Raw genomic sequence first — 144,179 nt, 5'->3', positions numbered from 1 at the left:
CAAGCCTTCCAAGGCTCCAGAGTGTTTGTCCAACCAATGCTCCAGTACTAGTAACTCAACCCAGAGCTTTTACTGGGCTCGAGAGCATTTGTCCAACCAAGGCTCCAGGACTAGTAACTCAAACCACCAAGGGCTTTAGAGTGTTTTTCCAACCAAGGCTCCAAGACTAGTAACTCAACACAAGTTGTTCTAGGGCTCCAGAGCATTTATCCAACCAAGGCTCCAGGACTAGTAACTAAACCCAAGCTAAGGAAACATGAGAACCAACCAAAAAAAACAAAATGAAAATAAACCCACAATCACCATGGCTATCCAAGAAATGGCAAGGCTAGGTAATCCATTGTCAATCCCATCCATCCTCCATGCCAATGACATATCACAACCAATAAACCACATGCATATGCCATGCATGCTAAAACTAGTGAAGGAAACATACATGCAACACGGTACCTATAAGAAAATATAAAGTAGTTGTTGATCCTGATGCCCTCTTACACTTTCCTAATCTTCCTTTTCCTTATTTCTCCAAAAATCTAAGTATGCCACACCCACCAAGACTGTTCCAAGAAGACTCTAAGTCTCCAAGAGTATGAGAGAGAGAGAGAGAGAGAGAGAGAGAGAGAATAATGAGAGAGATCCAAAACTGAACTGACCAAGTCCTACCCACTAATCCTTAGAATCCTTTATATTAATGAGGTCTCTATTTTCTTCGTTTTCCATTATTTCCCTTCTTTTTCCTCCTCACATGCAACCTATGACCTTTCACCTTCCTTTTCTCCTAATTTCCATTATTTTCATAAATAAATGTGCCAAAATGCATTTTTGCCTTTCCAAAGCCTTATCCATTGCCTTTTCCAATTTCCTTAGCCACAATAAACTAAATCAACACCCATTAGGATGTTTCTCCCTCCATTCATCTTGGAATACGTGCCACATCGACCGTAGCCTTATATATTTTTTACATGGAATTTTCACCAGGGCTATTAAAGAACCCTCCCCCTTGGGGGAACACCATCCTTGGTGTTCAATGACACCTATAACCAAAGACTTTTGAAATCAAAACATACTACTCATGGAGCTTTAGAACACAACTCATTGTAGTGTTTACAATGAACATTGCTGAAACATGACAATCATACCATTTATTGGAGCTTTATAACATAACTTATTATGGTATTTACAATAACCACATATACACATACACATTTTCTTCAACCAGAAAATAACCATACTGTCTATGGAGCTTTATAAATTCAACTCGATACAGTATTTACAATAATACACACATATACACATATGCACATTTTCTTAACCAGGAAATAAAAGGATATGATATATGCATCAGAAACAAGGGAATCCATACACTCACATCTCCACCCTCAAAGTAATACCAGGATTCACCTCCTTCCCAGGAATTCTAGAATCCACTGCAAAGTCAATTCTGCATCCAATGTCCAGCACTACAATCCCGCACCACTTTTCCTCTCAGTGAACAATTATCATCTCATTGTTCCAGGGTGCACTCCCAATGTGCATCTAATTCCATCTCGCAAATGTTAATGACCAAAACAAGTCCATCTGTGACCCTCCCTTCTCTGTTATACAATCCCTCGGGAAATCAGTCATCCCCTTCCATGCAGTCACTCACCTTCCAAGTTCCACTGGCACCCCCATCTCAGGCAGTCCATCCCTCGGTAAGGCTTCCTCACATCAAAGATACAAAACCAAGGCATATACCCACCTTAAACCATCATACTTGTCATAGCGTGCTGATGGAAATCAATGGACACTATTGGGTACCAGTGTCCCACTATGGCCCTAGTCCTGAAGTGCTCTACCAACATACTGCTGCATTTTCCAATTCATTTTGTTGTTGCTACGAATTCTTGTAGTCAATTTCAACCACTCAACTGGGCATGTTCATTGGTAGCTGGTCAATAAGGTACATTTGTAATTCTATTCACTTCCTGTCACAACAAGTCAAACTAACATCCTTTACCAAATCATCATGTATAACATATCACATCAGGTTAGCTCAAAACACAACCATCATAGATCAAAATCATAAATCACATGTAACCATCATAAAGAATCATAGATCACATGTAATCACCATAGACCAGAATCATAAATCACATGCATAATAAAACTAAAATAAAATATTGATACTTATCCTTTAGTCAATCCTTGGCTTCCACCTTTGTCCTTATTTCATACACACTCTGGATTGGTTATCGCACTCGACAAACACCCAGTGCCTTCTCCTCAACCGTGTGCACACACAACTAGTGTACATCCCACACATACAACCACACATGGCATACCATACCATGCAATACATGCATCTACACCTGACATACAACACATACACCTACACCCAGTGTACAATAAAACACAATACATATTCCTGCACCTATTGTACAAAACAACACAACACGTATACGTACACAATGTACATCACAAGATATGGATATGCACACAATGTGCGACACCACAAATGCATACACATACACCTAATATACAACACAACTCATACATCTATACCTGATGTACAATGCCACACAATACATGTACCTACACCTAGCATACAACACAACAAAATACATGTACTACACAAAGTACAACATAAGGAATACACATGTCACGATACCACGACTACACAATGCACATACATAGTATCACATGCCCGCAACACATCATGTATGACATGCACATAATACCACATGTACACCAGTACCATATGTACAACATGTACACAGTACCACCTGTACACTGCACCACCTGTACAATGTGTGCATAGCATCACATGTACATGACACCACCTACACAACATGTACACAACGCCACATGTACATTGCACCACCTATACAATGTGTACACAGTACCACATGCATGAAATGTACACGAAACTATATGTACACAACGCCACATGCACAACATTTACACAACACTACCTACACACAATGCCACTTGTACAACATGTACACAACACTACATGCACACAAAACCACTTGTACAATCATGCACACAACACCATATCTACCTAGCACCATATGTACAACATGCACACAATGACATATGTATATAGCACTACATATACAACATGTACATAGCACCATACACAACACTTCATATCCAACATGCCCAGAGCACCATATGCACACAACACCGCGTATCCATCACGTACATAGCACCGCCTATACCCAACATTGCTTATGCAACATTCACATAACACTATATGTACCACCTTGTACATAACATTGCATAAATAACATGTACACACACTATATATACACAACATCTCATGCGCACAACATCTCAGATGCAACATGTACAACATATACAACATATTCACAACCATAGTACCACACGTCCAAAACCATATCGTCTTTACCAAGCAACTTTGCTTCCAATGTCTTATCCATGCTTGTCCCGGCATGTCACCAGCCACACTGCTTTCATTTCGATGATGTATCCCTTGAGTTACCTGTCCATAGAATAGACATAATATAATCACATAATACCAACTCATAACCACATGATACTGACCTCATAAATCTGTCATGACTACTTCTCCCACTTGATTCGCATAAGACTAGGAACCTCGTAATTCCATTCACTTGCATAAGAAATCCTTCCCGCACAATAATGATTCCTAATGACCCTTTCAAACAATGACATAGATACATGGATACATACATACATATACATAACCATTAGCATAAAAAAATCATGGTCATATCAGACAACGATATGCACACATACATACATGTATACATATAAACATCAGCATAATCATGATCATAACATAATTTCCAGATAACATAAGGTCCAGGTTAATAGAACTTCCTTATTTGTGCACAACATGCACAACATTAAGAATTACAGTTCCCAATTTATCCAAGACATTTGATAGCTCAGATCCATTTACGCTACCTTTTATGGTTACCCTTCTCATGTTTGTACTGCCACCATCCATTTACCACAATGGACCGAACTAGTCCTACCAAATGTTATATTCTTACCTTCCATTGTGCTTACTCATGCACTGAGCTTCATATGAATCTTACATTACCTGTCGGGTAACACACATCTCTCCTGAGCTCCATCAACTTTCCTCTTTCCCAACCAATTCCCAAGACTCAAAACATAAAAGGAAAGCCAAGAAACAAACAAGAAGAAAATGATGAAAAACATTAACAACAATATGACATCGCAACCAAAGTGGCAAGGCCTTGCACCAGAGATAACAAAACCACAATGCACAACAAATCACAAAAATACCAAAAGCACAAGACTAACAATAGACACCATGACTCAATCCCCATGGTTCCCAGGGAAAACTCAACCTGAGCCTTCTTCAAGATTTCATGGAAGTCTCTTTTCCATGCAATCCCCAACATCATACCACCATAAACACATAATTGTCACTACATAAATAAATATAACCATACACCAGATACCTTATCTTGTTGTGCCAAGAATGTTGCCTTGTAGCTAAACACGTCCATGCCATCTCTCAAGGGACTCCAACTCCCTTGACAAATCCACATGTAACTAGAGATTAGCTAATATACCTGTCAATTACATGTCCTAGAATATAGCATATGTCCTCATAATGTCAGACTAATTCAAGGTTAAGAAGACTCCCTGCATGAAAAGTACTCATTCGTTTAAAATTAGGGTTTCCAGACATATCCAAATGAATTCTTTGCCAATTCCTTTCTTCTACCTTTTTACTTTGTTACAATTGAGTCTTATTATGTGCCATCACATCACCCAACTGTTATTTATATAAATACATCAACTATTACCTTGTCATGCTAATACCACACATGTTTCCTACAACTGTTTACACATGTCAACCACTTGTTCCAAATATCAAGACAATCATATCTATCACTTTGAAATCAACTTTTACAAACAATCATGTCATCACCCATAGTCAACTCATAGTCATTAGACATAATGCTACAACTATCACCTACTTACACTCAAGTACATATCAACTGTCTCAACACATATGTGTTAGTACAATCATCTTAAACGGGATCATTTGAACACCTACTTATATTATACAATTCATCAAATATTCAATCAACTTGCAAACATACCATGTTAAATAAATCAACTAGATGATGTAATAGACACCAAACAGTCAAACACCAAATAGATGACATAATCAGACAATCAAGCACCAAGTATACAACATAAGCGAACTCGTACCTTAATGTATCTCAGGGGAGGCTATCTTGTCTGCATGATCAATCTAGTTAGCATGATATAACTTTACAACACATCAACTCAACCCCAAATAAGATCATGATATCCATAATAGTCACTATCTAACATGTTCACATCATAAGCTCATAAACATTTTTCGTTCATGAATAGAAATCACATATGTACAATTAGTCTAGATTAGTACAACACAATGTCACAATAAGTTGACTCCTACCTAAATTTCATAACCCTAGCCATCTGCATAGGCCAATCCAACTTAGTGTGATACATATAACATCAAGGTATAAATGCTATAACCCTAATCATCAAGTTAACTATCAGTTAACAACAACAAGTTAACCTATAAGATACTTCATCAATAACATATAACATAATAATCAATTTATCTAATATAAAACAACAATAACAATGCATATGATCACATGATACTATAATTAATGACTATCTAACACATGTGCTTATGACTATACTAATCAACTATCATCTATCATGTATATAACCATAACATTAAAATACATGCAAATAAGCCTAATGTATATAAACATAATGCATACAACAATCCTTAACTTACATACCTGCATGCCAAACATACGATACCTATATGATGATATTCTCTTACCCCAAAGTCTAATGCTACAACTTCATTATGATGATTTGCATCTCCTGCTCTCTCAACCAACACATTCGCATAATAACAACCAATAGCATCATGATAACCTAAATTGCATACCATGACTTCAAAAGGCATGTTTGACCCACATTTCATGCATAACTATAACCAAGACCATACATGCATAACCACTACATATAAACATATAACACATGAGTAAAAAACCATATACATATCATTCTAGCTAGATTCTAGTCATCAATGCATGACAATATCAACTACACAAACCATGACCTCATGCATGACAACAACAACCACATCACATGCACTTAATAATATGTGAACACTAACGTCCATTACAAGTGCATATATAACCATACACTCATGACGACGCATCCTAACAACAACATCATCAACTTTCACATGGAAAAATCACTACAACCATGATCAACATCATGCAAATGCAACAAGCACATGGAATACAAATGTTGGCTTGTTGGGGCCTGACCTAGGTTTAGAGGTGATTTAGCCAAACAAATCCTGGTACTTCTAGCCCTTTTGGCAATAGTCCACGGAGCGCAGACTGAGGTCTCACTCGAAGTAGTATGGGACGGTGCTAGAACCAGGTTTCCGCAACCTGAAGATGTCTGATGATTTCAAGTGGTCCGCGGTTTGACCCTGCGCGCACGTTGCTACGCGCACTTACCCGTACCTTCCAGCCTGAGATGCTGCCTTCACGCAGCCCTACTCGGGGCCGAACACTGTTATTACCCAAGTCTTTACTAGTATCCCACTGTTAGTTGATTAACTTAGCTTATCTATATGCGTTAAGTTATACTTTGCAATATAAACCCTTCATACATGTGCGCACAGTAAATAAACAGTATATTTGTGATTTACATTAACCATGCATTAATCCAAGAACAGATACACGAATTGGTAACGAAACCTTTCTTTATTAATCTCTTCTTCGGTTATAGATTCAACTCCGCCCTGCGCACTCAGTTGCAAGGGACTACGCACTCAGCTGCGGACTACTAGGCCTCTACGCACTCAGCTACAGAGCCTTCTCCTACTCTACGACCCAAGAGACACTTAGACACTTAGACTCTTGTTCTTCGCTTCTACTTCCTTCATTCGTTTTTTCTTACACTTAGAGCCTCGCTCTATTTATACAATCCCATGGTCCGTGGACCATGGGTAGGCCGACATTACATTACAAGACTAGGGTGAACAACCCTGTGACTCTATCATACATTTCGCGCTCCGCGCCCGTAATTCGTGGAGTCTTTACAACAATATTGGGTCAAAACTTGGGCTTTGAGCCCCAAAACATGCCTCAGGGGGATTCCATGCCCAACAGGCCCCCAACACAAACATCGTGACTCATCCTCAAGTCACTCGGTCGACACGGCGATCTGGGCGTGGAGTCCCTCCAGCTGTTCTCGAATTGTGCTGAGATCCGCAGTGCACTGAGCTGCTTCTTGTTGTATCTATTGGATCCGTTGTTCTGAGACCTCCGTGTCTGAATTGTTTCCGTACATGTGTACCGGTATTTGCTGCATATGTTTATAGTCCCACGCCTTTTTTCAACTCCTCGGAGCGCAAAGACTATGCCTCTGTCAGCTAGTCAGATAGCTGGCCCACCCGTGTAGGGCTTCAAGCAGCTGCCATTCACTTTACCTGGGAAGGGTTCTCCGTTTAGTTTGACTAGTTGGACCGCGCCTCCATATGTGACCTCCTTAACCATGTATGGTCCCAGCCAATGCATTATGAATTTTCCCAGAAATTTTTCAAACTTACTGTCGTACAGAAGCACTAAGTCATTTACCTTGAAGGTGTGCAACTTGATATGGCGGTCATGCCAGGCCTTTTCACACTGCTTTTGTACATGCTGATGAAATCCATCCAAGAACCATTCCTCCTCATGTTCTTCCAATTGCGCGAGCCTTTCCTGTAGAGCTTCGCGGTTTGTCATCCCTGTGAGTGCTTCTATGTGCAGACTAGGTACGATATATTCCATCGGCATGACAACTTCCATGCCATAAACTAACCGGAAATGTGTTTGTCCCATCAGTTTCTTGCACGTTGTCCTGTAAGCCCATAACACTGCAGGTATGCACAGGTCCCAGTCAGCGCGTCTCACATGGTGGACCATGTTCAGTGCTTCACATACTTTGTCAAAGGCTTCCACGTAGATAATCTTTAGCATGCTTGGTATTCTCATACTTTGTTGTTCGCGCCATTGTCTTGCCCACTCTGGCTTGTCGGTTCTGTTTTCTATTGTGAGGACGGTGTGCTTTCATGCAGGTTTCTTAACATACGCTTGCACCCATCTGGAGAGATGGGCACGCAGGGTGTTTTGTCCATCATACCCAGCTTTTATCCGCATCTAAGGCTTTCCAAACCGAATGAACATCATCCTTCTACATCCCCACCAGTCCTCAAAATTCTATGGTGCGTACCCCACCACCTTGCAGGCGTAGCGCACAGTACCCATTTCAAAGCATCGAACTACTGTTGTTCTGACACCTCTCTTTCAAATTTGTTCAGGAAATCATCCACCGTTGTCAACCCGTCATACATAGGTAGATCCCTTACTTCCATGGTCACGCAGCGTAGTGATCTTACCATCATGTTACAATTGAGTGTGGTTACCTCGTGTAACCATTTCTGCCATCGTTCTATTTGCTCATTCGAATCTGATGTGCAGGAGCTTTTGCTCCCATGAAATCCTGCCATCGACATAGGATTCACCCAATCCTGTTCCCGAGCGGTTATCTTGTAGATACAGTCTAGATCATTGTCGCACACTAGCTCTGTGTAGCACGATCCTTCCGCAGGGTCTAAAGGTACCACTATGCATAGTGACTTTTTCTCAAAAATCATTTTGCGCTTCTTTAGATTTATCACTCCATTCATATCAGTGGCCCAATCTATTTGCAATAGCGCGAGATAGGGATTGATGTCATCAACAATCTCTATCACTTCGAAATCTAGAAGCGCACTCACACCTTCGATATCTACCGTTATTCGCTACAATCTTCCCATCGGTAGGATCTTTTGCTAGTTCTCCATTCTCAATTGAATAGGAGACCATTGCAACGCAGGCTTGCCCAGGCACTCCCATGTCTGCTTTGGTAGGAAGTTCGCATCCAATCCTAGATCCAAAATCACTTGATCCATTTCATATTCTCCGATTTGCGCAGTCAATATCATCTCCCTTCCTGTTCACGTTGTGTGTTTCCCGAGCTTCCAGACTACACGTGGTTCCCCTAATCCAGCACATCTAGTGATGAGTTCTTGCAACCCTTTCACTGCTTTTTTGTCACGCAGCAGCTTCATGCATGTCTCCAGAAAGGTAGTGAGCATTGATGGGTCCATCTTCGGTTCTAGTTTGTCTTTACTACCTGAAGTGGAGGCCTCCATGAAGCTCTTCTTAGCTTCCATGAATGTCTCCTTTGCACGCTCCAAATCGAACTTTGGTTCCTTTGTTGGAGCCTTGCGAACCCAAGCACTTTCTTCAGGCTACTTGCCCTTGTCATCTCCTATCATGATACCGCTTTGGAGCACGATGTTTACATTCGGGTCCTCCTTTCACAGCTCAGACCTCATTATTTGCAAGTTATGAGTCAGGGAAGGCTGGAGTGTTCCTTTATCACACAACCTGGAGGTACAATATAAACATGATGCTCTCATCAGATTTATACAATCGCGGGTGTAATGCCCTGTCCCTCCGCAATTGTAACAAATCAGTTGTTCGCAACCCCTTCCTGATCCCATTCCGCCTCGACCTCGTCCATGCCCCTGAAATCCAGTGCACGCCATCCTTGCATTTTTATCGAGGGCTTGTGTTTCAGTCTGAACTTTGTAGGTAGGAGTCTGATCCATCATCAGTTAGTAACTTCTATAGGTGTGCTCATCATGGCCTACTAACCTGTAAAAATTACAGAACAACTGCTTGGACATCTGCGTATACTTCTGTAATAGGTGACAGTTATCTGTAGAATGATTCCCTCCTATCTAACAAATCACGCACCATAATGCAGGCACCGCGCTCGGTCCTGCTTATGCCTCTGGTCTCAATGGCATCGGCCCTCCTCCCGTCAGGTAGTTCACGAAGACTGGACAATGGTCCTTGTCATGTCCCTAGCCTTTGCACTTTATGCACCATACCTCCTCGCGCGCCTCTGGGTGAGTTTTCTTATCGTGTTTCAAACTCTACATCTCCAGACACAGGTTTTTCAACTGCACATGGATCTGTTGGACTCCCAGGCTAGCATCTTGTATTGGGGTCTCATGCAGTCTCATTGCAATCTCCAAAGCTTCAGCCTGAGTGGATAGCTTATGTTGTGACAGTGCGGCCCTTAGATGCGGCATTAGTGATGTTACAAACCATGCGTAGTGCTGCCCATCCATTAAGGTCATATTGGCTTCACGAATCATATCCTTCAGTCTCTAATCCAGCTCCTAGGGGGTCTTGCCTGGAAGCATCACGATTTCCTTAAACCCCATAATCGACTGTGTCTCTGATTTTGGTCTGCTAAATTCCCTGTTCAGCGTAGCTTGGATATCTACAATCCCTGCATTTGGATTGTCATTAGAATGCTTGATGTACCACGTCAGTGCACGGTCCTGCAAGGTGCTAACCATTGTTTCCTTCTTGATATTATCATCTGTGACTCCTTATGCTTCCCATACAGCCTTTACCACAAACCAAAATTGGTCTGAATCTTTGTTACCTACTCCTTTGAATATCGGCAACTTTATTGCGCTCACCATATTGAACTATGGTGGCGGCGGAGGTGGTGTGGGCGGAGATGGGGGTGAAGATGGTGAAACTAGTGGTGGTGTAGGTGGGGGTGGTATGCGTGGAATTCGCTGCCTTATCAGACTAATCGCACTTCTTCATGAAACTTTCGCGAGCTCTTCCTCGCTTTCTCGTCGAGGTGAAATCAAGGGGCTCGTTTCTATCTCTACGCTACCTTCGTTTCTATAGATCCTCCCACTTTGCATAGCCCCAAACATTAATTGATTCACATAACCCGCTTTTCACACAGTAGCATCTTAATCCAAGTGTTAAAATATTTAACTTACTTACCTCGCGGTCCTTTCAGGAAGCGTCATTCCGCCTCGTTGTAGCTGACTGAAGTGTCTATTGCGAACTCGGTGATAAACCCTCCTATAATTTGGTCAAGCCAATGGTCCGCAATGAGTGTGATCTTATCTTTTGATGCTTCTAGTCTGTGCACCAACTCTGGAGTCCACACAATAGGTTTGTCGAGCCTACACCTTCCTTGACTATCTGCTAACTTCGCAATCCACTCATACAACTCATAGGGGAAGGATGCAAAGAAATTTTTGTGTATTTCTGTATATAAGTATCACTCTAACCACTCTTCCTTTGATACTCACAGATTCCTGTTTTCCTGAGCCGCGAACTCGTGAATTTTTCTGTCCAGCCACTCTTCAATTTCTTTCTTTGTCAGATTCCAGTGACACAACATCAGACATCTCTTATGCAGATCTCGATCCCAGCAACGGAACCATTTGTTTGCTTGTTGGGTCCTGACCCAAGTTCAGAGGTGATTTAGCCAAACAAATCTCAATACTACTAGCCCTTTCGGCAACAGTCCGTGAAGCGCGGACTGAGGTCTCACCCGAAGTAGTATGGGAGGGTGCTAGAACCAGGTTTCTGCACCCTAGAGATGTCTGATGATTTCAAGTGGTTTGCGGTTCGACCTTGCACGCACATTGCTACGCGCACTTACCCGTACCTTGCAACCTGAGATGTTGCCTTCGTGCAGCCCTACTCGGGGGCCGAACACTGTTATTACCCAAGTCTTTACTAGTATCCCACTATTAATTGATTAACTTAGCTTATATGTATGTGTTAAGTTATACTTAGCAATATAAACCATTCGAACATGTGTGTGCAGTAAATAAACAGTATATTTGTGAATTAAATTAACCATGCATTAATCCAAGAACAGATACACGAATTGGTAACAAAACCTTTCTTTATTAATCTCTTCTTCGGTTATGAATTCGACTCCACCCTGCGCACTCAGCTGCGGACTACTAGGCCTCTACGCACTCAGCTGCAGAGCCTTCTCCTACTCTACAACCTAAGACACACTTAGACACTTAGACTCTTGCTCTTCGCTTCTACTTCCTTTGTTCATTTTTTCTTACACTTAGAGCCTCGCTCTATTTATACAATCCCATGGTCAGCGAACCATGGGTAGGTCAACATTACATTACAATACTAGGGAAAACAACCCTGTGACTCTATCATACATTTCACGCTCCATGCTCGTAATTTGTGGAGTCTTTACAACAATATTGGGTCAAAACTTGGGCTTTGAGCCCCAAAAAATGCCTCGGGGGGATTCCATGCCCAACAACAAACATAAGAAACACATATGCAACCGACATGAATGCATGACCAACACATTGCCCATATAGTCTAAGGTGTGAACTATGCTTTGATACCACTCTGTAACACCCTCCTCCCACAACTACCCAAGTAACCATATAGTCGGGGTAAACATGCAATGAGAGGCCACTATGATATGATTCAACCTCCTAAGTGACGTTAAGGAAGTGGAACTGATAGAAACACACCATACAGACATTCAACATCAGCTATAGGACCCTCGAGAATTAATCCAATACTTTAGACAGCTTGCCCTTGCGTCCCACTCAACTTTTGGATAGCTTAAGCCTTAATCGCTCTCATGTTATAAACATGAAAATGTCGAGAAACCCAAATTCGCTCTCATAGGCTTGCCTATGAATGACTAGAGACTAAATTTTTCAGTGCTATGCCAACGTCCCCGAGATTTGAGCCACTTTTTCAAGCCATCGCTGAGGTCACTGCCCATAATTTCATGACACTTCCAGAATAATAAAATAACATGGGAATGATATTATTAAAACAAATACTTGTTTAAGACCTTGAATGGATCCCTACTAGCCATGACAGGCATTTCCTCAAACATATCACGAATATGTAAACTACAGGTGTAAATAACAGTTCTGAGCATAGGGGTATCATACTTAGCTGAGAATCGCTAAGAACCATTGATATATCAACACATCAATTTCCATTCCATCCATGAGGTCATAGATACATTGATAATTTGATTACAAGTAAAAACATGATGAAATCCATACATGGATGTTGTCATAAAACACATAAAAAACCAGCATAATAGAAGCAGAAATACTCATGAATGTACAACCATATGGACCACATATAATCCATAAAAATGCTCATATAAATACAAGGAGAAATAACCTTTCATTAATGATGCAAAGTCCAAACCCGGGATAGGACTTCCACGTTCCACTCGACTGTAGAATGGTTAAGCCAAATCTCTCTTCATCCATTAACCCCTGTACCATATTCCAAGCTTGAATGTGGGATCTCATAGAACACGTCAATCAAAACTCATCCAAAGCTTCCAGAGGCCATCCACCTCAAACCTTCAAACAATGATTCCACCTCACGGTTGAACATCACAAAACCATCATTAGATCGGTCTCTATCCAAGCCTTCCAGGGCTCCAAAACGTTTGTCCAACCAAGGCTCTAGGACTAGTAACTCAACCCACATATTTTAACAAGATCCGGAGCATTTGTCCAACCAAGGCTCCAAGACTATTAACTGAACCCACCAAGGGCTCTAGAGCATTTTTCCAACCAAGGCTCTAGGACTAGTAACTCAACCCAAGTTTTTCTAGGGCTCTAGAGCATTTTTCCAACCAAGGCTCTAGGACTAGTAACTCAACCCAAGCTAAGGAAACATGAGAACAAACCAAAAAAACAACAATGAAAATAAACCCACAATCACCATGGATATCCACTAAATGACAAGGCTAGGCAATCCACTATCAATATTGACCATCCTCCATGCTAATGACATATCACAATCAATAAACCACATGCATATGCCATGCATGGAAAAACTAATGAAGGAAACATACATGCAACTCCGTACCTGCAAGCAAATCTCATGTAGTTTTTGATCCTAATTCCCTCTTGCACTTTCCTACTCTTCCTTTGCCTTCTTGCTCCAAAAATCCAAGTATGCGACACCCACCAAGAGTGCTCCAAGAAGACTCTAAGTATCCAAGAGTATGAGAAAGAGAGAGAGAATAATGAGAGAGTTCCAAAACTAAACTGACCAAGTCCTACACATTGATCCTCAAAAGCCTTCTTATTAATGATGCCTCTATTTTCTTCATTTTCCATTATTTTCCTTAATATTCCTCCTCACATGCAACCTGTGACCTTTCACCTTCCTTTTCTCCTAAATTCCATTATTTTCATTAATAAATGTGCCAAAATGCCTTTTTTCCTTTCCAAAGCCTTAGTCATTTCCTTTTCCAATCTCCTTAGCCATAATAAACTGAATCAACACACATTAGGATGTTTCTCCCACCATTCATCTTGGAATATGTGTCCCATCGACTATGGCGTTATGTATTTTTTACATGGAATTTTCATCTGGGATATTATAGTACGTGACTACCCCGAGACAAACTTGCATACAGATTGAAAACTTTGACTGTAAACCTAATATTCACACTCTACAAACCTTACTGTCAGAATTACATACTTTATAATACTTCATTTATATCATAGCATTATTACAACCATAGATCTATCATTGTTAGACATTTTCAATAAGTAAACCAAACAAGTACATATGTCAACATACTTCAGATCTTTTGGATCTGAGTCTTCTCCTTGCTCCTTGGTGCACACTTGTTTTAGATCAAATCATTCATAAACAATCCATCACTTACACACATAACACTTTGATCTCCATCTTCTTATATAGCATTAGCCTTAGCCAATACCTTAGGCTAATCCCTTAGTATTGTCATTGGTATTCTTTGATGGGATCAAATAATCATTGCCACACTCATTACATTGGGCCAATACCATGGTAAAGTTCCTTAATATTCAAATTAACATGGTGCGGATTCTATACGTGATTTCGCTTCACAATACCTATGTATGTACGTGACCCTTCCAAATAGGATCCGCGTATACTTTCCCAAACATCACCTTTATTATTCATCTATCTCTGAACTGATATTCCTTTGACCATTACTTCTATCACATTTTTACCAGTCTTCATAATCATCCAGTTACCATAATGTTGTCATATTTATCAAGTAGGTTTCCATCAAGGACAACACATTAGCCATAGTGCCAAAAATCTCCCCCGTTGGACTTGTTAGCAACCACTTTGGTGTTTGGTCACCATATGACCATCTGCAAGTGTCTGCAAACACACCTACAAATACCAAATCTTCTTACCAAGTGTTCTTCTCCAAACACCAAGATTCTCTCCCCTTTTGACATCAAGGGAAAAGGGTTGACCAATGTCGAATGAAGAGTTCTTTCCCCCTTTGTAGAGAGGAGCATTGTAGGGTTGATTTGATGAATATGAGAACTATGTGCTGACCATGTTCCCCCTGAGAATATGCTAAAAACCTCTAAAGATATGTAATAAAATCTCAAGTCTCTATGACTCAACCAAATAGGACCTTTCCTATCACCAATTACTCATACTTACATCAATCACCAAACACAGTGGGGTTACATATTTGACCCAACATTAAATCGATGTCCCAACATAATGGGATCACATACATGAATGACTTGAACCTAATAGCCAATGATATAATTTTACATTGATTTACAACATGGTACTTTATATGACCTTTACATTAAGAGACAGATATGCCATTTATAAATACAGAAGAACCCCAACAATGATAGTCATCAACAACCATCATACATAGGAACCTGCAATCTGATCACAACAACATAGATGCAGGACGAACATCCTCATCACCAAGAAGTTATGTAAGATAAGACGATGTAGCATCAATTTTCAATTTCATCAATATTGACCAAATATGAAATTCTTCCAAGCATCACCAAACACTGAAGTAGAAATATAATAGATCAATAAAGTCGTGTCATCAACTCGCCCCCTTAACCTTATATAATCAAGGTCAACGTGATTTTTCCATATATATGAAGAGATATAATCCATAGGAAGCAATATCAATTCTTTGAATCATAATGTCATCATATTATCTTCATGTATCCATCAAAGACTAGGAGAAAATCAATAATGATCATCAAGTGCATAAACATTTTCGCCAAAATGCAACTCAATTAATCATCCATAAGATCACTATAAGCCATGACATAGTGACAATAATTTTTACATGTCTTCTCATCAATCAACAGTGATTAAATCATGAAATCATCATCATCAACCAATTGTAGCATAATATTTTCCTATCAAGCTTTGTTATTAACTCATCTCCTTGATCTCTTAACAATATCTCTTTACACATAAGAAGAGCCATAATCCACAACTAGCATATATAACATCATATGCATTAATAACATGTGTGCAAACAAAGAGATCCTTTAGTCATCACAAGTCTAATTAGAAACATCACATCTTCAGTATAAACAATAACTTTACCAAACTTGAGCAATATATAGGCATCATCTATAACATCATATCAATGTCAACAAGAAGTGAGTGAATCATAAACTTATCATCATCAACCAATGCCAACAATAACCATAGCCTACACATCCCTTTTATGAAGTGAATTAAGCAGTATTAACAACTTCTCTAAGTGCAACTCAAGCATCATCCATCACAATAGTATATGTATCTTCAATAATAACAACAACAATCACCAAATGATATGTACTCATCATAACCAACCTACAACAAAAAATTCTCAAGAACTCATACTGCCAACAATGCACTATAAGAAGCATAGAAAATTCTCCCCCTGAACCTATGCCAACTATTCACTGTCAAATCTGATTATATCCACTTCGTCAATCAATAAATTCGTCAAAGAACTAAAGAAACAGTGACACTTGGCAACAACTCATGAACCATCATATACCAACATCATTTCTATGTAACATATGAGCATCATCAACATACTGTAACCGATCAATGTCAGAACCAAAAACGAATAATAACTTATTGAAGCATATTAGAAACTCCCTCTAAGTCTATCCCACTATTTCTTCATCTCATACAAATGTATGCAACTATCTAGATCAAAACTTGCGTATACACGTGATTTTCCTTCATAATATCCACGTACAAAAAGTAAAATGTTGAACATTTTATGACATAATCTCCCCATGAACATACCATCCCTGTTCATGTTCAATGTTACTTCATCAATGAAATGTTAGCAGTATAAGCATCACCAAATGAATGTGAAACAAAACTAGAGAACTATCACTAGGATACTTATCCATAGATCCCCCTGAGATCATACATCAATGAGCATGTGGACCTGATGATCATCACCTTCTCTCACATCACTTCTATAGTCATAATTAGAAAAATAGATTGCAGTGGGAACTATTTTCTTTTATTCTGAATCTGAAGAAGAAGAGTAACTATACCTCTTATTTCTGACTAAATTATTTTCTACTAACACATAATTTGTTTGGATTTCCATATCCTCTTGCTATAACCTTTCCATTTCTTCATCTATAACTTTTCATTTAGTTGATGTAAATACAATTATATGCCCTTTGTCATCCATTTGAACTACACTTAGAATATTTTTCTTTAGCCCTTGAACTAATAATACATCAACTACTATTACATACTTCTCAAGTTTGATTCTACCTTTTCCCATAACTTTTATTGGAGCACTATTTCCAAGAATCACCTTACCATCTTTGTTTTTCTTGAAAAATTCATACTTGTCCTTATCTCCATTCATATGATGAGAGCATCCACTATTTATGTACCATTATTCTTCATCTTCAAATGAGAAAAGAGCAATACCACACCTTTTTTTTCTTCATCTTTCTGCTTATTATGAGAAGTGTTGGTGGATTCATGTTTCTCAAGTCTTTTGTAAACAATATTATTATCTTATTGTTTTCCAAGTCATCTGTGGAGATCCATTGACTTGTTCCTGCATTCATTTTCTACATGCCCAAACTTGTTACAATCATAACATCTTATATGACTAGATAATGGAGCTAACAAATTATTATATGTTTGTTTCATATGCCTTATATTTCAATAAATACCTTTGTGACCAAATATGTTGCAAGAAAAATAATATCCCTCGAAGAAACCTGAGTACTTGGGAGTTGATGACCTTCCTGTCAAGTGGCTATTTTCTTGAGATCGAAACAATCTTCTTCTGTATTTGGCTACTTTCTATAATTATGGCATATAAATCATTCAACATTATTGATCAGAGGAGCAAATAGATTAATGTTTCTATTATTAGGAGCAAATGGTTTCTTTTGAAAATTCATCTTTATTGGATGTTGATATGGTTGACTTATTATCTCTTTAACAAAAATTTCAGATTTCGTATTGTTATTCTTCAAGATCCTTGAACAAGCCTATGAACTAGATTCTCCTTTTACAGTTTCATGAAAACCAAGACTAGATTTAATGGAAGGAGGCATTTTCCTACTAAGAATGTTATCCAAAATCTTAGTACTACCTTGAAATCTCAAGTGTTTATCCTTTTCTTCTAATTTAGCTTTTAGAATGTTTATCTCAACTTCCATCCTTTGGAGTTGTTCTTCCTTTTCTAAGCACTTCTTCTTCATTCCTTCTTCAACCTTTCTTCCTTGTTCCAATTGCTCCTTTAATTTTATAATCTCTTCCTTCATCCCACTCTCTTTCTCTTCAAATATTTGATGTAGCTTTTCATTTCATTTTCTTGATTTTTCAAGATCTGCTATTAGAGAGACGATCTCAACTTCAAGTCCTTCACAATATTGTTTTGATTCTACTGCAACACTCACTGATTTAACATGATCCCTGACATCATATGCCTGCAACTTATCCTTAAGATTGTTAATCATTTTTAAGGAAAAGCAAGAATTTTTCTAAGATTAAGAACTTACTCTAACATGTCTTCTTCTGAATCAATAACTCCATCTGACATAACAAAGGTTGATTTATGATCATACTCATATTTTAATACATCTTTAGAAATAAGATTACCTAATGATTATCTTGATGAATATTGTTCCTTTTATTTTCCTTCATGAATGACCTGTAGATTATCCTATACTTCTTTTTTAGTTTCATAGTGCATAACTTCTCCTAATAATGAATCAGGTATGTTATCGATGATTTCATTTAATGCTATATTATTATTTTTCAATTCTTCACTTGATGGATGAATTTTAGTGCAACCATTACATACTAAATTCCAAACATCAGATCCGAGGTTTCTTAATTTAGACTTTGTCTTTTCTTTCCATTCCTGATAGTTATCATCACTTGGCATAAACATATCTTTATTTTCCATGGTTTCTGACTTGCCTTGTCCTTCTACTGCAGATTGTTCTTGACCCACAAATGTAGATATTTCTATAGCATCAGATGCATCACTGTTATTGTTCTCCTAAATTGACTTCTTCCTTTGAGTTTCATTCTTCTTTACCTTCTTTCCCATTATCCCAGATCCACTCCAAGCAATTAAGCTTTAACTAAAGTGACCTGCTCTGATACTAATTATTGGGAAAAATACTGGGTGGGGGGGGGGTGGGGTGGGGGGCTGAATCAATATTTTAAACTCAATTTAAAATTTTCATTTCATATTCTGATTTCCATATGCTATTGTCATTCATGAAACCAACATATGTACATGAATTTAGTAAAGGCAAACAATGTATATCCAGTTAACTAACTCTTCATGTATTTCATCATCTTTTCATATTTAACTAGTGCATCATTATTTCATTATTCATTAATTAAATAGTAACCATAAGTAGTAAGAAGCAGATATATCATCAACACACAAGAAACATATCAACACACATGAACACCAAGATTTTAGGTGGAAACCGAATTTGGGAGAAAACCACCATAGTCATTTTCTGTGTCTTCTTCTTTTATTATAAAGGAAAACTTCTTACCATATTTTATTTTCATGGAATCTTACCAGTACCCAGGCACCCACTTGTAGAAGCCTACAACCTTCTCTCATTCTATAGCACCCACTGGAAGGGAGCTTCAACCACCTGATCTCGTTTACCGACTCCTACTAGGAGCACCTATCCCCTGCAAAATTCACTAGCTACTATTGGAAGGAAGCTTTGACTTCCTCACTGAAGGCTCCAACCCTTAACACCTCTTGTGTACCACATTTCATAATGTTTCATACTGGATCCACCTTACTCAAAACATCAAACCTGTAGGCCACCTTTCATCATATTTTCATATTAGACCCACTTCCATCATTAAGCCAAACCAAGTAATAACTCAACACTATAACATCATCAAACCAATCATAACCAGCTCATACCAATGCATAACCATTCATCAATATACCAAGTTGAATACTATTATTTATCACATAAACCAATAGTTGTTACCGCAAACCCTGATCAAATATATTTCAAAAACTACACGTTACTTCTATGTAGCACATCCACGTATGTACATGCTTCCTCTATAGAAGACCTGCATACAGATCTCAAATCAATGACTACTGAGATCTTTGTCAAATTGAATCATTGGGTCAATCACTAAATATTGAATCACAATAGATACATCAATACTAACTTACTGAAAACCCAATCATAATGCAACACCATCACTGATCAATATACCAAGTCTTATTCAACCCAATCAACACTTTCAAACATAGATTATCATGATAGAGACATCATCGACATACAACAGCAATCATAACAAAATTTATCAAATGTCATCAACAGGCCATATTGTAAAAACCTTAGTATATGTATGTGGCTTTCATAAAGCATATCAGTGTATGTACGCACTTTACATCCACAACACCCGCGTATAGTTCTGTACAAACTGAAAACACTTCATAGAATGTATACGTGACTACCCAACAACCGATCTATGTATGCACGTGACTAACCTGAGACAACTACATCTTGTTACCATAAGTTTGACATCTTTATCATGTAAGTTTCCATCAAGGATAATACATTAGCTATAATGCCAACATATGATCTAACATCTCATTTTCTCCACCACACAAGTGAGTTTCTTCTTCATCTTTCTAAGGTCTCTTAGACAAATACATGTGTGATAAAACAAGGAAGAGTTGATTGTTTGACCAATTTGTTTCTCTCTTTGTTTGAACATGTTTGACCTGATCTAAGTGAACTATTTCAGGATAAGTTTGATCACATTTGACTAAGCACCAAGAAATTCGCATGTGTGCTATAAGTTGAACATAGTTGACCATAGGAGTCGTGGAGCTGAAATTTGATTGCAGGTTGATTGTTTGACCAACACTGAGTTATAAGTATTTTGGTTGGTTTGACTTGAGTTGACTCACTACTAATTTGACCAGGTTTTGACTAGTATTTGTATTTACACTTGGCACAAATTTCTAGACAATTATATTTGTAAACCTTGTTGAAGAGAAATTTCTCCTAAAGAAAAGTTATTGGGTTTTCTCCCAAGGTTTGGTTTCCCATGGAAAAAATATCGTCTCTATTGTGCATGGTTGTCTTTCTTTGATCTTTACTATTTTTGTTGCATTTATTCTTGATATTTTATATGTATAATTACTCAATTATATTAGTGGCATGAGATAAATTGATTGAAGATCATTAGGTAGAAATTATCATATGAAAAAAGTGTTTTCAACTACTCACCTTGTAGAAAATTAAATATGGTATCAAATCCTTGTTGAAAAAGAATCCAATAAAGACAACTTAAGAGAGAAGCATCTAACGACCTGAATGGATTTTTAGCTATCTTATCAAAATGGCACCAAGTCTTAGAGTTTAAAATGGGTTAGATGGTGTCATAAACTTCAGATTTGGGAAGACCAAAATTATCCTTATCTTGGAAGAGAATGAGATTCAATATCATGTGGAGAAAATTGTTCTAGAGAGAGGGAGTTGAAGAACAAGCCAAGTATAAAAAGAATGAATCTAAGTACAAGAGAAACTTGATAGATTCCATAAAGGACCACTTGATTCCTCATGTTGTTACATTAAAGACTACAAAGGAAGTATATGATGCTCTAGTAGGGTTGTATGAGAGCAACAATACTAGCAAAAAGTTAACCTTGAGAAATTGTCTTTGTAGTGTCATGACAATTAGATTAGATTTTGTTATCTCGTATCTTATGAGAGTATCCCAAATCAAAGATAATATTGTAGCCATTGGAGATACCATTGATGATACAGAGCTTCTTATAGTGACTCTCAATGGATTCCTTCCTCATAGGAGCGATTTATTCAGGGAATTTGTGTACAAAACTTCCTGGTTTTGATAAACTATGGATTTATTATATCCAAGAGGAGGCTAGATTGTTATCAAAGAACAACTTGTAGAATCAAAAGAATGAAGAAACCTAAGCCCTCATGGCTCATAAAAGGAAAGAAAAATGAAGATGAAACTTTGGAAATTTCGATAAGAATAATACAAGTATAATACTCACTCAAGATTAGAAGAAGAAGGATATGACCAAGTGCTTCATTTTTCTTGGATTTTGACACTATGCCTCCTTGTATCCTGAGAAGAAGAGGAAGGAAAAGTAGCATACGTCAACAACCAATGATGATGACGATGATGACGATGAGAATCCACCTTAGAATAAGTTAAATGAATTGTTCCTTTAGGATCTACTACTGGTAATGTTTTTGGACAATTGTGCCTCTAGGCACATGACATGTTTCTGAGTTTTTGTTACAGGTTTGTCAAAAAGGGAGTTGGAAATCCTCAACAATTTCTTCCTTAATTAAGCGATAAGTACTTCATATATTTTTTCTTGATTATTATTATTACTTGGTCAATCTCTTGTCCTTGTATGATTCTTGGTTATAATTTTTCTTTCATGGCATCCTGAGTGGAGTTTTATACAAAACAAAAATTGTGGAGACTGCCAATATAATTATTCATGCAATTAAGGTAGCATTGAGAAGTAAAAATATTTTTTTGTGGAAAAAGGGTTCTCCCAGAAAGAGGGGGTGGACTGTGAGGTGATTTTTGCTCTAGTCGCTAGATGGTTAGGTTTTTGTATTCCCTAAGAACTCAATCATAGACTTAGCAGGAGTGATTGAAGTTTTAGAGCAAGGATTGTATAGATTGTTTGGACATCCAAGGCCATGCCAGATGACTAGAAGAGATTCTAGTTCAGAGGAAGAAGAAATACAAGCATAATGAAAGGAGCATGATTCTAAGAGGATGTCATGGGTTGAGATTATTATACTAGATGCTCAAAGACAAGAGGTCTCTCGAAGTAGTATGCCTTTTATGAGTGCATTGTGCTAGAAAGAAGGATACACTTCAATGATAGAGGGAGAAATAATGGTAGAGGGGCATCCAAGATTTCCACAGAAGGATCTACTTCAGTGTCAGAGGGATCTCTATTCAGGGTAACCAAAAATAAGTTGTGGTGATGGATCCAGTGAAGGAAGATAACCAGTATATGGTTGAGCCAAGTTATGAAACAAAGCATGTGCTGAGGTATTTGTGTGGTACAATTGGATATGGTTTGAGATATGTCTCAAGTGGTGCAGTGAGGTTGTGGGGATATATTGATTTAGATTGTGTCAAGAATGTAGAGGAAAAAAAGTGCACCTCAGGGTGTTACTTCAACTTGGGATCGATTATGATTTCCTAGTTTAGTAGGACGAAAACTTTTATCACACTCATTACAATAGAGGAATAATATATAGTATATAGTTTCATAACTCATGAATCAATGTAGCTTAGGAAGATTCTTGTAGGACTCTTTGATACGGTCTCTTTTTACAAGACATGGTGTAGAGTGAAGCAATGAAGCTCTAGTACATATCCATAGAAGAGAAGATTATGGAAATTCTCACCAAGCCTTTATCTACAACAATGTAAACTTTGAAAAGGGAACTGATACTGTTACCCGTTTCGTAGAGATAGCAAAAGAATGACCTGATTTTGAAAAGGGGTGATGCAGAACACACATGTTTTTTTTAGAGCATAGTTTTTGGAACTTTAATTTTTTTCATGTGCATTACATTTTAGAATGGTAGTGATTTTCATGCTGATTTAAAAAAGTGAGTATTCTGCATCACACCCTTTTTTTAAAAGACCTATTTTTTGACTTTAAATTTTCTAGTGTATGAAATGTAAATAATTATTTTCTAAATTTGATAGTTTTTGAAGTGATTGTTTTCTTCATATTTTCTTGTTTTCTATTTTAATTTTAATTTTTTTTGTAGTGGGGTTTTTATTGTTTTGCATTTTTAAATTATAAAGTCGATAGTTTGAATTTTAGATAATCTACATATTTATACATCTTTAATTAATTTTTCAATCCACATGAAATAATTGTTTCTAAAAAACAATATTTTTTAACAATGAACATAAAAATAACCATTTTTAACATAAAAATAACCATTTTTAACATAAAAATAACAAAAAAACTACACGTTTTGATAATTTTTTGCTAGAATTAACATGTCAAAATCACAATTTTTATACAAAATTTTTAACTAAAAATGGTCAAATAATAGTTTTTTTAATGAATTTCATGTCAAAAAAATAACAATAATCACTTTTTTTTCAAAAAATAATAAATAACTTAAAAATCAATGCAAAAATCACAAATTACAAATATTGAACACATAACAACTTTAATTGATTGATTATTCTTTTCATAAAATGTCAGAGTCAAAACATTGCAAAACTTGATTTCCAAGAATAACTTAAATTTAATCAACAATGTCACGTAATCCAAACTCTTCGTCCTCTAGAGTTTCATCATTGTCTTCTTCCATAATATTTTCTGCTTCATTTTGCGCATTTTCCTCTTCTAATGGGTCTTTGATGTCTGCGAATCTCCCAATGTATGTCTTTCCAAACATACCATGTAATGGTGGTTGGGGTTCCTTTGCCTTTTTGCCACACGTGATTCACTAAAGTCCCCTTTATTCAACCCAATTTCTTGCATTGCATCTGGAAGAAATTGAAGAGCATTAATTCTTTGCTGAATGAAATTGCATTGTAATGGATCTTTCTCAATTGCAATGCAATTTCTTCCTTTTTGAAGGCAGCATGCTAGTGTTGTACCTAATTATCAAGCACAAAAAAATAATGAAGTAAATTAGTACAGTGACATATTAATTAAAAAAAGAACATATTGAAATTCAATTCCATATAGCAAAACCTACCTGAGCCAGAAAATAAATCCAGAACCCAATCTCCTTCATTTGAACATATGTCTATAAGATAGTTAATCAATAATTGTGGTTTTTGATAAATGTTAACTATCTCTCCTTTCGTTTCTTTGTCTTCATATGTTAGTTTTCTCACAACAGCATCATAAGTCAGTATTTGGCTATGACTCTTTCCGTCCACCCGATTAAAAATCATAGACATATGGCTATCATCTTTTGCCCAACTATCAATATGAATGAACTCACAGTCATTTATAAATTGTTGATCTTCATTGTTAAGAAGATTTGACTTTTGCCTGTAACATGAAATAGTAAAAGTTCAGTTAACTTGTACATAAATGAATTTTTCAACATTAATCAAATATACCTATTAAACGTCTTACCATGTAAGCTGCATCCTTGAATTTGTTTTCCCCTTGAAGCTTGACAATATCAATGCCAATTGTGTGTCTGAATGAAATGTCACAAATATCCATAATGGTGATAACGTCACTTCTACAAATCCCGCAACCACTTTATTAAAAGCTTGATAAGTATAAGGGTCACTATCATAGTAAATGTTTGGAATATTGAAACCATGGGGAATATCTGCAATAACTAGGGCATAATCCCTTTTTGGTATGAGTTTAGCAATGTCTTCACAGACGCCTTGTATTACTTGATATTGAATAGTGTCTAGCCCATTCCAAATGAAATGATTAAGAGTTGGATCAAGTTCAAAATTCTTAATACGTTGCTTCCTCAGTCTTTCAATCTTTATTTTTTCAATAAAAGTCTTGAAATTGTCTGGTGCTCCATTATCTTCCTTCCTCATCTTTTATCAAATAAACAAATATATGTGTAAGTTTTAAATTAAAAATAGTACACAGATGAATAAAACTGAATGTATAAATCAAGATACCTTTTAAAATGCAAGATAAAAAGCTTTTAATGTTGATGTAGAACTTGAATCTGGATAGTTGCGTACAACATCATCCCAACTATCTTCATTCAACAATCTAACCATTTGTTCCTGAATTTTCATGTAAACTTTGTGACTGCATAGATAAAGTAACAAAAAGTTAATATAATGATATGTATAACAAATAGTACCAAGAACAACATGTTTTATTTAAAAGATAACTATAATCCTAGAAATAAATAAAAATAATTCAGCAAACTTACTTTTGAAATTCTTCAGACATTTCTTCCAATGATAATTCCCCTAACCTCACACGAGATAATATTGTTTTGACAATTTTTTCATCTTTCACTCCTTGCATCGCCCTCCGAGGCGTGATGGTCATATCGTCTGGAAGTTGCTTCAGTTCAGGAGTTGATTTACTGTTGCTACATATCAATGGCTTAGATTTTTTGACCCTCTGGTTTTTAATGCCAATGTCTTCCCACATGCTAAAAATCTCATCAATCAACTTCCAAACATCTCCAATTCTAAATGCCAATTGGAAAATGTTATCAACACCTCTGAATAAATCACTATATCTGTTGTCTTTTCCACCTTTTGAATTGGTTTTCTCTTCAATTTGATAGCCTATTTCCATACAACATTCCTTTCGGAAATCTGCAGTAACATGTATCCTATCCCCACCACATTTTTCTTGAAATTCACTATGAATAAATCTAACCCTTTGGATGAAAGTCATAGACATCCTATATTCATTATCTGAATTATGGTCCCATGCTACTAACTTTGCTTATGTTTCATTTAAACCAGCATAAATGATACATTTCATTGTTTCAAAACGTGGGTTATTAGGATATTCCTCCATCAATTGTCTTTGAGCTTCTACATAATAGTTCCCCCCAAGCACATAATAATTGTATTCAAAACATTTTGACTTATCAAATGCTTCTTTGTTGGGAACTTGAAGTGGATCAACAAGAAGCACATAACTAACCACATGAGCATATGGATTGTACCTCATCAATGTCTTCAAGTTGTGAACATGCAGATGATGTGGCTTTCTGACTTGATATTGGCATTGTCCTTCACTTGCCTTATAGGTTTGTCTGACATTTAGCTGAAATGTACGACCACCATCAATTAAGTTTCTTTTTGTCAAGTTCTGTCGAATGGCATTTTGTTTTGTTTTGATAATGCCATCATCTAAATCAGCTCCTGGTGTAATGATTTCTCTACTTTCTTTTGAAGTTTCACTAGGTTCTTGACTGCTGGTAATGACTACTTCAAGATCTTCAACTCTACTTTTCTTCGTCATAACATTCTCAACAGATTTATTCTTGGGCATTGTTATTTTTGGTCTTTTACGACTTTTCTCAGTTCCAATGTCATCTTCAGTAATGGCAACATATGCTTCACTGTCAATTTCAACTTCATCGTCCTCAAAACTAACTTGTTTACCCTTGCTAGATTTATCCACCAGAGACCTTTTTTTCTGATTCTTTGGATGTAGTTTTGTAGCATCATCAATTACTACATTTTCCATGTTTTCCATATCTTCTTCTGACACTGAGTAAAAATGGCTGACAACTTTCATGATATCATGCTCTATGAAATGAATGCCTCCCAACCTAATTGAACAACTTTCAACAAAATTCTGCCAAACAAAATATCATATGTCAATAAAAACAAAATTAAAAAAATATAGCGAGACACTTTCAAGAACGCAAAATAAAAATACAAATAACAATACTTACGATGTTTTGTGTCATCTCGTTTACGATTTGTTTACACAACTTTGTAGATACCTCTCTCGTGTCATATAATGAATATGATAGTCGGTATTTAATCCTTTCATGTGACTTGGGAGCTTTTGTAAGTACGTAAACAACTTCAGTGTTCGGTACCAAACACATATCTATGACTCTTCCCATCACCTCCAAATTTTCATTATTATGGGGTGTATCAATATATAGATATATATTCACATTTGTGCTCTCTCTTTCTTTCACATACCAGGCCCTTGATGAAAATTTCAGCTCTTTTGAAGTTTTCCAGTCTAAAATTATCTTCTTATCACTTAAGGCACTTGAATGATTTGTAGCCATGAGCTCAGGGGGAGTTCGTTCACCAATGTTTTTTGAAGATGCACCTCTAAGAGTCTTTGGTCCAGAAAGATTCACATAAATTTTCCTTGATGCCATTTTCCTAAAAAATAAAAACACATAAATTAGTAAATAAAAAAAAGCATATCAACTTAAATTAACAACGAAAATATACCATAAATTTGTTATTTGTATAATCAAAATGGCCCAGCCACCTCTAATGGGTGGGCGGGCGGGAGCTCGGGTCAGGGACGACGAAGCTAAGTGGACTGTTGGGCAAGTGAGGGCGAGCCGCCTACCCCCTACCCATGCGCCCCCCACAACCCCCTACCCAACCGACCTGTCCCCCTACCCAGCCTCCCCCCCATGGCCCGCCTAACTCCCCCCCTCCCCTGGCCCCCCCACCTAAATCCTCTACACACCCCCCTAACTCCCCTACCCCCCCCCCTAACTCCCCTACCCCCCTGACCCCCCCACCTAACTCCCCTACACCCCCCCCCCCTAACTCCCCTAACCCCCCCCCCCCCCACCTAACTCCCCTACCCCCCCCCCACCTAACTCCCCTACACCCCCCCCCCAAACCCCCTACCCCACGGCCCCCCATGCCTAACCCCCCCCAACCCCTACCCCTACCCCGTGCACCCCCCCCCCCCTAACCCCCTACCACCCCCCCCGTGCCCCCCCTAACCCCTACCCCGTGCCCCCCCACCTAACCCCTACCCCGTGCCCCCCCCCCCCCCCCCCAACCCCCCTACCCACCCCCCTCACCCCCTAACCCCTACCCCGTGCAACCCCCCCCCCCCTCACCCCCCTACCCCTACCCCGTGCCCCCCCCCTCCCCTCCCCTCCCCCCCCGGCCCCCAGCCCCCCCTCCCCACCCCCCGGCCCCCCCGCCGCTCCCCATCTCCCCCGCCGCTCCCCACCTACCACCGCCCATGCGGCCCTCCGCCCCACCGCCAGTCGGGCGAGGCGGAGGGCCGTGCAGGTGGCGCGATCGAGGCCAGCGCCACTCGCGTGGCCCTCCGCCCCGCCCAACCAGCGGGCGGTCGATTCCAGGAATCGACCGCCCGCTGGTCGGGCGGGGCGGAGGGCCGCGCGGGTGGCGCTGGCTGCGGCCGCGGCCCTCCGCCCCGCCCGGGCGGCGGGCGGTTGATTCCCGGCCAGCGCCACCCGCGCAGCCCTCCGCCCCGCCCGCCGGTCGGGCGGGGCGAAGGGCCGCGCGGGTGGCGCTGGTGCGGAGGGCCGCATGGGCGGTCGTAGATGGGGAACGGCGGGGAGGGGAGGGGAGGGGAGGGGGTAGGGGGTAAGGGGGGGGCACGGGGGTAGGGGTAGGGGGTGAAGGGGGGGGAAGGGTGGGGGCAGGCACGGGGTAGGGGGGGGGGGCAGGGGGTAGGGGTTAGGGGGTGGGGGGGAAGGGAAGGGTGGGGGCGGGCATGAGGGGGGGGGGGGGCGGGGTAGGGTTAGGGGGTGGGGGGAAGGGGGGGTAGGGGTAGGGGGTGAGGGGGGGGGCGGGGGTAGGGGTTAGGGGGTGAGGGGGGAAGGGTGGGGGTAGGGGTAGGGGGTGAGGGGGGGGGCACGGGGTAGGGGGGTTGGGGGGTGGGGGGGGGGGAAAGGGAAGGGGGGGCGGGCATGGGGTAGGGGTTAGGGGGTGAGGGGGGGGGGGGGAAGGGTGGGGGGTAGGGGTTAGGGGGTGGGGGGTGCGGGCCCGGGGGTAGGGGTGTTGGGTAGGGGCGGGCCCGGGGGTTGGGGTTAGGGGGTAAGGTGGGGGGGGGGGGGGGGGGGGGGGGGGCGGGGGGACCCATGGGGGGTTGGGGGGCCATTGGCCGGAGGAGGGGGGATAGGGGGGCCGTGGGTTGGGGGGAGGGGTTAGGGGGGATGGGGGGTAGGGGGATGGACCCACGGGGCGGCGGGAAGGGGTGTTAGGGGGGCATGGGCCAGGGATTGGGTTGGGCGGGGCGCGTGGGAGTTAGGGGGTGGGGGAGGTGAGGGAGGGGAGTTGAGGAGGGGGGGCGCATGGGTTGGGTAGGAAGGTGAAGAGGGCATGGGTGAGGGGGAGAGGTCGGTAATGGGTTGGGGGGAGGCTGAGAGGTGAGGGGGGAGGGCGCATGGGTTGAGGGAGGGTGGCGTGGGACATGGGGGGCACGATGACGGCCTACCCACGGTTATTGGGCGATTGAGTTTGATCGGGCCCACCATGCTCAAAAAAATTATTAATTTAAAAAAAAAAAATCTTCTTCATTAAATTAATTTAATATGAAAATTTTGAAGGAAAAAAATTGAACTTACCTTTCAATTGCGAGAATTCTTTGTTCAATATGTTGTTGATAACAATACAGCTGCTCCACAAATTCACGAGTCTTTCAACGAACCTCAGAAAACCTGGATGTGACGTGAGTAATAGTGATAATGAAATTTAATATATAAGTGAAATTACGAAGATGTTTTTCCGTACGATTAATGTGGGATAATTTGTTTTAAAATATTATAGAGCGAATATTGTAGAATTGTTTTACAGCGGATTGAATGTGGGATTAATTTGTTTTAGAATATATTATAAAAATTTAAAAAAAAATCAGTTGTTAGTAAATATTATATACTTTAACTATTACAATAATTAATGTACAAGTTATAGTTTACAATTTTAATTTTAGTGATTTATTTCATAAAAAAATTTAGTTTGCATTTTTCAATAAATTGTAGAATAAATTAATGAAGGTAAATAAATCTAACAAACTTTTGGAGGGAAATTATTTCGCGAAAATTTTTGGAGGGAAATATTTTCGCGAAACTTTTTGGAGGGAATAATTTTGGAGGGAATATTTCATTCTTTAAGCTATATAATATCCTTAGGAGACTCCATTTGTATCATTCAACATCTCCTATTTGAAAGGGATGGATTGTTCTGATAGTGAAGTTTCGATTTATACACCATCAACATCTTCATCGCGTAACAATTCTATTCATATTGATGAATATAGCGGGAATTCTTCCACTATGAATAGAAAGTCAATTCTTCCACTTAGTCCCCATTCTAAAGACTATGAGAGCAGCACTGATGAAAGAGGGGATGGAGAATTTCAAATTAATAAAGAGTCACAGGTTCCACTTAGTCCTAATTCTAAGGACTATGAAAGCAGCGGTGATGAAGAGCATGATGGTGAAGTTCAAATGAATGGAGTGTCACGATGTCCACTTAGTCCTAATTCTGAGGACTATGAGAGTAGCAGTTTTGAAGAGCATGATGGTGAAGTTCAAAAGGATGGAGTGTCACGGTGTCCACTTAGTCCTAATTATGAGGACTATGAGAGCAGCAGTTTTGAAGTGCATGATGGCGAATTTCAAAAGAATGGAGTGTCACGGTGTCCACTTAGTCCTAATTCTGAGGACTATGAGAGCAGCAGTGATGAAGAGCGTGGTGATGAATTTCAAAAAAATGGAGTGTCAAAGTGTCCACTTAGTCCTAATTCTAAGGACTATGAGAGCAGCAGTGATGAAGAGCGTGGTGATGAATTTCAAAAGAATGGAGTGTCAAAGTGTCCACTTAGTCCTAATTCTAAGGACTATGAGAGCAGCAGTGATGAAGAGCGTGGTGATGAATTTCAAAATAATGGAGTGTCAAAGTGTCCACTTAGTCCTAACTCTAAGGACTATGAGAGCAACAGTGATGAAGAGCATGGTGATGAATTTCAAAAGTATGGAGTGTCAAAGTGTCCACTTAGTCCTAATTCGAAGGACTATGAGAGCAGCAGTGATGAAGCGCGGGATGGTGAATTTCAAAAGATTGGAGTGTCACAGTGTCCTCTTAGTCCTAATTCTAAGGACTATGAGAGCAGCAGTGATGAAGGACAAGATCATGCAGTTAGTCCTAATTCTAATGATTATAAAGGTAGCAGTGACAAAGGACAGGATGTAGCATCTCCAATAAGTAAACAGTCTCATTTTCAACGTAGTCCTAATTCTATGGACTATGAGAGTAGCACTGACAATGCACATGAGGAAGAATATCCATTAAACATTGAGTCAAATTTTCCATTCAGTCCAAATTATAAAGACTATGACAGTGGCACTGAAGAAGGGGAAGATGAAGAGTATCCTCTAAGTCAATATCTGAAAAGCAGAGCTGATGATGGTGTGGATAACATTCCTCTTAATGATGATGAAAATCCTTATAAAAATGATGATCCAATGATGGAGATGTTGCCAAGAAATATTGTATCGAGGAGTAGGAGCAGACCTTTTCGTATAAATGCAAGTTGTTCTAGTTATACAAGGGGTAGAGCAGAATATCTGACGAGAAGAAGTTCTATCAGTGCTCTCATTTCAAGTGAATGTTGCCAAAAAAATTGCTTGAAACATATGGATTTCACATTTGCATTAGAAAGCAGGAAGAGATATTTGTCAATGAATAAAAGCATGCAAAATTCATATTTAGTTGGATGCATGCAATCTACATTGTCAGGTTATGATTATCATATTAGGAATTTATTATTGTGTAGAAAAGCTTTCAAAATGTTTCATTCGATTGGGAATTTTCGTCTCTCGAGAATTCAAGAAAATTTGGAAAAGGATCCCACATTTTATTCAGAAGTACGTCATAAAAGACAGTTTGGGCCATTATCAAACACTGCAATGTCATGGATGAAAGATTTCTTTTCAAAGCATGGAGAGTGTATGCCAAATAGAGAGACAATACATATTCCAGATAATTTTTCAAGACGAGAAATCTACAACTTATACAAAGAATATGCAGAAGGTGCTGAGGGACATGGCCAATTTATTACATATCAATATTTTGTGAAGATATGGAAGAAAGAATTCAATAATGTCCGTATTCCTAAGAAGACAAGGATGGGGATTTGCAGTACATGTGCTTCTCTTAAATCAAAAAGGGACAAATGTGAAGGCTCAGAAAGAGGTAAGCATTCATAACTTTAACTTTTAAAATTGTATAGTCATCAACTATGAAAACATATTTCTTAATGAATTTCTTTTATGTTGTGTAGATTTAATTGTCAAAGAACTTCAGGAGCATTGCGAACAACAAACAAATGAAAGGAAGAAGTTGTACAAGCATCGAAAGAAGTGTTATGATAATCCGAATAAATATTTGGGTTTGATAATTGATGGTATGGACCAGAAGAAAACACTTTTACCACATTTTGTTCGCACACCCAAAAATTTACAAGAGGAAAATTTTATTCAGTTTCACTTGGTCGGTTGTATGGTCTTCAATGGGAAAATGTTGCCAAGGGTGTACTTCACAACTCCAAATATTCATAATGATGCAAATCTGACCATAACCATAATTCATGATGTGATTTCTCATTGGTCTGGTAATCTTCCTGAAGTTTTGTATCTACAATTGGACAACACTTGCCGTGAAAACAAAAATCAGGTTGTTTTTGGATATCTAAACATGCTTGTTGAATTGAGAATTTTTCAAAAGGTAAAGGTTGGTTTCCTTCTTGTTGGGCACACTCATGACCATATTGATCAGATGTTCAGTCGTTTTTCAGTCACATTGAGGAGGAAGGAAGTTGGGAGCTTGCCATCACTAATTGAATGTATTAAGAAATCATACATGCCAGAGCCTACGTTTGATGTGTTGGAAGAAACTGTTGACATGCGAAGGTTTATTCTGGGATCATATGGTGAGGGGAAATGCATTGAACAACTTAATGACATTAGCTTCCAACATCAATTTCGTATCAAAAAAATTGATGGGAAAACACTAATATGGGGCAAGAAGTTTTCAACTACTACAGAATGGGCACTGTCATCAGGTTTGCAATTTTTGAAGTTCATTCCAGATCGTCCAATATTTGCATCAAAAATATTGTTATTACAATCAGTTGGTGAAGTTCAGAATGCACGCAGACAGAATAGACATATAAATTATTCTGATTGCCTGGAATAAATTAAAAAATGTATTAGATATACATATGAGTACTTTGACATTGCTGATTCAGTTTGGTGGGAATCATTTTTCAATAATCAAAGTGATATCATTTCAACAACAACAAATGAAGATATACCTTTGAAAAATCCATTTAGTTGGCCACAAAATGTGTCGAATGAACATGAGGAAGTAAACATTGTTGAACAGCAACAAAGTCAAGGTATTATTAATTCTTCACAGGCAACGGAAAGAGAGATGTATATTGGTTCCAGAAGATCTCGTGCACAACGTGAAGCCATGGATTACCTTTACAGGGGTTCAGTACAGGATATTAAGGAGGGTTGCATGATTGCAGTGCTAGCAGATGGAGATCCCAATGGCTATCCATTTTGGGTTGCTAAAGTTATAAAGGTCTTTACAGAAAATGAGGATGTTACAGGTGTTGAAGTACATTGGCATGCCACAAATACACACCCATTCAATGGTGTGTATAAGCCAGAGATGGTAGCTGACAAAAAAAATGGCGGAAAAAGAAAAAGAAAGGGTACAAATATAAATCGTCGCCGCACAGAGATATTACAATTGGAGGATGTTGACATACTTGTTTATGACTTCAATTTAACAAAGAGAGGAACTCTTCGCTTCAAGACGATAGAGATTCTGAAAAGGTTGTTATCAGAAGGAACAGTGTTGACATGGGAGTCTGCTGAAACCAGTCGTAGATCTAGAACAAATTTGAAACTTGGAATGTTCGGCATGCATGTGGACTCAGATGGGGCACTAGTTGATGAAAGAGAAGAATATGGAACATCTTCGTCAGCATCTAGTCACTCATCTGAAGATGTGAATTCTGATGGTGTGCAAGAAAATATGAGTGATTTTGAATAATTGTTTAAGACAATTTATATAACTGATGTATGCATCGTATCTTCAAATAAAATTAATGTTTTCCATATGGTGTTAAATGAGAAGTTATGAATCATTTTTATGTTGATGGATTATATGTCTTAAGTATGATAAATTTTATTGTTTAAATATCTACAATGCAATATCAAATTAGAGATATAATGTATGTTTTATTTAGTATACAAATAAAGACTTTTGAATTCATTTAGTGATGTAATTTTTTCATAATGTCATGGTTTCTTAATTTTATAGTTGAAAAATTTTCAATTTCTTTTGTATCTAGCATGTTATGGTTGAAAACATGTTAAATTTATACTTAGGAAAGAAAAATGATATTCTACCAAAAACATTAATGTGTTTTTTCCTCATAAATAAATTTGTTTGAGACATAAAAATTTGGTTTTATTAGCATTTTTTAAAAATTTCGAAAATTGACCCTAAAAAAAAAATCATTGTTCCAGTATCATTACTTTCATTTTGAAGCTATTATTTGCACATAAATTTCATAGTAAATTTCGTATTCACTGCCATTTTTAAAACATGTTCAAAATTTACGCCTAAAAAATAAAAACATCGTTCCAGTATACACACTTTTCGTTTTTAGCACTATTTTTTATGCTTTTTTGGGGTTTTTGGGCCAGAGTTCCCGTTTTGAGTTTATAGTTCCCGTTTCAAAGTTTACATTGTTCTACAGATATGTTTGTATACTTTAGAGATAATCTTCGTGTGATGCATAATGTCTCCCTCATTGAGAGGTAAAATTGATGTCTTTGCAGGATTGGGTAGACCATCTCTTGAGAAGCCAGATGGACATGATTGGGTCATGTTGATTTGACCAGGTGGATGGATACATTAACCTAAGTAGCCATGAAGGAATTTGGTTGGGTCATGTTGATTTGACTAGGGATGAATGTCCCAGGGAAATTTCAAGATTGGAAAGATAATCTCCTAAGAATCTAGAAGGACTTGGCTAGGTCATGTTGATTTAACTAGAGGAGATAGATGAAACTCACCCAAAATTCCTTAAAGCACTATGGCTAGGCCATGCTTATTTGTCCATGGGTGAATGGTCCATGGGCATATCCTCTCCTAAGAAGCCATGAAAGACTTTGGATAGGTCATGTTGATTTGAACATAGGAGATTGATACATTTACTTGAGGAGCCATAAAAGACTTTGGTCGAGCATGCTGATTTGGTCGGGGGTAAATGACCCAAGATACTCACATTGCCTACTCTAAGATGGAGTGATCTGTAGACATGCATCAACATAGCAAGATCAAGAACTTTTATTAGGAAGGATAAATTTAAACTAGGGGGAAATATGTTTACAAATAAGAAGAATACCTCCTTCGTTAAGAGTGTTAATTTTTTTTGTAACATCGAGACAACATCAAGAGGTATTCCCACATTCCAAAGTTGGCATAGAAGAATTATGAAGAAAGAAGTAAAATAAATGTATTTCTAGAGTATCCTGTAAGCTCAGAAATTCAAGTTAACCCAACTTATGAAAGGGTGTGCCCCTTGGGTTAATTTACCCCCATTCAACAAGTATATATATAGATGATGTGACATCTCATTTTCTCCACCACACATTGAGTTTCTTCTTCATCTTTCTGAATTGTCTTGGACAGTTGCACATGTGGAGAAAAGGAGGACAAGTTGCTTGTTTGATCAAGCTATTTCTCTCTTTCAGTGACCAATTTTGACTGGAGTTGACTGAACCTTTTTGGGCTGAGTTTGACCAAAGTTGACTGAGCTACAGGAGGGTTGTACGTGTGTAATAAATTGATCATAGTTGATCATAGTTGACTGTAGGAGCCACAAGGCCAAAATTTGACTACATGATGACTATTTGACCAACATTTACTTCTGAGCATTTTGGTTGGTTTGATTAGCATTGACTTGTTGCTACTTTGACTAGGTTTTGACTGGTATTTGGATTTGTACTTGGCACAGATTTCTAGATAAATTGGATTTATAAGCCTTGCTTTCTCTTAAAGAAAAATTGTTAGGTTTTATCCCAAGGTTGGGTTTCCCAGGGTAAAAACATTTCCCTATTATGCATGGTTTTATTTCCATGATCTTCACAATTTTTGTTGCATTTACTATTGATATAAATTATGTGTGTAATTACTCAATGAGATTAGTGACATGAGATAAATTGATTGAACATCATTAGGTAGTAATTATCAAATCAGAAAATTGTTCAATACTGCCAACCTTGTAGAAAATTCAATTTTTCCAAGCTTAGGATGATTGAAGGTTGGTTGAAAGAAATTAAATGCAATATTGGAGTCAAGCAACGATTTCCCTTATTCCCTACCTTCATTGGCATATATATTGATAAGATAGAAGAATGTTTGGAAGATGCAGGTTGTGTTGGCCCCATATTCACTCGTATGGACATAATTCTTCTCCTTTATGCTAATTATATTGTTATTTTTGCAAGGAGCCATTACGATTTTGAAAAGAAAGTCAAAATCCTCTAATATATTTTCTCCAAGATGGGTATGATTGTTAATACTAACAAAACTAAATTCATGGTAATTAAATAAAAAAATATCACTTATGATACTTGAAGGAAATTCTTACATAAAAATATCTAGCAATTAATATTGATCATAAGCTCAATTGAAATTATAACATTGAGAAAAGGAAAATTGGAGGTTGAAATATTACTATGGGCTTAAAAACAATTTTAAGTTTCTAGTTCTTTGGATTTGGGATTAAAAAAGATCTTTTTTGAGACTCTCATCACTCTTGATATTTTGTATGGATGTGAGATTTAATGTTGCATTGTATCCAGAGAGTCATGGAGGAAGATTGAACATATTCATGAGTAGTTTATAACCTACAACTTAAGGATTAAAGGAAATACGCCATAACCTATACTCCTTATTGAAGCAAGCCTTTGAACACCCATTGAAATCATATCTATGATTAGTTGTCTTATGTATAGGAATAATTGATAGGACATGGATGCTAAGAGGTTTCCTAAAGTTCCTTCTAAATTAAGAAAACTCCCCACTTTCAGCTCAAGGAAGGGTGGCATAAGGATGCCTAGTATTGATTGGACCATTGGGAAATAAAGGAGGATATAATCTTGTAGAATCCGAACAATATTAAAAATATTATCACTTCCAAATATAAGTAAAAATTGTGTGGAAACAAAAAGCTAGAGGGGAAAAGGAAACTAAGATGTTATAAGGAGATTATCAATCCCAATCTTGAAAACAAAAATAACTTTTATTTCTTAACTAGTGTTGAGAAGAAAATGAGCATTGCCAATATAATAACTAATTATCATGAGCTTAATAGTGAAATTGGGCATTGATCCATTCCCAGAATATCATTGGACGAAAGAGCTTATCACCTATGCAATCCTAAGAGGGTTGAAGATGAAAAGAACTTTCTCTTGGATTGTCCATCGTATACTTACATTTAATATAATTTTCAAAATATGTGTTGCACTACCAACCTTTTTAGCCTTTTAAGCCAACAAAACTATGGTGATCTAGGAATGCTTATCTCACATCTTTTTGAGGATACAAATAAAATGTTAAAGAATTCCAACTAATCTATTACCTTCTTAAGGTACCATAGACCATATAGGTATTAATTGACATTCATCATCATCATCATCCTTGTTTCCACCACCATATCTACCACAAGTGTTATGATAGTTCCCCTCCTCCTCCTCCCCATCCTCATAGTCATCCTCATTGTTATCATCATTTTCATCATCATCATTGTCCTCACCCTTGTCCTCATCTCCCTCATCCTCATCCTTCTCCCTGTCATCATCATTGTTTTCGTCATCATCATCATCATCGTTGTCATCATCGTTGTCGTCATCATCATCATCATCATCATCGACGTCGTCGTCGTCATCGTCATCGACGTCGTCGTTGTCGTCGTCGTCGTCGTCACCGTCGTCGTCGTCGTCGTCGTCGTCGTCATCGTCATCATCATCATCATCATCATCATCAAGTTCATCATTTACTTATTTCATCATAAATCATCATCATATATCATTTTCATCATGTTCATCATATCATCAAAATCATCATAATATCATATATATTTCATATTTAATTATTCATCATCATCATCATCATCATCATCATCTAAGTTTATGTATTTACTTATTTGTATTTTAAATAATCTTCCTATATATTTTTTAATTAGTGTTAATAGATATCATTAAAAAATTATTATTAATATAATATATATTTTATATTTAATTATTTATCTTTTAAGTAATCAATTTATTATTAATATAATATAGATAATAATAAAAAATCAATAATTAATTTTACTTTACATTTTAAAATTTGTTTTCATTTATATAACAAAATATTTTTTCCATAATTGTATACTTTAAGTAATCATAAATATAGTTTTCAATTTAACTCTCCCCAATGGGGGTGACCTTCAAGGACTTTTGTGGGTTCGAGGGATGCCCCCACCAACCCATTGCAAAGAGGTCATTAAATGTCGGGGTGGTGTGGCCATCCCTATGCATGCACAAAAATGCAACCTATTAATATGAAGATGTACCATTTTTATGGCACATGGTTGTTTGAGGTTTTGGACACCTAGTTGTAGTGTCAAGGAAAGGGGGAAGATAGACCCCCTGTTGCAAGAGGTATGGTCTGAGGAAAATGGGAGGAAAGTTATCCTAGTTACCACCATTCTATTGTTAATATTGGGATGTTATGTTGTGTATATTTCTAGATTTAATTCGATGGGAATAATTACCACCTTGTTTCTATTCTTATTCTAGGTGGGGGAGTGATCTGAAATAAAACGAAAGGGTCTTATTTTCATAAGGCTAGAAGGAGAAGTGGATACTTATAACATTGGGACGTAGCTCCTTAAGTGATTCTCATGCTATCTATATGATTGACTTTTTTGCAACCTCCCTATCTATGTGTTTAGTGGCCACCTTGAGCAACAGGTCTTGGGTAAATTGTTACTCCTTTCAATTCTATGATTATTTTTGTCTCAACTATTTGATTGAATTTTGGTGCTAGTTAGGGAGGGAATTTTGCATGTTTTTGGGATCTTAATCATCTTCTCAGTCTCATGAGTGTTTGTGTATTTCCTTGTTGTGGTGAATCTCTCATCATGCAAACTTTAAATTATTCCATCCATGGTCATCTCTCGATATGTTGGTTGATTCACCGGGTCTTATGTCTAGCTCTGGTTCATTTGCTTTCTTAGCACTCGGTCCGTCACCAGCTGGAACCCTAAGACTCAAACACTTTCAGTCTCCTATCACAATTAACCCTTGTGTAGTCTTTCGATGTGTTCTCTCTGTCTAACATGCAATGTCATTGAATGTGCAATAGGAGTGAAGGGGGTGGACGCGACCCTCAGGGATGCATCCATGCCCAGCAGCAAGCCTAGGAGGTTGTTTTCACCTACCATTCAAATGTTCCCCATGAAGCTTGAAATGATATTCATCAATTGAAATCCATCACTGCTAGAAATAAACAAGCTTTCTTGGATTCTGAGATCCTAGAGAAAGTTTCTACCTAGATTCCTAAGCTTGAGCATACCAGGGGAAGAAGGAAGCAATACCTTAATGCAGTCTCTCTTTACTAGCAAATGAAAATTCTATTGAGAAGGGTATTAAAGAATAAACATGAAGAAAGATATAATATATTTACAAATCTCGAAAATATCAAACGAATTTAAAGAAACCAACAAGTATGTTAAGAAATAATGGCCACAAATTTAGATCATATAAAATCCCATCTTCAACTTAATCCAACTCCTCCAACTCCACCTAAATCCAGTACCAAAACTCTAACACATGTCACCTCCTTAAACTCTTGATTTTTTAAATGTTAATTTATAATTTTGTTTTATACTTTAATCATATTAAAAATGTTAAAACTACAAATTAATCTATTATTAAGTAATATAAAATATCTGGTTTCCATTCGGCTGATTAAGACTACCTATTAAATAACATATTCAAGATATATAGCTATCGAGATATTTAAGAATTTCATGTTATTTTAAAGAAATACAACATTAACTTACAAAAAATAGTTTTCAAATTAATCCTACGTAAATTAATTCACTTTACATTTTAATATTTTTACTATTTGAACAATATGTTCGAGGAAGATTTTCATATCAAAATGTAAGTTTTTTAAAAGGATCTTTTGATCTATGCATCAAAATGCAAGTTTTTTTAAAGGATCTTCTGATCTATGCATTTTAACTCATTGACAATAAAATAAATAAATATGATTTTAACAAAATAAATATATATATTTTTTACATTATTAGTGACTTATTTAAAAATATTATTTTGACTTTAATATAAATTAAATTATTTAAATTAAGTAATTTATGTTTTTAAATATTGAAAATATTATTAATTAAAAAAATTATGTAAAAATAAATTGTAATTATTATATCTTTATATTTGATATATAGGAGATGGAAACTTATTATTATATTAAATATAGATTTAATATTGTATTTGAACAAATATTGATAACAAAAAAGAATTTTGTTTTTTAATAAATATTCGTTTTATGGTTTAAAAAATCATCAATAATTATTTTAAATAAAAATAATTTAATATTCATCTTAAATTTTATAAAGTCAACTATAAATATAAAATAATTGAAATTCCAAAAAAACACTTATCTTGCCCATAGTTACTACGTGCTTCTAGTTGGCAAATGTGCAATTTCTTCTTCTTCAATATGAAGTGAGATCTGAAATTTAAAAAAGTACTAATAAAAAATTATTTCAATCTGAAATATAAATAAAATATTAATTTAGATATAAAATCAAATATTTCAAAATTAATTTTATCACAAAATATTAAAAAATATATATATATATATATATATAAATAATAATAATATCTTAATTTTAAGGTAATCGGCAAGTTAAAAATTAAATTGCATATATATAAAAAATAAAATTGCATATATATAAAATTGAAGGTTAAAAAATTCCTATTGATTTGAGAGAGAATTTTTTACATCCTAATGTTGATTTATTAATATGAAACTTATATATGGTTGTAAGAAAATATTAATAACTAAATAATAAAAATGTCGGTTATAAAGAAAATATTTTAATGTTTATATTAAATAAAATATTTCAATATTAAATCTATATAAATAAAAAGGTTGGTTATAAAGAAAATATTTTAATGTTTATATTAAATAAAATATTTCAATATTAAATCTATATAAATAATTGAAAGGTAAAAAATTCTTATTGAGTTGAGAGACTTTCTACAACCTAATGTGAGAGATCTATAATTTTTTGATTTTTTGATTTTTTAACATGGAATTTAAATGTGGCTTTAATGTAAAAAATTGATAGAATTGTAACTGGTCAAGAAATTTAATCTAAAATCATGACACAATTCTACTCTACTAATTTGTGCAATGAAATTCACAATTTAGAACAACATGCAGAGACAATAAGAAAAACCATAAATACACAGTGGTGATTTCTGTGCAGTGAAATTCACAATTTAGAATAGCATGCATAGACATGTAATAAGAAAAACCACAAATACACAGTGATTTCTAGGGGAACCCAACTAGAAAAACCCCTCAATCATCTTTGCATTAATCAAATGAATAGAGAATATATTACAATTGCTTGAATAAAGAATATATTACAATTGCTAGCTCTTGCTAGCTCCAGCTCTGAGCTCAACCTGCAAAAGAATAATTGTTCTCTCTGCTCAATGAACAACTCTAGCCAACACTTAGCCAAATATCATCTCACCAAGGTTCTTATTTCCTTGTGCAATTCTTAAGCAAATTAGCCGCTATAATTTAGGAAATTTCCTCCAATTGATTTGGTAATTCCCAAGGATTGATCATTTTACTACATGCAACACCTGTACACTCAAACTAGTTTACAACTGCTTGTTACATTGTGTTGTCATCTCCACTTCACCTGAGGAACTCGAATTCCATAAACTAGCTATTTTAAGTTGATTAATCAATTAGATCTTTGAGTTAGATCTCTAACTCGAATTTATTGAGGTAACTAAGTGACAAAATCCATGTCACACTAGTTAACTACCTCCAAGTTGTTCGACTAATGTGGAAATTTGATTTACTAAATTTGACTAAGGCTGACTAAACCTAAAGTCAAATTAAGCCTTTCTTGCTACAATTTTTCAACTAAACTATTAATCACAAAAAAATGTTGGTTATAAATAAAATATTTTAATGTATATATTAAATACAATATTTCAATATCGACTTTATATATATCATAATTAAAAGTACAAAATTTCAAATAGTTAAAAAAATTTAGTTGTGCCTTACTCAATATGAGGAAGATGTGTAACTCCTTCCATGCTTACTATAAACTTAAAACATGACATCTATATATAAAAATGCATCCCCTTTATATTGAATAGCAAAAAAACTAGAGAATTAATCATATATATAACATCAAGATAGATCCATCTTAATTAGGGATCTACCAACACTAACATGGATCAAATATTTCAAAATGAAAACATCTTTTTAAGTGTAAAATTTGAGAAAAGGTTTTCACTTCTAGATATTTGGTAAACTTGAGAAAAGGTTTGCACCTCTATAGATTTGGTTCCTCTTGGCTCCTGGTAGATCTAAAGCTAAGATGGATATATGTTCATTTTGAGCAACAAATTATTAAAATATTTATATATAGAGAGAATATTGAAATATTGATGAATTACATTCTCCACGTTAAAATTTTTAAAAGTAAAAGACATATATACATATATATGAATTACAAATTTATGTGATATCTTAAATTAGGAAAAGCTTATTAATTAAATTATATATATATATATAAAAGTTTGACTCAACTTGCATATTGAATATTATGAAATTACTTCTTATTTATTTATTTTAATTTCAAATATCCAAATATATATGAAAAATAAAATTAAAACTTTTTAAACTTTTATATATATATATATATATATATATATATTCTTCGCTTAATTAAAATGAATTTGGAATTTTTATTAAAGTGAATACTCTTTATCTTATTCTCTTGAGTGAAGCTAGCCTTACCCCCATTGAAAGCATGCCTATGTTTCACTATATGATGTATAAGAAGAAGCTTTACAATATAGAAACCAAGAGACCTTTGCCTCAAGCAAGGTTGGCACAAGGATGCCCAAGCATGGCTCAATGATTGGGGAGTAAAGGAGGAGATCATCTTGGAATACTATCACTTCCAAATTTAAAGACAAATTGTGGGATGATAAGGAGCTTGAGGGGAAAAGGAAGCTAAGGTACTATAAGGAGGTGATCAACCCCTCTTAGGCTAACTAGAATTATCTCTTTGTCTTAACTAGTGCTAAGAAGAAAATGAACATTGTGAAGATAAGAACTAACTTCCATGAGCTTTGAAATGAAGTCGGGGTTGGTCTATTCCCAAAACACCTAGGGAAGAAAGAATCACATCCGTTTTCATTTCTAAAATCTTAGCCAGACTTCCTTCTTGACTTGTTCACTAAGGATAACTATAGTGATCTCAGAATGCTCCTCTCCCTTCTATTCCTTCTTGACTTGTTCACTGAGGATGACCATGGTGATCTCAGAATGCTACTCTCCCTTCTATTTGATTATAGAAATAAAATTTAAAGAACTCCCAACTAATTTCTTTTTTAAGTTCCCATAGACTTCATCACTCTCAATATACATTAATCATCATATCATATATTATATTAATAATTTTTATAATTAAGATGCCTCAAATATATCATATTAAAAATCATATTATATTATGTTTTTATATAATCAATATGCACCAATATGAGCCTCAAGGGTTAGTTGAGTCCCCATTGTTAAGTTCTTGGCAAGGCCAATTCTCTTCAACCCACTTGGGATTTGGCCCTACCCAATGGACTTTAGATTCCCTTCCAAATTGATCTGCCCAAATTTTCCTTTATTATATATCAAATCCATTCAAAACATATCGACTCTTTTCATGATAATTCCCTCCTTTTTCATAACAATTCTTCTCTTTTCATGATAATTCCCCTCGAAATTAATCTACTCAAATTTTCTCATATTGTATATAAAATCCAAATCATATCGAACCTTTTCGTGACAAAGGTTTTCGTATCCAATTATTGGTTCTGCAAATGATTTTCCTAAAACGTATGGCTTCGCACCTTGGCTAAATATTCTAACATCGGGTAAATTGGTGATGCTGCATCGAGGAGAAAACATGTATTATTAGGTAGTTTAATTATTAGAAATTTATTTTTTAATTGAGCATTGATTAATTTTGTTTGGAGTTTGGAAAATTTAAATATTTGAAAGGTTTTTTAATACTATTAAATTTTAAGCGATCTTTTAGAGTTTTGATTGGATTTTAAGTTGAGAGGGTTTGATTGTGTGTTGAAATTGTATTAGATCCAGAGGAGTCTTGGGATCGGGGACTTTTTGGGAAGTCTTGTTTATCAGATCCAAGTTTTGGAGGTGAAGAAGTCATATTTATAGTTTGGAAATGACGAGTAATATTGTGTTATTTATTTAGTTAGTATTAATGACATTTTTTCATTTTATGAATATTATTAAATGTAATGAATATTATGTAGAATATTTAAAATAATAATAAAAATTAACTAATACTCATAAATATAATTATAATTTAATAACTCTAAAAATAATATCTAATATTAAATTTATTTATATATTTTAAAATATTGAAATTTATTTTAAGATAAAATTTACTATTTTTTTAAATTGTATTTTAATTTTTTTAATAAAAGTAATAAAAAAAATTTAATAATTAGACTTCTTCTATCTTTATTTCCCGCTGAGACAAGCAGATTTGTTCAACCTAATGCCGTAGTCTAAAGATTATGGTTTTTTTCCCTAAATGTTATAGAAATTTTGATCATATTTTGAAAAAATCAGGCAAAGGTTTTTGTAAATCCAAATTGTCAAACATTATAATTTTAGGTGCTTTAGAAGTTTTTTAGGTGCTTTAAAAGCTTTGGATGGTGCTGAAATTAAAAACCATCAAAAACATGATTCAAACACCGTCTCTATAAAAAAAATTTGAATTTTTTACCCAAATTCCAACAACTTTTAAGCCTCCAATCAATTCCTCACTTTCTCTCCGACTCCTTTGGAATGTATTAACATTGATTGAGTAATATTTTGCTATTTTGCATTTGTTTTCCATGATAAAGCTTTACGGATTCCAATTAGTGGTTGTGTAAATGATTTTCTTACACTACTTATGACCCATAGCTTTAGACCTTTTCAGGTCAGGGCATCCAAACTTAGGCATCGACTTGATAATTTATTTTTTTCACGTTGACCAAAGGCTGTAGAATGATCTAAGGGTTACCTGGGCTTCGACTTTGAATTATCATGCTTCAGCTTTGAATTATGATTTTAGTGCAAAATTATTTTTCAATTGAATAATGATTTTAGTGTAAAATTATTTGTCTTCGTTAAACCTTAATTTTCTTTTATGTCAATTCTATGACATAAAAAAGATTATGCCAATTGTAGATTTGGGAATATATTGAAATTTATAATTAGGAGAGAGTTTAAATATTAATGGATTCCAAGATATTCCCACAATCCACGTAAACTTCCTTACGTAGCATTGTTCAATATTAATTTTATATCTTCATTTTAAGATGGAGAATCAAACTCTGACGTAAAGATGGCTCTGTTGGTCAGAATAGATTAGAAAAATTTATTTTTAAATGCTGCTTACATCAATTATCTGACTTTTAGGGTAAGCAGCCTAAATTGTAAACGAAGTTCTTATGATCTAGCACGGGGCATGATTAAGTAAAGCAGCCGCCATGTCTGACTGGAGGAATACAGGCGCGCTTCGGATAAGCAGTGTTGTAAGCGGGGTGACATAATAATTGGAAATTATTTTTTGGAGTTTGAGACAGGACCAGGCTAATGGTATTTTATATAAATATGTATGCTCACTTGTAGCTCCATTAATGACACTGTGATCTGGTCATTACCATGGCTGCATCTAGCGCCTCTCCTCCAATTCAACATCTTGCGCCAAATAATAATGACGATGAAATATACCCTGCTCATTACAAGGGAGTAAAAGCTCTGGTCGATGCTGGCATTCATTCTGTCCCCGAAATTTACATAAGACCCCTCGAGCAGCGCCCTGTGTTGTCGGATTCTCATCCACATGAAGAGTGTCAACTGCCCATGATCGATCTCGCTCACCTTCATGGCGATGGCGAAGGCCGGGCTGCAGTGGTGGAGGCCATCGGGCAAGCATGTCAACTATGGGGATTCTTTCAGGTAATGCCTTTCCAGGTTCTCTATTGCTTTCTTTATTTATTTTAGGTTGAAGATTGATGGTTCTGGGGTCGCAGGTGAGGAATCATGGCGTGCCGGAGTACGCCATGGCAGAAATGATGAGAATGGAGCGAGAGTTTTTCCACCTGCCGACAGAGGAGAAGATGCGCTACTTCTCTACGGACCCCAATTCCCCAATGCGCTACTCCACCAGCTTCAATGTCAAAGAAGAAAAAGTCCTCAGCTGGAGAGACTTTCTCCGCTATTCCAGCAATCCTATCGAAGAAATGATGCCGCTTTTGCCTGACAAGCCCACGGATTTCAGGTAACGGTTCCCTAACCTCTAATGGTTGGCAACAGGCAAAACAATTATAATTTGGCAAAACTCACTTGCTGCTTAGAGCTGTCTAAGAGTTCAGAGTTACATAAGAGCTACAAACCCATTTAATCCCTGATTGCATCTAATGATTTAGTTTTAGATAGGCTTATTTCAGTGTCCAAATTCAATAGATCTAACCTTCCAGCGCACTCTAAGAATTGAAGGATCAATCCCACCTGGGTTGTAGAATGTATGTTACTTCGCACAAAATTTGAAGTATAGTACTAGTTATGTCATGTCTTCTTGTTTAGCAGGCACGCTGGGCAAACTCTGTATATTCCATATGATTTTAAGCATCCATTCTCTGTATATTTCATATGATTTCAGATATGCATTAGATTTATTTTGTTAAAACTATTTAGATCGTAGATTTTGGAATTCAATCAACAATAAGAAGTTGAATTGTTTAATTGGCCTCGTCCCTATCTCTAATTTCGACCTTGATTTTAAAATTCCAAAAATTTACAATAAATTTAAAAAAATGTCATTTTCTTCGTCTTTTTTCTTTTTCTTACTTTTTAGCCTAGTCTTTTCTTTTTCTTACTTTTTAGCCTAGTCTTCCCAAACATGGGGAGGATTGGTTTATCCAATTTATCCAATGTCTAACAATCTCTAGTTTATCTAATCTCCCACAATCTCTGCGTTGGTTTATCCAATCAATGTCCAACAATCTCTGATTTATGCATTGTCTAACAATCTCTGCGTTGGTTTATCCAAATGTCCAACAATCTCCCCCCAATGCGTGCTCAGGGGTGTATAGAACTTGTGGTTTATCCAATGTCCAACAATCTCTCTCCAAAGCAGGCCGGGTTTGTATCGAACTCGTGGTTTATTCAATTGTTGGTGTGTATCGAACTCATGGTTTATCCAATGTTCAACAATCTCCCCCCATTGTTGGTATCAACGCTAGCGGTGTGTGTATCGAACTCGTGACCTACGCTTGAATACCACTTGTTGGAAATCTCCCCCCAACGTGAGCTATGTGTGTATCGACCTTGTAACCTACACTCTGATACCACTTGTTGAAAATCATAATTGTAGTTAGACCAAAACCCTTAAGTGTTATTCAACTATCATATCCCAATAGATAAAAATTCACGAAACCCAATTAATCCATATCACCAAACAAGCGGAAGTGATTTATCTAATGTCCAACATAACCTATGTAAATTTTTATACAAAAACACATTTTAAACCTATACACGGTTACATAATATAAACCAACAGTTTTTTAAGCTAAAAAACATTTTATTTCATATCTCATAAATATTTACTCTGCCGCACCCTTGAACTGACCCAATTAAAATGGCTGAAGTCAGTGCCGAAATTTGACGTTTTCTCTTTTTTTTGGGAAGTATTTCAGGGTGAATACTCGTGGTCGGTTTACGGGAAAATGAGGGTTACATTTAATGAGATGATCTCGAAGTAAGCAAAATTGATTTATTAAATTATTTTAATCAAAATTAAAAATTCCATTTCCTCATTTGTCATTTATGCAATTTACATACGTTTTACTTTGTTCAATATTGATCAAGGATCCGTGTATAGATGTTAGAATTAATGGAGAATAGGTTGTTGTTGTTACGTAGTTGTGCGTTTTACTTTTTTAGTCATTCAGTTCCTATTATTCAGGGATCTTTTTTTAGTCATTCAGTTCCTATTATTCAGGGATATGATTTGCTGTCCCTAACAAATTGTATTTATTTAATATTGGAGATTAATGTGAAGCTTGTGTGGCGTTTTGCTTGAAGGAGCTCCTAGTGATCCACACCTGTGAGCTCCTCTTGTGTTGGTTTGTCATTTCATGTCTTCCTTGTGCAACTCTTGACATGGTATTAGAGCTGCAGGACTATTAATCCTATAAGTTGAGTGAGGGCGCGATTGTAGTAGAGTCGTCGTGAGATTAGGGTGGAAAAGTGCGACGAGTGCATTGTGACCCTTCCCCCACTGTCGTTTTGGAAACTCGGCGTGAGTTTTTGGTGGAAACTTGGCGCGAGTGTTTGGTGGACCGGTGCGACCCTGACGTGTACAATTGCGAAGAACTTCGCAACCTCCCTGTGGATAAACGTGCCCACTGCGTGCTAGAAGAAAAGGCTTCGGTGAACAAAACACTCTGTTCCCTCATTCAAGTGGTTGCAGGAAGGTGGCGTTTAGGCTAGACCTGCATTGAGGAAGAGGCCAGATCACCAGCAAAGCTACGAGGAGGAGGTGAGGAGGTCAAGATTGCTCAAGGCCGTGGAGGAAGTAGTGAACTGCGTGTGAAGCAGAGCTGCAAGGAGGAGGTAGTTTTTTTTTTTTTTTTTTTGTGCATGGTGGTTGTGCGACCCTCAGTTATTCTGACAGGCAGTGGAGTGTGGGAAGGTCACAAGGCACAACTCCTCGGGCGGCAGTCTGAAGGCGATCCATGAAGTGGTTGATGATCCACAAGCGGCAGTCAGCATAGCACCACGATCGAGGGCCTTCCTATGACAATTGCTGGAGGAGATCAATTTGTCTGCGTAGTGTGGAGATCGTGGAAATCGAGAGGTGACCTACAGCGTGAAGTTACGCAGGAGATTCGATGAGCGTTGAAGGTTTTACACCAAGCCTAAGTCAGGGCCATCGTTGTTGCCGTCATCATTATCGTGAGCTACTGCCGCCATGCTTTGAGTCTACCATAATTTGTGAAGGAGGAGTGCGCGACAGATTCTGTAATATTCTGCGCATTGATAATCGCGTCAACAGAGACCGTTTGGAACGTTGTGCATTGAACAGTCCACTGTTTTGAAGACTACAGAGGAGCTGAACATATTTAGGAGCTGAACAAGGAGAGCAGTGCCAAAGGACCCGCTCAGATAATTAAGTTTTTTTAATTGAATTTTTTTCTTCTAAGCTTTAATTAAAAAAAATTGGAGTTCTTTTTTTAAAGGAATTATTATCTGATATTAAGGGGGCGTTTTTTCTTTTAAAAAGGAATCTGGGGTCAACTTTTTTTTTTGTAAAGGAGATCTGGGGTTTGTTTAAATTATTGAAGATTTTATTCATTCAAGATGAATAATCAAATTGTTGAAGCTTATCTCAATGAGAGTAATAAGCTTGATGGTTCCAATTACACTAATTGGAAGTTTAAGCTCCAGACCCTGCTTGAGGGACAAAATGCCTATGGCATTGCCACTGGTGATGAGGTCAAGCCGACTACTGCAACTGGTGGATCGAATACAACAATTCAAGACTGGGAGAAAAGGGAGATGAAGGCAAAGGTTCTCCTCAAGTTATCAGTCAAAGATTGCATCATCCCTCACATTCGAGAGTGCAAGACAGTGAATGACATATGGACGATTCTCAAAGAAATGTACAAGATCAAGAACACCAGTCGAACTTTGTACCTCAGGAAGAAGATTATCTCCATCAAGATGGAGGAGAATGAGTTTGTTTCTTCATTCATATCCCAGATAAAGGAGGTTAAAGACAAACTAATTGATATCAGTCAGACCGTGGCGAATGATGATCTGGTGACAATTACCATGAACGGCATGACGGATGGTTATCAAATGTTTATAACGGGATTGAATGCAAGATAAAAGCCTCCAAGCTTTGAAGAACTCAATGGGATCTTGCTACAAGAAGAGGAAAGGAGGTTGTCTCTCAAACCTCAAAATCCAGATCTTGCATTCATGACAAAGTTCGGGCCAAAGGGGAAGCAGTGGCTGATCACAGGAAGAGCAGCGTATCACGAAAAAGGACACCACGAGGTATGACCTCGCATAAACATGACTATGCTCCTAAATGCTTTTATTGTGGTAAGATATGCCATATTGCTAAATTTTTCCATAAGAAAAAGGCAGATGGGAGAGGTACAAGCAGAGAAGACATACAGGTCATCTGGCTAATGCAGATCAGAACCAGGATGTCAGATTATTTATGGCTGAAATTGCACTAGCTACTGAGGAGGATGAATCAAATATTTGGTTTGTAGATTTTGGAGCCTCCTCACATATGACAAGTAAAAAGAAATGGTTCAGAAATTTTAGAGAATCCAACATTGGAGTAAAAGTATACCTTGGAGATAATAGAGGGTATGAGATCAAGGGACATGGAGATGTTCTTGTCACTCTGCCTGATGGAAAGATCAAGAATATATTTGATGTGTGGTATGTTCCTGGTATTAAGAAGAACCTGATTTCTGTATCAAAGATTACACATCAGGATCTCAAGGTAGAATTCTTTAAATCTCATTGTATTATTAAAGACTTGTTGGACTAGATGAAGCCTATTGCTACAGGTATTCGTATAGGAGGACTCTACAAACTAGATGTAAAGAGTACACCACAGCAAGCATTGATGTCATCAGATAAGTCTACTAAAAATTTGTGGCATCAACAACTTGGGCACATCAATTTTAGTGACCTTCTTCTATTGCAGAACAAAGGTATGGTAGATGGTCTTCCTATTTTGAAAAAGTTACATATTGATTGTGAAGCATGTGCATTCGGTAAACAACATAGAGATGAATTTCCTGCTGTTAAAGATAGGAAACAGAGGGATACACTCGAACTAGTACACATCGATTTATGTGGCCCTATGCAAACAAGATTGTTAGGTGGGGCCTACTATTTTCTAATCTTTGTTGATGATTGTACAAGATTCACATGGGTGTATTTTCTTAGACAAAAGAGTCATGCCTTTGAGTATTTCAAGTAGTTCAGGAACATGATTGAGAAGCATACATGAAATTTCATCAGGCTTCTTCGATCAGATCAAGGCAAAGAATTCAAGAAAAGGGATTTCAACAAATACTGTAAAGAGCATGGGATACAGCAGTAGTTTACAACACCTTACACTCCTCAACAAAATGGAGTAGCTGAGAGGAAAAACAGAACAATGGTGGAGTGTGCTCGCAGTATGTTGAAAGGTAAGAATCTAACTAATGGTTTTTGGGCAGAAGCTATTAATACTACAGTATATTTGAAGAATAGGAGTCCCATTAAAAGTCTTTATTATAAAACTCCTTTTGAAGCATTGTTTGGCTTCAAGCCTGCAATAAGTCATCTTAGAGTATTTGGTTGTAAAGCTTTTGCACATGTTCCCAAAGAAAACAGGAAGAAGTTAGATTCAAAGGTCATTAAATGTACCTTCATTGGATACTGCAGTGAGTATAAGGCTTATAAATTATTTGATCCTTCTACTCACAAGGTGTTTGTTAGTAAAGACGTAGTATTCCATGAACAGATTAATGATGAAAATCCTGTTCAAGGTAATGAAGAATGGCATGTATCGTTACTTTCAGCTGAGGATGTTGAAACAGGGATCAATCAGCAGCAACAGCAACAGCAGAAGCAGCGGGATAAAGAGGAGGAAATTGAGTTCAGTCCAAAAAGAGAAGAACAGAGCAAAATAGTTGACACCCCACCACTTAGGAGATCTAGCAGGCTGAAACAATTACCAGCTTGGTATAGGGATTGTGCGCTCATGACTGGTATGTTAAACATTGCAGAACCTTCTAATTTTTATGAAGCTAGTAAGAGTTTTGAATGGAAGGAAGCAATGAAGGAGGAATATGAATCTATTATTAAGAATAATACTTGGGATCTAGTAAAGCTTCCTCATGATAAACAACCCATAGGTTGCAGATGGCTATTTAAGTTGAAATTTAAATCAGATGGGTCTATTGATAAGTATAAAGAAAGGTTGGTTGCAAAGGGGTATTCCCAAAAAGAAGGTATTGACTTTGAGGAAACATTTGCCCCTGTTGCAAAATTAAATACCATTAGATTGATTATTGCTTTAGCCACTAAGCATCATTGGAAAATACATCAATTAGATGTTAAATCTGCTTTCTTAAATGGTGATTTAAAAGAAGAAGTATACTTAGTGCATCCTGAGGGGTTTGTTAAGAAGGGAGAAGAGCATTTAATATGTAGATTAAAGAAAGCTTTATATGGTTTAAAGCAGGCTCCTAGATCTTGGTACAACAAAATTGATTTATTTTTCCTCATGCATGGTTATAAACGAAGAAAAAATGATCCTAATTTGTATACTGTGTTTAATGATGAGGGGAAGATAGCGTTGATTTCTTTATATGTAGATGATCTAATAATGACAGGGAGTGCAAACAATCTCATCGAAGAAATCAAGCAGCAGTTACCACAGAAATTTAAGATGAAGGACCTTGGAGAAATGCATTACTGTTTGGTTCTAGAAGTTTGGAGAGATTCAAGCCAAACTTTCTTGTCCCAGGGTAAATATGCTAAGAGTTTGTTGACTAAATTCAAGATGGATGAGTGCAAGGCTACATTTGTTCCTTTACAGCTGAACAACAAATTTCAAGTGGATGATGGTTCGAACTATGCAGATTCAACATTGTACAGATAGTTGGTTGGTAGTCTTATCTATTTGACTACAACGAGACCAGTTCTAGCTTATGCAGTGAGTGTTTTGAGTCAGTTCATGACTCAACCTCATGAGAACCCTTGGCTTGCATCGAAAGTAGTATTGAGGTATTTGCAAGGAACTTCAGACTTTGGTATTTTGTATTCTGACTCATTTGATGTTAGCTTGACAAGTTATACAGACTCTGATTGGGCGGGAAATTTAGATGATAGAAGATCAATTACAGGTTACGCCTTTAGCATTGGGTCTGGGGTCATCTCTTGGTGCAGCAAGAAGCAGCATATTGTAGCCTTATCCTCAGCAGAAGCAGAATATCAAGCTATGTGTGCAACAGCATGTGAGGCAGTTTGGTTGCGCAGACTTCTCCAAGATGCAGGAGAAGAACAGACAGAAGCTACGGTTATCAATTGCGATAATCAAAGTTCCATCAAACTGGCTTACAATCCTGTGTTTCATAAAAACACTAAGCACATAGACACTCAATTTCATTTTGTTAGGGAAAAGGTGCAGTCCAAAGAGATTTGTGTTGAATATTGTAATTCTTGTGATAATATGGCTGATATATTTACTAAGCCTCTGGGAAGACTGAAGTTTGAGTTGTTTAGGGACATATTAGGTGTGTTTAAGAACCCTTTCTCCATTAAGGGGGAGTGTTAGAATTAATGGAGAATAGGTTATTGTTGTTACGTAGTTGTGCATTCTACTTTTCTTAGTAATTCAGTTTCTATTATTTAGGGATATGATTTGTTGTCCCTAACAAATTGTATCTATTTAATATTGGAGATTAATGTGAAGCGTGTGTGGCATTTTGCTTGAAGGCGATCCTGGTGATCTGCACCTGTGAGCTCCTCTTGCGTTGGTTTGCCATTTCATGTCTTCCCTGTACAACTCTTGACAATAGAGTAATAATACTTTTTATTTTGTTCAATCTTAATCAGATATCCAAACAGAGTAATAAGCTAGCCACGTTTATAATTTTGCAGAGTTTTTTTAGAAACTTTAATATAACAGTGTTAGATTGATAAAATTGGAGTTGTGTTTAGTATGATATTTTTGGATTTTCTGGTTTGGTTGAAAATTTTGAGGTGAAATCTTAATTTGTGTTATTTAAATTAGTTTTTTTTATTATATATATGGATTCAACACCCTGAAAATTTTTTAAGACACTTGGATTGTGCAGGGGTTACTCATCTAACTTGTGATTTCAATAAATTCCTACAAAATTTTAGAGAAATTAGACCAGAAAAACTTCCAAAAACTCTCACTAAAAACCACTGAAATAAAATATATACTATATCAATATATCAAATAATTATAAATCTATTTCAATGTCAATCTCCTTAAATAATTTTTCTATAATACCTAATTAACTTATTCCATTTATATCCTAGGTGCTCTCTTTTATCCCTCCCTAGATCAACCCTTCGACTTTACTATACCACCTTCTCAAATAATTATAAACCCATTTCAATTTTAATCTCCTTAATTAATTTTTCAACAATAACTAATTAACTTATTCAAAATATATCCTAGCTGCCATCCTTTATACTTCAATAGGTCAACCTCTTGGCTTTCCTTTATTAACTAGTACATCAATACATCAATTCCACAGAGTATTTAGTCTATTTATTTTTTCTCTGCAAACTACTGCGTCAACTTCCTAAGAACTTTCTCATGACAGTGTCGGTTTTCTCACCCATTTCAGTTTAGGGAACCGGGGTAAACGATTTATAATAGGGACACTTCATCTGTAATTGGATTTGGAGTTCTTGTTTTCGCATCGTTCGGAATAGCCATGGACATGGAAGGTGATTAAAAGTGTGTTGTTTTTTAATGTTTTTTCTCAATTATATATGGATGAAGAAAATAATTATAATGGTATATTGCAATGAAAAATCTTTCTTTTTTAATAGGTTTTAAGAAAAATTATAAGTTTTGATGGTTTAATTTGAAAAAAAATTGGAAATTATATATTTAAAAATATATTTCAAATAATTAAAAATATTGTCATTTAGATGACCAAATTCTTAATAAATAAAATTAAACTCTATATAAATTATAAATAAATAAATAAAATCAAACTACACATACTAATTATTAATTAAAAATATTAATTCGTATGAAAAATTATATATTGAAAATTTAGAAAACATAAACATTATAATAATAAAATTCACACATAACAATATAAATTAGATGTAAAAAACAAACGACCGCGGACAAACTAGAAAAATGTGAAATTCCAGCCTGGCCGAAGTACTCAGTGAAAAACAAACGATCGGTGAGAAATGGAAAATGTGAAATTCCGGCTGAAGCGTTCAGTACATCCAATGCTTGCCCCATGTCCCAATCTGTTATCGCAGTATTCAATCATTGGCATGCCCGTATATACATTTTCTATTCATTTAGAAAGTTTTTAGTGGATAATTCCTTCAGAATTGTATGCCAACTTCAATAGTTTTCTCCTTTTAACATGATTTAAACGTTACATGTTTGTCAAAATACTTGCGCCTGTTCAGGAAAATAATTATATAGCTCAAATCTCAGGTTTTAAAAGAACTCATCCCGCCAATTGATTTAGGAATTCCCCCGTTAAGTTTGATACCAGAAACAACCAATTCTTAATACTCTTCCGTGCAACAATGGTAGGTTTCACCCCATATTTAAGTAGCATATTTGTCACTGTCAGGGATGGAATTTGATGAGAAAATTGTTTGTCATGAGACAATTTGTTCCTTAAATTTTCCAAATAGAAAAAACAACAATTTTTTATTTATAGATAAAAGGTGTTACATAATCCTGATTCTAGAGCACTTTCAGTAATGGGCAGTCGCCTGAAGACGTAATTAAATGTGTTTTATTACATTGCCTAGCTCAGCTAATGGGTAAAAAAACCGGAGAGCAAAATCCTGCTCAGAGGCACTCAAGATGGGCAGCAAAATCCTTAGTACAATAAGAAAACAGAGCATAGATAAAACAAAAACAGAGCATCAATCAACAAAACAGAGGAAGTTGCCAGAGAGGGGGCTTCAAGATATTCGAATTTAATCAGTCCATTCTACACAGTGATCCACCATGAGTTCTGCTCCCTATAGATGTGGCAAAAAGATATCGATTAGAAAGCCTCCTTCATCGCTTGGATATGCAGGATCTAGTGCGAAAGCAATGACACAATGAGGGAGTGCATTCCATTGATCCAATCGATGGTGACCTTTGAGTCCCCTGCCACTGCAAACTCGTCCACAGCAAGCCACAAGGCACATCTAAGAATTCCCCAAAGGGCCTGGACTACTGCACGGGTATTGGAGCCCAGACCAACAGACCAGAAGAAACACTAGGATCGTGAAGGATAAAGCATAAACAGAGCTCCATAGTCACACATCCCTCTAACTGAGGCTCCATCAAAGTACCTAATCGGGAAAACATTGTCAAAGGGCTTGTGTGCCCAAGGACGCTTGTGGCATGTCATTTTGTGTGGCCCAATCTCCTTGAAATAGTTGACAATATGGAGGACTGTGTCCCCACAATTACGCAATAGATTTTCAAATATAGCAGCATTTCTACAGTGCAAATTCCCTAGAAGGTGTACAGTGGGAGAGCCCTGTATTCCGGGAGTCTGTTAGACTAGCACCGTAAGCAATCCAAAATAGTGAGCATTTCCTTTTGAAGGAGGATGTTGAGAAGGGAAAGGAAACCTTCCCAAACTGAAATGGTAAAAGGACGACCCAATAACAAATGAGTGGCATCCTCTGAAGTTGATCTACAGAAAACGCAGAAGCTTGGGCCCAGAAATCCCTGCTTGGAAAGATTGTCCCAAGTGAGGATCCTATTATGGGCTAAAAGCCAGGTGAAGCATTTCAGCGTAGTCAGGGTTTCCCACCTCCACATTCGAGCCAGCCAACTATCTAAAGAGTCCACCAGGGTCCGAGGAGAGATGTATTTGTATGCTTCTTTAGCAAAAATGTCTCTGCCCTGCGAAGTCCTCCCCCCGCCCCCGGCCTCCCAAGTGAGGTTGTCCTTTTTGCCTGATAGAGAGATACAAGCTAGGGTGAGATGTGAGCGGAAGGAATCCTACTCAAGGTGGAGTTTCGACTCCAAATCAAGATCCATTGCACGCAGCCATTGTGTAGTGGGGAAAACCCTTGGCATGATAACCCCCAAATGTCCCAAAGTATAAAAGCCACAACTCTTGAGAAAATGTATGGGGGATAGGAAAGAAGGTGGGCACCCTCCATACCGAGAATTGCATCTAAACCCACTAAGATCTGATTTCTACATCCAACTATGCAGCTGAGGTTGCCGCACATCCACTGCCTTGTTTTCATCAGGCTACACAAAACAAAGGATGTGTTGCACTTCATCGGCCCACCTGCCTTAATCCACTCCTCCAGAAAAGCGTTGTCGAGATATTTTTCCTTAGATAATATTTTGCCAGATACCGTGGCTCCTAATGGCCCTCCGTAGATTGGAAGTGAGAAGGGCGTAATTAAAGATGTGTGTGTCCTTAATGCCCCGTCCGCCACACTCAACAGGTTTGCAAATAGAAGACAGGGAGGACAAGTGGATTTTTAGTTTCTGCCCAGCACCAACCCAGATAAAATCAACGATAATAGAGTTAATACGATGCAAGAAGGTAATGGGAAGGTGAAATATGTGCCTCCAATATACTGATATACCTTGCAAAACAACCTTAGCCATACCTAGTCTTCCTCGGAGTGAGAGTTATTTGTTTTACCACGTCAAATGTTTCCTCGCAAATTTCTCCAGTATCCAATTCCAGTCACTCATTTTATAATTGTTGGGTTTTAAATGAAACCCAAGGTATTTGAATCCACCATCCAGGGGTATGATTTTGACCCCAAATAGATCCGTGATTTTATTTACTTTTGCATCCTTCAAGTAGCTAACAACAAGCGCAGAATTGATCTTATTCGTGTGAAGGCCAGAAGCTTTACCAAAATTTTCCAAAATTTGGAAAAATACTTGCCTTCTGAGAGTTTGGTCTCCCCTAGGCCAAGGAAGTCATCCACGAATATCAAGTGAGACAACCAACTGTTAGTCGTGACCTTGCAACCCAAGAATCTCCCAACATCCTTTGTCACTCGAATTTCCCTGCTCATAGCATCCATCACTAATATGAAGAGCAGTGGGAAAGGGCACATCCCTAGCGCAACCCTCTGCCAATGCAAAAGAAAACTAATGGGACCCTGTTGATCAGAACACCAATGTTAGCTATGGTGACACAATCCATGATCCAGTTGATGTGCCTTCTATGCAGTCCAATTTTGTGGAGGATCAACCACAGGAACTCCTAATCCACCTTATCAAAAAAATTGATGAGATCAATTTTCATCAAGCAAGCTTTAAATTTTTTAGATTTCATGGAATGTATGCACTCTTGTGCAATGTTGTCTGCATCTTATATTCTTCTTCTTACAAGAAAACCATATTTCTCCAACGTAAGATGTTCAAATAGCAACAACTTAAAGTGGTTCACTATGATTTTGGAAATCATTTTGTACACAACACTACATAATGATATTGTTCTAAACTCAGCAAACATGTTAGGTTTAGAAGTTTTAGGGATAAGAGTGATGAAGGAATCATTAACAAAACCTGAGATGTGCCCCTTCTATCTAGACTCCTCCCCATGGCAACAAGATCAAAACCCACCAACTCAAAAATAGATAGGAATAGTTCCACCGGCCAACCATCTAGCCCCAAACTTTTGTCCTAGGCAAGCTCATTGAGTACCCCTCTCAATTCTATTGTAGTAGCAGGTTCATCTAGACGACCAATGTTACCCACTTCCACCATGCAGAGGAATAAGTTGACCAGGTCCATTTGCCTTTCAACTTCTTGTGTGTCTTGCGCCTTGTATGGATTGGAAAAATATATTACAACCTCCTTTTGTATATCCTCCAAAGATGTGTGAATTCCCCCATTTTGATCCCGAATGTGCCATATTGGGTTTGTACATTTACTCATGGAGGAAACCCTATGGAAGTACCTAGTGTTCCTATCCCCACCTTGGACCTAAATATTCCTACTTTTCATCCTCCATTCCTCCTCTTGACATTTGAGAATTTGATTTTTCCTACTCATAAGATCAGTTAGGATCCTCTGTCTTGCTTAGGGAACATTCTAGAAAGTGCAGGGTCCAACAAGGTGTTATCACAAAAAAATGATCATCTAGCCATAATGTACCAGATGGATCAAAATACACCATGTAGGGCCAATTTTACCATAGTAAAATTGCTTTCATTGTGAGAAATTACTTAATAAACCACATTTATTAAGTCAGTGATAATTAAACCCATGAAGAATAATTAAATAAATCACTATTTATTTAATTATCTTCTAGGAATAATTAATTAAATCATTATTTAATTAACATTCTTTGTCATATTTGACCCAATTATGAGAAATAAATAGATAAATCATTAATTATCTTATTTTTATCTAGGAATAATTAATTAATCACTAATTAGTTATTATTCCTTGTCAAGTTTGACAAAATCCATTAGGAATAACTAAATAAACCATTATTTGTTTATTATTCCTTAACCATATTCCTTGAAACAATAAATAAATCATTTATTTATTTATTATTTCTAAATAAAAGTTTACATTTTTTTCCCTCCAACCAAATATAGTAAAATGTTTCAAATGGTTAATTCTAGAATGGGGTTAATAATATTTTATTATTTCTCATTATTTAAGGATAACCTAATATTTCGTTATAAATAGAAGGGTTTTTCATGCATTCTTCACTTTTGATTATTTTCATTGTTCCACTCATTGTTGTAGCTTGTTGTGCTATACAAACCACCCACCCCCCCCCCCCCGCACCCCCCGTTTCAATTTTTTCTTAATCTTATTCAAAGATGCTAAATAAGAAATAGGGTCCCTTTAGTTTGTAAAAGGTAATAAAACCTTTACATAGAAATAAATTTCTTTGTTTCTTGCTTTTTAAATAAAAAGTGCTTCAAAAAACTTTCTAAAAAATCAAACATCGCAAATCGCATTTGCTTAAGGCTACGGTACATTCAATTCAAATATTCATATTGTGATGCGAAGTTACCGCAAAAATCTCAATCGTAGAGCTTCTTAAAACAATTCATTGACAAACATGCGATGCGATAAAACTATTGCATATCGCATATCGCCGATTCCAAAAAATATGTTTTAACGGTCCGTTGAAACTTTGCAATGTGATATGATTCTCTCATTCCACATACCCCGAAAACCAAAAGAAACTAGCCCCAAAACTTGCGATGTGATATACGTCTATCGCATATCGCAATCCCAATAGAAACAAGTGAAGCTCACCTTGGGGACGTGTGATGCGATGTTAATAATAATAAAGGGAAAACATGATCCGGGCAAGTTAAATGAGGAATTTCCCAACTCTATATGCCAGGTCATCACTTATCGCAATCGTGGAAATTCGAAAGACTCTTAGAACATGGCACTTATAACTCCCGACTTGTGATATGTGATTTCTCTTTAAATATTAAAATAATATATTGAAATCACTCATCGCAAAACTAGAAAGTTTATGGCACACATTCTAATAGAACCTTGGAAACCTGTGATGCGATCTATTCATTGAGCATTAAAGTTTCACGTCATTGGTTACGGAAAAACATTAAGAACAGTTATGACTGTGGTCCTTCAAGATTTCATCCTTCATGTTAATATTAATTTACAATACGAAATCTTTCGCATCAAATGCTCCTACTCCGATTTTCGTCTGTACTAATCTCAACACTATCTTTACAAGCATTAGCTGCTCTGAAAGTTTTAGCCTATTGCTATCCTCTGTCTCATTTTACAGTTTGAATCTGGAAGTATGCAGCCAGACAAAATGTCAAAGAAATCTTGAAAGACGAAAGTTCCCCCTGCAGTGGCGGAAGGACTGAAAAAAATTGTGTTGATTTCGGATACTACATGTCAAGGTTGTGGGAAAATTTCTCGGGAAGGCATATATGATATGTTAGAAATGGAAAAGCCAAAGGTAACGGAAGGACATGCAACAACTAATGGACCTGCAGAGTCAGAAAACACACTTGGTGATTTAGCCGACTCTTTTCTTCATCGAATAGCGGCCCACCCAAAGGTTTTTCCATATAATGATATGGTAAAATGGGTAATTGAAAGCATCAATATAACGGATAGGACGCTCTTCACAGCTGATGGAAGAATGTTTGGATCCTTCAAGCCTGAAGACTTGAAGAAAATGTATCATTTGCCAGAGCCTCAGAAGTACTACAATAAATCATTCCTTGAAGCTTTCTTGAAGGAAAATCAAATAGAGTCGAACCCCATCAGACAATGGAGGCACTTCCATAACAAACACAAGAACAAATCATCCGGTATGTATTCTATGGACTCCCTGTCATCTCCATATTGTTATGTGATGAGCCCCAATTTTTGGTACAATTTGGGCTCATTTGGCCTGCTTGCTTTGCTCAAACCATTCATTTTTTTATTGCTTATGCATTCATTTCTTGGTTTATTCGTGTTGTTTGTAGGAAGAAGGGTAGGCATTCTATCTACGTGACTAATACATGATGATTTCAGGTTTTTGGCATTAAAAGGGAGCAAAGACCACGAAAAAGGAGACAAGGAGACAATGAGGTGGCACTGCTGGTTTTTAGGAGAGGATGTCCACAGTCTTGGGGACCTTCCTCGTGATTCCCACCATAGCTCCGAGCTCCAACCAATCTCCCCACCGAGCTTAGAGGCAGCGAACTGTTCTACAGGAACAACAGTTATAACTGTTCTACAGGATCAGCAGTTTAACCTTCAGTTGGACAGCCGAGCTCCACAAATCAAGGACACCTGTTGGATGATCATTTTGCATAAATATTGAGGCCGTAGCCTTGGATAGAAGCTTTTTTGAACTTTTGCATTACTCTTGTAATTTGGAAGTACGAGCTACAGCTCGGTGTTGGTTCCTTTTGTAAGCCAGTTTTGGCATGACATCTGATTTTTGGTTATGAATAAAGGCAGGCAGATTTTGATCTCATTCTGAGTTTCTAAGGGAGCTATAGCTCTCAGGTTAGGGCCCAACCTGAGAGCAATAGATCTCCTCGGTGTTGTAATGTTATTTGCATTTCGTTCCAGCACTTTGAGTCTTTACTTTGACATGCAATTTGAATTTACAGTCTGTTAATTTAGTCTTTTTCATGAGATTGAATAGGATTAGTTCATGGTGAATTTGATTTCAGTTACTTAGATTCGATAGGAGGATAATTATAATTTATTGGAGCTCCAGAAAAAGGTTGTTAAAGCTCACTGCCATCTCTGCTTAGGGATTGGGGTGCAGTCCATAACCAACCACCAAAAAGAAACGCAGTTCTTCTCACTTCCATGCAAGCTGCAACATAGACATTTTCGTTGAAGATCCATCCATGCACTTTTGATATTGAACCATACTTCTACATTCCACTTCCATGCACGAGTTTCCTTTCTTGGTTTTCCATTGTTGTTCATAGGTTTCATGGCACAGTTATCATAGGTTAATGAATTCTCGTTTTTGGTGCATAAGTCATTTGTTTCATTTACGCTGCTCCATATCATTCCACTTCCTTCTTCTTCTTCTTGATCTCTCCTCAAGTCACCCACTCGGCCTCTGTCCAGCTCATTTATCCTCCAACTCATCTATTGCCACGTAGCTTCATTTACTTAACCTTTCGTTGATCCCATCCTTCCAAGCCATCAAACCACTGCATGCACTCTTCCTCCATCTGACTTCTCTGCTCCTGAGCCATCACCAGCTCCATCTCCATCTCACCTATCCTCCCACACCACTCCAACACTTCACCATCTCCCAAAACTTCCACGGTCAAACATCCTGTAGAATTGCACAGACTTCCTATAGAAACCCCTGAGTTTCCTGTAGGATCCCCTGCAGACTTCCTGTAGAAGCCTGCAAACTCAGTTGCTGAGCATCCGAACGTGGTAGACTTCTGTGGACTGATGCTAGAGACCCTCAGGGACCTCCCCTAGCCATCCTGACCTTGCCCATGCTTTCCTTCCATTCCAACCGCTCCTGCACAACCAAACCCTAATCAAAAGCATCATCACAATAAATCCAACCACTTAATGAAAAAATACAAAAACATGTCTTTTCAGATGCAGGTAGCTTAGATGTATGTATTTCAGTTCACTGCAAGTAATGGCATTATTGGTAGTGGTTTCATTCATAGTTTTGCATTGTAAGGGTCTAGCTAGTCAAATTAGGGTTTACTAGGGTTTTCATGCTTTGTTGGCTTTCAGTTTCTTTTTGCAAATAGACTAGTCTCCTTTGAGTTAGCTTTCGTCCATCATTCATAAAGCTTCTTCTGTGAGCATATAGAAGTTGGCTTGAGCCCTAGCGGACTTGTGCCAGCTGACCAAGTGACAGCTGCGACAAGAGCTAGTACTTGTGCATACAGCACCGTCGCTTCCAAGTTTGTACGAACTACCGGGTTGATAAAATTAGAGATAGGAAGCTCCAAGAGTTGTAGCATTATTGCTACAATACTGGAGCCCACCATCTTTTTGGCGCCGTTGCCGGGGAAGCGTCAGAGTATTAGTAATTGTTGCTTTTCTTCTACTTTCTTACTCTTTCCTTCTGCTAAGTAGTTTACTTCATTTCCATTCTGCAAAAGTAGCATAGACATTTCCTGCTTTCATAGATTAGCATTTCCTGCTTTCATAGATTAGCATTTCCTTTCTGCAAGTGTAGACTAGCATTTCCATTCTTGCAATTTCATTTGAGCAAAGTAGATTAGTTCTTTCCTGCTTTCAGTTTAATTCTGCATCTTTCATAGTTAGTTGTAGATCAATCTGTCTCAGTTTTGCAGGTACCAAAAGAAAAGCAAAGCAAAAACAATCAAAAGAAAAAGAAAGTCTTTTCCATTTCATGCCTCGTAGGAACCGAGATAGATCAGGCAAATTCCTACCAAACATCCCCACCACATCACTGAGTCACCCTTCTCTCTTCTTTGGTGACAGTGACCCAGAGGAACCTATAGGTGAACATCCTGAGATATCCAAAGACCCTATAGTAGAAGAAGAGTTAGAGACCACTCCATCTGAAGCTATGGCTGACACTAGAAGAGAAGATGAGAGAATAGAAGGTGCCTTCCCCATCCGAGAGACCAGTGGAGAGATGAAAATGAAGAACATTAGCCCCTCCGCCTTACCTCACTTCCATGGGCTGACTACTGAAGATCCGGATACCTTCTTGTTTGAGTTTTCTGTCCTTTGTAGAACCTATGACTATACTGAAGATGAGCAAAAGCTGAAACTTTTCCCTTCCACTCTTAAGGATGCAGCACTACGCTGGTTCATGGGCTTACCTGGGAATAGTATCACCACTTGGGCTCAGATGCAGCAAGCTTTCAATACCAAGTACCGGGATTACTGTAGGTCCAAGGAAACAAAGGGGGAAATCTTTCGGATGTCCATGGGAAATGATGAGTCCTTAGAGGATTATGAGGAGAGGTTCCAACTAAGCTATAAGCGGGCCAGGTGCACACTTGACCCTGAATCCCTCAAGTTGGTCCTGCTCCGAGGAGTCCCTGAAGACCTCTTAGATACCCTTCACATGTTAGCTGGGGGGGACATTTACCAACTGCCTTATGAGGACATCAAGACTGTGTTTAGAAACCACTCCAGGGCAGCTCGGAAACAAGGTAGAGGAAACCACCTCTCAACTAGTGTCCCTTTCTCCAAACATGAGCTTGCAAATCAATTAGAAGATCTTAAGAGTGAGGTGAGATAGACCATTGCCATGCAGCTTGACACATTCAGGATTCAGCAAAAGAAAGAAGAAGCTGAGAGAGCCTTGGCTGTCTTCTGCCCTAGGTGCACAAGGAGACACCCTAAGAACGAATGTCCATTGCATTCGGTTGAAGTGTGTTTCGTTTGTGAGGAGGACCATCCCACAAACCAGTGCCCAACCTTACCTGGGTTTAAAGCCATGTACCAAGGGACAGAAGCTCCCACTGAACCTCTCTATTACCTCAACCAAAGGAGGCCACAAGGATCTAGACCTTATCAGCAGGGGATGCAAGGGGCATCTCAAGCTTATTACAGCCCCAACCAATTGACTCCTATGCCTTCCTGGGGTCCCCCTGCTCATCCTTCATGGTCCATGCCTCCTCCATGGTCTTATCCACCTCAGTACCCCACTCAACCTACTTCTCATTCATATCACTCACATGCCCAGCCACAGCCTCAATGGAATGCACCTCAGTCGGGGTGGAGGCCCTAATACAACACTCCTCCTGCCATCTTGCCTCCACCACCAGTTCAACCTCAGCCATTACCTCCTGCTCCTCCAAGGCAACCTCAAATGTCTGCTCAACCGAACCCGAACCCCAACAATAGACAGGCCCAGCAGGTATACACTGGGGAAACCTCATGCCCTACCTATGCTGTGGAGATCCAGGAGATCAATCTTCGATCTGGAAAGACTCTACCAGATCGCCAACCTCCTCCCCCAGAGGATGAGGAAGATAAACAGGAAAGTGAACCAAAGGCTATTCCACCCTTTCCTGAGAGACTAACAGCCACCACACAACCCAACCCAGAGGAGGATGAGCTTCTGGGTGAGCTCAAGCAGTTGTGTGTAAAAATACCACTTCTCCAAGCCATCAAGGATGTGCCAATATACAACAAACTGGTTAAGGAGAAGTGTTTCAAACACCCAGGCAGACGGAAGAAAGATGCTTCAACTATCAATGTCATAGGACAACTGTCTGACCTTATGTTAGGACAAGTCATCTGCCCAAAGTACCTAGATCCTGGTAGTCCTGTAGTAGATGTTCACATCAATGGCACCATTATACCTCACACCTTGATTGATCTGGGGGTTGCCATTAATGTGATGACCAGGGATACCATGCTTAAACTTAATCTTCAGGGTTCCTTGAAGAAGACCTCGACAGTACTGCAATTAGCAGATCGCTCCACCATGACTCCCGAAGGGATTGTGGAGGATGTCTTGGTCTCTATTGACTCTTGGGAATACCCTGCAGACTTCCTGGTTCTGCAACCAAAGGCCAAGCTTACTGGATATCCTCTCATTTTGGGAAGGCCTTGGTTAGCTACTGCAGATGCTTACATAAGTTGTCGTGCAGAAAACATGACCATCAAAAATGGTCCCATGTCCAAGCAGCTAGTCCTATACCCTCCTGCCCAACCCTCCTTAGAGCATGACTTACCACTCTGGTTGGAAGAAGGAGAAGAAGACGAGGTGTACTCAGCACCTCTGTGCACCTTAGATACTACTAGAAGAGACCCCCCAATCGAGGATGACTTGATCGAGACCTTGATCCAGAACCCACCTTCCAGTGCACTACCCTTAGAGAAATTGGTGGAGGATGCCCAAGCCAGCACCTTAGTGGATCTTTGTACAACCAACCCTGTCACTCCCAGAGTCAAGAATGTGGAGTTTGGCCCTAAGAAAACATTGAAGATCAGCTCCTCCCTATCTCCTTCCCAGGAAAAGGAGCTGTGTAGTCTGTTGGCCAACCACCTAGATGCTTTTGCTTGGAGCTATAAGGAAATGAAAGGAGTCCATCCTTCGGTCTGTACCAATCATATATACATCAAAGAGGATTGTAAACCGGTTAGGCAACCTCAGAGGAGAATGAATCCAGCCCTTAAGGACATTGTCAAGGAAGAATTGCAAAAACTGTTGGATGCCGGGTTCATCTACCCCATTTCAGATAGTGAATGGGTGTCCCCTCTAGTGTTGGTTCCCAAGAAAAATGGGAAATGGAGAATCTGTGTGGATTACCGAGAACCGAACAAAGCTACCAAGAAGGACCATTTCCCTCTACCTTTCATAGATCAAGTGTTGGATGGACTGGCAGGAAAGAAGTTCTTCTCTTTCCTGGATGGGTTTAGCGGGTACAACCAAATCCAAATCAGCCCGGAAGACCAAGATAAGACCACCTTCACTTGTCCCTGGGGTACCTTTGCCTATCGAGTCCTTCCCTTTGGGCTATGCAATGCTCCTGCTACCTTCCAGAGAGCTGTCTTGAGCATCTTCTCGGCGCTGGTCCATGATGCAGTAGAAATCTATATGGATGACTTTACTCCTTATGGGGCCAACTTCCAGGAGGCATTGTCCAACCTGGGAAAAGTCCTAACCAAATGCACCGAGATGAACTTGTCCCTTAGTCCCGAAAAATGTGAATTCCTAATGACTGAAGGGACCGTGCTAGGCCATACCATTTCTTGCCAAGGGTTGCAGGTGGATCCTAACAAAATTGCTCTCATCAAGAGGGTTCCACCTCCTCAAAAGGTAAGGGATGTCCGGAGTTTCTTGGGATTAGCAGGATACTACCGGAGATTCATTAAAGATTTCAGCAAGCTAGCCTCGCCATTGTTTGGCCTGTTGGCAAAAGATGTGGAGTTTAATTGGACTGACGATTGTCAGAGGGCTTTAAATGAATTGAAGGACAAGTTGGTGTCAGCCCCAATCCTGAGAGGTCCAAACTGGGCCCTACCTTTCCACATCCACACTGATGCCTCGAACAAAGCCATAGGTGCAGCTTTAGGACAAGTTGAGCAAAAACTTCCATATGCCATTTACTTTGTTAGCAAAAACTTGTCCAAAGCTGAGCTGAATTACACTGTAACCGAGAAAGAATTCTTGGCTGTGGTCCATGCACTGAACAAGTTCCGACATTATATTACTGGCTACCAGACCTTTGTACATACTGACCATGCTGCAATTAGATATTTAATGAATAAACCAGATGTGAATGCTCGTATTATTAGATGGTTACTTTTATTGCAGCAATTTGATTTGACCATTGTTGACAAACCAGGTAGAGAAAATGTTGTTGCTGACTTTTTATCTAGATTGGATTTGTCTGCAGATGAGGATGGAACAGTGGATGACCAGATGCCCGATGAACAACTGTTTGCTATTTCAGTACTCTCTCCATGGTTTGTTGATATAGCAAACTATCTTGTTTCAGCACAGTTCCCTCCACACCTATCTTCCAGAGAGAAGAGCAGAATCATCAGAAAAAGTGCCTCATTTACTTGGATCGGGGGCAATCTGTTCAAGCTTGGCCCCGATCAGATCTTAAGGCGTTGTGTAAGGGAGGAGGAAGTCTTTGATATCCTCCTCACTTGTCATGATGGGCCTTGTGGAGGACATTTTGCAGCAAAGAGAACTGCCTTCAAAATCCTGCAGGCAGGCTACTATTGGCCCACACTTCATCAAGATGTCAGAAGATATGTCAGTCAGTGTGACCAATGCCAAAGAATGGGGAAACCGACCCAAAGGGATGAGATGCCTCTCCAACCTCAAGTGACTCTTGAGCCATTTGAGAAGTGGGGCATGGACTTTGTGGGCCCAATCAACCCCTCTTCGAGGCAAAGGACTTACATCATTGTGTGTACTGACTATTTGACAAAGTGGGCAGAGACCAAAGCAATCAAAGCAGCAACAGAAGAAAAGGTGGCCGAGTTCCTAAGAGAAAACATCTTCTATAAGTTTGGCTATCCAAGAGAGCTGGTCACCGATCAAGGGAGCCAGTTCACCTCCAACCTGGTTGAAGATCTCCTAGCTCATCACAAGATCAAGCATAGGACTTCCTCCCCTTATCACCTTCAAGCAAATGGGCAGGTGGAAGTCACCAATAGAGCATTAGAAGGGATCTTGACTAAGGTGGTGAGCAGCAGCAGAAAGGACTGGGCAGATCGCCTGGTTGAAGCCACATGGGCTTACAACACCACTTGGAAGACCACCACCGGCTTCACATCGTATGAGCTGGTCTATGGGAAGAAAGCTCTGTTGTCCATTGAGTTTGAATACAACACTTTGAGGATGGCAGCTCAGCTGGACCTAGATCTCAGCCATGCACAACAAGAAAGGCTACTGCAGCTGAATGGCCTGGATGAGCACTGAATGCAGGCCCTCCTTCACTCAGAAGTGGTTCAACTTCAGAGAAAGGTGTGGCATGACCAACATCTCCATGACAAGCAATTTCAGCCGGGAGATTGGGCTTTGTTGTATGACTCCAAATACAAAGATTTCAAGGGGAAGCTGAGAACCAGATGGCTAGGACCATATGCAGTGGAGAAATGCCATGACAATGGATCTGTCCTCATTCGAACCATTGATGAGGAAGCCATTCCCATGCTTGTCAATGGGCATCGATTGAAGATCTACAGGAGACCTCTCTCAAGACAAGAGTTCATCAAAACTATGGAGAAATCTGTATTGGTCCTAGAGAGGGGTTCTACCTCTGCTTCTGGCATACCCTGAGGGATATATATATAAAAAAAAAAAGAAAAAAAAAAAAAAGAAAAAAATGATAAAGATCCTTGGGTGAAAACCTCTCTGAGGCGCCCAAGGCAGGTGGTAGGGGTGAAAACCTCATTGAGGCGCCCCTATTGTCTTTCAAAAAAAAAGAGAAAAGGTTTGAAAAAGATCCTTGAGTGAAAACCTCTCTGAGGCGCTCAGGGCATATGGCACGGGTGAAAACCTCTTTGAGGCGCCCCTGTTATCTTTCAAAAAAGAAAAAAAGAAAAAGAAAAAAAGAGAAAAAAACAATAAGCAAAATTTGGTAAAATTGCATGCAGGTTGCAGATGTTCTATGGAGGAGAGGAAGCCTTCAACTCAAAGCCAAGGGTCCTTATGTTGCTGTCAAGAGACCTCACCAGCACCTCCTCCAAGGGTACCCATGTTTTTTCAAGGTATGTGCAATTTTATCATGGTTTGAATCTTCTACAGGAAGATGCAGTCTTTCTACAGGAAGATGCAGTCTTTCTACAGGAAGGCGCAGATTGTCTACAGGAAAGTACAGACTTTCTACAGGAAGGCCGAACTTTCTACAGGAAGCTCTGTGTTCTACAGGAAACTTCCTGTAGGAGTTTGGGACGGCCCAGAATTCATCTTAAAAGGAGATTTAGCGACTATGGATTGGTTTGGATGCATGCAAGCCTCTGTTGGCACCCTTGCACATTGCTGTCACCTTGCTCCACCATCCTTGTCGACATGCGACCAAGTTCCCTGCACCAACAAAGAAGATCGATGAGTTCTCGCGGGAAAATCCATTTTCGAAGATAAACAAATGCTGAGATCTCATACCACAGGCATCAGAAGCTCCGGGAACGTGATTGAAAGGCCAGATCCTCCGTCGTGCAGCATGCACCCAAGGAGGAAGAACTGTTACGAGACACCTCGCGGGAATCCTGTAACAGTTCAACCTGCTCGAGTGGATACCATTCACAGCACCGCCATCTGCAACGAAACGCGGGCGCATGCAACCCAAGCATCCACTCCATCGTCGGCAGCCTGTAACCACGAGCCTCCGGGCCTGTGTAAGTTCGCATGCAGCAGGTAGATCCACTCACCATCGTCCAAAGACTGGAAAAATTGTGTGCAGCCACGCAGGTAAGTGTCTCGACCCTTCCTTCCATCAAATCGCATGAATTTTACCTCGAATTGTTTGTATGGCGTAAAAGTGAATGGTTGAGCGGCCGTATGGCCAGTCGACTGGCCACGTCGGCTAGTTATGGTGTAATTGGATGTTTGGGTGGCGGCCACGACAAAGAGAATGAGCGGCACGCACGTGAGAACACTCCCGTCGGAAGCAAGAGTTTAACAGGAAAAGGCGGCGGCAAATCTGTGGGAATGGATGCGGCAGCAAGTGAATACGCAGGCGAATGATGGATGACGTCGCCCAACGGTCCGGCGGGGACAGCTCACCCCCCGCGCCACGGATTGCGCCGATTCAAAATCTAATCGGCTAGATCATGCGCATGCATTTATCAACCACCACTTCAAACTCGGGTGGCTATTCTGATCTCCTCTGCACTTTGATACGCCGAGCTGTTGGCTACCAGAACGCCGGTGAAGCACACCTCGAGCGCGGGCCAACTACAGTCCTCCCCGAAAATTGCGCACTGCTCCTACAGGAACACAGTTTCTACAGGAACGCAGTTCTACAGGAACGCAGTCTCTACAGGGAAGCGGGTGCCTCACGAAAAAGGTGGCCAATTAAAGAGGTAACCCTGAACTCTTCATGCAACTGGTTAGTAAGAGTGGCAAGACCATCGTCCACAGTCTGGTCATAAAGATATTGGTGGAATTGTTGTTTGTTGTGCCTATGCTGTCGTTCTACAGGATGTCAGTATAAGTAGACTGTGTTGAATTTTGTGGATTATGTGCATGCTCTGTCTTAATAGACCAAATCTCTTTTGCATTTGCCACCTTTAATTAAAACAACCGTGTTCATCATGCCGGGTGGGTTTATAAGACGGGAACCCACTGATTCAACCAAATTAAGGGAAAACCCGGCAGTGGTAGAGCTCTTCACCAGAGCACAATGGATGCCTTTTTGTGATAAGCTGCAGGGTTACGATGATGAAGTGGCCGAAGAATTCTTGCAGGCTCTGAAGCCTAAATCCCAGACACTGGCCACAGTGAACTTCAGAGGTCTGAGCCTCAAGCTCACCCCGCAACATATCAGCCGGATCACAGAACTTCCTATGGGTTTGCCGTGGGATAAGGAAGAAAGAAAGTTGAGCCAGCAGGCAAAGAAAGAATTCTTTCCACCTGAGGAAGAATTCTCGGAGGACAAAAATGGGGTGCGAAGAACGAGCCTGTTGCCACCTTGGAATGAAGTCAGTTTGCAAATCATGAAATATATCACTTGTGAAGGCCGTTTTAGCATCGTGTATGCATATCATTTTCGGCTGCTCACTGAATTGAGGCACCGAATTGATCTTCCTGTAGAACAAAAACTGAGCATCCCTTATTACCTACTGCAGTCTCTAATGGAGTGTGCCACAAAGCTGAAAGAGGGCATACCAGATCAGATAGCCCACCATGGGTTGATCAAGCTTCTTGTGGAGGATGCACTGCACTCATATAAGGTTCCCCTCTCATGGGAATCCTTCCGAAATTTGACAAAAGATGGGGACATTAAAATGTTGATCGAAGAAACGGGTTCCTCCAGCAGTGAGGAACAAGAAGTAGTGGCCGAGGGACAGAGAGAAGAAGGCCATAAGACCCCAACCACAGTACAGAAGAAAGAACAAAGGAAGAAGCATGAGGAAAAGGAGGACAAAGAAAAAGGTGGCACACCTATCTTGTCAGCAAGAGAAAAGAGGATGAAGAGCAGAATGGACAAAGCTGAGGTGGTCCACGTCAGCCCAAGTACCTCAACAGCACCTGCAACCAAAGCAAAAAGCAAAACTCAGGCAGGCAAGCAAGCAGAGGTGGAGACACCTGTGTCTACAGGGAAGCAGAAACAGGCTTCTACAGGAAGCCTGAAAACAAAAACACAGGCTTCTACAGGAAGCCCGAAAATAAAAACAAAGGCTTCTACAGGAAGCCCGAAGATCATTGAGAAGCAGGCTTCAACAGGAAGCCCAAAAACAAAGACAAAGGCTTCTACAGGAAGCCCGAAAATCATTGAGAAGCAAGCTTCTACAGGAAGCCCAAAAACAGAGACAAAGGCTTCTACACGAAGCCCGAAATTGGAAAAAGGGGCTTCTACAGGAAGCCCGAAAGTCATCGAGAAACAGGCTCCTACAGGAAGCCTGAAGACAGAGAAAGGACCTTCTACAGGAAGCCCGGGAGTGGCTAAAGCCGGGTCTTCTACAGGAAGCCCAAAATCGGGAAAGAAAGAATCTTCTACAGGAGGCCCGGAAGTGGGCAAAGCAGGGTCTTCTACAGGAAGCCCGAAATCTGAAAAGGAGGGGCCCTCTACAAGGAGCTCTGAGAGGGCAAAACGCAAGAAAGAGAAGGCTGGTATTCTCGAAAAGGAGGCAGCAGCGGCGCTGGCCGCCCTCAGTACACCTCCAAAACCGAAGGAGAAGAGAGAGAGGGAGACCCCTCTACCATCTGAAGCCAGGAGAAGCAAGAGGATAACCACGGGCAAGCCACAGCCTCCACCCAGCAGCCAAACCATTTTGGGGGATGTCCCTACTTCACCCAGTGCAAGAACCCCCTCTAAAACATCAGCCACCCCCGAGAAGGGAAGCCCAAAAATAACTTCCTGGACACGAAAAATAGGTCAATCGCCTTCCGAAACCTGGCTCAAGGAGATAGGAAAGGGGGAAGAAGCACCACCTTCGTCACCACCAGGGGCAGCAAAGGCAGGGCCGCCAAAAACAGCAAAGGAAGAAGCGCCACACTCGGCAGAAAAGGCAAGGCCGCCAGAAGCAGGAAAGGAAAAGCATGCTCCGGGCTCTAGTTCTCGGCCAAAGACGAGGAGCCAGAGCAAAGTTGCTCAAGGATGAGCAAATAGTTTAGCTGGGGGGTGATGATGAGCCCCAATTTTTGGTACAATTTGGGCTCATTTGGCCTACTTGCTTTGCTCAAACCATTCATTTTTTATTGCTTATGCATTCATTTCTTGGTTTATTCGTGTTGTTTGTAGGAAGAAGGGTAGGCATTCTATCTACGTGACTAATACATGATGATTTCAGGTTTTTGGCATTAAAAGGGAGCAAAGACCACGAAAAAGGAGACAAGGAGACAATGAGGTGGCACTGCTGGTTTTTAGGAGAGGATGTCCACAGTCTTGGGGACCTTCCTCGTGATTCCCACCATAGCTCCGAGCTCCAACCAATCTCCCCACCGAGCTTAGAGGCAGCCAACTGTTCTACAGGAACATCAGTTATAACTGTTCTACAGGATCAGCAGTTTAACCTTCAGTTGGACAGCCGAGCTCCACAAATCAAGGACACCTGTTGGATGATCATTTTGCATAAATACTGAGGCCGTAGCCTTGGATAGAAGCTTTTTTGAACTTTTGCATTACTCTTGTAATTTGGAAGTACGAGCTACAGCTCGGTATTGGTTCCTTTTGTAAGCCAGTTTTGGCATGACATCTGATTTTTGGTTATGAATAAAGGCAGGCAGATTTTGATCTCATTCTGAGTTTCTAAGGGAGCTATAGCTCTCAGGTTAGGGCCCAACCTGAGAGCAATAGATCTCCTCGGTGTTGTAATGTTATTTTCATTTCGTTCCAGCACTTTGAGTCTTTACTTTGACATGCAATTTGAATTTACAGTCTGTTAATTTAGTCTTTTTCATGAGATTGAATAGGATTAGTTCATGGTGAATTTGCTTTCAGTTTCTTAGATTCGATAGGAGGATAGTTATAATTTATTGGAGCTCCAGAAAAAGGTTGTTAAAGCTCACTGCCATCTCTGCTTAGGGATTGGGGTGCAGTCCATAACCAACCACCAAAAAGAAACGCAGTTCTTCTCACTTCCATGCAAGCTGCAACATAGACATTTTCGTTGAAGATCCATCCATGCACTTTTGATATTGAACCATACTTCTACATTCCACTTCCATGCACGAGTTTCCTTTCTTGGTTTTCCATTGCTGTTCATAGGTTTCATGGAACAGTTATCATAGGTTAATGAATTCTCGTTTTTGGTGCATAAGTCATTTGTTTCATTTACGCTGCTCCATATCACTCCACTTCCTTCTTCTTCTTCTTGATCTCTCCTCAAGTCACCCACTCGGCCTCTGTCCAGCTCATTTATCCTCCAACTCATCTATTGCCACGTAGCTTCATTTACTTAACCTTTCGTTGATCCCATCCTTCCAAGCCATCAAACCACTGCATGCACTCTTCCTCCATCTGACTTCTCTGCTCCTGAGCCATCACCAGCTCCATCTCCATCTCACCTATCCTCCCACACCACTCCAACACTCCACCATCTCCCAAAACTTCCACGGTCAAACATCCTGTAGAATTGCACAGACTTCCTGTAGAAACACCTGAGTTTCCTGTAGGATCCCCTGCAGACTTCCTGTAGAAGCCTGCAAACTCGGTTGCTGAGCATCCGAACGCGGTAGACTTCTGTGGACTGATGCTAGAGACCCTCAGGGACCTCCCCTAGCCATCCTGACCTTGCCCATGCTTTCCTTCCATTCCAACCGCTCCTGCACAACCAAACCCTAATCAAAAGCATCATCACAATAAATCCAACCACTTAATGAAAAAATACAAAAACATGTCTTTTCAGATGCAGGTAGCTTAGATGTATGTATTTCAGTTCACTGCAAGTAATGGCATTATTGGTAGTGGTTTCATTCACAGTTTTGCATTGTAAGGGTCTAGCTAGTCAACTTAGGGTTTACTAGGGTTTTCATGCTTTGTTGGCTTTCAGTTTCTTTTTGCAAATAGACTAGTCTCCTTTGAGTTAGCTTTCGTCCATCATTCATAAAGCTTCTTCTGTGAGCATATAGAAGTTGGCTTGAGCCCTAGCGGACTTGTGCCAGCTGACCAAGTGACAGCTGCGACAAGAGCTAGTACTTGTGCATACAGCACCGTCGCTTCCAAGTTTGTACGAACTACCGGGTTGATAAAATTAGAGATAGGAAGCTCCAGGAGTTGTAGCATTATTGCTACAATACTGGAGCCCACCATTATGCTGCCGCAATGATGTGTAGACTATTTCGAAGCTCTAGTACTGCTAAGTTTTCCATTGAAATAGTTCCATTAATAGAAGCAGCATTGAACTCTTTTGTGATGGATTGGGCTAATATCTTATCAGATAAAATGGTCGTCCAAATACTTGATTATAGGAAAAATTTGTATGTTTCCACCCAAGTTGTTCCCCCATTTTATATGAGTGCCTATATAGTCAATACCATTTGTTTCAATTCCGATTTTCTCATCATGGGATGGAAATGGACTATCCAGGACCCAACCCCTATCCATGTTTACTATAAATGCCTGTGGAAGACCCAATATAAGAATCATTTCTACAAAATTTGTCATGGTTTCATCCTACCCATTCATCAGGTCATTTTTAATAGACCAACTCCTCAGCTATCCGAGGAGGCTATTATTGATCTAACTTCAATTAGCAGTTGGTTTGGGGAAGAAATGTTCACCTACATTAGGGTTTTTTGTAGCATTACCGACCCGCATGTCCTTCCTCTTTATGTTCAAAACAAACTATTGGCTAGGGAAATAGCTTATCAGACAATTGAACAAAGGCTTACGAAAAATGTCAAAGACGCTAAGAAACAGTTATGGTCTGCCTTTCCTATTCGTTGCGGCATCTATTCATTGCATGACTATGAACATGCCCAAATTGAAGCCAAGAAAACAAAGGGTTTAAACCTAGATGTTATTCCCAAAAGACAATATGACCTGAATAAATTTGCTTTTAATTTTACTACTCGGGTAAAGGTTAAATAATTCATCCATGAGGATGATGAATTCGATGACTTATTTACATCAGCAGATACATTCACACAGGTGAGCCACCTGGAAAAAATCAAGTTGGAATTAGCAAAAATGGACCAATTCATCCAATAGAGGATGCAAAGGCTTCAAAGAATACCACTGGACTTATTGAATATTGCACCAGTCATCCGGAAAACAGAGAAAGCATGGAGCAAGATATAGAGAAAAATTATGGTGCAGCCAAGACAAGTGACAAGGAAAATGAATAGTTAGGCACAAATGTCCACATTGATCTGATATTGATCAAAGAATGGGAACAGTTTGATCAACAAATCAAAGGTCAAAGTGATACCCAAAATGTTATCACATCAGGATCCCCCTTAAGACAACAACCAATGATTCATGATCCCATGATTAAAAAACCGTCCAGCAAGAAGTTAGCTCTAAAAGAAATCGAGATAATCCCTGAGTATCCTTCATTAGAGATTACACTGAGCATAGTGAAAATTCCACCTTTGGATGTGTTTTATCACCCTAAAAACAGAGTTGTAGTCAAAAGGCAAAGGAAAAAGAGAAAGATAGACCAAGCATCAACAACAGTTCCTCAAGATGAAGCCATGAATGTCATCAGGACAGACTTAGAAGTCAATCCCTCTAAGGACTTAACCAAATTATCTCCATTTGCAAGAGCGTATACAACTGCCACGATAGATAAAGCAATCGAAGTTAATCAATTGGTCAAGGAAAAATATCAAAAGATTAAACAACTTGAAGAACAGTGAATGGTGGAAAAACAGAGGATTGATCAGCAGGCTATTGAAAGACAACAACAACTATCTCAAGAGTTCAAACAACTAAAACTGGCACATCATGAAGAGATGAAATCTAAGGACAATCAAATAAAGCAGCTACAACTCTCAATGAAGTAATTCAAAGACAATCCCAAAGTTGAAGAGTTTATAAAGGAAGCCTTACAAATAAATAATTTCTTATCTCAACAACTAATCCAACTCTGCCAAAAGATATCTCTCATTTATCCACTATGTTCCAAAACCAATGCACTGATAGATCAAGCGGTCAATTCCAGGTTGGAATTCGAGGATGCAGATGACAAAATCACAGGTTACATCTCTTGGCAAAACACAGAAAAGGGAACGGCTGCTAAATTGTCGGTAATTGAAGAATCTCATAAGGAGATATTATTTTCAGAATGGGAGACAAAGCCGATCAAAGCAGAAAGAGTAACTTCAAGGGCCAAGGCAGTGATGAATAGTATCATTGAGCTGATAAATGATAACTTACACAGAGCCAATTTAATTTTTGAGTGTTCCCTAGAGAACCTTCCAAAAGCAAAAGTGTTGGAAAAACAACCGAAGCGAGATTTGAATACTAGAGAGGAGCAACTCAAAAAATTAAAAAGCCTCAATTGGGATACACATTGGTTCTATTTAGTTAAACCACATAGCCAACAAATGACAATCAAATGTCTTGCTAATACAGTCGATCGCATGATGCCAGAACTCTCGGATGCAGTATACACAAGCTAGTTGCATGCTAGGATGAATCATCCACCAGAGATCCAAACTATGCTCGAGATTTGTCAGTTAAAGCCGTAGGAGGAATAATAGATGCAATGCATCTTTTCAAAAGTTATCGCAATTCTATTTTTTAACATGAAATCCCATATTTTGGGAAAGGTTGTTCCAACCACCTTAAGCACTTTTTACGAACAATTTGTTTTTATTTTTGCTATAAATACCCTTTCATGTCATTTTAGAAAGGGTCCTGAAATTGTATTAAATTAGATTGAAGAATATAGCATTTCTACACTTCTTAATTTACTTTTGTAGAAAACAGGGATCAAGGTTCAAACTTGTTGTAAAGGGATTTCAAGAGGACTTGCATTTCTGTATCTTTTTGAAGTTTTCAGAATAGGAAGAGCGAACCAGACTGTTACTTCCGTAAGAGGACTCAAATACATATGGTACTTTTATCAATGTCTTTTGTTTCATGTTATGCAATTAAACAGTCTTTTGATTTGATATTGTTGTTATATGTGAATGTTCATTATTGTTGTTATATGTGAATGTTCATACAATTCTGCATTATATCACTTTTGAATAAGTTGGAATTGATATTCTAAACACATACACTGACAATTGATGTTATTATGATATGTGATATGTTCTATATCACTTTGTTTAAAGTGATCATCATTCATGCTTAACTTTCTGTAGCCAAGTGATTGATTTTCATTAGCATTTGATTACCATAACTCATTATAAGTCACATTAATATTAGATTACCTGGGTTATATATAGATCTATTTGTATACTTTCGTAAGTTTATTGTCCAAACCATCTATCATTTTGTTATATATATATATATATCTATATATATATATATATTAAACGCCAATTCATCAAAACACATTCTATTGGGAAATTGGTCCCATACTATCTAGTTAGAGCCACCATACCAAACAGAAAAGGAACTGCATTAAGGGTTGGACCTGGTGGTTATCCCCAATGTTGGTGCAATGATTCTTGAGGCATCAACATTTTTGGTGCTAGAAGGAGGGCTTGACTATGAATGGCAAGTAAATCTAAATCTACAGTCCATTCTAAGAGTAAAACTCCCTCACCATCACCTCCAACTTCTCGTTCGCATTCCAAATCTCCTATTCCCAAGCGAGAAGTTGAAAAGAAAAATATAGAACCCATTGCTGAAATCCTAAACAAGCCAGACAATTCTTCTTCTGAACCCCCTGAAGTACAATCTTTGATCCACAAATTGCAGGGGATTTCAATATCTCAAGAAGAGTCTGAGTTATCCCAAGGCAGTGTCACTTCTCAATATATCCCATCGCAACCGCTAACTAGAGCACAAAGTGAAAAACTTGGAATCCCACCAGTTTAATTCCCTCTACCAAGTTGTAAAAGGGCTAAGAAGACACCATCAGAATCTAACAACGAGGTTCTTTCGTCATCATCGTCCATTCCATCCATATCATTGCAAGGTCACACACCTGCTTCCCAACTCCAGATCGTGATTCACACAGGTACAGGAGCTACACCATCCTCTACCCAATCACCTTCAACCATTGCTTCACTCTCTTCTACTAATATCCCAACAATGGCACAGAATCAACCTCAGCCAAGGCCATGGACCAACCCATGGGTACTTAGAATGGCTGGACCTTTGACCCAATTTCCAGCACATCCAAAAAAATAGTTACCTAAATCTAGCCCTAATAATGGCCTGTTAGCTGAAGAACATATAAATAATTTCATGTTGTCAATTAATTTGAATGGAGTAGCAGAAGAAGACGCAGTTTGTAAGATTATTCCCATATACTCTACAAGGAGCAATAAGATCATAGTACTTTTCATTACCATCAGGCTCTATTAATAGTTGGGATGCTTTTCAAGAGCAATTTTTAACTAAATTTGGAGATGATATGTCTACAAATGATCCAGGTGGATGTTGGTGGCCACCCACCTATCCCATTTGGCCCCCCACAACTGTCTCTTTCAGTTTTTCAGTTTCCTTAATTATAGCACAGTTTACTATTTTTAGCAGTTTTTCGGGTCCTAAACTTCCGGAGCCGTTTTGAGGCCCTAAACGACGTTTTTTGGGAAATCCACCGCCCGTCGATTCTTTTGGTAAAAATCGTCTTTTCCGTCGTAGTCCTCATAGAGATCTTTCCAACGAGCTATCATGCGCGTCAAACGGAGATAATACGACCAATTCGCGACCCCGGGAAGTTGGCTGTCCAACTCATCCCAAAACGGGGCCCACAATTTGGCGTTTCATCTTCTAGGGTTAGGTTTTGGAATGTGAAGGGTTTTCCATTGTTGCTCAATAATAAATAGGCCTTCTAGCCTCATTGTAAACACAGTTCGAAACAGTTCAGAGGCATGTAGCCGACACATCTCTTCTCAGAGATAAGCTACCATTGCCCTAGCTGGGTTATTTCTATTTCTAAGCATATTTCAGTATTCTCCATTAATGAAATGAAGTATTATTTCCGCTGCATCTCTGTTTTTATGGTTATCACATCTCTGTATTTATGGTTATCTCTGTAATCTATTGCGTTCCTGCTTAAATTCGGATTAGTGGTATCAGAGCGGTTTGCTTTTTCTCTGTTTTTCTTTGCATGTCCCCAACGAGGTCGGGATATAAGGAGTTAGGGCTTGAATTGGTCGAACCTTTGCAAGACCAGCCTCGCAAATCTCGACGACCTCCCATGGCAGATGAGAATAAAGACGAGGGGGCAGGAGATCCTATCAGAATATTGCTCGAAGAAGCCCTCGAGCGGCAAAGGAATGCGATGATGGATAGCTTTGCACAGATCCTTCAGCGGCTACCCAGAGGCGACGCATCGGCTTCCAACAGCTACTCTGGAAACGCCACATCGTTTAAGGTACAAGTTAATTTTGAAATCCCCATCTTCGAGGGTCAAATAGACGCAGATGCCGTAGATAAATGGTTAAATCTGCTAGATGGGTATTTTTCTGTTCATGAATTTTCAAGTCGGGAAAAGATTGTTTTCGCTCTTCTCAAAGCAGCGCCCCACGTCAAGGGCTGGTGGGAAACATACTGCGAGCAAAAGGATGAAAGTACAGGCTCACTGTTTTCAGCCGCCCCCACTTGGAATGACTTCCGGGATGCCATCAAGGAGCAGTACTACCCTGTCAAAAGCTATGACAACAAATACATCAAATGGACCACACTGCGGCAAGGACGAGACCAAGATGTACCAGAGTTCACAAATATTTTTCATACCCTTCGCACACAGTTGGGTATCAAAGATTCTGAGCTGCATCTGGTACTCAAATACCGTGGCTGCCTACACAGATACATCCAGGAAGAGATGGAGTTCTTGAACATCTCCTCACTCGGCACAACATACTGATACGCTGTCAAAATCGAGCAAAAGTTCAAACAGAAGAAGCGAGACTTTGGATCTGCAAATCCGAAGCCCAAAGGACAAAGCCAAGGCGGGGTGACCCAAGACAACCCCTCTAAGCTGCAAGAAAAGAACAACACCACGAAGCCGAAGAAGGACACAGGAAAGTGGTGTGAGTTCCACAAGAGTCCCACTCATAACACAAGTGAGTGTCGGACCAAGCAGTCGCTGGTGGCCGAGTTGAAGGCTTCCGAATCAGATGCATGTTCTGACTCTAAGCCGGAACCCGACAAGGGGGATGGCAAAGGGAAGCAAATAATTGATGCGGATCCTAGTGCCACTGTTGCCACTGCCAAGATCCAGAAGAATGAGCCCGAAGAGCCAGAGGAGGGGGAACGTCTTTTCCACTCACAGATGTGGGTGAAGGGTTCGCCGCTGCAATTCATTGTCGATAGTGGCAGCCAAAAGAACCTTGTTTTAGCAGAGGTCGTGAAGCGGTTGGGCCTACCAACTACGCCACACCCACAACCGTACAGTATCGGGTGGCTTCATGAAGGATGAGATCTCAAAGTTCACCATCAGTGTCGCCTTCCCTACAGCATCAAGCCCTTCACAGATGAGGTATTGTGTGATGTTACACCTCTGGATGTTTGTGATGTACTATTAGGCCAGCCATACTTGTGGAGGCGACATGCTGTGTATGAGTCAAGGCCTCGCGCTGTCATTATTTCTTTGGATAATTCATTATACAGGACACCAGAGGTAGCTCCACCTACCACCACCTCTTTGATCACTGCTAAGAAAGGCAGCAAGCTCATCTCACAGACTAGGAAATTTATTTTCTGTCTGGTTCGCTCCCAAAGTAAGGGGAAGATCGTTGCTACATCCATGACCCCCGCAAAGGCTTCCTCCACGCAGCAGCAGCAACATAGGGATACAATCATGACAGAACACAGGAACAACTTCTCCTTACCCAGAGGGGTACCACACAAGTTTCAGGTGGGCGAAAAAGTTTGGTTACATCTGCAGAGAGAACGCCTTACCAGAACCCATCAGAATCTCAGATAGCTTCGACATGGTCCTTACACCAGTAACAAGGCTGTGGGCAACAATGCTTTGAAGCACAACATTCCTCCATTCCTTCGCTTGCACCGATTGTTCAATGTGCACCATCGCCGACCATGCTTCCCACCATTTCTGGACACATCAAAGATTGTAGACCAACTCACTAGAGACCCAGCTCAGCAGAAGCTTCCTCATCTCAGGGAGGAACTCAACGCAATGGGGACCATTGCTTCCTAAGGCGGGAGGAATGATCCAGGTGGATTTTGGTGGCCACCCACCTGTCCCATTTGGACCCCCACAATTGTCTCTTTCAGTTTTTCAGTTTCCTTAATTATAGCACAGTTTACTATTTTTAGCAGTTTTTCGGGTCCTAAACTTCCGGAGCCGTTTTGAGGCCCTAAACGACGTTTTTTGGGAAATCCACCGCCCAGCGATTTTTTTGATAAAAATCGTCTTTTCTGTCGTAGTCCTCGGAGAGATCTTTCCAACGGGCTATCATGCGCGTCAAACGGAGATAATACGACCAATTCGCGACCCCGGGAAGTTGGCTGTCCAACTCACCCCAAAACGGGGCCCACAATTTCGCGTTTCATCTTCTAGGGTTACGTTTTGGAATGTGAACGGTTTTCCATTGTTGCTCAATAATAAATAGGCCTTCGAGCCTCATTGTAAACACAGTTCGAAACAGTTCAGAGGCATGTAGCCGACACATCTCTTCTCAGAGATAAGCTACCATTGCCCTAGCTGGGTTATTTCTATTTGTAAGCATATTTCAGTATTCTCCATTAATGAAATGAAGTATTATTTCCACTGCATCTCTGTTTTTATGGTTATCGCATCTATGTATTTATGGTTATCTCTGTAATCTATTGCGTTCCTGCTTAAATTCGGATCAGTGGTATCAGAGCGGTTTGCTTTTTCTCTGTTTTTCTTTGCATGTCCCCAATGAGGTCGGGATATAAGGAGTTAGGGCTTGAATTGGTCGAACCTTTGCAAGACCAGCCTCGCAAATATCGACGACCTCCCATGGCGGATGAGAATAAAGACGAGGGGGCAGGAGATCCTATCAAAATATTGCTCGAAGAAGCCCTCGAGCGGCAAAGGAACGCGATGATGGATAGCTTTCCGCAGATCCTTCAGCGGCTACCCAGAGGCGACGCATCGGCTTCCAACAGCTACTCTGGAAACGCCACACCGTTTAAGGTACAAGTTAATTTTGAAATCCCCATCTTCGAGGGTCAAATAGAAGCAGATGCCGTAGATAAATGGTTAAATCTGCTAGATGGGTATTTTTCTGTTCATGAATTTTCAATTCGGGAAAAGATTGTTTTCGCTCTTCTCAAAGCAGCCCCCCACGTCAAGGGCTGGTGGGAAACATACTGCGAGCAGAAGGATGAAAGTACAGGCTCACTGTTTTCAGCCGCCCCCACTTGGAATGACTTCCGGGATGCCATCAAGGAGCAGTACTACCCTGTCAAAAGCTATGACGACAAATACATCAAATGGACCACACTGCGGCCGGGACGAGACCAAGATGTACCAGAGTTCACAAATATTTTTCATACCCTTCGCACACAGTTGGGTATCAAAGATTCTGAGCTGCATCTGGTACTCAAATACCGCGGCTGCCTACACAGATACATCCAGGAAGAGATGGAGTTCTTGAACATCTCCTCACTCGGCACAGCATACCGATACGCTGTCAAAATCGAGCAAAAGTTCAAACAGAAGAAGCGATACTTTGGATCTGCAAATCCGAAGCCCAAAGGATAAAGCCAAGGCGGGGTGACCCAAGACAACCCCTCTAAGCTGCAAGAAAAGAACAACACCATGAAGCCGAAGAAGGACACAGGAAAGTGGTGTGAGTTCCACAAGAGTCCCACTCATAACACAAGTGAGTGTCGGACCAAGCAGTCGCTGGTGGCCGAGTTGAAGGCTTCCGAATCAGATGCATGTTCTGACTCTGAGCTGGAACTCGACAAGGGGGATGGCAAAGGGAAGCAAATCATTGATGCAGATCCTAGTGCCAATGTTGCCACTGCCAAGATCCAGAAGAATGAGCTCGAAGAGCCAGAGGAGGGGGAACGTCTTTTCCACTCACATATGTGGGTGAAGGGTTCGCCGCTGCAATTCATTGTCGATAGTGGCAGCCAAAAGAACCTCGTTTCAGCAGAGGTCGTGAAGCGGTTGGGCCTACCAACTACGCCACACCCACAACCGTACAGTATCGGGTGGCTTCACGAAGGACGAGATCTCAAAGTTCACCATCAGTGCCGCCTTCCCTACAGCATCAAGCCCTTCATGGATGAGGTATTGTGTGATGTTACACCTCTGGATGTTTGTGATGTACTATTAGACCAACCATACTTGTGGAGGCGACATGCTGTGTATGAGTCAATGCCTCGCGCTGTCATTATTTCTTTGGATAATTCATTATACAGGATACCAGAGGTAGCTCCACCTACCACCACCTCTTTGATCACTGCTAAGAAAGGCAGCAAGCTCATCTCATAGACTAGGAAATTTATTTTCTGTCTGGTTCGCTCCCAAAGTAAGGGGAAGATCGTTGCTACATCCATGACCCCCGCAAAGGGTTCCTCCACGCAGCAGCAGCAACATAGGGATACAGTCATGACAGAACACAGGAACAACTTCTCCTTACCCAGAGGGGTACCACACAAGTTTCAGGTGGGCGAAAAAGTTTGGTTACATCTACAGAGAGAACGCCTTACCAGAACCCATCAGAATCTCAGACAACTTCGACATGGTCCTTACACCAGTAACAAGGCTGTGGGCAACAATGCTTTGAAGCACAACATTCCTCCATTCCTTCGCTTGCACCAATTTTTCAATGTGGACCATCGCCGACCATGCTTCCCACCATTTCCGGACACATCAGAGATTGCAGAACAACTCACTAGAGACCCAGCTCAGCAGAAGCTTCCTCATCTCAGGGAGGAACTCAACACAATGGGGACCATTGCTTCCTAACGGGGGAGGAATGATCTAGGTGGATTTTGGTGGCCACCCACCTATCCCATTTGGACCCCCACAACTGTCTCTTTCAGTTTTTCAGTTTCCTTAATTATAGTACAGTTTACTATTTTTAGCAGTTTTTTGGGTCCTAAACTTTCTGAGTCGTTTTGAGGCCCTAAACGACGTTTTTTGGGAAATCCACCACCAAACGATTTTTTTGTTAAAAATCGTCTTTTCCGTCATAGTCCTCGGAGAGATCTTTCCAACGGGCTATCATGCGCCTCAAACGGAGATAATATGACCAATTCGCGACCCCGGGAAGTTGGCTGTCCAACTCACCCCAAAACGGGGCCCACAATTTCGCGTTTCATCTTCTAGGGTTACGTTTTGGAATGTGAACGGTTTTCCATTGTTGCTCAATAATAAATAGGTCTTCGAGCCTCATTGTAAACACAGTTCAAAACAGTTCAGAGGCATGTAGCCGACACATCTCTTCTCAGAGATAAGCTACCATCGCCCTAGCTGGGTTATTTCTATTTGTAAGCATATTTCAGTATTCTCCATTATTGAAATGAAGTATTATTTCCGCTGCATCTCTGTTTTTATGGTTATCGCATCTCTGTATTTATGGTTATCTCTGTAATATATTGCGTTCCTGCTTAAATTCGGATCAGTGGTATCAGAGCGGTTTGCTTTTTCTCTGTTTTTCTTTGCATGTCCCCAACGAGGTCGGGATATAAGGATTTAGGGCTTGAATTGGTCGAACATTTGCAAGACCAGCCTCGTAAATCTCGACGACCTCCCATGGCGGATGAGAAGAAAGACAAGGGGGCAGGAGATCCTATCAGAATATTGCTCGAAGAAGCCCTCGAGCGGCAAAGGAACGCGATGATGGATAGCTTTGCGCAGATCCTTCAGCGGCTACCCAGAGGCGACGCATCGGCTTCCAACAGCTACTCTGGAAACACCACATCATTTAAGGTACAAGTTAATTTAGAAATCCCCATCTTCGAGGGTCAAATAGAAGCAGATGCCGTAGATAAATGGTTAAATCTGCTAGATGGGTATTTTTCTGTTCATGAATTTTCAAGTCGGGAAAAGATTGTTTTCGCTCTTCTCAAAGCAGCCCCCCATGTCAAGGACTGGTGGGAAACATACTGCGAGCAGAAGGATGAAAGTACAGGCTCACTGTTTTCAGCCGCCCCCACTTGGAATGACTTCCGAGATGCCATCAAGGAGCAGTACTACCCTGTCAAAAGCTATGACGACAAATACATCAAATGGACCACACTGCGGCAGGGACGAGACCAAGATGTACCAGAGTTCACAAATATTTTTCATACCCTTCGCACACAGTTGGGTATCAAAGATTCTGAGCTGCATCTGGTACTCAAATACCGCGGCTGCCTACACAGATACATCCAGGAAGAGATGGAGTTCTTGAACATCTCCTCAATCGGCACAGCATACAGATACGCTGTCAAAATCGAGCAAAAGTTCAAACAGAAGAAGCGAGACTTTGGATCTGCAAATCCGAAGCCCGAAGGACAAAGCCAAGGCGGGGTGACCCAAGACAACCCCTCTAAGCTGCAAGAAAAGAACAACACCACGAAGTCGAAGAAGGACACAGGAAAGTGGTGTGAGTTCCACAAGAGTCCCACTCATAACACAAGTGAGTGTCGGACCAAGCAGTTGCTGGTGGCCGAGTTGAAGGCTTCCGAATCAGATGCATGTTCTGACTCTAAGCCGGAACCCGACAAGGGGGATGGCAAAGGGAAGAAAATCATTGATGCGGATCCTAGTGCTACTGTTGCCACTGCCAAGATCCAGAAGAATGAGCCCGAAGAGCCAGAGGAGGGGGAACATCTTTTCCACTCACAGATGTGGGTGAAGGGTTCGCCGCTGCAATTCATTGTCGATAGTGGCAGCCAAAAGAACCTCGTTTTAGCAGAGGTCGTGAAGCGGTTGGGCCTACCAACTACGCCACACCCACAACCGTACAGTATCGGGTGGCTTCACGAAGGATGAGATCTCAAAGTTCACCATTAGTGCCGCCTTCCCTACAGCATCAAGCCCTTCACATATGAGGTATTGTGTGATGTTACACCTCTGGATGTTTGTGATGTACTATTAGGCCAGCCATACTTGTGGAGGCGACTTGCTGTGTATGAGTCAAGGCCTCGCGCTGTCATTATTTCTTTGGATAATTCATTATACAGGATACCAGAGGTAGCTCCACCTACCACCACCTCTTTGATCACTGCTAAGAAAGGCAGCAAGCTCATCTCACAGACTAGGAAATTTATTTTCTGTTTGGTTCGCTCCCAAAGTAAGGGGAAGATCGTTGCTACATCCATGACCCCCGCAAAGGGTCCCTCCACGCAGCAGCAGCAACATAGGGATACAGTCATGACAGAACACAGGAACAACTTCTCCTTACCCAGAGGGGTACCACACAAGTTTCAGGTGGGCGAAAAAGTTTGGTTACATCTGCAGAGAGAACGCCTTACCAGAACCCATCAGAATCTCAGACAGCTTCGACATGGTCCTTACACCAGTAACAAGGCTGTGGGCAACAATGCTTTGAAGCACAACATTCCTCCATTCCTTCACTTGCACCGATTGTTCAATGTGGACCATCGCCGACCATGCTTCCCACCATTTCTGGACACATCAGAGATTGCTGAACAGCTCACTAGAGACCCAGCTCAGCAGAAGCTTCCTCATCTGTGGGAGGAACTCAACGCAATGGGGACCATTGCTTCCTAAGGGGGGAAGAATGATCCAGGTTGATTTTGGTGGCCACCCACCTATCCCATTTGGACCCCCACAACTGTCTCTTTCAGTTTTTCAGTTTCCTTAATTATAGCACAATTTACTATTTTTAGCAGTTTTTCGGGTCCTAAACTTCTGGAGCCGTTTTGAGGCCCTAAACGACGTTTTTTGGGAAATCCACTGCCCAGTGATTTTTTTGATAAAAATCATCTTTTTCGTCGTAGTCCTCGGAGAGATCTTTCCAATGGGCTATCATGCGCGTCAAACGGAGATAATACGACCAATTCGCGACCCCGGGAAGTTGGTTGTCCAACTCACCCCAAAACGGGCCCACAATTTGGCGTTTCATCTTCTAGGGTTAGGTTTTGGAATGTGAAGGGTTTTCTATTGTTGCTCAATAATAAATAGGTCTTCGAGCCTCATTGTAAACACAGTTCGAAACAGTTCAGAGGCATGTAGCCGACACATCTCTTCTCAGAGATAAGCTACCATCGCCCTAGCTGGGTTATTTCTATTTGTAAGCATATTTCAGTATTCTCCATTAATGAAATGAAGTATTATTTCCGCTTCATCTCTGTTTTTATGGTTATCGCATCTCTGTATTTATGGTTATCTCTGTAATCTATTGCGTTCCTGCTTAAATTCGGATCAACAAAAACTTTGATAAATGACCTCTCCAATTTGAAAGCTGAACCAGAATAACCTATTAAGGACTTCAACTCACGTTTCAATAAGTTATTGAATAAAATACCTACGGCATCCAAGCCTAGCGAGGAGGTCCGAAATGAATGGTACATTTCTACTCTACCTTCAAACACATATATCTTCATTGATAGCGTTTCCAAACTGATGTTAGCAGAAAATATGAAAGAAGCAATAGTTGTTGAAAACGTATCTTGTCCGTAGACAATAAAAACGAATTAGAGGAAATAAAATCCAAGAAAGTAACCTTTAGGGATGAATCAAAGAAGAAAGTAACCAAAGATCCATATGACATGGAAGGCCTGTAAAAGGTTCTTAAAACTATGTCCAATGAAATGGTAGATATTAAAAAGCAGGTAGTTGAATCTTCATCAAAAAAACCATTGGAATTTTAAAAGAAATCAGCCAGTGAATCCTTAGCCTCCAAACATTATATCAAATGAAGAATCTGATTTAGACGATGATGATGAAGAAGAAGATACAATTTTATTAGCTTAAGAAACAAAGGAAGAAGAAACAGTTGAATGTCATGAAATGTGGGACTTTATTCTACCCAACTCTGATAACGAAATTGAATAGGAAGCCCTACCAGTAAACACCAGAAGTAAAAGTATCATAGAGCCTAATCAGTCAAATCAAAAGAGGAAAAACTCAAATCCTGTTACTAAAGAGAAAATTCCCGCGAAGAAAAATCCAATTTCATCTCCTCAAAAAAAACCATCTTCATTCAATCCTCCATCATCATAAAAAACTCTAATAGTTTCATATTCCATGGATTATAACATAATTGAAGATATGAAGAAGACTCGAGCAAACATTTCTCTTCATGAACTTAGCAAGCTCAAGCATCAACAAAAGTTTTTGCTTAAGGAATTAAATGTAGTACCTTCTTCTCCTCTCCTAACTAGTGTATTATCCAAGGTTGCCAGAGGATTGGGTAGGCCGCCATCTGATAAGGTGGATTCTACCGATGCTGTTTTAATTGGGGATCGATCAAATTCTCGTACCCCTCCTTTTCTTTTGACTTATGATATCTACAGTAGAAATTTTCATAACTTCTTGATTGATTCAGGGGCTTCATCAAATATAATGCCAGCATCAGTTTGCTCCAAATTAGATATTGAACCTCAGAAGTCCGCAATACATATTGTCCAATTGGATCGAACTAAAGTTCAAGTTTTAGGAGAAATAAATTCAATTACTATCAGACTATCTATTGATCCAGGGGTTGTTCAAATAATTGATATATTGATTGCTAACATCCCTGAGTTTTATGGTTTAATTCTTAGCAGAGATTGGTCTGAAAAGCTTCATGGTTATATTTCAACTGATTGGTCTCACATGTGGCTTCCTTATAATGGGAGGCCAAATCAAATTAGAATCGACCATGAAAAACAACTGACTCACACAGTAACTGAATTTGAAGAAGAAAATGAACCAGTAGCCTTCAATAATAATATTCTTGGAAACTATTCGACTGAATCACTTTTCAGGAACTTCAATGCTCAGCAATTACCTTTTTTAGTTAGTAACGTCACATCACAAGTTGAGAATTTTTCACAGACTGATACTTCTAAGTGTGTTAATGTTGTAGATAAACCTATAGATAAGCCTTTATTTTGGTCTTTGTATTTTGATGGATCTAAATCTAATGATGGTGCAGGAGCAGGATGTATTCTAGTTAGTCTTGAAAGAGAAAAGACAATGTTATCATGTCGGTTAGACTTTGAGTGTACCAATAATACTGCACAATATGAGGCCTTGATTCAAGGTCTTTATAAAGAAATAAGTCTTGATGTGAAATATCTGAAAGTGTTTGGTGATTATGAAATAGTGATAAAACAAGTAAGAAATACTATTCATTGTCTTTCAGGAAACCTCAAACATTATCAATCACTCGCTCAAGATATTATTTCTCATTTTCTAGCATTTGATAACTCTCCTATTCCCAGATCACAAAGTGCAGTAGTAGATCTCCTTGCTAATGTAGCTTCTAAGCTCCTTCCATTTGAGGATTATAGTCCAAATAGATTTTCTATTGAATTAATTTTTAGACCATCCATCCCAGATAATGTCACCAATTGGCGTGTGTTCAATCATGATGAAGATATCTTGAATTTCTTAACATCTAAGGAATCTTATGATGACCAAGTCATCGTTGACAGTGATCATGATCTATAATTAAAGCAGAAACTTAATGAAAACCCTATTCCTAAATCTGTGGTTAAATTTCAAGATATGTATGATATGAAGGAAAGATTCAAAAAAGTCACTAATTCAAAACTTCAAAATTCAAATTTAAGGTTTGAATTAGTAAATCTCGGTATCGATGCCAAACCACAAAATCTCAATCTAGGACTTGAACTTTCACCTGATGAAAGATTTTTCTTCATCAGATTATTTAAAAAATACAAAGGTATTTTTGCTTGGAATTATGAAGATCTAAAAACTTATGATGCCTTTATTATTCAACATACAATTCCAATGATTTCTGATGAGAAACTTGTACAATATAAATTAAGGAAAATTCACCCCAATATTGAGAGTCAAATCAAAACATAGCTGAATAAACTCCTTAAAACCAAAATAATTTTTCTTGTCAGACATTCGAAATGGGTCTCAAATTTGGTACCTGTCAGGAAAAAGAATGGCGATATTAGGATTTGTATAAATTTTAGAAATCTCAATAGAGCATGTCAAAAAGATAATTTCCCATTACCAACAATGGTGCAGATACTTCAATCAGTAGCTGGCTCAGAATTAATGTCTTTTCTTGATGGTTTTTCAGGATATAATTAGATCCTGGTACATCCAGATGATAGATTAAATATTACATTCAGAACCAAATGGGGAACATACACTTATCAGAAAATGCCTTTTGGTTTGTTAAATGTTGGAGCTACTTTCCAATGAGCCATAGACATAGCTTTCAAAGGTTTGATCAATAAAATGGTCGTTGTTTACTTGGATGACATAACTATCTATTCTAAGAAAAAAAGCAACCATTTGTATGATTTAAAGCAAATCTTTGAACATTGAAAAAAGTATTGGATCTCCTTAAATCCTAAAAAATCATTATTTGCTCTTAACGAATGTAAACTCTTATGGTTTATTGTATCCAAAAATGGCATATAGATTGATCCTCATAGGATAAAGGAGATTTCTGATATCCCTTTACCACATAGTAAGAAAACTATGCAATCATTCTTGGGACAGATAATGTAAAAAGATTTGTTCCTAATTTTTCTCATATTGTTCTACCCTTGCAATCCATGATTAAGAAAAATTCAGTCTTCAAATGGGGACATAATGAAAGAGAAGCTTTTGACTCAATCAAACAAGCAATCATTAATGCTCCTACATTGAATACTCTGAATTTTTCTAGTCATTTTATTTTGTATACTTTGGCCACTCAATCATCTTATGCTGCTGTTTTAACATAGATCAATGATCAGCAGGTGGAAGCACCCATATCTTTCTTTAGTTCCAATTTGCAAGGTGTTGAGCTTAATTATTCAGAAGTCGAGAAATAAGCCTTCACTGTATTTAAGTCTGTTAAACATTTTATACCTTTCCTCCTGAAAACACTTACAAAAGTGATAGTCCCATTCTTTGCAGTGAGGAAATTGCTAATTAAAAGAGAAGTAGGAGAGAAAAGAGCTAACTAGGAAACAACTTTACAAGAATATGACATTGATATTAAACCAGCGAAAATTGTTAGAGGACAAGGTTTTTGCAAGTTACTGGTAGGAACATCCAATATACCAGATCATCAAGATTCAGGTAGTACTGCACAAGTAAATGAGATAAGTATGATTGATTCTGAATCTCAATATGATGATCTAACATTTTACTTGAAAAATGGATATGCCCCCCGTGAATTCAGCTACAAAAACAAACGTGACCTAAGGTTAAAATCCAAACACTATGAAATCATTGATAATGTGATATTCAGGAGAAACTATGATTATGTTTTATTAAAATGCCTTGAAAAATTTGAAGCACAAACGGTTTTACAGGAACTCCATGATGGCCCAGCTAGTGAACACTTTGGAGAAGACACTACAGCACACAAAATACTGCATGATGGGTATTATTGTCCAACTTTGTTCAATAGTACCCATGACTATGTGAGGAAATGTAAGATATGCCAAACTACTCGTGGGAGACAAAGGAAACCAGCCTTTCCTTTACAACCAGTTAACATTGAGAAACCATTTTCGCAATGGGGGCTTGATATTATAGGAGAGATTTCATTCTTCCAAGCAGCACAGATACATCCTTACAGCCACGGACTACTTCACTAAGTGGGTAGAAGAAATTCCACTAAAGGTAGCAAATTCTGATGTGAATATTGAATTTATTGGTCATTTCATAATCACCAGGTTTGGTTTACCTAATGCACTTATCTTTGACAATGCATATTATTTTTCTGGAAATAGTATAGTCGAATTTGCTTTTAAGAGATGTTTTAAGTTAAAATACTCCACAAATTACTATCCCCAAGGATATGGCTTAGCAGAGTCAACTAACAAAAATCTCGTCAGGATTATTAAAAAAACTGTTGATCAAAGCCAAAACAATTGGCATAAACTTTTAATATTCGCACTATGGGCAAATCGTATAACTTAGAAGGCCTCAATAGGTACTTCTCCTTTTAACTTAGTGTATGGGAAAGAAGCTATTATTCCACCAAATCTAGCCCTCCCATCACTAGCCCTAGTACAATTCGTTGAAGAAACTCATTCTTCCTCTATTCAATTAAGGTTTGATCAAATTCTTAAATTAGATGAGGAAAGAAAAAAGGCCAATATTACTCATGCTAAACATTAGCAAGTCATTAAATCCTCTTTTGATGCAAGTTCAACCGGCTCAAAAACATTACAAATTGGTGATCTCGTTTTGAAATGGGACAAAGCACATGAAGAAAAAGGTAAGCATACCAAATTTCAAAAGATGTGGCTTGGACCATTCTAGATTGTCGAAAAGATAGGCTCATCAACATTTCTACTGCAAGACTTAATAGGAAAGAGAGATTCTCTTCCTGTGAATGGGCTTATCCTAAAGAAATTATTTCCCTAAGGAGGTAACCCCTTCTTATCTGTACATATTTTTCTATGCAAATTTTGATTTCTTTCAGAAATAATGTTGTAAATAGTATACCATTGGATTTTTACTATTGAAATATCTTTGAAAATATATTGTAAATATCCTCTTTTAAAAAGTAGAAACTTTCAAGGAAATGATTACAGTTTTGGAAATTAGATAAACATCATAAAACTCTAAGATGTTCTTTGAAATTGTGAAATCTTTCAAACCTGGAAAACATAGTGAATCATTTTAAGTTTTATCAGTTGAGAAAGGTTATTTTAAAAAAAATAAAGAATTTATACAACTAAGCATATACATTTCTATAATTGTCATCCAATAACTCTTAAGGAGTCAAAGATTCACCCCATCCACTAGGTTTATGATTTTTTAGAGTGTAATTCTAAAATATATCCGATTTAAAAGATAAGAGGTCTCATTACGAGCCTACTTACCATGATCATAGGGAACTAATTAAACTAACATTACAAATACTACATACCAAAATAGGGTAATGGCTTATAATCATAAGACAAGGGCTCTCATTACGAGTTCAATTACAACCAGTGAATGGCATTGTCACCTTCTGGCTCCCAACTAGGGAAATGGATTTTATCCAATATATATATATATATATATATATATATGAATTTATCATTAAAAGATTATACTCTTAGATGGATGGGATAATGAATAATTGATGGATAAAAGGTAACCCTGTCGAGACTATAGATGTTTGCTGGCAGCAGTGACACTACCTGTGACAAAAGAGTAAATTCAAAAGTTAAGTTGGAGGAGCTCCCTACTTTATCTTTAACAACAAATCAAGGCTTGAATAAACCAAAAATGTTGTCATTTATAATAAGGGTTTCTAAAACAAATTGCAAAATTGATCAATTTTTCTTATTCAGAGTAATTTTATTTATCTAACTAATTTCAAAATAGTTTCCTTTTCCTCAATTGTTTGTACTCGAGAAAGTGTTAGAAATTTCATCATTTTATTTAGAGATAACTGGTTCTTTCATTGAATCACCAATTGTTGTGCTATACAACAAACCCCCCATTTCAAAATTTTCTCAATCTTATTCTAAGATGTTAAATAGGAAATAGGGTCCCTTTAGTTTGTAAAAAAACAATAAAACCTTTACATAGAAATAAATTTCTTTGTTTCTTTCTTTTTAAATAAAAAGTGCTTCAAAAAACTTTCTAAAAAATCAAACATCAAAAATCACATTCGCTTAAGGCTAAGGTACATTCAATCCAAATATTCATGTTGTGATGTGAAGTTACCACAAAAATCTCAATCGTAGAGCTTCTTAAAACAATCCATTGACAAACATGTGATGTGATAAAACTATCGCATATCGCATATCACTGGTTCCAAAAAAAATATGTCTTAACGGTCCGTTGAAACTTTGCAATGTGATATGATTCTCTCATTTCGCATACCCCGAAAACCAAAAGAAACTAGCCCCGAAATTTGCGATACGATATACGTCTATCCCATGTCGTAATCCCAGCAGAAACAAGTGAAGCTCACCTTGGGGATGTGCGATGCAATGTTAACAATAATAATAAAGGGAAAACATGATCCGGGCAAGTTAAATGAGGAATTTCCCAACTCTATATGCCAGGTCATCTATTATGAAACCAGCTCAAGAAAAGATAGAAAAGATAGATCAACGCCTTAGAATTCAGCCTCTTCGAGGGGGCAGCCTCCTTTACATTACATAAATGAACAATTCTTGGATGATTCAAATGACAAAACCTCCTTTCTATATATAGGAGTCTAAGGAGTCACAATATAATCCAGCCGACCTAACAATAATAATATAAAGCCACAAAAATAATAATAGAGGGATGCTATGGGGCACAGAAATAACAATATGGGGGTAATAGGGGCACAACAATATAAATAAGGGGTATAACTACAATATTAATGGGGTAATCACTAGTATTATAGGGACCCAACATGCCCCTCTCCTTCAAAAAAGTGTTGTCCTCAACGCTTGAGTAGTTTTGGATACTTCTGCATAAAATTATCATCCTCCCATGTGGAATCTTCAGCGGATAAGTTCTTCCACTTGATAAGATACTATGAAATTGATCGATTTTGTAGTTGTCAAGTTCTTGTTTCTGTGACTGCTTCCGGTTCCAATATAATTTTTCCTTCCTCATCAAGTTCTGGCAATATTGTTTGAATTGGGAGCTTGTCGCCTATAACCTTCTTTAAACATGAAACATGGAAAACTACGTGCAATCGAGAAGCTGCAGGAAGCTCCAATTTGTATGCCATCGTACCAATCTTTTGCAACACCTTGTACAGACCATAATACTTTGGTGATAATTTAATATCCTTCTTAGCTTGCTTTAGGGACATTTGCTTATATGGTTGTAGCCGTAGGAATACCCAATCACCTACATGAAAACTTCTTTCACTGCGATGTTGATCTGCCTGTTGTTTCATTTTATTTTGTTGCCAACACGAGGTTATCCTTTAAGAGTTGGAGGACTTGTTGTTGATGTTCGATGTGATGTTCCACTGCCTGAACCTTAGAATTTTCTCTTAAATATGATGTGATGGATGGTGGTTGATACCCATAAAGTGCCATAAACGGGGTCATTTTTGTTGCTGTATGGAAGGAAGTGTTATACCACCATTCAGCCGGAGGCAACCATTTGACCCATTGTGTCTGTTTATCAAATACAAAGCAACGAAGATATCCTTCCAAACATTTGTTTACTATCTCAGTTTGCCCATCAGATTGAGGATGATAAGATGAGCTATGAGCTAACTAAGTACCAAGACAAGAAAATAATTCTGTCCAAAAATTTCCAGTGAAAATGGGATCTCTATCACTTACAATAATCTTTGGGTTTCCATGTAGCTTTTGAACTGTTTCCATAAATGCAGTAGAAACTGTATTGGCTTTAAATGGATGTGATAATGCACAAAAGTGTGCATACTTGGTAAGTCTGTCAACTACCACCATGATGACACTCTTTCCCTCAGACTTGGGTAAACCTGTGATAAGATCCATTGAAACCTCCTCCCAACGTTGGCTTGGAATGGATAAAGGTTGTAATAGACCCAGTGTCTTAATTGTTTCAACTTTATTTTGTTGGCAAACCAAACATTCTGCCACAAACTTTTGAATATCTGATTTAAGGCCATCCCAATGATTAGGTGTCAATATTCCCCCCTAATCTGAAGGGATGTTGGTGAGTCCAAGCATCATTCTGAATATTTTGAACTTTTCTCTTCCAACTGCTTTGGTGAAGATGTATGCTATCTACTTAGTTGTGGAACAATGGTGTAGATGGATTGTCTTGGCCTCAACATGATGTTGAATCAAAGGGTATCTTTTATAGATGTGCTTCGTTCGATCATGGAACTTTGGGTTCTTGGCCAATTTTATTGCAGAAGTATTGTCAATCATGAGTGACGTTGAATGCACTTGTTTCATGTGCAAATCTCCAAAATTTTCCTGAGCCACACAATATCATTTGTTGCTTTAGCTATTGCCACATATTTTTCCTCTGTTGTGAAATCTACTGGAACTGATTGTTTACGTGACTTCAAGGAGACAGCTCCTGATCCAAGACTCATAACATAACCTGAAGTAGATACCCCAATTTCTTTATCTCCATCGAAGTCTGAATCAGAGTATCCAATCAAGCAGAAGTCAGGCACCTGTGTATACTTAAGCCCGAAGTTTTGAGTTCCCTTCAAGTACTTTAGAACTCTTTTTGCAGCAGATCAATGTCCCTCACAAGGCTTTTGCATAAACTTGGAGAGGATTCCAACAGCAAATGAAATTCTTGGTCTGGTAGTAGTGAGGTAGTTGAGACTTCCTATAAGTTGTCTATACTTTGTTGCATCCTCAAATTCTTTTCCTTCAGTGGATGTGAGCTTTAAGTTTTGTTCCATTGGAATAGACAAAGGATTGCATTCAGCCATGCCAAACTTATTCAACAAATCTCCAATGTATTTTTCTGAGAGAGGAATATAAACTTCGGATGTTGAGTTACTTCAATTCCAAGATAGTAGTGAACATACCTTAAGTCTGTTATTTCAAAACCTTTCCTAAATTCCTTCTTTATGGATACAATACAACTCTCTTTTTTCCCTGTCATCAAAAGATCATCTACATAGACCAGAAGATATATACTTGTTTTGCCAACTTTCTTGACAAATAAAGTTGGATCATCAAGATCAAAATGTTTGAAGTTGAGTTTCAGAAGATGCTCATTTAACCTCTCGTACCAAGCTCACGTTGCTTGCCTAAGGCCATATGAGGATTTTACAAGCTTGCATATTTTATGTTCCTGACCCTTCAAAACAAATCCTTTTGGCTGGGACATAAAAAAATTGTCTTTCATATCTCCATTCAAGAAAGCAGTTTTTACATCCATTTGATGGACTTTCCAAGTTTTTTGAGCTACCAAGGCAAAGAGTGTCTAGATGGTACCCCATTTTGTTGTGGGGGAAAATGTCTCCTCATAGTTGACCCCTTCCTTCTGTGAAAAACCTTTTGCCACAAGCATGGCTTTGTGCTTGTCAAGTGAGCCATCAACTTTATACTTGTTCTTGTAGACCCACTTGCAACCTATTAGTTTGGTTCCCAATGGAGGATCAACCAATTTTCAAGTTCCATTCTTTATCAAGGCATCATAATATTTTTGCATCGTTTCTTTCCATTCATCATGAGAAGAGGCTTCTTTGAAGGAAGTTGGTTCAAAACCTGTAGACAAATTTAGTTCACAATCATAAGAAACATCCATATCAAAGGTGAATCAAAATCATCTATATCCCCTCCATTTTGTCTGGTTGTGCTTATCATTTCTGGCTTTCCAACCTCATCAGGACGAACACTTTCAAGTGTCTTTGTAAGCCATTTAGGATGACCTTTTGAGATGGCCTAGGGTGCTCAATTCACTGAGTTGACGTTGAATCAAGATTGAGTCTCCCAATTTTTTCAATCACATCACTCAAAGTGTCATTAGTGGCTGGAGCTTCATGTGGGGGAGAGAGTGCTTCAGAAGAAAAATCCACATATTGATCTAGTATAGGAATCCCCCCTTCAAGATGTGGAATCTCATTATCAAATTATTAAACAGACTTGGCATGTCTAAATCTATCCAAGCGATCAAGCTACCACTCAACAACATTGTCAGCCTTGGAAGATTCAAGAAAGATCACATCTCTAGACACTACAAACTTCTTATTAACTTCATCATAGAGATGGTATGCTTTGGAGGTATTTGAATACCCCAAGAAGATACACTTACGACTCCTTGCACCAATTTTGTTTCTTTGTTCCTTAGGTATCAAGGCATAACAGGTGGAACCAGATATCCTAAGATGCTTTACCGAAGGAATGTGGCCATAACACATTTCATGAGTCTTGTTTCTAATAAGATTAGATGAACTCCTATTCTTTACATACACAACACATAGAAATGCATCAGCCCAAAACATCAATTTTACATTATTGAAAAACATAATGGAACGTACCATACTTAAGATTGTCATGTTCATTCTTTTAGCTACTCTGTTATGTTCGGGGTTATAAGACATAGTTGTTTGATCCCATGCTAGCGAAGATATTTTTCAGATTAATTTGAAGTGTATTCTTTTCCATTATCAGTTCGAATAGAGGAAATACGATATTGTGCATCATTTTCAGTCCATGCATGAAAGTCCTTGAATGTTTGAAAAACATTAGATTTGTTCTTCAATAAATAAACCCATCACATTTTGGTGTAGTCATCAATAAATGTCATCATATATTTATTTACATTTTCAAAAGGAACAGGCATTGGGCCACATAATTCTGAATGAATAAGTTCAATTTATGTGCTCTAGAATGTGAATCATGAAAATATTGTTTGTTGTGCTTTCCTAACATACAAGCATCATATTGCTTAAGTTTCCTAGGAATTGTAGGCAAACCAGTAAGACCACTTTTCTTCATCATATGAAGGTTGTCATAATTCAAGTGTACAAATATAGCATGACATAAAAGACTTGATGGAAATGTACCTTCATCATAATGAGAACTGTACGAGAAGTTTTGTGCACAAGCAGAGGTTCCTTGCAACTTTAGAACTCTTTCTTCTTTTGTCCCCGTCATTACAAGTGAGTGATCTGATGCTTTTTTGACCTCAATCTTGCCATCAAACATATGAATGGAGTGTCCTTACTGGCGGATGTGGACCAAAGACAACAAGTGTCTCCTCAGCTCCGGGAGATATAAAACATCAAGCAGAAGAAAGTCTGGCAGACTAGGTAGTTTGAGCTTGATTGTGCCAATCACTAATGGCTTGAGTTTTGACTTGTCTGCAAAGTAAACTACTACATCAACATTGTCAGTAAACTCTTCAAAAAAAATCTCTTCTAAAATTCATGTGGCAAGTATCCCCTAAATCAAGCAATCAATCATTTTTCCAAGAAGCAAGTGAAGCATTAAATAAGTCTTCAGTTACTCCAATATTGCAATGTGCCACAACATAGTGAGTGGATTCGGGTTCTTTACCTTTCCCTTTGTCTTTGGTTTTTCCTTGGGCTTCATTTCTTTATTGCTCGATTTTGTCCCAACAAAACTTACATGTGGATGCATCATGTCCATCTCTATTGCATTGTATGCAATGAAGATCAAAATTTTCTCCTTGGAACTGTCTGCCCCCCGCCTCTAAAATTCCTTCTTCCTCTTCTTCTTTGGCCACCTCTTCCTCTAGAAGCATCTTGTGCATGATTCTTCTCTTTATGTGTGAGACACACAAATTCTTCAGAAGACTGAAGATTTGTCTTCTTCCCAAAATCCTTCTCTCTCTTAGCAAACTTCTTCTCAAGGGAGTCAAAGGTAATCTCCTTGAGGTTTACACTTGCTTGCAATGACTCAAGATAATTTGAATAAGTTGGATATAGTGTCTTGACATAATCTATGAGAGGAATGTCTATTTGAACACCAGTGGTTTTGATATCATGCATAATAGATCTTACTTCTGATGCTAAAGCAAGAGGTTCATCACTTTTTAATTTAAGACTGAACAATTTAATCATCAATTGAACAACTTCAAGTTCGGAGTGTGAGTCATACAATTCCTTCAACTTCTATAAGGCTTCAAAATCATTTGAAAATGGTGAAATATGGTGAATCACCTCTTCATTAAGAGATGTTGCAATCAAGGCACAGGCCTTGTTTTTCTTATTTTCCCAGATGGCAATCTCCTTATTTGTGGTGGGATTTGTAGGTTCATTATCTCCTTCTCCTACCCAAACTCCTTTCCACAACTCATTGAAAATGAGAGTGCGTTTTATCTTCCTTGACCATTCAAGATAGTTCTCTTTTCCAGAGAGAACTACTCCAACAATAGATATCAATGAATGTATTTTTAAAAAATGTATACTGTGTAAAATGTACTTTGATGCCAATATATAAAAATTTGCACTTCTAGTGTAAAACTGCACTCTAGTAGTAATATTATGAAAAATACAATTCTGGTGGCAATATAACAAAGGTATTATTTGAGGAGGGGTTATATGGGCGACGAGTGGTATGGAGGAGGGGGTATATGACAAAGGTATTAGCTGGAATAGTAGAGAGAATGTATATGCAACATAGTGGAGATGTAATATATGCAACACTTGGTATGTAATACCTCCGTGTTGTAATATATGCAACAGTGTATGGGAGGAGGCGTTAACCAACATGGGTCGTATGCCAGTTTCAAAATAATGCAGTGAAACCGCAACATAGAAATATCACAATAGTTATATATTAAAAAACCATAGCTATTAAAAAAATCGGGATATATGGAGGGTGGTATATGAAGGGAGGAGTAGTTTATACTGAGGGGACAACGTTGAACGTTCAACGTAAGGAGAGATGGATTATGAAAATATGGTGATATGTGGGGGAGGTTTTAACTTTGTGGGGTCAATGTATTCAATGGAGGTGAGCACAACATGATATATTAACACAATGTGTAGTATGTGGAGGAGCAGTGGTATGGAGTATGCAGAGGAGCAGTGTGTTGTTTCATTGTGTAGTGGGGAGAGGGGTTCATACTTCGTTCAACACAGCGTTCAACATAGGTTATATAAACGAGAGTTATATATGACAGATTATGACTGGCTCGAATACATAGTCATGATGTCAATAATACCACATAGACTGCATTCTTAAAAAAAAAATGTTTCAACCCACAAAAGTTCTAGTTCAAACCAGTGAAAATACCATTCATGCGCAGAGAATCACCAACGTTCAGAGTCAATTTTCCAAAACACATTCAGGCAGGTCGCTCGGTCTCTATGCATCAGTCTCATAGTCCTGAGGTTGAGAGTATAGGTGGAACACCGCCAAAAATGAGTGAGGTTTGACTCTTCGATGAGAAGATGAGGAATTTGTGCTAGGGGAAGACAGATGTGTTAGGATGTAGAAATGCATAACAAAGGAAGGAGGGAGTTACAAGGGCAGAAAGGAAGCCAAAAATGGGGTTGGAACCTGGTCTCTGATACCATATCAAGCCAGGAGGTAACTCCTCAAATGTATTGTGTTTTTCCATTAAGGTTGATCATAGATATATACATGGAGAAGAGACTCTTGGGCTTCATCTCCTAGTGTCTCTTCATATTCCTATTCTCCTTATTTTCTATTTATAATATTTTACATATATTCACCCAATCCCAATGATTAGGTGCCAACATAAATCATCATTCATATCCTTCATGACCCATCTATTCGGCTAAAATGCCACTTGTTCATGGGTGCCTATCCCGCAATTTATATAAAATAGATTAGTCCAACTCCAAGAACATGGAGAACGTAACAAAATTTGACACTATTAATGATGACATCACCATGACTTGAGATTTGGCAAAGTTGATCTATCACAAACAACCACTTCTTCTCCTTGTTGGTGTTTGAACATATGCCTAGTAACTCAAAAATCACCAAGTTTTCCTACAAATAGGAGTGAGCACCAATATGTAGACTATAGAGATAAATGTATATTATGAGTCCATCCAATATTTTATTCAAGGATATCCTCACCGTTGATTGTTTTCCATGTAGGATCTTCATTTTTTTTTTAAGATGGAGGAGGAAATTCTTGATGACATACTCCTCCTTATGATATTATTTGTATACGAGTTGCTTGTTCTTAGATTATCTCCAGTTTCCCTCCTTAATCTCATTATTTCAACAAATTGAGATAGATTTTTGATGAGATTGATATTGAAGGGGAAATTCTCTCATATTCCCTAAGATCACTTAATGCTAAAGTGGATGAGAAAAACACATCCTTTATAGAGGAAGAAATATATCCCTTTACAAATGTAAGAATACTATAAAAAGTAATGACAAAGTAATGGAGTACTAAAGAAAGATTACTCAAAATAAAAATTACATATTATGGATTTAATTCTTCTTTAAAATTGAAAATGATGATATTAGCATTCAATCTCTTTAATTCTTTCATATACATCTCAACCTTGTCAAATTCACCAATTTTTAGGATTGAAATCTCAATTTCAAGTTTATTTACTTTGATAGTATTCATTGTGCCAAATAGTTTTTTGGATGCTATCCCATATCCCTTTTCTAGTTTTATTATCCTTGGTGTGATGAATTGAACTTGATAAACCTATAGGATGATTAAAATGAGAGATTCATCCTTCTTCATATGCATGATGTTGTAGTTGTCATTATGAGTGAGAGGAAGACGTTTTTCTAGGAAAATTCATTAATAAATTTACTTCATATAAGAGCATTCATTTTGTTCAACCCAAACATGATATTATTCCCCATTCAACTAGACGAATAATCATTTTGTACCCATAGGTGTTAAATTGCCTTAATAGACCCAAAATGTAATAATACTAGCCACTTCCAAAAATATACTATATGGTTTAATTAAAAACCATAACTCTTAATAAGTTGTTGTATTATAGATGATTTCTAAGATAGAATATTGCTTGGAGAAGATAAATAACCATATTTTAGGTTAAATATGACCATGACCATAGTCATAAGTGAATCGAAGAGAGAGATACTAAACCATAACCAAGGCACCATAATAGCCAAAAAGAGCATGGTATGAATAAAGTTCTCTTAGAATTTTGATTGAATTAATAATATTTACAAATGAAGAGTAGTGTATTCTTACACCTTAAAATATGTAGGGTGTTATTCCTAAGGGGGTTTAACTATGTTAGCCTTAGCCTAATATCCAAAAATACAATATAATAAAGTGTAAAAAACCATAGGTATGTGGCCATAGACTACTTTTAAAAATCTACAGGATGTTTCAATTGGAAAAGTAAAGGAGGAGTGTAATGGTCTTAGAAGAAGGTGCAGACCATTGAAAACCCTAAAGAAACACTTAGGAGATGTTGTCCTTAAAAATGAGGGTTAAAAATAGAAGAACTACATTAGAAATGTTGAGAATGCAACAAGATGATGGAGCTTAGTGAAAAGAAGTCGCCTTCACTAAGTGGGCCCGCAGGCTATTTTTGGCGCAAAGTCTATTTTTAGACTATGTCTATTTTTAGACATATGGATCATGGTCTATGAGTTGCAGGATGCTATTTGTGGATGATTGGTCATGTTGGTAAAAATAGATGGACTTCTATTTTTAGACATATGGGCGGATTCTATTTTTAGACTGCCAGCCTAAAAATAGAACAGTCGAATATGATTAGCTCATAATAATATTTGGACTATAAACATTATCTTATCCTCTTGGAGCACTTTAGTTTGAGCTACAGATGTGGCACATGCAGCTTTCATAAGGAAATACGCTTTTCTTGTGGGTCTGTTGAGCTATTGCATGGTGGACTTCAGTTAGAACTCAAGTGGTTGAGTTTTGGTGGAGTTGATTGAGGAGTTGATGGAGTTGTGTTCAGTTTGACTTGGTTGAAATAGTTGTATTTAGTTTAACTACAAATACACTAGTGATGAGTGATGTGAATTAATTGTTAAATTAATTCACTAATTATTAACTCATAAAGCAACTAAAGAATACATCAGATAACTCAATCCATGGACAATTCAGTGGAGATAGGTGTTAGAGGTTGAGAATGCTATCAGTTGTGACTATAGTTGTGCATGAGATCTTGCACAACCAATGGATTGAGTAATGCCAATGAGGATTGCGTGGTTCAGCCAAGGAAATACGAGTTTGGGTCAGCCATTCATCATTATTCTCATGCAGGATTGCGCAGTGGAGGCAGGCAAGCAGTGGAAGAGATTTGAACCTGTGATTGATTCAGATCTGAGCTAGTTTTGTTTGTAACAGGTGGAGATAGTACTGAGTACTTGTGAGGAGTATTGTACTATGTATTGTTACATGTTCTCAATCATTATAATATACAGATAGTGTGGGGTTTTCAGCTGTAAGCTTTCCCCGGGTTACATACTGTGTTAATGTGCGCATGCGATTGATGTTTCATTGTTTTTAATGCTGCTAAATTGATGATCAACGTAAAGGAGGTTATGTATTATGCATGTATTCCGCAATAGTGTATAATCGGGATAATCTCTGTGAATAAGTGTCATATTATTCAAAATTTCTACAAGAAAGGGTGATGAAGTTTTACACTAGTGTGGTACCATGTTGAAATTCACAAGAGATAGAAGATCAATGTTGAACCAACCAAAAAAACTCTCATTCAATCAAATATGAAACAACAATAGCAAATCAACACTAGTGATTTACAAAGTGGGTACTAATGCACTATTAAGAGAGAGAGAGAGAGAGAATGCCAAAACCACAATCATAAGTGCACCAATTAGAAATATGCACAACCATAACCAAGGAAATATAACATCCAAAGAGAGCACAATAAAGAGAAGGTGTCCTTATGATTATGATTAAGAATGAATATTATGAATGATAATACAAAGAGGTTAGTGAATATTCCTAAAGGGTTTGGATGCAAAGTAGTGTATTTATACAAGATCAAAACAGTAGGATGGTAACCTTAACCTAAAATATTGAAAAATACAATATAATAAAATGTTACATAAAGATAGACATGTGACCATGATAATTACAATTAGGTTGTCTCATAAGTGAAGGTTAAACCCATAATTTAACACAATGACCATATAAAAATCCATTTTTTCCATTTAAATGGCCCTTCAAGGCCTTCCTGGTGAAGATTCTCCTAAATAAGATTATATTTTCTGGCCATATAAATGTTATAGTCTTTAGCCACCCATCAAAATTCATACATTTCTTGAAATTATGTGCCTTGTAATTAAATACGCATGTTCCATCATCAAATTATAAACCTAATGCACTATAAAGTGCCCAAAGCCTTGCTTTCCCATCTAAAACTCTTTGTGCCATCTTTTAAAGAAATTTGTGAGTTTTAAATTACTTTGATAACGTTATTTGAAAGTATATTTTCCCATCGATTAGCTTTTTCGAATTCCTCAAACTTACATATAAGTCCATTTAAACAATTCAATCAATATAGAAGTGATTAACTATAAGTCTCATAAAAAAGTTAGCTTGGGAAAGTATGTCCTAAAATATGGAAATTAATAATAACATTCTTCCCGCATCAAAGCTTGATGTTCGTCATTAATTTCCTAAAAACAATTCTATTATATTAAAGTCATGTTTCCCATTATACATTAGTTTTGTCTTATTTCCACTATTAAATATTACAAAAACTTTTATCCCTTAAATTAGTTATGATCAGCCTCTTATTTAGAGATATATATATCTCATTGGATAATCCCACTTTTTCAAATTTCATTTTTTTATTTAGATTTTAGCCAAATCTTTTATCCTATTTTTATTTTCGCCATATCCCTTAACCAACAATTTTATATGTTATCTTATTTTCTTTAGTATTAGACTAACATCATATTCATCCCATACGTCAAAAAATATTGTTATTATGTAAATGAGTTAATGTTACTGGTATAAAATTTTACTTTTATTTTTTTTAATTCTCATTTGTTCAATAGAGAGGTTTATTATGTTGCTCAGTATGATGTGTAATGGTGGCAGTCTGTCATTAAAGTTGAAATTTTATTAATATCAGCTAAAAAAAAAAAAAACAAAAAAAATAACTATACAAAACATTTAAATAATATTGACTCATAAAAAATTTGCACGTCAAGAAATTGGATCCCTCTATGTAGCATGTTATATACATATTTAAGATAGATCTTATAAAATATAAATCTCCTCACCTCTTTTATTTTTCTTACTATAAATTTATCTTAAGAATTTATCTTTAATTCTAGGAAATTTATATAAATGTATATATATTTGAGAGATTATGAATATATGAGTGAATATATATATATATATATATATATATATATAAAAGAGATTATGAATTTTAATTTTATAAAATGAAATTTTCCATTACACATTGACAATTTTCTTTAAATAACCAAATTCAAACTGCTCCTTTCGTTATGCTATTCTTCTCTTCAGCGGTAATCGTTGCTGTTTATACTAGACAAACAATGGTTGTCTTCCCTAATGAAGGTTGATTACATATTTCATGCAACACATGTTATTCTCATGCATCGTGTGACCTCCAGGAAAGCTAGTGCAAAATACTGCATAGAAATGGGCAAGCTTGCAAAGAAACTGTTGGGTGTGATCTCAGAGAGCTTGGGATTGAGGACCGAATACATAAATGATTTGTTTGGGGATTATTCTCAAATAACAATGTGCAACTTCTACCCACCATGCCCCAATCCGGATTTGGCTCTTGGTTTAGCAGGTCACTTAGACCTTGGGGCCATCAACCTTCTAATACAAGACGATGTGGGTGGTTTGCAAGTATTGCACAAGGATCGTTGGATTCCTGTCACTCCAATATCCAATACAGTGGTAGTCAATCTTGGCAGCATGATGCAGGTTCCTTCAGTGTACTCTAAAGTTTTTATAGACTGATGTGATGTGTAACTTGTTTCCTTCAGTGTAATCTAAAGTTTTTTTAGACTGATGTGATGTGCAACTTGCTTTAATGATTGCATATGCCAATAATACTTATGTTGTAATTTTGTGTAGATATTGAGCAATGGAAAATTCAAGAGTGCACTGCATCGAGTTGTGGCAAACAAAAATAGAGAGCGAATTTCAATGGCAACAGCTCATGGTCCATCAATGGACACATTTGTTACACCTATTCCACAGCTAATAGATTTGTCCTGTCCACCTATTTACAGGGGTTGTTTACACGTGGAGTTTATGGATATCATTAGGAGGAACGCTCTGAACAAAAAACCAGCACTGGATTCGCTCACTCTTACAAATATATAAATTTGTGAGACTTTTTATATATTAACGTAAATATTTAAAGATACGATATTGAAGAATTGGCAAACGATATAATTTAATTTAATAACATAACCATTTAATCATATTTTCATTGCATTTCACTTTGTATGTTTATTTCAGCTGGAATTGTTTGTTTGATGTATAAGTTCAATTTCTACCCACGGTCTTATGTTTTTGATTATTTTCAGCTCAAATATAACCATAAAACTTTGGTTAAATTTTGGTTTCATGTTACTTTAAAAAATATATATATGTGAATGAATTCAATATTATAAAATAAAATTATTATATTATGATTATAATTTTTTTATAAAATTCAATAAATTTATTACTGAAAAATATATAAATTGAACCAAACTTAATTTTAATTAGATTAAAATAATAATTTATTTCATTATAAAATTATTTCTATATTTAAAATATTTATTTCTTTATATATTTTATAAAATTCAAAGTTGTGTTAGAGTTTTTTTTCTAACTTTTCATTTTCTATGATGAGTTGTATCCTCACATAGAGGCCTCATTTCTTTATAGTGAAGTGTATTTTACATAGAGAAAATAAACCTCCTTCATTACTATATAATAAAAATCTTATATATACTTTTACATAAATTTTATATGCTTTTATATACTTTTACAAAAATTTTATATACTTTTACAAAAATTTTATATACTTTTACATAAATTTGTAAGTAATAAATTACTTTTACAAGTTATCCTAATAAATGCCACTTATACATTTAAGCTAAATAAATAGCTTTTCTGCCCAGCAAAGTCCATACTTATAAAGTACTAAATAACCATGGGAATTGGTTATAGACAAGAGAAGTGGCCCATTCATATGAAGTTGCAATAATCAACCTATAGAGTTCCACGACTCTGAATCAACCTGTGATTTATTCCTTCTGTACATGCGTTATGTCTGCTCTGGGATTCATACATTTATTATATGGGATATGAACCCCTTCTGCATCATTATCATGTATGGCTGAGCATTCTGGTTGATTCGTTGCATTGCACTAACCAGCAAGTATGACAGTTGTCAATTAACACAGTAACACAATATATGTGTTATGAACTCCTTCGGCATCATTGTCTTGTACGATGAGTAATTCGGTTTGATTGCATGCATTGTACTAACCAGCTTCGGTAAAGTTAGAAGAGGACAACAAGCATAAAAAGATAATAATATATATGGATGATAATTATTTGAAGTTAATGTAGGATAATTCCACATGTGTGCTGATAACATAAATAAATATTCAATAGATTGGTGGTGAAAATGAAGGGTGTAGTAAGTCAAATGAATATAGTTGAAGTATATCACTTTTATTTGTCTTAGGTATATGTGATCATATTTTTTATTTGGTTTATTAATAATTATAAGTAGGTTTCTAGTTTTTCGAAGTTTGTTTTTATTATTTAGGTGGTTGTTGAGGTTTAGTTGGTTGAAAGATTCACTCCAACTAATAAACTTTTTAATCTAGTAAGAGGTTGAAATATTTACTCAACCAATTAATTGCATGTCCAAGATAATTTGTCTATCTTGAAAAAAGCTTAATATATTTATATTTGTAACATTACTAATATTAATACAAAGTCCTAGACACAATTTTAAGTGTTAAGATTGTTAGAATAAACTTGAATAGGTCTTACTAGCCAATAAGAATAAGCAACCATGTCTTTAGAATCTTAACATTATATCATAGTAAGGATAGCATTAAGTCCCTCACAAAAGGCCCACAAAATGGAAAGCAGAAGTATTTGTTAGAAAAAAGCCTAGTGTAACACTTAGTCAATTTCATCTAGAAAACTCTGGAAATTCTGGAAGCATTTTTAAAAAATCTAGTTAAATTTTTGGAAATCCTAGTTAAAACTATCAAGCTTCAAGATTTTGGGTGCCTGAGAGTTTTTGATGGTGTTGAATCCATTTACCACCATTAAAAAAAAGCTTCAAAAACTCTTGCCAATTTTTTTGAAAAAATGGTGAGATTCATAATGTTTTAGATTAACGCCTATGTAGACAAGTCGTTAGATAAATATATTTCTAGGGTGTAAGTGGCTAGGGAGTAAGTGGCCCAAAGAAATGAAGAGTCGAAGTATTTATTAAAAATAATAGATTGCTAGTGTGTGAGAAGCACTATAGTTTTCCCATCTATCCATGTGTGTCATTGTTTGTTGGATCAGAAGGGTGTGAATTGGACACTGTAGGGTGTGGATTTGACACTGTAGGACAAAATGTTTCCCAAAAGTAGGAGTTGCTTTTATATTCGAACACAGACATAGAAAGTTGTCGCTTGTCATATATCTCTATGGGGGAGTATTGTTGGACACCCAATCCTCTAAGGGTTAAGGTGTGGAAGTTGGACAGTCAAAGGGAGTCCAAAAAACTTTGAAAAATGAATCTAATAGTCACAAGAATGTATTATAAATGTACATCTATGTTAATAGTAAATGCAATTTTGATGATTTACCGTTCCTATCTTGTCTATGTTTAACATCGTATGAGAGTTGCAGCCATATTCCTGCCCTGCTCCAATTTTAGCGATTATCCTCCATCCCTGACACATTTATGTGTGACAGTCAATACACATGGTCCTGCCATCTATCGGGTCTGTCTTGTCCTTACTGTGTAACCTCTCCAATTATTCCTATGCGAAAATATATTTAATTTTTCATGCTCAATACAGTGCTTAATGCAGCTGATATTAAGATTGGTGGACCTGTCTTCATGTATGCATTATTGGTTTGTCAGCACATAAACTAATTACTTTTCTCTACGTCTTATGCTCTGTGTCTTCTCTTTGCATCGAAGGGTCATTATATTTATTGAAGAATCGTCATTGTTGTAGAGTTTACAGGGCCTGTTCTTTCTACCGCGGCATCAACGTCTCCTCCCCAGTTGGCTCCCTTTTGCTCTCTGACTTTCCCTTGCAGCCTTTGCGAGTTCTATGCAGTGGAATTGAACCCGGTCACTGGCAAAACCAACAACCAGGCTCTCTGCCATCCTATCGAACCACCCTTTCTCCACAATTTCTCTACGGTCGGTGTTGGCTCACATTGTCCCAACATAAAACCTACCACATCAAATTTGGCCATTTTAGTTAGTGTGTTTGACAGCATATACTGTAATTTTCTTTACATGCTCCGTTTGAAATCTTACTGTCATTTGTAGCCCCCAGTAGTGTCTTTGGTTATACCAAGATGAGGACCAACAAATATACCATCAAATTTATGTCAGCAATGAGATTTCTAAATTAATCGAAACTCTTAACCAATTTGACTTTCGAGGTAAATCTGTGGAGAAACTAGTTGCTCGCAAGAGACCAGTGTTTGTGACCAAGAGATCTTTGCGCACAGGGGGCCCGAAGGGAGACGAATTTGGCATTGTCATGAGTTGAACTGCAAAGGGCCGACATGTGGCAAGAATAAGCCATCGGTAGTCATAGTCCACCAAGTTTTGCGCCCACACAGGGCACGAAGGGAGTAGCCCACGCTGGAGCTGATACTAGTGCTCAACGCACCATTGATTTTCGCCATCACCTTGCTCCTACTCTTCGAAAGGACCAAATTCCCGCGAGAAGGTATTAAAATGAGAGATCATGATAGCAGAGTGGGGACACTTAGTATTCTATTCATTTTGATTGTTGTCCGCTCTGTGCAATCTGTCATTTTTTATCGTTGGTCTTTGCTGCTGTGGAGTTGGCCTCGACTTTAAGATTTCCTTAATGACATCCATTATGGCGTTCGAAACAATAATAGAAAATTATCCGAGACCCTGATCTGAACTCTGCGTGGATCAAACCCGCTCCTGGGAGGATAATAACATTATAGTTTTGAAGTAAAGAAGTCGTGTAGTGTTGGAAAAGAAAGGCGTATTGAAAGGGGTCGTATACCAACAGTTTGGCTTGTATGAAGAAGTGAGTCTTGTCCATTGAAGTCACCTTGCATTAAGGAGTGTTGGTTTTCCCATCAACTGTCATGGTTGATTCTCATCTTAATTTTGAAGCCTGCGTCTCCTCATAGGCTTTATTATTATAGTGAAAGCTTTGAAGGCTACAAATGTGGTGAAGTGATGACCGAATATCATATATGCATGAATTCGATTCATTGGTTGATACTTTGGGCTCGAGCTTGAATTCGAAACTTCACAACACGGGTCATCAGTTAGCACAATTTTCTGTTGGGGGTCTCAAAATAAATACTACGCGTGGGATTTGCAACGTTTGTCCCTACTTTCAAAACGCAAATGTTGGAGCTAAGTGTGCCCATATGAGCTATGTTCTTTTGAAGGTCAATGTTTATTATTATATGTGTGGTATGTATTGTATACACGTGTTAAATAATTTTGAAGGTCGATACATGTTTTATGGTGGGCATACATAAGTCAAAGTTTTTAATGGTCATATGTGATGGCATGGTCTGAATAGTGGGTGACTATGTGTTGATCCCTTCCTATATTAATTGTTGCATAAGTACGTATGGTTCATGAAAGTAATGTTTTTTTAGCATCACAATGATTGTTGCTGGTTGATTGGAACATTGAGTCTATATGTTAAAGCCTTGAAAATGGCTCTAATTTATGATGTATTAGATTTATTAAATATTTTGATACAGTCTAATGATGATGGGATGGTAAACATCAACAAGGACAAGCTTTCTGATATCAAAAACTGTCTACATAATGCACAGGAAAATATTGTTTTTTTGCAATTAGAATTTCAGTTCCAGTGAGATGAGATTCAACAAAAGTGTAGTTATCATTCTGAACTTGTTTCTATTCAGAACATTGAAACGAAATCCCATAAACAACAAGTCAATAATGTTACACTTGATTCAGATCTAGTGCCCAATGAAGCAGCAAAATTGCATGCAGAAACAGAAATTCAGTCTGCACTTCCCAAGCCAATCATCAGACCTTGGGAAGAGATTTTTCATAACAAGCACATAATAGGTCTTGGATATGATAAGGAGGTTTCCTTTCACATTCTAGATTACTCAAAGCCCATCCAGTTTCAGAGTGTTCGATTTCTTTATGACAGTTCACCTTCAGCTGTTTCATATTCTGGTCCTCTTCCACAGCAACCAGAACAAATCGTTAAATGCCAACATTGTGACAAAGTTGGCATTTTGAAAGATCATTGTTTTGATATTAATCCATGTAAGCATTGTCATAAAACCAATCATTCTTCAAAAAGATGCTTCAAAAACAAGCATCATGCAAGAACAAAAATTCATCTTGGATGGATCGCTTTTTGGCAATGGCCTTCAACAACCAAGAAGATATTTCAGTCATATGTTAGAACTTGTTTTAGAGTATTGAACAATCTTGCAGTTGAGTTTTCTCCATCTTCTCACCTTATATCTGACAAGGGGGAAGTGGTGGTCATCTACAAGTTTCAAAGCCATATCAAGCGAGCATAAGCCATAACCTGCCATACTAGATTCAGAGTTGTAGCCAGAGACAAAGATGCCCCTAGCATGTATTTGGTTGATGATCAACCTTAAACTATCTATGTGTCATTGAGATATCTCTTCAAAGAATTGGGGACACTTCCTCTAGCAGAAGACTTCAACTTTTTTCCAGTTTTGGAAGAGTTCCAGGAATTGTATTAAGCATTCCAAAGTTGATGGTCATCCTTAAACCATCACAGGTTGAGACCTCCTTTTTTAAGTTTAGGTTCTCCCTTTTTATATAGAGTGAGACCTCCCTTTCAAGGTTGAAGGCTTCCCTCTTCAAAACATGAGGATCACTTCCTCTTATAGAAGACCTCAGCTTCATTCCAGATTTAGAAGAGTTCCGTGAACTACACTAAGTGTTCCAATGTTGGTGGTTATCCTTAAACCACCCCCTTATACCAACATTTCAGAGAGCACATTTAGCCTAGTGTTGCCATGCATTTTTGCACATTTTGTATTACAACTATCTTCTTGGACTCACAGATACCCCTTCGGATTAAGGGGGGAATGTTGGACACCTAATCCGCTAAGGGTTAAGGTGTGCAAGTTAGACAATCAAAGGGAGTCCAAGAGACGTTGGAAGATGAATCTAATAGTCACAAGAATGTATTATAAATGTACAAATTTGCTAATAGTAAATGCAATTTATTTACCTTTCCTAACTTGTCTATGTTTAACAAGTATTCATGGTGGGCTTTCCGGCATGGTCTATTTACCATGCGTTCATGTGTAGATTAGCTTGTGAGATGAAATTGAATATAATTTCAGTGTATGATCCAAAATGGATCCTAAAAACCTCTAAGTCTTCATATACTTAACTATTAGAAACACTATCACAATGGAAAAACATTAAGGAATGGAGGAAAACAGAGTAAAGCGAAGGTTCAAATAGGATGCACAGGAGTCGTCGTATCAGACCAATCAACGATCCAGATCAAATCGGCATATCGTAATCGGCGGATGTCAGCGGGAGATATCGGAGGCAGCCCTATGGGAATCGTGATAGTGATCAGCACAAGTTAACGAGGACCGTTGATCGAGCGTGCAGATCGATGGCCCAGATCAACCCACAATATCACATCTCTATGACACAAAGGGAGGACTTACCAAAGGCTCAAAGACCGTGCGATATGTGATTACGATATATCGCATCGCAGTGATACAAAGGAGCGGGGCCGATATAATATGCGACTTACAATAGCCAGACTCGACAGATTTTATAAACACGACTCTATAAATTTTGAGTTCCTATAAAAAGGGATTTGTTAGGATTTTCTGTGTATTAACACATTCCCGCTATAAAACCGAAATACAAAGGAAATGCATCTAAAGCAATAAAACTGGACCCGAAAGGTTTATAACGTAACCTTATATTATTTGAGTTGCGTAATGAGCGAGATTTCGGGTAAGCCTCAGACAGTAAGTGGTATTGGACGAGTTCCGCCCGATCCCATACACTGACCGACACGTGGCTTGGCGCTGGAGAGAGAAAACCACCTTTTTGGGTCGGTTATCTCCGTGCACATAAGCCGCTCGAAATGGATATTAACCATTGGATCGGAGATCACGCAGATCAACTGTGGGCATGCAATAATGACCCAAAGGCGGACCCAATAGGATTATAAGGCGGAATTAATATTATTTGAAGTCCGATAGAAAGCGTTTTGTCAGATTTTTCGTTGTTTTCTGTATATTTCTCTGTGCAAACAGATAATTGACTTTTTGGGGATTTCAACCAAGCTAGTGGTCCTTTCTGTTTAAAAACAGGTGGCCACCATACCTGAAGGCATTTTACAATGATTGTTTAACACTCAAAGTTGATTTGAATGGACAGAGGTCGAGAGCCAGAGAGCCTGAAAGGGGAGACGAAAAGACAAGCGTCGATAGGCTTAAAAGCCACTCAATGTCAGAGACAGAGCAAGCAGTTGTTGAGACAGAGAGAAAGCAGAAGACAGAGAGCAAGAGGGAGAGTATCTTTACTCTTGTAGACTTGAGGATTTCAAGTAAATCCCTGTTGTTTTGTCATTGTTGTGTTGAGACTCGATTTGGGCTCACACTTGTAATAATATGCTCTTGAAGACATAATAGAGAGGTCACCATTGAAAGATGGACCAAGAGATGTAGCCAGCAAGTCTGGTGAACTCCTTGATTATTTGTTGTGTTGTTGTGTGTGCCTGTTATGTTTTTCTAACTACTCATTGTCTATATTATTCGCAACCTTTTCGATTCGTTGCACTAAGTAATATAGGAATTCCTGCACATGAGTCTGTAATACCTTAATATTGTTTTAAGATCTCATTTTCAGATCATGTGGTATCAAAGCATTTGGTTTTTGTTAAGGTTAGGCAAGCTTGTGCTGGATTTTGAATGCTAACTAGGTCAAAGCTCAAACTAGGAGAAGGAGAACTTGTTGAGGCTAATCCAAGGATTGGAAGAGTCTATTCTCAGAGGAGAATGGTAGAAGAAGCTCTATTGGAATCAAAATCTCAGTTCATGGACAATTTTATGGCCATGCGAGCCATGGTGGAAGAGATGTATCAGGAATTTAATAAGGGTCGAGGTGAAATCACCTCAACACCCAAATCAAATAAAGGAGCAAAGGAACCTTCTCTAGTTTCCCCTCCAGAGGGAAAAGGGAAAGGGGAAATGCCTCCTTCATCATCTCCTCCACCATCACCTTCGTCATCCTCATCTCCTAGCCCTAATAAGAAAAAGAATAAAACTTCTTTGATTAAATTAGATGTGAATTTTGATTTGCCAATTGATGATGGAGAACTAAATGCAGAAAATCTAGATAACTGGATAAGACAGATTGATGTGTATTGCAGGGTGAAAAACATTGATTCAGAAAGGAGAAAGATTCAGTTGGCTAGCCTTCGACTTGGAGGAATTGCACTAGGAATGGTAATAGGAATGGTAAAATCCTTTCTACCGAATTTGTTTCTGCCATCAAAAAACAATTCTATCCTTTAGCTTATATGCAGCAGGCAATGATGAGTTGGAAAACTCTTCGCCAGTTAAAGGGTCAAAGTGTAAAAAGTTATACTCAGGAATTTAGAAAAGAGCTTTAACTCTAGGCATATCTCTAGACTCACCTAAAACTTTGTTGAAGTATATAGGTGGTCTGCATAGCTATTTGAAGCATACCATTCTCATGTCTAGTCCCACTAGCTTAGATGATGTATCAATTCAAGCTACACATATAGAAGCTAGAGCCAAGAATGTGAACCCAGAGGTTGGGGGATCATCTAAACACTCTATAAGCAAGAAAAAGGAAAAGAAGAAACTGAAATGGAAGGAGAGGAAAAAAAACACTGTACAGAAGGACAAACCTTCATGCAATCATTGCAAGAAGGACGGACATGATGAGGCACACTGCTGGTCTTTGCATCCAGAGCTGAAACCTAAGAAGTTCAGTGGTAAGAAGAAAAATACTATTGTTGCTATTTAGAAAGACTTGGGGTTAGACTCAGGTGATGAACCAACAGTCACAGCCACAGTTATAAAAGGTAAAAATTCTGAAGCATCCAAAAGTAATTCTACACAATCTATTGATAACGAAAATAATGAGAGGAAAAGACATGAGCTTTTTCGTATTAGATTCATTTCCAAGCACCAAAATATTGATACTTTATTTGATAGTGGATCACAAGTAAACTTGATTCTGAAACAATTTTAAAGAAGTTGGGATTACTAACAAAACCTCACGAGAAGCCATATCCATTAGGTTGGGTATGTGATAAAACAAAGATACAAGTAACAAGACAATGTAAACTTAGGTTTTCTATTGGGTCAACATTTGTAGATGAGGTTGAGTTAGATATAATTCCATTGGATATATGTGGTATTGTTTTGTGAAGTCCTTACTTGTATGATAGGAAAGCTATTTTCTATAAAGCTGAAAATAAGTATCAATTCACTAAAGATGGAATAGAATATATTGTAAGAGCTCATAAACTCAAAAATAACTATTCTATCATAAACTCAAGGCAGATGAAAAGAATTGTGAATTCAAGTAAGCAATTTTTAAAAATGGTTGTAAAGGAAAAGAACCCTGATAAAACCAATATATTTGAAGGCTGTGATGCTAAACATAAAGCTAATTTAGTTAAAGTTGTTTTAGAATATGATATCCTATTTCAAGAACCTAAAGGTCTACAACCCAAGAGGGAAATAGTACATGATATTCATTTGCAGCAAGATGCTCCGTTACCTAACATCGGAATGTACAGATTATCATCTTTAGAGAATGCAGAGATAAAGAAGCAGGTACAAGAGTTGCTCGAAAAAGGGTTTATACGACCAAGCACATCACCATGTGGATCTCCAATCGTGCTAGTGAGAAAGAAAGATGGATCGTGAAGAATGTGCATTGATTATAGAGCACTGAATAAAATAACGATCAAGAATCATTATCTTCTTCCTCGTATAGATGATCTATTAGATCAGTTGAAAGAAGCAATTTACTTTTCTAAGTTAGACTTGCGAAGTGGCTATCATTAGGTCAGAGTTGTAGAACAAGATGCATGGAACACTGCTTTCAAGACAAAGCAAGGGTTGTATGAATGGCTGGTTATGCCTTTTGGCTTAACTAATGCTCTTGCTACATTCATGAGAGTGATGAATGATGTACTTAGACCTTTTATTGATGATTTTGTAATTGTTTATTTAGATGACATTCTTGTTTTCAGTAAGACATGGGAAGACCATGTAAAGCATGTAAAGCATACTTTAGATGTTTTAAAAAAAGAAAATCTCTATGTGAAGTTGTTAAAATGTGAATTTGGCAAGACATCTTTAAATTATTTGGGTCATATTGTAGGGGGTGGCGAATTGAAGATAGATCCCTCTAAGGTTGAAGTCATTGTGAACTGACCTAAACCCAAATCTGCTATAGAGGTTAGGAGTATCCTAGGAGCAGCACAATAATGGAGAAATTTTATTGCTAACTTTTCTTTGATTGCAGCTCCATTACATGCTTTAACAGAATTGAAACATTACATGCTTTAATAGGATTGAAACATGGGAGGCAAACAACAAAAAGCCTTCGACACCTTAAAATAAAAAATTAGTACAGCACCAGTACTAGCACTGCCAGATCTTCAACATCCATTTGATATTGAAACAGATGCCAGTGACTATGCCATGGGAGCAGTGTTGATGCAACACGGTAAACCCATATGCTATCATTCTGAGACATTTACTACTACAATAGTTAATTATCCCACATATGATAAAGAATTGTATGCATTAGTACAAAGTGTGAAAAAGTGGAAACATTACCTAATGGGTAAGGAAACAATCATACATAAAGATCATCAACCACTTCAATATTTGCACTCGCAAACTAAATTGCAGCAATCAAGACATTATAGGTGGATGGGTTTCCTACAACAATTTCATCTTGTCATCAGATATAAGAAGGGCATACACAATAAGGTTGCAGACATGTTATCAAGACCAATCATAAATGCATCTACTATACTTAAGCATAACTCAGTAATGCATGAAAGTTACATTGAACAATATGCTCAAGATGTAGACTTTAAAGATGTATATGCAACTTTAAGTCATGGAAAACAAGTAGAAGAATTGGATTATTATGTAAAGGACCAACTCTATAGCATTTGGGGAAGTTATGCATCCCACAAACTGAAAGAGTTAACATAATCCGAGAAGCACATACTTCTCTCATATCAGGTCATTTTGGTGTAAGTAAAACAGTTGCACAGTTGCAAAGGATCTGTTAATGGCCAAGAATGCATGAAAAAATTTCTAGATATATTAAAGGGTGTACTATGTGTGCTACAAGCAAGCCCAGTAATAGAAAATTGGGCTTGTACACTCCACTTCCAGTTCCTTCTCGTCCTTGGGAAAGTGTTTCCATGGAATTTGTTGGGAGATTTCCAAAATCTAGAAAAGGTCATGATTATTTGTATGTTGTTGTGGATAGGTTCAATAAAATGTGTATTTTGATACCTTGTAACAAGCAGGTTACAGCTTAACAAACAGCAAATTTGTTCTTTCAGAATGTATGGGCTCATTTTGGTTTACCTACTTCTATTGTATCTGATCGAGATTCTCGATTTGTTGGGAAGTTTTGGTCAAGTTTATGGGATTTGATGGACACCATATTGAAGAAGAGCACAACATTTCATCCACAAATAGATGGTCAGACAAAGGTGTTGAACATGACAGTGACCTAGTTGCTCAGAGGCTATTGCAGCAAGCATCCCAAGCTCTAGGATGAGCATTTGTGTTATGTGGAACATGCTTACAACTGTGCCAAGCAATCTTCTACTCAGAGATCTCATTTTGAAACTTGTTTTGGTTTTATACCAAAGTCTCCCTTGTAAAGACATAGCAGTTGATGGACACAGTGATGTGGACAAAGAAACCAAGTTTATTGAACAAATCCAGGAAATTCACCAGGTAGTGCAAGAATAGTTGGAAAGAAGTCAGGCCAAGTACAAGGCAAGGCATGACAAGCATCAAGTTGAGCATAGTTTCCAAGTTGGTGATCAAGTTTAGTTGTACATCAGCAAAGACAAAATGCAAGGTGAAGGTAAGAAGCTAAAACCAATAAGGTATGGGTCTTTCAAGATACTTGATAAAATTGGTGAAAACACTTTTCTCCTTGATTTGCCAGCTTATATGCAGATCTATTCAGTCGTTAATGCAGAAAACTTGAGACTGTATGAACCTTCATTGATTGAAGATCCTGAAGAGCAAAGTCAGTTGCCTTCTATTGATGATCTGTTGCCTGAATATCTCAATGAATTGCAGGAAGACACAGTTCTGGACAGGAAGGTGAGAACTACGCGTCAAGGGGATGTTGAGTACCTGAGAATCAAACTCAAAGGTTCAAAACCAAGCAGTGCATGATGGATAGAAATTGGACAAGTGAGGAAGCTATATCCTCACTTGATCGATGCCTAAAAACCAACTTTTGGTTGTCCAAAAGCTTTTCAGTGGGAAGGCGTGATCCAACATGGATCCTAAGAACCTCAAAGTCTTCATATACTTAACTATCGGAAACACTATCGCAATGTAAAAACATTAAGGAATGGTGGAAAACAGAGTAAAGCGAAGGTTCAAACAGGATGCACAGGAGCCCTCGGATCGGACCGATCAACGGTCCAAATCAAATCGGCATATTGCAATTGGCAGAAGTCAGTGGGAGATATCGGAGGCAACCCTATGGGAATCGCAACAGTGATCAACGCGAGTTAACGAGGACCGTCGATCGAGTATGCAGATCGACAGCCCAGATCAACCCGCAATATTGCATCGCTATGACACAAAGGGAGGACTTACCAAAGGCCCGAAGACCATGCGATATGCGATTGCGATATATCACATCACAATATCGCATCGCAATGATACAAAGGAATGGGGCCGATATAATATGCGATTTGTGATAGCCGAACCCAACAGATTTTATAAACACGGCTCTATAAATTTTGAGTTCTGTTAAAAAGGGATTTGTCAGGATTTTCTGTGTATTAACACATTTCCGCTATAAAACCGAAATACAAAGGAAATGCGCCCGAAGTGATAAAACTGGACCCGAAAGGTTTATAAACGCAACCTTATATTATTTGAGTTCTGTAATGAGTGGAATTTCGGGTGGTCCTCAAGCGGTAAGTGGTATTGGACGGGTTCCACCCGATCCCATACGTTGGCCGACACGTGGCTTGGCGCTGGAGAGAGAAAACTGCCTTTTTGGGCGGGTTATCTCCGTGCACATAAGCCGCCCGAAATGTATATTAACCATTGGATTGGAGATCACGCAGATCAACTGTGGGCATGCAATAGCGACCCAAAGGCAAACCCGCTAGGATTATAATGCGGAATTAATATTATTTGAAGTCCGATAGAAAGTGTTTTTTCAGACTTTTCAGTGTTTTCTGTGTATTTCTCTGTGTAAACAAAGAATCGACTTTTTGGGGATTTCAACTGCATTACTGGTCCTTTCTGTTTAAAAATAGGTGGCCACCACACCTGAAGGCGTTTTACAATGATTATTTAACGCTCAGAGGGGATTTGAATGGACAGAGGCTGGGAGCCAGAGAGCCCAAAAGGGGAGACGAATAAACAAGCGCCAATAGGCTTAAAATCCACTCAATGTCAGAGACAAAGCAAGCAGTTGCTGAGACAGAGAGAAAGCAAAAGACAAAGAGCAAGAGGGAGAGTCTGTGTACTATTGTAGACTTGAGTATTTCAAGTAAATCCCTGTTGTTTTGTCACTGTTGTGTTGAGACACGATTTGAGCTCACACTTGGAATAATCTGCTCTTAAAGACATAATAAAGAGGTCACCATTGAAAGTTGGACCAGGAGACGTAGCCAAGAAGTCTAGTGAACTCCTTAATTATTTGTTGTATTTATGTGTGTGCCTGTTATGCTTTTCTAACTGCTCATTGTCTATATTATTCATAATCTTTTTGATCTGTTGCACTAAGTAATATAGGCATTCCTGCACATGAGTCTGTAATACCTTAATATTGTTTTAAGATCTCATTTTCAGATCAGTGTAGATTGGGTTGTGAGATGAAATTGAATATCATTTCAGTGTAGATTGGTTTGTGAGATGAAATTGAATATCATTTCAGTGTTATATACAGGGTAGGATATTTGTTTGACATTTTGAAAGGTTTGTTTTTTTTTTTATGAGTTTTTGTTAATTTTATGGTTTAATTTTTTTGGAATTAGGTAGGGATTTATGGAATTACAAATTTGATAAGTGAACTTTTCATAATTTAAGTGTCTAGGAGTTTTTCAAGGTGTAGTGTGTAGTTTTTGAGGGTATTAATTGTCCAAGAAAAACTAGTTTAAACAATACAAATCCAGATTTAACCATAAAAAAATATTAACAAAAAATTGTATAACTCACGACTCATAACCTTGATTACACTGTTGATTATCCCCACCATGGGTTCCTACTCTTTATCCCTACCAGCCCTGGATTCGTTGATTTCCCCTTGAGTCCTCATTGGTAAAGGTTAGTATATAAAACGTATCCAAAGGTGAATTATAATAGCACCCCATCTATCACGCCCCTACACTGGCGTTACTCTTCCAACCGCACTATAGGAGGTGTGGCACCACCGACCACTTTCTTTTTAACAATACTTGTGATCGTGGACTACGCCTACTTTCTATACTTAGATTATTTTTCAACTTTCCTAAGTATACTTTCATTAACACAACGGAAACTTTCTTACATCATTCATCATTATTATCTTTTACACATATATGCATAGCGGATAATAAACCAGGAGGGAAAACTCCCTGAAATATGAGTCTACCCGATAATATCAATACTTCACCAAATATTCAGTTTTACAGTCTTTGCAGGAAACCCCAAGTTTCCTTGGTACAATATCTATCAAATCGTGCAAGTTGGCATGCACCATTCGCATTGCTCGAACCACCGTTCGGAGTGCCCAAGGATACTTCTGCCCATCGCACCTCATCATCGTCGCACTATTCAGCACGTTGTTCACCCTCAGCTCATTCAGCCAAACGCCCTCAACTCGTTCAGGCAAACTCCCTCGCCCATTCAATCGTTCAGCTCGGTGCCCTCGCATGCCCTTTCCCGTTCACTCGTTCGGCCCGGCGCCCTCGCATGCCTTCACCCGTTCACTCGTTCGGCTCGGCGCCCTTGCACACCCTCACTCGAACACCTTCACCTGAACATCCTCAAACGACTTCGCCTGAATGTTCACCCATTCGGACGTTCGTCCCGGTGCCCTCGCACGCCCTCGCCCGAATGCCTTCGCAAGACCTCATCGGTCGTTCAGGAAAACGCCCTCGGATGCCCTCGCCCGATCGTTTGGCCCGACGCCCTCACACGCCTTCACCCGACCTGTGGCTCTATTTTTTTAGTTTGCCCCGGCTCACTGTTTCGGCCCAAGAGTCCGCCTACACCTTGACAAATTTCATTCCTCTCCAAGTTAGCTTGCCCTCCAGCTCACTGAACACTTGGAAACTTCCTTAAATGATTTTTGCCACCATTCCAACGCTTAACTTATATGGCAGTTGGCCCATCATTCGGGGCGTCGACTCACAAAGCCGACCCACCGTTTCGTCCAACTCGCCCCAACTTCGCATTGGCCCATGATCTGGGCACCCATGTGTGGGACCGCCCCCACATATAAACTTTCCACCGCCCAACACTTAGTTATTTCCACAAGATGACTTCACGTCGCACGTTTCCTTCATTTGGTCGGCTCGTAGCACCGTTTGCAAGCGCCCTCAACTCACCGTTTAACTACCCAGCTCGTCGCTCACTCGTCCTGCGACCGTGCCAACTCCTGCCAACCTGTCAGTTAAATGCACCCACCCAACACACACAACTCATGGGCTTGACACCATCGATCATGTCACATTGGGAGGGTAGCATCACCTTCTTTCACACATAGCTATGCATTTGTTTTATTAACCTGTCAATTTATACTACATGGCAGAGGCTAAAGTCATCCACCTGGAGTTTCATTATATTAAATTGCTTGATCACTTTCAATAGGATCTTATTATATATGCATGAGGGTATTCAAGGTCATTGTGATTAAATGTTGCGCATGAAGCATGGATCAAAAAGGGAAAATAATGTTAAAGTCGAAGGTGATGTGTCATAACTATACAAGTATCCATGTCGGATCAAAGCCCAACCTGGCACCTCGATATAATGAAAAAGTAACCATGAAAATTTTTATTATATATTTCTTCGAGAATACATGATGCATCGACATCGTCGCATACCTTGGTTCGACTTGAATCTCACCGGCAAAACCTTACATTAAATGTCGTGGATGAAATTTAATCTTACGCTTTAATTCTCAGATATACGGGGTTGATTATTGTTTTAATGTCCAGTGTATGGATGGTGGTGCTCAAATATATACCTAATCATCCCACTTAAGAATTCTACCATAAGTTTCAATTAGCAAGCCACCCAGAGCAGGTTTTCCTTGACGTGTTAGCGTTATGGAGCCTTCCACTTGCACTACGTAATTTATTTGATGGCAAACATATGAGGCAAGCAAAAAATAACACAAGCTATTATTCTTCTCTATTAAACACAAAAACTTGATTGATTACAATTAATTTAATATGATGTATTTATATTATTTAACTAGCAACTTAACTAAAGTTCACTCGGACTAACTACTTCATGCGAACTCACACTACCTTGATTTTTCGAAATCTAGAAAAAACTCAAGCTAACTCAGACTAATTCAAATTATTTCAGACTCTGCATGCGGGAGTAATTACCTATTTTTAAAACTCCCCCTTAATTACGACCACTAACTCATCACAACTCAAATATGCTTACTAGTCTAAGTCTTAGTTAGGCTTACAACTTCTATGTTTCCTCTATGAAACTCAAATACATATCTTTCGATGGCTTTGTAAATATATCAATCAATTGATCACTCGATTTACAAGGCTCTAAATAAAACTTCTCCATTACTCACAAGTTCTCTTATAAAATGATATCTTGTATCTATATGTTTTCTCTTTTGATGGAATACATTATGCTTCAATAGTGCAATGGCTGAGATGTTGTCACCATAAATTGTTGTTGATCCTTCTTGTTTTTGTTGAAGTCCATCAAAAACTCTGTGTAATCATATTGCTTGACATGTTTTTGATATCACCACTACATGTTTTATTTCTAATAAGGAAAGTGTCACAATAGGCTACTTCTTAGATGCGTATAAGATTACTCTTGAACCAAGATGAAACACATAATTGGAAGTGCTTTTCCTATCATCCAAACTTCCTAAAAAATCACTATCAATATATTCAACCAAATATTTCTTTTATGTCTTTACATATAATATCCTACAATTTGTAGCTCTTATTATGTATCTCAGACGTTTTTTTGCTAACTTTCCAATGTGACTCTTTTGGTGACTCCATAAATCTAGAAATAAGACTAACTCCATGCATAATATCTAGTCTTGCAGTTGTGAGATACATAAGACTACCAACCAATCTTTTGAATAGAGTTGGATTTACATATGAATCTTCATCATCCTTACTTAACTTTGTACCTGTCACTCTTGGTGTAAGTGTAGGTTTACAACTTTCCATTCTGAATATTTTCAGTAATTCTTTTACATATTTATTTTGACAAATAAAAATATATTTCTCTAATAGCTCAAATTCTATGCTAAAAAAATATTTCATAAGACTAAGATCTATCATTCCAAATTATTTCTTCATTGCTACTTTAAACTGATCTAGTTTAACATCACCATATAAATCATATCATCAACATACAAACAAACAATCAAAATTTGACTATCTTGATTTACCTTTTTGTACAAGGTCAGTTCACTGTTGTTTTTACTAAATCCATTCATGATCATAACTGTCAATTCTACTATACTAGGCTCTTGTAGTTTGTTTGAGTCTATAGAGCGCTTTCTTCAATATGTAAATGTTGTCTTCATGACCTTCCATTTCATAATCTTGAGGTTGTTGCACATAGATTTCCTCTTCCAAAATGTCATTCAATAAGGTTGATTTCACATTCGCCTGATGCACTTTCCACTTCTTCTGAGATGTTTTTGCCATGATTTCTCTTACTGTATCCAATCTGGCTATTGGAGCAAAAGTTTCTCTAAAGTTAATTCTTGGTTGTTGTAAGAACCCTTTTGCTAAAGCCTTGCCTTAAATCTGTTAATCTCTCCTTTTTCATTCAACTTCGTCTTGTACACCCATTTTACACTAATGAGATTTTTATCGTAAGATAACTCAACCAAATACTAAGTATCATTTTTCTCTATATATTCTATTTATCCATTCATAGTTTCACCACATTCTCGTCTTTGATAGTTTCTTTAAATGATAAGGGTTGAAATGACAATAATGAAACATTTGAACTGATACCTAAATCATCATAAATAGCCCACAAACTTCTCATTTTTCTCTTACCATTACTTGATTCATTCCCTGATTGATAGCTAGGAATATTTTGATCTATTGATTTGCTTGATGATAAAGAATACCATGGATTCTTTGTTCGCATGTCTTTGATCGGTGACATTTTTTGTGTTCCATGCTGCTCACTTTCTACCACATCTTCTTCTTCTATGAGTGGTACTTTTTCATCAATATTTTTGTCTACACTCCTATTACATGACTCTTTTCTTTGAACACCACATATATGTTGATTGTAGTCATTTTTATGACAAGGCTATATATTTTTTATTGTTTTGAATGCTCATCGTACCTAGTAAATATACACTTTTCACTTTTATCATCTAAATTTCCTCTTAGCTCTTTAGGTACATGTGTGTATGTTAATCATCCAAACACTCTAAAATGAGATATAGTATAAGGGATACCTGACCATGATTCTTGCAGAACTTTATTCATCATGCTTTTTGTAGGAGATGTATTTATCACATAAACAGTGCAAGCAATGGCTTCTGCTTATTACTCATTTGAAAATTTTCTTCCTTTCAACATGCTCCTTGCCATGTTCATAGTCATTCTATTCTTTCTCTTTGCTACTCCATTATGTTGTGGTGTATATCTGGTAGTAAATTTCCTTTTGATTCCATGTTCTTTGCAGTAAGCTTGAAATTCTTTCGAATCATATTCTCCACCGTGATCTAATCTCAATACTTTGATCTCACAATCACTCTTATTTTATACTGGGGCTTTGAATTATTTGAATTTTTCAAAAGTCCTAGATTTTTTCTTCAAAAAATAAATCCATGTTTGTCTGCTAAAATCATCAATAAATGTGAGGAAGTAATAACTCCCACCAATCGACTATTTTTGCATGGTTCCACACAAGTCTATAAGAACCAACTCTAGTGGCTTCTTTACTTTGTATGCAACTCCTTTTGGAGATCTTTCACGATGTTTATTTCCTAAGATACAACACTTGTATGTACTAGAGGGTTCTTGGATGGGAGGTAATATTCTAACCATACCTTTCTACTACAACAATCTCAAACCAGGAAAATGCAAATGGTCAAACCGAAAGTGTCATGACCAATAATCATCGACACATGCAACCTTAAAAGAATTGATCTGACTTATGTAATTCATGATTAGAAATAATAACATGTTCCTCATCATTTGCACCTTCACTATCAGTTGTTTGCTTGGATGTTTGTCATATATAATATAATTTTGTCCTTCAAAAATAACTTTGTATCCTTTCTACCTTAATTGACCAACACTTATCAGATTATGCTTAGACCTAAAACGTAGTATACCTCTGAATTTTTTTTTGGCTCCCCCTATTTGGTTAATATGTTGACTACTCCTTTGTCATCTATATCCACAGTCTTGTTAGTTCCCAATTTTACCTCTGCCTTGACAGATTCATCCATATTTGCAACCAATTTCTTATTGTCGGTGATGTGGTTACTACAACCACTAAGCTAATAACCAAACATTCTCAGAGGGTTCATGCATGGTATTACAAGCTAGGAACATGGAGTCATTATTTTCTATAGTTACATTTTCTCTTTGTTATCCTCTTCCTATAATCACGTGCATAATGACCAAATTTATTACAATAATAACATCTCACATTTGATTTATTAACTCTTTGATTGTTGTTCAAACTTTTATTATTTCTTCCACTTTCTTGTTCTTTCTCTTCTTTTCCATCTCTCTAGCCATCATTCCTTCCACCTCAACCTTTGCCTTTCGATCTACCTCTGGCTTTGCCTTTGTCCCTTGAGATAGAAACCTTGATTTTAAAAGAGTTTCTATGTAGGTATCCTTATTTTTGTCTATACTCACCTCATGGCATAGAAGTGATCCCATGAATTCATCAACTGACAACGTCGCTAAATCCTTGGCTTCTCCAATAGCTACTACTACAACATCAAATTTAGTAGGCAAAGCTCTAAAGACCTTTTCAACCACTGTTTCATCTTTAATGCCATTGCCATATATTTTTAACTAGTTTACAAAGGTCAAAACCTTATTCATGAACGAATCGATATTCTTTGTTTCTTTCATTTACAAACTTTCATATTCTCTCCTAGCATTATGCAACTTAACAATATTTACTTTGGTCGTGCCTTGCTAGCTTTTCGCCAATATCTCCCATGTTATCTTTTCGAAAGTCGTGGTCATGATTTTCTGGAATATAGTTTTGTCCACTACATGTTGGATAAGTTGCAATGCATATGCATTCTTCTTTTTTCTTAGCATCAATTACTCCTTTTGTGCATTTGTGAGAGCTTGTTCTGCTACGTCATTTGTAGGTTCAACATATATATTCTTGATGTATTCCCAAATGTCTTGAGCTTGTAACATAATTTTCATCTTAATAGCATACATATCATAATTATTCCCTATGAATGATGGAAGTTACCGCTAAAAGCTTGTTGAAGCCGTATCTTCTTCTCTTTAGTCTTCAAATCTATATATATATATATATATATATATATATATATCCAAAAAAAACCCTTCTTCTGAAATTTATTATTTTTTTAACAAAAAAAAAAAAAAAAAAAGGCCCTTTTCTCTTTATATGTTATGCTTCCCATTTACTTCAAAAAGCAAAAAAACTGAAACCCTTTATTATTTTATACCATAAAACCTCTTTTCAAATAAATTTATAAAGGGATCACCTTATTGGGAGCATGTTTTTCAATATACCATGTACATATATATATATATATATATCTTGACCTATAAGAGAAAAAACCCTTTCAAATTTTTTTATGCAAAACCTTGAATTATTATACAGTCTCACACTTTATAAGTCACTTTGTATATCCGAAAAAAATATGCATACATCCCCACGTGATGTAGAGTTTATTTGACCCTTTGAATTTCTAACATGCTTTTATATGTATAAGGGTCGCATTACTAATGCATCTTGGGATGAGGAGGACTTGTGTTAGTTCTAACGCACCACTCCCTGCAGGGAGGTTGTATCTAACGCGTCTTAGGATGAGTAGGACTCGTATTAGTGTTAACACACCACTCATTGCAAGGAGGTCGTGTCAATGCAAGAATCTGTAAGTTTTGAAATGTGTAGTGCGACTCTTTTAGCTCTTTTCCAGCATTATAACAAAGATTAATAGTTTCTGGAGTGTGTTACTGTGACACCTCTTAAATAAAATTTATTCTTTTCATGCTGATTACAACTTCTAATTCATGGAGATATTAGCTCTTCTTCGATGCTTTGAAATCTCACTATGATACCAAAATAACACAAAATAAAACCAAAAAACATGAGTTGTTTCCCTTCTCTATTAAACACAAAAACTTGATTATTTACAATTGAACCCAATATGATGTATTTACTCTATCTAACTAGTGACTTAATTGAAGCTCACTCAGACCAACCACTTCGTGCAAACTCACACTAACTTGAGTTTTCTAAATGCACATTGAACTCAGACTAACTCAAATTAACTCAAACTCTGAATGTAGGAGTAATTACCTATTTTTAACATTATTATCTAACCTGGTTCATGATGGGATATCACATTATATTGTTTAAATATTTTCCAACTCCTAACTAAATGCAGGATTTCTACCAATTTGATCATCATTACTCCCAAACTGGTTGAACTCTCCCTTAGATCGTGTTGGACACATAATCCTCTAAGGGTTGGTGTGGAAGTTGAATAGTCAAAGGGAGACCAAGAGACCACTTGGAATATGAAATCAAGGGTCACTCCAATGTATTATAAATATGTATCATCGTGAATAATATATGCATTAAAGGCTTATCCTTCATATTTTGTCTTTGCCATGGTTATGTTTAACATGGTATCATAGCGAGCATCTTCCTAACCTGCTCAATCTAATGTGAGCCACTAGTTTTGTGGCATTTGTGTTCATTTTAGCTCTGTCATCTATTATTTTGTTGCCATTCTCAGCCTGGCGTGCAAAATGCTCCCCCTCACTGTGCACCTACTCTAACACTTTGAAATCCCCCTAAAAACCTTGGTGCCGCTCAGAACTGTATTTTTTTAGTATGTTATTCCTTTGCATGTGCTGCTATTTCCTGTAAGGAAATAATTATTATTGAGCAAAAAACCAAAGTGTATGGCAGAAATGAAATTCATGGAGAGGCCACATTTAATAACTCCTACATTTTTTGCTTGTCAACCCTGGTGCTCATGAAAGTTGGTTGGTGTTGGTCGTGGGGTGTCATTCCCATAATAAGAGAGCTTGGTCCTTGTGTGTGTCATTTCAATTTCCTCACCTAGTGATAATGCATTGGCAAACTAATTGTTTAGTCGATTTAGTGTCCTAAATTGCTTGCATGAATTATCAATCGAGGTTTGTAAGCTGATGAAGTTTAGTGCACTATATAATGTGCTTAGTTAACCCTTCCTACTTCATTGTTTTGTATTTTTATATTGTTTTGGGGGTTTCTGTTCTTTGATTCCTAATGATGTACAAACTGAACTATAAGAAATTGAATTTAAACTTCCTAAAGGTGAACCAAGAGCTTAAAACTAGTCAGAATCTAAGTTAAAACAAGGAAAAACAGAGCATCTATCCTATCTTGTCATTAATCCTAAGTCATGAATCTAATTCTTAAAATTAAAAGGTGAAGTTATAAGGCATGCTGAAATAAATACAGAGAATGAAATTAACTAAAGTACTTCTAATTACTCTAACCTTCAATTTTGAAAGATAACCTTCTTGAGATGGAATACAAGAAACTTTCTGTACTTCATGATCTAGAGAACTAAATGAAAACATGCAGAAGGTAACTGATTGGTTTCAACCATTGTGTAGAGTGAATGTTTAACCATTTAGTTTAGGATGGGTATCAGCTTGAAATGGTAATAAAAAACATTCATTAACACAGTGTATTGACAATCTGAACTAGAAAATAAATAACAAAAACAGTGAGTAAACTAGTCAAAAATGCATTCTTATTACTTTCAACCTTACTCTGTTTAGAAATAAATTCATTTCCTTTTATGACATGGGTTGGAGAAACAAGACTGCACAATTGAGTTCTAACATTATGCTACTGATCAAAACTAAAAGAAATCAAACTACAAGGAATCAACCTAAGTTAGAAATACTGCTAGAAGCAAATGATGAAATTAAAACTGAACAGAAAAAAAAATGAAAAGAAAACCTCCTTCAGTGCAGGGGCCCTCTGCAACTAACTGGGTTGAGCTGCTAACTAAGTGAAAATACTATTTCAAACGACCATTGGTCAACGCATGGCTTTATATTATAAACAGGAACAAAGTTCAAAATTACAGAGTTGAAAGTCTGAACTTAATACATCAAAAACTTCGAACCCCTCTTAGTTCTATACAACCAGTATTTAAAAGAAAATATTCATAACTATCTTTGAGGAAAATTAGCTACAAGTGGTCTACACGTATCACAGCAGGATTGTGTAAATGTTTGATCAGCTATAGGTGACTTGAATTCGAGCGAGATGTTTGCATAAAACCGTTAACACAGGTGGCTGATCTGAGTTAATGTTGCAACAGAACTGTTGGATTTATTAATTAACCACAAAAGAGTAGATAAAGAGTCCTATTGCTTCCGGGTTTCATATGTTTGACTCCACCTTTGACTATGGTCTTGAGCTTGCTTTCTTATCGATCTGAGCTGAGTGACTAGGATAGAATCCATGTGGAGATGATTCCAGAGATGCCCATGTGGCCGGTTTCTTCATTTGACACCTAGAACCTGCCAGACCATGGAAGTAGCTACGGAATACACAGTTAGCTGTAGAATAGGCTGCGTTCTGTAGCTAATTTGCAAAAACTTATTCAAATAGAAAAAACATAAAAATATAACATGTCAATCATTTAATGCCCTCCTTAAGACAAAATCTATCATTTATGATTGATGGGGATCTGTAATCTTATGGAAAATCAAGGGAAAGAAGTGAGAAAACTTGTCAAGGAGAGGGTAATTCTAAGGTTCAACACTAACGTTTCCGCTCAGCTCTTTATGACATGTTTGATTCGAATGTGAGTTCTATAGGTGTAGTGTGTGAGTGGAATGCGAGCGAGCTCCTTTTTTAAGACCGTGATTTGTATTTGTGAATGCATCGTGGGAATTATGTGTTGAGTGGTGCGTAATAGTTCAGCCTCCTGTCCTTGGCTATCAGTCTATACGCCTATCTTCTAGTCTACATTTTCTCTAGTCAGGCTCCAAAAATATTTTTTTTTGCATAATGTTTGTCCTTTCTTTTCCAGTGAGGTCACACCCCTATTATGCTTAGGCATAGTGAATGAATTTTTTATCTGCATATTGGTGTTGTAAAGCACTATCCATTACCACCAACGCCCATTGATTCTGGACCCAATACCGAGAAATTTGTTTCAAACCCATGACTTAAATGAAGCCTTTTGGTAGCTTGAAACCATGATTTGAACTATCTCTCCTGGTTATCTTCTTCTATGAACTCACTGGAATAGTATGGATATAACCATGAGTCTGAATGCATGGTTGGGAGACTTGACATAATGCCATGTCAATTTTCTGCACTGTGATGGTTCACTGGAACAGTTTGACTCTAGGTCAGTTGTCTGAAGCCAGAAAATACAATATGTATATTCTTGTTTCATTGTTTCATGAATATACCACTCTGTAGTGAGCCCCAACTTCTTGGACAGGGTCTCAGTGGTTCATTATACAGTATTGAAGTTGGAAGTTTATTACAAAATTCTCGTTGGCATTTGATTTTTGGGCATTCAACCATTGTTGCCCTCATCACAATACCCTGATTGTGGACCATTCAGTTGTACCACTCATAGACTTGTTGCAAGGACTTCTCAAGTTTGAGCCTTCGAAACGTTTGAAAGTTTCAGAACCTTTAAGTCATCCATTCTTCTTAGAGGGCACCAAATTTCATAAATATGGTCCAAACAAATAATGAGAATTTTGATTCACTACTTAGGACAATGTTGGATTGTTATCAACTTCGTTGGTATTACAATGGCTATTGAAAAGAATCAACTAAATTAGGGAATCTTGGAATTATCTACAATATGGAATCCAATGGTACTTGTTGAAAATGCAACAAGATGATGGATCTTAGTGGAAAGGAGTCACCTTCACTAAGTGGGCCCGCAGGCTATTTTTGGCGCAAAGTCTATTTTTAGACTATGTCTATTTTTAGACATATGGATCATGGTCTATGAGTTGCAGTATGTTATTTGTGGATGATTGGTCATGTCGGTAAAAATAGATGGACTTCTATTTTTAGACATATAGGCAGGTTTCTATTTTTACACTACCAGGCTAAAAATAGAACAGTCGAATATTATTGTCTCATAATAATATTTGGACTATAAACATTATCTTATCCTCTTGGAGCACTTCAGTTTGAGCTACAGATGTGGCACATGCAGCTGTCAGAAGGAAATATGCCTTCTTTGAGGGTCAGCTGAGCGATTTCATGGAGGAATTCAGTTAGAACTCAAGTGGTTGAGTTTTGGTGGAGTTGATTGTGGAGTTGATGGAGTTGTGTTCAGTTTGACTTGATTAAACTAGTTGTATTTAGTCTAACTGCAGAATACACTAGTGATGAGTTGTGTGAATTAATTATTAATTAATTCACTAATTATTAACTCATAAAGCAACTAAAGAATACATCAGTTAACTCAGTGCATGTACAGTTCAGTGGAGACAGGTGTTAGAGGTTGAGATTGCTATCAGTTGTGACTATAGTTGTGCATGAGATCTTGCAAAATCAATGGGATTGAGTTATGCCAATGAGGACTGCGCAGTGTGGGCGAATACCAAGGTAATTGTAGCTTGTGCTCATGTGATTTTCACTTTGGATTGTGCAGTGGAGGCAGGCAAAGCAGCGGAGGAGATTTGAACCTGTGACTTGTTCGGATCTGAGCTAGTACTGAGTACTTGTGAGGAGTATTGTACTATGTATTGTTACATGTTCTCAATCATTATAATATACAGATAGTGTGGTATTTTCAGCTGTATGCTTTCCCTGGGTTACATACTGTGTTAATGTGTGCATCCGATTGATGTTTCATTGTTTTTAATGCTGCTAAATTGATGATCAAAGTTAAGGAGGTTATGTATTATGCATGTATTCTGCAATAGTGTATAATTGAGATAATCTCTGTGAATAAGTGTTTATTATTCAAAATTTCTACATGGTATCAGAGCTGTTGATCATCAGATCTATTATTCAGAAAGTGTTTACATTTTATTTCTTCAGGCAGAGTCTGTAATCGGGCCAGGTAGCCTCTGGATTCATCCTTCCTTTGGAAGGTGAGATATCTGGTAAAAGCCCATACAGTCAATCTATGTACGAGAAATACTTTGTTCTCACGAATTTTAGATCAGAAGCGGTTGAGTTTTGAGCTGGTGGAATTCGAATTTGCAGCAGTGTTTTCTTGGTGTCAAAGTTGAAATGTCTTTCAACGGATTGCGATTGGAGTATGCTCTTAAGGGCAGCTCGAATTATATTGCATGGAAAGACAGGATGGAGGCGGTGTTAGATGATAATGGGTTGAAGGAGTTCATAGAGGCTGAGGTCCCAAAGCCTACTGATGCTGCTGAAGCTGTGGCTTGGCAAAAGAAGACAGCAAAGTGTCAAAGGATTCTGTTGGAGGGCGTGAAGGATCACATTGTATCCAACTTGCATGGAAAGGCTTCTCCATACTTGATGTGGAAAGCGTTGATAGATCTATTTCAAAGAAAGAGCGACCAAAGGAAGTTGGCGCTCAAAGATAAACTTAGAAACATTAAGTGTGAGAATGGAGACAGTATGCCCAAGTATCTCACGAAGTTCACCCAATGCCGGGATGAGCTGGGAAGTGTGGGGGTGACTGTCGATGATGAGGACTTGGTGAGCTTGGCTCTCCTTGGTCTTCCGAAGAGTTGGCATTCCTATCAGGACTCTATCAATGGTCGGGAGAAATTGCCAGGATGGGAGAGACTTTGGTTGGATCTTGTGCAAGAGGAGATCAGACGGAGCACTAGAGACAGTTCTTCATCCATGCATGATGAGGAGAACTGTGCCTTAGCGAGTAAGGTGAAGAAGGGGAAGGAGAAGGGTTCTCTTTCCGAATCTAGTTCTTCCAATGATGGGAAGAAGGTTGACAAGTCAAAGGTGAGATGCTTTCGTTGTCATGAGTTGGGCCATTATGCTACTAATTTCCCAAAGAAGAAATCCAACAAGGGATCCGGGGAAGGATCTGAAGGTGAGGCACTTGCTTCACAGTTCGAGTTGGACTTCACACTCTTCGCATGCATGGTTTCATCCATGGTGGGAAGTGGTTGGTTTCTTGATAGTGGAGCTTCTTTCCACATGACCGGTGACAAGAGTTTGTTCAGTACTTTGGAGGAGAAAGATCTCCAGATACTCATAGCAATGGGTAATGATGATAAGTATAGTGTCTCAGGTGTAGGCGCAGTTATTTTTCAGAGTGAGCATGGAGCTCTCCTTACCTTGACCGATGTCAAGTATGTACCAGGACTGGAGAGAAACTTGGTGTCGATCGCGATGTTGGAAGATAGAGGCTATGATGTAGTCTTCAGTAAGGGAAAGGTTTTCCTTAGACACATCATCACTAGACAGGTGAAGCAGATTGGTTCACGGGTCAAGAACCTATATGCTCTTGAGGTTCAAGATGCATGCAAAGCCTTGAGCAGTGAGGCAACTGATGGAGACTTGGTGGTTGAGAGAGAGCGTATATTACCTCTCAACATGCAAAGCCAGAAGAAGTCTCAGACGATTGTGGAGGAGCCACGATTGGTGCAGCAGCTTCAGGAGGTTGTGGAGTAGCCACAACAAGGGTAGATGAAAGGAGATCGAGTAGAGACATCTACTCATGCAGAGACCTCCAGTAGGGGGAAACTTCGAGCCAGGTGGGCTGAGGGATCACATGCAGCCATACCTCTGGGTAGGAGGTGGGGTGATGTGGATTGATCGTCCCAAGGAGGAGGGGCAAGATCCTTGAGGTACCCAACCTCTTGGATGAGACCTTGCTACGGGAGCCTCGATGTGGAGTAGTAGGAACTAACTGATTGGATAGAGACAGATGCGGATGGAGCGGCAGAGAGAGCGACAGTGTAGGGAATCCCAGGACAGCGCATAGCTAGCAGGCTGCAGCAATGCGAGAGGCACAAGTGTTTTGCACAGTGCTAAGAGGCACAGAGAAGTGTGCAATGGTGCGAGATGCATGGAGATGTTGCAGTAGCACAGATGTCAGAGAGGGAGCACTTGTCAGCAGCAGGTAGAGCTTCAGCATCAGAGTATGTTCCTAGCCCAATAGAGTATTCAGTTGGGAGTTTTTGTTCCAAATGTTGTTGGAGCAAGTGGACCAGGCAAATGTGTTGCATGCAAAACATTCCAGAGTTGCAGGATAGGGGTTGCAGATAATCCATATCTTTTTGAGAGGGAGTGTTGAAAATGCAACAAGATGATGGATCTTAGTGGAAAGGAGTTGCCTTTACTAAGTGGGCCTGCAGGCTATTTTTGGCGCAAAGTCTATTTTTAAACTATGTCTATTTTTAGACATATGGATCATGGTCTATGAGTTGCAATATGTTATTTGTGGATGATTGGTCATGTCGGTAAAAATAGATGGACTTCTATTTTTAGACATATAGGCAAGTTTCTATTTTTAGACTGTTAGGCTAAAAATAGAACAGTCGAATATTATTGTCTCATAATAATATTTGGACTATAAACATTATCTTATCCTCTTGGAGCACTTCAGTTTGAGCTACAGATGTGGCACATGCAGCTGTCAGAAGGAAATATGCCTTCTTTGTGGGTCAGTTGAGCGATTTCATGCAGGAATTCAGTTAGAACTCAAGTGGTTGAGTTTTGGTGGAATTGATTGTGGAGTTGATGGAGTTGTGTTCAGTTTGACTTGATTAAACTAGTTGTATTTAGTCTAATTGCAGAATACACTAGCGATGAGTTGTGTGAATTAATTATTAATTAATTCATTAATTATTAACTCTTAAAGAAACTAAATAATACATCAATTAACTCAGTGCATGTATAGTTCAGTGGAGACAGGTGTTAGAGGTTGAGATTGCTATCAGTTGTGACTATAGTTGTGCATGAGATCTTGCAAAATCAATGGGATTGAGTTATGCCAATGAAGAATGCACAGTGTGGGCCAATACCAAGGTAATTGTAGCCTGTACTCACGTGATTTTCACTTTGGATTGTGCAGTGGAGGTAGGCAAAGCAGCGGAGGAGATTTGAACCTGTGACTTGTTCGGATCTGAGCTAGTACTAAGTACTTGTGAGATAGTACTGAGTACTTGTGAGGAGTATTGTACTATGTATTATTACATGTTCTCAATCATTATAATATACAGATAGTGTGGGGTTTTCAGTTGTATGCTTTCCTCGGGTTACATACTGTGTTAATGTGTGCATGCAATTGATGTTTCATTGTTTTTAATGCTGCTAAATTGATGATCAACGTAGAGGAGGTTATGTATTATGCATGTATTCCGCAATAGTGTATAATCGGGATAATCTCTGTGAATAAGTTTTTATTATTCAAAATTTCTACAGTAATGAGTGTGTATCTCTATGTCATTTTCTTTATTAATCTTGGTGTCTTCGGGCATGTTCATTGATAATTTTAGACATTCAGCTTGTACATAAACAGGTTCACAATAACTCCTAGTTCTGTGTGGAGAATTTGGAGAGGAGGAAGTCACGAGGTGATTTGTCTCTAGTTATTCTAGGATTCCTTAATAAATACCGACTTCACCAGGTTTGATCTCTGTGGTAGCTGACACGTAAAAGGAAAACCCTCTTATGATTAATGCAGGATTGTACATCCTTAGGTCGCTAGGCAATCAAAGACAATAGTAATGTTTCTTCCTCTTATATTTTACGATTTCTTTAAGAAATTTGTCTATGGCTGAAGTTTTGGTATATCTACATATGGAAACATATATTTCTTCTGGATTTTGGTTATGCTACTAGAAAACACCCTATGCATGAACAAAGTTGAATGTCTCGATTTGTCTTCAACACTTCTACAAAATTTTGCATTTTAGTCAAAGGGAATGACAAATTTCAGGCTTCTATCTGCAACCATACCACGCACAGGCTAAATTTTCAAATTTGATTTCAGGTGAAGCTTCCAGTAGCCATTACAGTAATATTCTGGCCACACATGGCTAGAATTGATGAATTTTTAGAGTTATTAAACACTCTAATGTTTTCTACTTCTCATAACACAATCAAAATCAATAATGACACTCTCTCTGATATTCATACCTGTTTACAAAATGCAAAAGAAAACATTGAATTTTTGCAACTTGAATCAAAGCTACAACAAGATGAGTTATAGGAAAAGACAACATTTTGAACTTGTTTTTCTTCATAACATTGAGACAAACACCCGTCAGCGGCTAGCAAGTCATCAAATCAACAATGTTGAGGTTGATTCAGATCAAGTGCTCATTTCATAAGAAGATTTGAATATAGGTGTGGAAATTCAGTATGCACTTCCCAAGCCAATCATCAGACCTTGGGAAGAACTTGTCAACAACAGGCACAGAATAGGTCTTGGATATGATAAGGAGGCGTCCTTTCATATTCTATACTATTCCAAGCCTATTCAATTTCAAAGTGTTTGGTTTCTTCATGGCAATTCACCTTCACCTGTTCCAAATTCTGCTCCTCCACATTCGCAACCAAAAGTTGTTAATTGCGAATGTTGTGACCAAGTTTGCCATATGAAAGGTCACTATTTTGATCTTCATCCATGTGAGCATTGTCATAAAACCACTCATTCTTCACACAGATTCTTCAAAAATAAGCCTCCTACAAGAACAAATATTCACCTTGGATGGATTGCTTCTTGGTAATGGGATTCAACAACCAAGAAGATATTTCACTCATCTGTCGGAACTTGGTCTATGGTATTGAACAATATTGTAGTTGAATTTTCTCCATATTCTCACCTTGTATCGAATAGGGGGGAAGTGATGGTCATATACAAGCTTCAAAGCTGCATCAAGTGAGCCTAAACCACAACCTACCATGTCATATACAAGCTTCAAATCAACATCAAGTAAATCTAAGCCACAACCTGCCATATCATATTCAGAGTTGTAGCCCTTGAGCATGTCTTTGGTTGGTCAGCCTTAAACCATCTATGCGGGGTTAAGACCTCGCTTTTCAGGTTCATATTCTCCATCTCCAAATAATTGGAGACACTTCCTCTAGTAGAAGACTTTAGCTTCTTGCCAATTCTAGAAAAGTTACAGGAATTTCATTAAGCATTCCAGAGTTGGTGGTCATCCTTAAACCACCATAGATTATAGACCTTCCTTTTCCAGGTTGAAGGTCTCCCTCTTTAAAGCATTAGGGACATTTACTTTATCATAAAATTTTATCTTCTTTCCAGACTTGTAAGAGTTTCGGGAACTGCACTAAGTGTTCCAGTGTTGGTGGTAATCCTTAAACCGCCCCCTTATGCCAATATTTTAGAGAGCACATTCAGCCTAGTGTTGCCATGCATATTTTTTCACATTTTGCATTACATATCTCTTCTTTGACTCATACATACCCCTTCAGATTAAGGGGGGGAATGTTGGACACCTAATCCTCCAAGGGTGGGTGTGGAAGTTGAACAGTCAAAGGGAGTCCAAGAGACCACGTAGAATATGAAACCAAGGGTCACTCCAATGTATTATTAATATATATCATTGTGAATAATATATGCATTAAAGGCTTATCCTTCATCTTTTGTCTTCACCATGGCTATGTTTAACAAATCGCCTTCCATAGTTTTCAGTGGTTAGTTTATCCAAGTTGTCTAGTTGAAATCTTGATCTATTGAAAATTCCAAGAAATGAAAGCTAAGAACCATCGGAACTGGATTACTCAGTATAAAGCACAAATTAGCAAGGTATGTCATCTCTCTTGTTCATCTTTATGGTCTGTAAATGATGAATGATTGTGTGTTTACTTTAAACTTGTCAAGGGAAAACCCGCTTGCCCATTACCCCATCTTATGTATCATTTCAGAAGCTTAGTGAGCATGGCTTAGAAATCATATATGTCTCCTTCAACGATTTGCAATATTTGAGTTTTACCCTCCTTATTCCTCCATGTTATTCATCCCTTCACATTCTCATAATCATTCCCAAGTTCAATGGCCTCTTGCAACAAAATATAGATAACCCATTTCTCATGTTTCTCCTTGTGATCTCATTCTAGGTGTGATATCATGTCTCCTACTTGTTTTTTAGTCAGCCCAAAACAACTTTTCATGTACCTATCAATAAAGAAAAAAAGGAATTTGCACCAAGCCTTGATTAAAGTGATGTCCGCCTCATGGCCCCTTGTGACGAAAAATAAAAATCCCAAGTAATGAAGTCAGACTCCTCCCATTGCTCCTCACACTCTATGACTTCTCATGCCCACCATAACATACAAGAGGAGCAAATATAAAGTACAATAAAAGGAAAGATGACTTCTCATGATAAATATGGATTTTAATTTGCAGATAAATATGGTTTTCAAATTTGATATGTTTCAAGGATAGACTGTAGTTTTTAGTTTTGGATATTCTCCTAGCATCATTTCATTTTACAATATATATTTTAGTTCTCCAACATATTTATTTTTGCCACTATTATTTCAGTTTTGGCACATGAAACAACACCATATGTATAGTTTTTGGACAATAGTATATTTTTGGTATCTTTTACTATATATGGCATAGTTATTTTGAATATATAGGTGGATATTATGGGCTGATATTATAAGTTGTTGGGAGGTACAAGGGGTGCTTTATGATGACATATTTTGGATGGTAGTGATGGGATGCACAAGGCAAAAATGTTTCTTATTTTTTCCTTATGATTGTAGTTTGATGCATTCTTCACATTATTTATATTCTTGTGCATGGATATTCACTGCCTTACATGTGAATATTACATGGCATGGTTTTACATCAGCATGATTCTACGTCAACTTTTCTTTTGGACATATATAAATGTCGATTATTTCAGATTATTTATTTTGGTTAATGAATATGGTCGGGAAGTGAAATGAAAGTTAAATAATTTAAAGACTAGGAGGGCCCCACCTACCAACACATAATAATAAAGAGTTAAAATTTTATGTAACTCGTCCCTTTGGAACATCTCATCCTCATAAATTAAATTACAACTCAATAAAAACAAATTCCCAAAACAATTGAATTGTTCAACTACCATGAAGACATGTATAAGAGGATGGAACCTACAAAGGGAAAAGAGAGAACATTGTGAGGAGAGGTATGCACTAAATTTTTTGTTGTCATTATTTCCTCTAATTTTATTTTCTGCAATTCAAAGAAGTTGATGTAATGGTGGTACTATACTTTCTTCAAAGGGGAGACAAAATTGAAGGCAACTCCGCTCAACCTTTTTCAGTATTTTTTCAGGTATCTTGAATTTTATGCAATTCATTAATTGATAGAAAGTTTGGTTTCTTTTGACCAATGATAATAGCCATCAATTTTGTAGAGAAAGCATGTCGTCTAAAATTGTATCATATTGCTTGGAGAGTGTTTTGAAGTTGTCATATCATTTGTTGCTTTCTTAGAATAGTTGTATCTTATATCAATTACATTGTAGATGTTCTAGAATTAAGTTTGGCTAAGGATTTTCGTAGAAACCTGCCAATTTGATTTGTGGTACTCACATATTATTATATAAAAATCATCCATTTTTATGCTTCATAGTTTATGCATATTTCTCTCAGATTTTACATATTTACTCTTCTTTCTTTTAAATTAAAATGCAGCTTAAGCTTTACAATTTTTTAAATTTGTAATACTTTGAATCACTTACTAATTTTCTACTAATTAAGTCTAATTTTTATTTTAATTATTGATACAATTGTATACAGTGTCTATCGATATAACATTTTGTAACTTTTGTTGCATTTTTGTACATATTTATTTATGTTTTAATTATTGTTTTATCTCTTGTTGTAAATAGAATTTCTCATATCATAAATACTTGTAAATTCTCCTTAAAAAGTCACTAATCCCTAGGGCATTAAGCAATAGACAATATACCCTATTATCTCACTTGCCTTGTGAGATTTGAGGGGTTGGCTAGGAGAAGTATAACTACTTCGCTCTGATAAACATTCTTTTTTGGAGCCTTCCATGTAGATTGCACTACATAATTTATTATCTGACATGGTTCATGATGGGATATCAGAGTAAATTGATTTAAAGAACTGCCAACTCCTAACTAAATGTAAGATATCTACCAATTTCATCACCATTACTCCCAAATTAGCTAAGCTCTCACTTAGACCTCCTTCCAATGTTTTAAGTGGTTAGTTGAGTTGAGCTATCTGGTCGACATATTGAGGGATTCTGCCAAAAATTCCAAGCATTGAAAATTAAGAATTGTTGGAACTGTATTGCTCAATATAAGGCACGAATTAAAAAGGTATGTTGTCTCTCTTACTCATCTTTATGGCCTGCAAGTGATGATTATTTGTGTTTACTTTAAAATTTTCAAAGGAAAACCCTCTTACCCATTACCCCATCTCGTGTATCGTTTCAAAAGATCATTGTGCATGGCTCAAAAACAAAAATTTTCTCCTTCAATGATTTGCAATATCTAAGGTTTACCCTCCTAATTCGTCCATGTAGTCATCCCTTCACATTCTCAGGGTCACTACCAAGTTCAATGACCTCTTGCAACAGAATATAGATAACCCCTTTCTCGTGTCACTCCTTGTGAGCTCATTGTAGGTGTGATATCATGACTCCTGAT

General features: G+C 38.0%; 1 protein-coding gene across 1 annotated transcript; it reads left to right on the top strand.

The window, feature by feature from the left end:
- The first annotated feature begins 46,791 nt into the window (after window positions 1-46,791).
- On the top strand, window positions 46,792-109,000 carry LOC149207249 (protein DMR6-LIKE OXYGENASE 1-like). Its single transcript, XM_089393880.1, has 4 exons — window positions 46,792-47,195; window positions 47,270-47,517; window positions 108,231-108,552; window positions 108,706-109,000. The coding sequence occupies exons 1-4, from the start codon at window positions 46,899-46,901 to the stop codon at window positions 108,955-108,957; spliced, it is 1,119 nt and encodes a 372-aa protein (XP_089250006.1). The 5' UTR covers window positions 46,792-46,898; the 3' UTR covers window positions 108,958-109,000.
- Window positions 109,001-144,179: the final 35,179 nt, after the last annotated feature.

This window comes from Pinus tabuliformis, chromosome 1_2 (genome assembly GCF_031772625.1).
Source record: "Pinus tabuliformis cultivar Carrire ecotype Pingquan chromosome 1_2, CPIR1, whole genome shotgun sequence".
Taxonomy (NCBI): Eukaryota; Viridiplantae; Streptophyta; class Pinopsida; order Pinales; family Pinaceae; genus Pinus; species Pinus tabuliformis.
Note: the sequence above shows the minus strand (reverse complement) of the source record. Positions and strands in the feature narration are given on the sequence as shown.

Bases quoted from the DNA above. Each gene is read 5' to 3' on its own strand.
- LOC149207249 (XM_089393880.1), top strand. From the start codon at position 46,899: ATGGCTGCATCTAGCGCCTCTCCTCCAATTCAACATCTTGCGCCAAAT. The intron at 47,518-108,230 runs GTAACGGTTCCC...TGTGACCTCCAG, and splicing joins GACAAGCCCACGGATTTCAG to GAAAGCTAGTGCAAAATACT. The intron at 108,553-108,705 runs GTTCCTTCAGTG...AATTTTGTGTAG, and splicing joins ATCTTGGCAGCATGATGCAG to ATATTGAGCAATGGAAAATT.